This window comes from Balearica regulorum, chromosome 1 (assembly GCF_011004875.1).
Source record: "Balearica regulorum gibbericeps isolate bBalReg1 chromosome 1, bBalReg1.pri, whole genome shotgun sequence".
NCBI lineage: Eukaryota > Metazoa > Chordata > Aves > Gruiformes > Gruidae > Balearica > Balearica regulorum.
Genome location: NC_046184.1, coordinates 218,257,264 through 218,391,383, shown reverse-complemented (window position 1 = coordinate 218,391,383; position 134,120 = coordinate 218,257,264). Strand labels below are relative to the sequence as shown.

Below are 134,120 nucleotides of genomic sequence, written 5' to 3'. Positions count from 1 at the left end.
TCCTCAAAATGGAGGGTTCTGAAAGCCAGATTTATACTGTTGGCGAGGTGGGACTCAGTCAAGTATTGTGTGCCGACTGGCCCTTGACAAGGCTTGTTGTGCTGTTGACTGGAGGAGGGGAGCAGTGGAGAACGAAGGCGTTGGGTACAGAGGCTGTGAGGCCTCCCCTCAGCCCCCACGTCCCTTGGTTGGTTCCAGTGGCAGACCGTCAGGCACCACATCTGTCAAAAGGAGCAAGTCGCTCATCCCTCGCCTCTGGTCAGGACCCCTGCCTGGCCCCAGGGGCCTGCGGCCCCCCACCAGCACCCCCAGGACCTTCTCTGCCAAGCCGCTTTCCAGCCACGTGCCCCGGCCTGTGCTGGTGCCTGGCCTTGTTCCTCACCGGGGCCGGACTTTGCCCTTGTGGAACTTGAGGAGGTGCTATTTCCCCAGCCCACCCAGGTCCCCAGACGCCAGCACACCCGCTGGGGCACCAGCCACCCCCACCCCCGGTTTTGTGGGTGCCAGTGGTGCCTGGTGCCAGCCCGTCCCCGCCGGGGTCGAGCACTGAGGGGGTTGCTCCCTCAGCCATGGGATGGGCAGTTGAACCACAGCATTAGGGATAGAGAAAATATTTATTTTCATAACACTGCAGATGCAGGGGTGCCCCAGGGGGGTTCCCGGCCCCGCATGCCCCCGGCAGCTCAGTAGCCAGGGAACCTGCTGCTCTTCTGGGACCAGCGCTGCCACCACGGGGGCTTGCAGAAGCGGATGTGGAGGGGCCGGCAGCGGCGTCTCCACCAGGCCTTGAGGCAGCGCCAGAGCCGGGCGCAGCCCTCCCGCAGGCACCGTCCTGCCCGGCACAGCCTTGGGGCTGCCTGGCCACACGCCCGGCCCGGGGGGACCTGCTGCTGGGCACCACGCTCTGCCAGGGTGCTCCTGCCTGGCCCCACGGGGTTGCTGCTCTCTAGGCCCACGGAGCCGTGCCTCTTCACTTCCATGGGGCTCCTCCTGCCCAGCTCCATGGGGCTGCTTCTGCCCAGCTCTGTGGGGCTTCTCCTGCCCAGCTCTATGGGGCTCATTCTGCCCGGCTCCATGGGGCTTCCTCTGCCCGGCTCTTTAGGGCTTCTCCTATGCAGCTCCGTGGGGCTGCTCCTGCCCAGCTCCTCAAGGCTTCTCCTGCCCTGTTCCACTGGGCTCTGCCTGCCCAGCTCCATGGGGCTTCTCCTGCCCAGCTCCCTGGGGCTGCTTCTGCCCTGCTCCATGGGGCTGCTCCTGCCCAGCTCCTCAAGGCTTCTCCTGCCCTGCTCCATGGCGCTGCTTCTGTCTGCACCTGTGTCTTTGTCCTTTGCCATGTCCCCATCCGCAGCCTTGTCCATGGCCACGTCCTCATCCACCCACGGCAACTCCGCTTGAAGGCACTGGGCCCACGCTCTGGTCCCACCGCAGGCTACCGCCGCCCCCCCTTGCCACAGGGCCAGATCCGTCTGCAGCTGCTTGCATTGCTGTTCGGTCACTGCCTGGGTGTCCCGGAGAGTGCGGATGAGGTCGAGGACAAGCTGCCCCTTGGCCGTGGCCATGGCTGAGTGGCTGCTGAGGGGCGGCTCCACGTCCACGGGGCTCTGCGGCCTGTCCCTGCCCTCCCCAGGGACCCGCTCTTGCTCTGTCCGCGGGGGCAGCTCCAGCGGGGGGTCCTGGCCAAGGGCTGGCCCTGGCTCTGCCACCGGCCCCTCGGCAGCCTTGGGGGGCCCCGGGCGGGTGAGCGCTGCCAGCTCCGCCATTGCACCATGCCAGGGCTCCGGGAAAGAATAGAGGGAGCTGAGGGAAGAGGACCTGCTCCCTGACAGGGAGCCCAGGGAGTCCATGGAGGCCAGCGGGGCCCACCGGGACAGGCGCTTCCTGCTCGGAGCCTCTGTGTTGTCCCTACAGAAGAGGAGAAGGAAGAGACCCGCTGCACCCCAGCCCCTCCGGTGGGACCTGCGGGCAGCACCCCCCCCATGGCCGGTGGGAAGGGCTGCCCAATGCAGGCAGGGGCAGGGCACGGGGCGAGGGTCTGGGGCAGGATCTGGGGGTCTCCCCAGCACTCACCATGTCTCCAGGGTCACTGTAGGCTTCCCTACTCCTCCGTCTGCCAGGGTAGAAGCTGCTGAGGGATGAGACAGAGTGAGCGGCCGGCAGCCCCCAGCACAGCCCTGGGTCAGGGCTGCTGTGGAGTGTTGGCTGTTTGCAGGGCGCTCGGTGCCGGGGCCACTCACCACTCGGCTTCTCTGGCTGGGCTCTGGCCATGCTCGTCCGACGCTTCGACTTCTTCCACCACTTCTGCAAGACCCCCGGAAGTGGGGTGAGATGGGAACAGCTCCCAGCCCCACACCACAGTCCCCCATGACACTCCACCCCACGCCACCCCACCCCACCCCATGGTGTGCCGCGGTGCGTGCAGTGTGGTGCGGTGCAACGGTCACCTACCCGGAGCCGCTTGGCCCGCAGCATGGCAGAGATCAGGCTGAGCTGCAGCACGAGCATCAGGAGCGGCAACAGCTCAGGCAAGGTGGGGATGTTGGAGCGCCCCATGGCACCGGCTGCGGTGCGGCCGTGGCACTCCTGTCACCAGCACAGGCCCGCGGTGCGGGTCCCCGATGACTTCCTGGGTCCCCAGTGAGGGGACCCCCAACACTGCTGGTGTGGCAGAGGCTGAGGCTGCAGTCTGCCGAGACAAGGCCAGACTACCATGCACAGCGCCTGCTGCCTGCTCCCACGGGGCCCCCGCGCCCCCTTTTAATACTACAGCAGGCAGAGCCCCCCATTGTGACACGGGGTGCAGGCAGAGACCCGCCTTTGTGACAGCGGGCAGCACCCCGTGCCCTTCCCGGGCGGTGTGGACAGATGCGAGGGGCTCAGGAGGGGCTGGGACGTCCCCCTGGAAATCAGGGGTGGCAGCTGATGGAAACCCAGTGTCTGCAGGATGGGGGACCCTGGCGGGGCTTCAGAGGAGGGGAAGAAGGAGGAGGAGGAGGGAGGGTGAAGTGCAAATGTGTAGGGTGAGGAGGAGAAGGCAAAGGCGAAGGTAAAGGCAAAGGAGAAGGAGAAGGAGAAGGCAATGCCAGACACGTTACAGCATCCCCTCGGCCAGCCGAGGTTTAAACACCACGTCCCGTCTGCCCCAGCTTCTCCGCTCCCTGCTGGGGCTCTGGGGCCAGGCACGGCCCTGGGCTCCTGACGCGTTTCGGTGCTCCGCATTGCGTGGGATTTTGCCCCCTGGCGGGCTCCCTGCCCGGCCCCCGAGGGAGGGGTGCAGGGACCAAGCGGTTGCTTCGTCCCCATTTTGGATGGCTCAGGTGTGCTGCAAAACATGCCCTGGTGATGGTGCCTATAAAGGAGCTGGGAGAGACCTCGGGGACACCCTGCAGCTGTGTGGGATGACGGCATGGGGCTGGGGGCTTCGCTCTGGGGCACCCCCCTCCCCAGCCTCGCGGGTGAGCACTGCTGAGATGGATTGGTGCTCCGTCCCATTCACTGCACTGAACGTTAGGACGGGATGCAAATTCACAGAACCCCAGACTGGTGGGGGCTGGCAGGGACCTCTGGAGATCATCTAGTCCAACCCCCTGCCAGAGCAGGATCACCCAGAGCAGGTCGCACAGGATGGCGTCCAGGCGGGTTTGGAATCTCTCCAGAGAAGGAGACTCCACAACCTCTCTGGGCAGCCTGTCCCAGGGCTCGGTCACCCGCAGAGGGAAGAAGTTTTTCCTCACGGTCAGGTGGAACTTCCTGTGGTCCAGTTTGTGCCCGTTGCCCCTTGTCCTGTCGCTGGGCACCACTGAGAAGAGTCTGGCCCTTCCTCTTGACACCCACCCTTTAGATATTGAGAAGTGTTGATCAGATCCCCTCTCAGGCTTCTCTTCCCCAGGCTAACCAGCCCCAGCTCTCTCAGCCTTTCCTCACACCAGAGATGCTCCAGGCCCCTCATCTTCCTCGCAGCCCTCCCCTGGACGCTCTGGGGCTGGTGGGGAGGGGCAGCCCTGGTCATGGGCGTGGGGACGTGACGCCTCCACAGAGGCCTGTCTCTGGGCCTCGCTGTGGGGTCCACATGGTCCCACATCAACCCACCCCACTGTGCGGGGGTCTCCCGGCACCCCTGACCAAGGCAGGAGCGCTGCCCGCGCCGGCCCAGGGACCTGCCCGTAGCCCGCTGTGGGATGCCAGGGTTTATTAAAGCACATCAAGGCTGCCTGGTGTCGGCCGGTGTCACCCGTGTCCTGGGGATGGGGCTGTGCGTGGGTGCTGGGGGCACCTGTGGGGTGAGGAGGGAGGGAGAGGAGGAGGCTCTGGTGCGCGCAGAGGGCAGGATCCATTCCTGACCCCCTCCCAGCCTGGCGAGGGGCTGGAGAGCAATGGACAGCCCTGCCCCTGCCCCTGCCCCTGCCCTGGGGATGCCTGGCCCCACGGCTGCACCCTGCACCAGAGGAGCAGGAGGAGGAGGAGGAGGAGGAGGCGAAGGGCTGCAGGCAGGGGACAGAGTCCAGGAGGAGACACACACACACCCCTCCGGACACCTCGAGCAGGACCCGGGCGGCAGGCATCGCTCTGCGGGATGCTCTGGATGCAGGAGGTCTGGGGATGTGAGGGGGCTGGAGAAGACCCCGGCTGCAGCCCCCCCACCCTGAGCTGCCCCCAGCGCAGGGAGCCGCAGGATCCCCCGGAGACACCCCAGTCCCAGAGCAAATCTTTATTCCTGTGGGAGCCAGGGAAAGGTCTCGTCCTGGCTCTGCTGGCGTCCTGGGGCTGCCGGGGCGTCCCAGGGCCGGTGGCACCATGGCACGGCTGAGTAGTGGGGCTGTCCTCGTACCCCCAGCCCTCCTGCTGATCCGTCCTGTCCCGTCAGCCCCGTGAAGCTGGTGGCTCCCGTTCCCGACCCCTTTCCCTCGCCGTGGTGCTGTGGCAGCGGTGGCATCTCGGCTCAGGATCCTGTGGCAGCTGCCAGGGCCGTGGCTGCCAGGAATAACCCCCAGAGGCAGGGGGGTTCCCCATGGATGCTCCTGCCTGGGGGTGCCAGAGAGGGGGAGTCAAGGGTAGCCTTGGCGGGGGGGGGGGGGGGGGGGGCCGGGGTCCCGGCGGGGGTCTGCCCTCCCCAGCTGCAGGGGGGCTCTGGGCTCACCTGCGCTGAAGACGCATGTCTGGTTCTTGGAGCTCTTCTCTGCCAAAGAAACCAACCGTTTGCACGGCTGCTGCACGCAACGTACCGTGCCGCTCCTCGCCCCTCCCCAGCCGTGCCACGCTGTGCCATGCCACGCTGTGCCGTGCTCTGCCGCTAAGGGCCCCTTTGCAAACCCCAGGGGAGAGCGGCTGGGAGACGTGCAAGGATGCGCGTCCAAAGGCAAGCTGCCCTCCTCGCCCTCCCCACCATCGAGACCCCCTTTCCTGGCAGAGTTGGTGTGATGGGGCCACCCCCATTCCTGCACCCCACACCCCGGTGTTGGGGAGGGACCGTCCCCACAGGCACTCACCTTTCACCCACTCGCAGTTGTAGGTGCTGCTTGCGCCCTGGGAGCGGAGCTGGATGATGGTTCTGTTCCCATTGTGGGTGATGTTGGTGACCTTGAAGATCTCAAAGGGTGGGATGAGGACCTCCTCCTCATCAGGGTAGACGGAGAAGTTCCTGATGAGGACACCGTAGCAGGTCTCCACCAAGAAGAAGGTGCCCTGGTCAAACTGCCAGGCTTTGCCTTTCCAGAGGGAGGTGGAGGTGAACTGGCCAAACTGCCAGGCTTTGTCTTTCTGGAGGGAGGTGGAGGTGAACTGGCCAAAGCGGATGGATTGGTGGTGCCGGGCGGTGAAGCGAATGTCTACGCCCCGGTAGACGTTGTGGCATTTTTGGGGCTGGGCGTCCCGCAGGATACGCAGGGCCTCGCTCAGGAGGAAATGCAGCACCTTGAAGTGGAAGGTGTTCAGGTATTCCTCACGGGAGCGCCCGGCCACACGCACGGCTGCGTTGAACTCCAGGTACAGGGGGGAGTCCAGGGTGTATGCCAGCAGGGTGACCACATGCTCCAGTCGCAGCGCTGGCACACGGGAGACGTGGTGCTGCTTGCTCTGCCATTCAGCGATGGCTTGACTCCAGGCCTCATTGTAGACTCTGTTGCTGGCGAACTCAGTTTGGTTGAGCTCCTGCAGCTCCTCCTCCATCATGCGGCTGCAGCCCTGGTACTGGTCATCGAAGGAGCTGGGGGCCATGTCCAGCACCTTGACAGGGTCGAGGTCTCGCCGGTGCCGGGGGCTGGCAGAGTCCAGGGTCCGGGACAGCAGCACCAAGCCCAGCACCAGGTGCTCCATGGCGGGCAGAGCCTCCCCAGGAGAAGTGCCCAGCTGCCACAGGCAGGGAAGCAGCCGGTTCCTCGGCAAGCGGCTGGGGCAGTGGGTGTGGTGGTTTAACCTTGGCTGGACACCAGGTGCCCACCCAGCTGCTCTATCACTCCCCTCCTCAGCAGGGCAGGGTGGGGAGAAAAATAACATGGAAAAAAACAACCCCAAACTCGTGACTCAAAATAAAGTTTAATACAGCAAAAGGCTGGAAGCATGGAAGCAAAGCAGGAGCAGAAGATTATTCTCTACTTCCCATCAGCAGGCGATGTCTGGCCACTTCCTGGGACGCAGGGCTTCAGTACGCATAGCAGTTGCTCCAGACGACAAACATTGTAGAAAAACCCACGCATGCTCCCAGTTCCTCCCCCTGTCTCTCAGCTTCTTATTGCTGAGCAGCCATCATCTGGTATGGAATAGCTCTTGGGTCAGTTGGGGTCAGCTGTCCTGGCTGTGTGCCCTCCCAAGATCTTGCCCACCCCCAAGCTACTGCTGTGGCCAGGGAGGGGGAGAAATGTTGGAGAGAGCGCCTGGATGTGTGCCGGCACTGCTCAGCAGTAGCCAAACCGCTGGGTGTTACCAACATCTTGCTGGCTACTGATACACAGCCCAGCACTATGGGGGCTGCCGTGGGGAAGATTAACTCCATCCCAGCCAGACCCCATACAGTGAGGCAGCGAGAGCAGGGTCAGCTCGGGGAGGGTGGCAGGGCCTTTGAGGGGGCTGCGGAGAGAAGCGGGGCAGGCTGGGCGAAAGCACCCCCAGTTGCATCCCCAGCCAGGGGCACCCCGCTCGGCACACCTCCCATCACCGGCCCAGACCCCGACCCCGTGACTTGCATTAAACCCTGCCAACGGGCGGGTGTCCACAGCGCCTGGCACCGTGGCCCTGGCAACTGCAGGTCTGCGGTGTCCCCCACCGGGAGCAAACCCCTGGGGACCCCTCCGCAGCACTGGGGTCGGGGTGCTGCACCCCAGGTCCCGTGGCACCCGGCCCCTCGGCACCCGCCCGCTGCCAGAAGGAGAGCTGAGAATCGGCTGATCGTTCTTTTTATAGCAGCCCTGGCCAGGATTGCTGGGGCCCCGATCCAGCCCCCACCTCCCCCTTATTTTTACCTTCCCACCCCCCGAGCAGCCGCTGCCCCCTCCTGCCCTGCAGCGTGGCTGTGGGGGACGGTCAGGAACCCCCCGTGGGATAAATTGCCTTGGCTTTAAGCTGGGTGCGGGTGCCGTCCCGCCTCGCAGGGGCTCTGCCTTTTCCTGCAGCACCTGACCCCAGCTCTGATCCTGCTGATCCGGGGCCCGGTGCTTGCACTGACCCCCGGTCACGCTGCTGAGGACGGGGCAGGTTGTGGCACAGGTGGTGCGGAGGCGAGGGGCATCTGCGGCGCTTCAGCCCCAGCCCACAGCCCCCGGGCTTTGGAGGGGCTTAGAAGGCAGGAGGCAGGGCAGGGTGCAGGCAGCAGGGCTGGGGACAGCCCGGTCCCTGCCCGCTCCGGCACGAGCGGCTCTGGGCCAAGGTGTCCCGATCCGATATCAGGGAAGGTTCGATACAATCCCAAGAGCGAGATTAAGACACAAACGAAGTCAGATGTCGTACAACCTTTCAGCTTTATTTTTAATGAACAGGGGGATATGGGCTGCATATGAAGAGACAACTGGGAGAGCGGGGAAGGGCAAAGGAGAGAGAGAGAAAGAGAGAGAGATAGGGAGGTAGAGAAATAGAGAGGTAGTGAGATAGAGAGGTAGAGAGGGGAAGGGACCAAGTCGGGGACGAGTCTAATTACCACCACTCCGAGCCCAGGGATGTTCCGTTAGCTCCCTCCATGGTGTCCAAGCGTCGCAGGTTTTGTCGAAGCAGGTTCCGGAAGATGCACGAGGAGAAGAGGAAGAAGGAGAAAAGCCCTGCCACTTACTGGAGCACGTGCGCTCCTTTATAGAGGGTCCCACGCTCATGCGCAGATCGCAGCTGCGTACGTGCCATTCTTGCGGCACGTGCGGTACGTGTTGCCTCCTCGGGAAGCCTTTTCGCGCCCTGGCTCTTGCGCATGCGCACGGTTGCGCTTGTCCGCAGACCGCGGGGGGGGGGCGGGGGGGGGGGGCAGTGCCCTCCGAGGCAGGACGTCAATGCAGGGAAATGGTGGTGCGACGGCAGTGTCGAGACAAACTGCACGCAGCAGCGGTCCGCGACACCACCCCGTGGCTCGATATTGCAGTCTCCTTAGTGGTGGTGGGAAAAGGGGAAAGAGAAGGAGAAGGTAGAGGGAAGAGAGTAAGAGTGAGAAATAGGGACGGGGCAAAGGGAAGTTGCAGGAAGGAAGAATGATGTGGGGTATGGTAGAGGAATGCTCAATAGCAAACAATGTTTAACTTTGCAGAACAAACTTGAAAAATCAGGTTAATGAGGTAGTTTTCCATTATAGCAAACATAGAACAACTGGCAGGTACAATATGGGTACTAATATGCAATCTTTCTCTCAGACAATTTGGGAATTTGAAAGGGTTTAAACAATGGGTACCGTGATTGGCTCTGACTGGTGAACGGCATGGATCCGTTTTAGGCCATCAGGTGAGGTGGTAGGAACAAATTGCATATTAGATACTACATGTCGGATTAATTGGATAAAACAAGGGATTACACATGGCAAAAATATTAAAGCGACAACCTCACATAGCAAACACAATAGCAGCTGTTTTACCCGTGGCGCTCCTGGTAACCAGGACCACAAATTACCGTCCCAACCGTTCCAGGTTTGGACGGGGACATGGGCTAATTTTCTAATGTCTTTGGTCAGTTGGAGGACCCCTTCACCTGCTTCATCGATTTCTAAACAGCAGTTGGAAGCATTTAGCTTCCCACACACCCCTCCCTCTTCAGCTAACAGGTAATCTAGGACCACGTGGTGCTGAAGAATTGCTGTGCGCATCTGTCGGGACTGCTGAGTTAAAAGATCTAGTGCATCGGCAGTCTTATTGGTAATAATTTCTAGAGCCGCTTGCAATCTGATTATCTGATTTAAATTATAAATTGGTTCTCTTGCCCCAGATATTGGTTCATTAGGGTTCCAGGTGGCAGGTCCGTAATGTTGAATTATTTGCTCAGGAGGCCACTCATTGTTTCCCCATTTTTGCATCCCACCTAAATTTACCTCAATAGATCGCGTCTTACGGGCAATACTTCTATCTCTGAGGTTATCATATAGTTTTACTCCTAACCGAGGTCCACCTATCTCCAGCAAAAGAAAAAATAAGGGCCGGATAATCCCTATGTAGCAGATTCCTGACCAGCTTGCGGGTAAATGTTTATATGAGGTATGTCCGCAGATCCAATAATGCCCTTTCTTAGCCTTAACGCCATGAGTAAATGGTCCAGCTGCCCCTTCTGGGAATTGAAAATAAGTTGTGGTGTTGTCGCCCAGAGGGCTAAAAAACATGGTTGGGCGATTATTTGTTCTGCCGGTGCAATACCAAGCGCCAGAATTATTTTTCCACTCACAAATTTGCTTATAATTGGTTCGTGGGACAGACAGGGTTTCATTTTTGTTTGACCAATATCCCTTGAATCCCTGAGTGCGCCCAGTCTCATTAAGCCACATCCATATGTAGACCCTCCTATCTTTATCAACTAGCTTACGAGTGAGTGTCCACTGACATTTACTTTCCCCCACTTAGATCCCTCCCCTTTGAGTATGGTTTAGACAACACTGCCCTACAGTCGGATATTGAATTGGCCATGTCCCACTGTCGCCCCAAGTGCCGTCCGCGGTTTCACTATAGTTGCTCACGATTTGGTCTGGGGTGAGGGGTGCGGACGTCCACGGCCAACTCGACAACCCCAGAGGTCCTCCACAAACCCAACAATGACTCAAATTGAAGGTTCGGCTTACTGCTTTAGCCAATAATACAAATTCGTTGTCCTTAAAGGGATCATATGGGTCAGGGGAAGGTAGAGGAATTGTTTTTTCATCGCTGTCATAAATACACTTCTGAATTAGAATAATCAAAAATAGCATGTGCATTCGGATCAAACTGCAATCGATGTCTGTCTGGCTTCTTCTGGGGGTATGTGTCTGGGTCAGTTGCTCTGTCCTGAAAAACAAGAACAGAAACAAACTCGCTCCTCGGGTTAGAAGGAAGGAGTAATCCATTTAGTGTGAATCTTATGGATTTTCTCGCTGGCGTCTTTTGCTTTCCAAGTGTATTTATTTATTGGGGTGTCTAACACTAACGGTACTGCTCCCACGGTGGGGAGTTCAACTAAAACAGGTTGTCTGGGGAAGTGGGATGGGTTGTCAGGGTGATCAGGGCTGTGGGAGGTGGGTATGATTGTCGGGGCTTGTGGGCAAAATGCTGTAATTTTTGGGCATCCATTCATTCCTCAGCGGCTATTTACGCTGGTCACTGCATCTCCCATCCGCTCAGCCTATCCTGGTCTATGTGGTTTCAGGAAGCGTTTGAGTAGCCCGTTTGTTCTTTCCAGGATTCCATTCGCTTGCGGGTAGTATGGGGTGTGGAACACCCATGAAATTCCTTCCCGGGCTGCCCATTCCTGAGCTATCTTAGCTGTAAAGTGAGAACCATTGTCCAACTGAATCGACCGTGGTTTGGGGAAGGTACTCTTTCAATGCCTTCACCATGTTCTCTCCAGTAGCTCTGGCAAATGCTGCGGCTTGGACCAACCCTGACACTATGTCCACTCCGACCAACACATAATGCTTTCCTTCTCACTTCTGGAAGGGACCAACGTAGTCCACTTGCCGGTTTCCCACAGCCCTTTCCCCTCCCTCAAGTGTAGGGGATCATCTTCCAGGGGGTGTCTTTCTAAGCGGGTACGGCATTGTTCGCAAGCGGACACACAAGTCTTACATTTCTCTCTAGCAACAGGCCAACCTCAAGCCTGGGCCTCACAGTAGAGGTCTTTGATCCCTGAATGTTTCCTCTTTACATGCAACCATTCCAACAATCGCTCCCAGTCTTCTGCTATTTGGGTGTTTTGAAGGGGAGCTAACCAAGCTAACTCGTCTACTTCAGTGTTCCACCGGCTCGCTGGGGTGTCACTTTGTTGGCGGGAGGCCACCCACGCCACTGCAAATTCCCCACGTCTAGCAATTGCAAGGATGTCTTGCCATTTTTCCTTTTGCCATATCAGTATTCTGTTAACCTCCCACCCATTTTGCTCCCAAAATGGTAGCCATTCTGTGCAATCTTTAAATACTGCCTAAGAGTCAGTATAAACGTATACAGGGGAGGTGGTTTGGGCTTCATGTTGGAACACGCTCCATAATGCGACCAGTTCTCCCCCTTGTGCGCTACCCTCTCCTCGGTAATGATTTGTTCTTTGGTTTCTACCTGGAGTGCTACAGCTCGATATTTCCAGACCTTTCCTTCTCATTTTGACGAGGCATCTGTGAACCACACCTTGTGGATTTGTTCAGAAAACGGGGGAGCTATCTGTATCACAGGGGGAAGCTCAGCTGTTTCTTTATCTGGGCCCACCTCTTCTTGGATAGTTAACCTCTTTGTGGCTCCCTCAGACACTGTAAATATGTCACAATAATGTTCTATCTGGGCATATGTCGTGGTTTTACCCCAGCCGGCAGCTGAGCACCACGCAGCCGCTTGTTCACTTCCCCCCCCCCCCCCCCCCCCTCAGTGGGATGGGGAGGAGAATGGGAAGGAAAAAGACAAGACCTGGTGGGTTGGTATAAGGACAGTTTACTAGGATTGCAAAGGGAGAGGGGAAGACAAGACAAAACAAAACAAAACAGTACTTAACAGAGTATATGAAACTGGTGATACAGAATGCAGTTTCTCACCCGAGGACCGTACAACTCAGACCGCACGCTCAGACCTGTCCCGAAACCGGACTGTCCCCGAGCCACGCGTCCTGGAGCTGCTGCTGCCTCTCCCCGGCTAGCCCCCTTTTATGCTGAGCATGATGTCACGTGGTATGGAATACCCCCTTTGGCTAGTTTGGGTCACCTGTACTGTCTATGTCCCCTCCCAACTCCTTGTGCACCCCCAGCCGTCCCACTGGCAGGGCGGTGCGAGGAGCAGAAAAGGCCTTGGCCCCGCGTAAACACTGCTCAACAACAGGTCCATAGAACAAAAACATCTCTACATTATCAATGCTGTCTCCAGTACAAATCCAAAACATATCCTCACACTAGCTACTATGAAGAAAAATCAATCCTCTCAGCTGAAACCAGGACAGCATACCATTTTTGCACAGAGGCTGTCTGAGCCACCCCATCAGGGGGTGGGGTTCCCGCTAGGACTGCTTTAGTCACCTTAAACGGGCCCCGAAGAATTATGGGTTGCTTTCGAATGGTTCGTTCAGCCTCTCTCAAAGCTGGACTAACTACAAATGGGCCCTTCTCCCACGCTGTGTATGTTTTTTTCAGCGTCTTTAAAACTGCGCGAGTAAAACCCAATAGGCCGAATGGGCTTCACTGGCCCCTTTTGCCATAAATGAATCGAGAGCCCGGTCTGGGCAAACCCCCACTCAGTTTGGATAGGATCTGTGGGGTGAATGGGACCGAGAGCTTGATGGGCAGTTGCTTCAAATATTAGCAGTCGTAATGCCTCATCATGGACCGGGGTCCACTCCCATTGGGCCTTTTTTCGCAATAAGTCATACAGTGGTCTTGCAATAATCGAAAAATCGGGAATATTCTTTCTCCAAAACACAAATAATCCTAATACATGTTACAAATCCTTTTTCAACTCTGGCATTTTAATCTGATCTAATGAGGAAAGGGTGTCCGGTTGAATGCATGTCATTCCTCCTTTCCACCAGATCCCTAAAAACTTTACCTCGCTTGAGGGTGTTTGTACCTTTTCCGGTGGAATTTTCAACCCCAAACTTTCTAGGTGGGAAATTATATTATCCTGAGTTATCCGAACTTTCTCTATCTCATCCCCTCCCACAAGAATGTCATTGATATATTGGTAAACACTGACTTCCTTCTCTACTTGGACTGCCTCTAGTTCCTGCACTAATGCATGGTGGGCTAGAGTGGGGGAATGCTTATACCCTTGTGGGAGTCGGGTGAAAGTGAATTGTTGGCCTTCCCACGTAAAAGCAAAGCGATCTTGGTCCTCAGGTTGCAGGGGAACCATAAAAAACATATCTTTAATGTCAATTGTTGCCATGATGGGGTGGGCTCGTTCCTGGATAGTCGCTATCAACTCGGCAGTATTTGGTACCGCTGCTGTCAATGGACCCATATTTGCATTAAGCCTGCGATAATCTACTGTTAATCTCCACGTGCCATTAGGTTTTTGTACTGGCCACACAGGGGAATTAAAAGGAGATTGTGCTGGGACTACAACTCCTTGTTTTTTCAAATCCTCTAGTACTGGCACAATACCTTCTCTTGCTCCCAACGGTAATGGATAGGGTTTTACACTGGTTAGCCGGGAAGGAGGGAGGGGAGGCGCCGCTTGCAGCAGGCGCACTGCTGCACCAAAGGTTCCGGTTAACTGCCTAATTTGGGGGACACCGAAAGACCACAAATTCCCCTGGGTATCCCGCCATTGTTTACCCTTCAGGACATCTATACCTAAGAGGTTCATCTGGAAGGGCCCCACTGCTGCCATGGTGTTAACGGGACCTTCTTCTCCCGGTAGCCACAATGTCACTGGGGTCATAGGTACGGTTTGGGTTTTACCCAGGGCATTTAGGACTCTGAGGCGTTTGGACGGGATTGAGATACCACATTGTTCCGCCTCAGTTCGTCTTAGTGCTGTAATTTGGGCTCCGATGTCAACTAAAAAGGTTACAGGCCTTTTCTTTGGCCCTACCACCACTGTAATCAGTATGTCCCCTTTTTCGTTGCAGGTGAGTTGCCTTATAAACATCCACCCTCCGCCTCCCCCCTCACCCTGGGGGGACGGAGGATTTAGTTTCCCGCCATCCTTTCGGCCCCTTTTTGTTCCTCCCCCATGTTCACTATTGGTCTGGTATTACAACTTGGTCTAGGAGCAGTTCCCTGCCTGGACCATCTTTGCACAAGCAACTCTAACTTCTTAGTCGGGAGTCCATCCATCAAATCCCTGGGAACACCCTTTTGCAGCCCCAATTGCCATAATCCTTGTCGGGTTAGGGGCTTTTCTTTTATGGTTAGATCTGGGCTCCTCCCAGAGAATGGCAGTCGCCCGCTTCCCAGTTCTGCTGCTCACACAGCTCTGGTTTCAACCTTCTGGTATAAACGGCTAACAGGGCCATACTTTCTCCCATAGTTAATTAACTCTTGTGCTATCTCCCCCCATGTCCACACCTTCCTCCCTAGCCGCCGATGCTCGGGGGTCACCATTCCCTCCAGGGCAGCCGCAATTCTCTCCTCCCTGGGTATATTTTGAATTTTCCCCTGCAGTTGGATCCCGATAGGTTTTAAGGAGTCGGGAAGTCCCCATATCAGGGGCGTCATTCCTTTGGGATCTACTGGCAACAACATTGGGGAGCTCAGGTTGGGCTTAAGTTCCTGATCGTACATCATCTGCAGACAAGCCGCTTTCTGCACACTTTCCAACAGCTGATCTACCGAGCCTGTTATGGCTAGGGGGTCTCCCCTTTCCAAGGGGTTCAACCCTCCTGCCCAATGTGCAACCCTTTGAGTTAATGACCATGGGGCTCGGCGGTCGCCAGTGGTTAAAAACACGCCTGGGCCCCAATATCCTTCCGCCTCTTTCTCCGACAGCAAAATCCCATCTCCCCCCGACAGGGACACCCTCCAAACATAGTCAGTTTCGGATTCTCTGGCAGTCCTACAAAAGTCAGTTTGCAGCTTGGCCAATTCGGTTGCCGTGAAAGGAGTTTCTTTGGTAATAACCTGGGGGCAATTGTCATTATTGTCTTGATATACGTATTCCGTTTTAACTAGTGGGCACATATGGGGGGGTTTCTTTACAGCCTCCTTTACTCCCTTTAGGTCTCCCCAGGGGTAGACTTGCCGTATACGATCCCAAGAGCGAGATTAAGACACAAACGAGGTCAGATGTCATACAACCTTTCAGCTTTATTTTTTATGAACAGGGGGATATGGGCTGCATATGAAGAGACAACTGGGAGAGCGGGGAAGGGCAAAGGAGAGAGAGAGAGAGAGAGAGAGATAGGGAGGTAGAGAAATAGAGAGGTAGTGAGATAGAGAGGTAGAGAGGGGAAGGGACCAAGTCGGGGACGAGTCTAATTACCACCACTCCGAGTCCAGGGATGTTCTGTTAGCTCCCTCTATGGTGTCCTAGCGTCGCAGGTTTTGTCGAAGCAGGTTCCGGAAGATGCACGAGGAGAAGAGGAAGAAGGAGAAAAGCCCTGCCACTTACTGGAGCACGTGCGCTCCTTTATATAGGGTCCCACGCTCATGCGCAGATCGCGGTTACGTACGTGCCGTTCGTGCAGCACGTGCGGTACGTGTTGCCTCCTCGGGAAGCCTTTTCGCGCCCTGGCTCTTGCGCATGCGCATGGCAGCACCCATCGTGCGGTACATGCTGCCTCCTCAGGAAGCCTTACACCAACATCTTTGCATCCCGTCCTAACGTTCAGTGCAGTGAATGGCACTGAGTGCCAATCCATCTCGGCGGTGCTCACCCCCGAGGCCAGGGAGGGGGGTCCCCTGGAGCCCCTGGCCCCACACCAGCCATGCACGCAAGCAGCTCCCAGCAGGGCTGCAGGGTGACCCCAGCCGCGTGTCCCTGAGGTCTCTCCTTGCTCCTTTCTAGCCACCATCACCCGGGCAGGTTTTGCAGCACACTCGAGCCATCCGAAACGGGGAGGAAGCAACTGCTCAGTCCCTGCACCCCTCCCTCGGGCACCTGGCAGGGAGCCCCTGTGAGGGACCATGCCTTGAGCGGACTGTCTCAAAGCTTGTTTGCAACCCTGGTAAGCTCATTGCAGGACTTCCTGATGGTTTGGCTGAGCCCAGTTACCATGAAGGGATCAACAGGGATCAAAGAACAGTCACGTCACTTTGGGGGGGGTGGTGGGCTATGTCTAGACAGGGGCAACCAGGAGCCCCAACTTCCCCCCTCCGCCACTCCGCACCGCTGGGCCAGGGAGTCGATGGAGGCCAGCGGGGCCCACCGGAACAGACGCTCCCTGCTCCACCCTTCCCTGCTCCCCCTGCACAGGAGGAGAGACAAGGCACCCCGCTGCACCCCCTGCCCACGTGGGTCCTCCCCCAGCACCAGCGGTGGCCGCGGGTGCCCCATGAGGGTGGCACGTCCTGAGCACCCCCCGTTCCCCGCAGAGCTGCAGGGTGGGAGCTCCACCAGCACCAGGGAAGAGGAGCCCGACAGTGGGACCCCCATGCCCACTGGGGCTGCCCCGGCTGCAGGGCTGAGGGGTCCCGGCCCCCCTGGGGCATGAGCTATAGAGAGAGACCTAGAGCTCTAGAGATGCACAGATAGAGCGGTACAGACAGAGCAGCATACATACAGCTGTGTAGGCACCGCTGGCTGGCAGGACCCTGCTGCCCGAGTATGGAATACCCACCGGATCCCTTCTTCCTTTGACCAGTCTTGTACCACTGCAGCTGAAAAATGCTGAAACATGCGACCAGTTATCGCTTTGAATCCCCTCAAGAAGGGGAAGTGTACTAAACCACTCCTTCAGACTAAGGACTGTATTTTTCCCAGTGGCAGCCGTGACGGCTGCAGCCATGGGAGCTCCTGAAATGACCTCCACTCTCACCACTATGTATTTTTTACCCCCTGAGGGTCATAGTGGGCCACTCTAGTCGATCTGCCAGATGTGCCACAGTGTTTTCTTGTCCCGGATATGCAGGGGAGGTGCCTTACTTGGATGGTCTTTGTTAAATTATAAACGACATCGTGAGCAGGCAGCTACCGCTCGATCACACGGCTTTACCGAGACGGGCCATCTTCGGGCTATACCTTCCCCATACAAATGGGCTCACCCGCTGTGGCCTCGTTTCCCGTGCAGCCATTCAAGTAAGCGTTCCCATTTGTGGTCATCGCTCACGACATCCATGTCCTGTAGTGGGGTGAGGCTATCGATTTGTTGGTTGAAGTGGGCAGCGATAGGAGCTGATCAGTCCTGTCCTGTCACCCACCCAATACGCGACACCCTTTGTTCTCCTAGTTCTGCAATTGTTTCCAACTGTCAGCGGTTTGCCAGAGCGGGACTCTCTTTACCTGCCAGTCGTTGGCTGCCCAGAGACCCACTCGCTCTGTGGATCCCTTAAAACCAGCAGATGAGTCGGGATAGATATGGCTGGCGCCATGTTGGGCGGCCGGTAGGTCTGCCCTAAGCTCCCCTACTCGTGCGATTCCTTTATCTGTTCCTGTGCTTAACTTTTCCCCCGGGGCCACTTCCAGTGTCACCGCCTTATACTTCCACTCATGGGTTTGCCTCTTAGATGGTGCATCAGTGAACCAGACCCCTTGAAGGTCACTGCCTTCCTTCAGAGGAGGTGCCCCCTGAATCACAGACGCTTTGCTTGGCGGGATTTGCAATAACACCGTGCTGTCTCTATCTTCCTGTAATTTAGATACTTTAATGCTGCCTTCTGTAACCGATGTGGTTTCATCGGTACCATCCAGACAGGCGTACCATTTCCGGGCTGTAGGCTTCTGGGCAACGGCTGCACCCTTGCGCGCTGTATCCAGGAGATGGAAAGGCCCCCGAATGATCAGATCTGTCCTTTTCTTGCCTGTTCCACTCGCTTCACTGCTCGCACTAAGGACAGCGAGCCTTTGCAAGGTCTGACTATCTCATTTTGGTGGCATTGAAAGAGTGGGAGCTAAGCTCTCGCAGTCTCTCTGGCCCTTCTGGTCCCTTTTGCCACAGGTTACAATGGGAATATACAGTAAGTGCCATGGCACTCCCATCGGCAAGGCTCTACGCCACAGAGCGTTACGTTCCTTATCGAACTTGGGTCTGAACGCTGGTTTAGGCTTAGTGCTGTGGACCTGACAAGCTTGTTGAGGGAGTGGTTCTGGGAGTTTAACAGAGGTCAATCCAATCCAGCCCATGTGGTGCCAATAATTCACTATTTCTTGTACAAACTCACTCCAGGTGGGTATCGGCTGATCCCTATAGTTGGGTCTCCCTGCTCAGGGTGCACGGTAAGGTCCAGCATTAGCCTCCTGAGTGGCTCGGACCCCATCCTGGACACTGGCTACATATGTCTTTAGGCTGTCCGTGAGCCCATGGATAAGGGGAGTTAATCATGCACATCAACACGTCCCTTGTACATCGCTTGAATGCAGGCTGCCTTTTGTACAGACACAGCCAAGTCAGAGAATCCTGATGTTTTGATAACAAGAGGATCTCTTCTTTCTTGCCAGCCCACTTGGCAGCCCACGTAGTTAATGAGTAGTTACGATTGCCCGGTGCAGCGGTTAAAAAAACTCCAGGGCCCCAATACCCTCCTGCTTCTTCCTCGCTCGGCAAGATTCGATCCTCCCCGTAAGGGAGACTCAACACACATATTCTGTCTCGGACTCCTCCGAGTTCCTGTAATACTTTTCCTGTAACTTTGCCAATTCAGCAGGACACCAGGGGAACATGTGTACGGTTGTACGAACATCATCATCCCCTTTGTTTGTAGTTTCGGTTTTGATCAGTGGTCATATAGGCACGGGTTCTGGGGTAAGATCGGAATCTTCCACCAGTTCACCGTTACCATTATCATTCCAGATGTCTCCATCCCATGTCTCGGGATCTGCACGGCGCATTAATTTGCAGACTTGTTTACCTGAGACTGAGAACAGCATTTGATTTAGGAAGAGATTTCACTTTTCCTGCAGTTGTTTTTCTCACCCTTCTGCTCAGGCCAACAGCATTTCAGGTTCCCCATTCCCTGGTTTTAAGCTTTGGTTTTCAGTCTGAGGGCAACTTCTCGTGTCTCCAATTTCTCACTGGTTGCGTTCTCACTGGTCAAAGAGGTTTTCGATATCTCCTTTTGTGGTTTCAAAGAGGCATATTCTACATCTGCAGTTCATTTAGGGGAAGGAGACTTTTGGCTTTCCTTTGCACACAAGACAAACAAGCCCCAATGCTGCACTAACAATTCCTTTGCCTTTACCTTTTTTAATCTTTTGCTCACTTCTACATTGGTCCATCCGCTCTACCACGTTGTCCTCATCTTTCCAAAATTTTTGGCCCCATTCTACTCCCAATCGGCAATACTGTCCATGATGCCGTCCTGTCCCGCCGGCCCCGTGAAGCTGGTGGCTCCCATTCCCGACCCCTTTCCCTCGCCGTGGTGCCGTGGCAGCGGTGGCATCTCGGCTCAGGATCCCGTGGGGGCTGCCAGGGCCGTGGCTGCCAGGAATAACCCCCAGAGGCAGGGGGGTTCCCCATGGATGCTCCTGCCTGGGGGTGCCAGAGAGGGGGAGTCAGGGGTAGCCTTGGGGGGAGGGGGGCAGGGGTCCTGGCAGGGGTCTGCCCTCCCCAGCTGCAGGGGGGCCCTGGGCCCTCATCGGGGTAGAAGGAGAAGTTCCTGATGAGGGCACCGTAGCAGGTCTCCAGCGAGAAGAAGGTCCCCTGGCCAAACTGCCAGGCTCACTTCTACACTGGTCCATCCACTCCACCACGTTGTCCTCATCTTTCCAAAATTTTTGGCCCCATTCTACTCCCACTCGGGATGGCGCGCACAGGTATTTTCGCCGCAGTTTATCCACGGCAATCCTGTCCATGATGCCAATTTTACTGTTGCGAGAAGAGTACGAGTCTCACACGTGGCTGAGGGGGGCCCTCCCGTCGAGTGCCCAGGTTCAGGGAGGACCCCCTTGCTTTCTCAACTCCTTCTCAGGAGCCGAGGTGCGGCTAGGTCCAGTCTAAGTCCTAGACTTGCTCAAGGGTTCACGTCTAAAGCGTTACGCGCGTGGCCACTTAGCAGAGTCCACGTTTGCCTGTCGGAGCCCTCTCAAGGACCTTCACTGAGACACTGTCGCAAAGTCGAAAAGACAGGTCATTTATTGGGGCGGCAGATGAAACAAGTTCAGAATTTCACCGATAAATACACTTAGTGCAAAGATCCAGCTGGACATAATTGTTCAGCGCTTTTGTTAAGTGTACTTTCCCGGGGGAACACCCGACACAGTCAGAGGCACAAGTCTTACCAAAGAGGCGTCCCTGCTTGGGGCGGGGGGGGAGAGGTCCAGGCCGTCCACCCGTTCTCATCCTCAAAATGGAGGGTTCTGAAAGCCAGATTTATACTGTTGGCGAGGTGGGACTCAGTCAAGTATTGTGTGCCGACTGGCCCTTGACAAGGCTTGTTGTGCTGTTGACTGGAGGAGGGGAGCAGTGGAGAACGAAGGCGTTGGGTACAGAGGCTGTGAGGCCTCCCCTCAGCCCCCACGTCCCTTGGTTGGTTCCAGTGGCAGACCGTCAGGCACCACATCTGTCAAAAGGAGCAAGTCGCTCATCCCTCGCCTCTGGTCAGGACCCCTGCCTGGCCCCAGGGGCCTGCGGCCCCCCACCAGCACCCCCAGGACCTTCTCTGCCAAGCCGCTTTCCAGCCACGTGCCCCGGCCTGTGCTGGTGCCTGGCCTTGTTCCTCACCGGGGCCGGACTTTGCCCTTGTGGAACTTGAGGAGGTGCTATTTCCCCAGCCCACCCAGGTCCCCAGACGCCAGCACACCCGCTGGGGCACCAGCCACCCCCACCCCCGGTTTTGTGGGTGCCAGTGGTGCCTGGTGCCAGCCCGTCCCCGCTGGGGTCGAGCACTGAGGGGGTTGCTCCCTCAGCCATGGGATGGGCAGTTGAACCACAGCATTAGGGATAGAGAAAATATTTATTTTCATAACACTGCAGATGCAGGGGTGCCCCAGGGGGGTTCCCGGCCCCGCATGCCCCCGGCAGCTCAGTAGCCAGGGAACCTGCTGCTCTTCTGGGACCAGCGCTGCCACCACGGGGGCTTGCAGAAGCGGATGTGGAGGGGCCGGCAGCGGCGTCTCCACCAGGCCTTGAGGCAGCGCCAGAGCCGGGCGCAGCCCTCCCGCAGGCACCGTCCTGCCCGGCACAGCCTTGGGGCTGCCTGGCCACACGCCCGGCCCGGGGGGACCTGCTGCTGGGCACCACGCTCTGCCAGGGTGCTCCTGCCTGGCCCCACGGGGTTGCTGCTCTCTAGGCCCACGGAGCCGTGCCTCTTCACTTCCATGGGGCTCCTCCTGCCCAGCTCCATGGGGCTGCTTCTGCCCAGCTCTGTGGGGCTTCTCCTGCCCAGCTCTATGGGGCTCATTCTGCCCGGCTCCATGGGGCTTCCTCTGCCCGGCTCTTTAGGGCTTCTCCTATGCAGCTCCGTGGGGCTGCTCCTGCCCAGCTCCTCAAGGCTTCTCCTGCCCTGTTCCACTGGGCTCTGCCTGCCCAGCTCCATGGGGCTTCTCCTGCCCAGCTCCCTGGGGCTGCTTCTGCCCTGCTCCATGGGGCTGCTCCTGCCCAGCTCCTCAAGGCTTCTCCTGCCCTGCTCCATGGCGCTGCTTCTGTCTGCACCTGTGTCTTTGTCCATCTCCGTGTCCCCATCCGCAGCCTTGTCCCCGTGCACGTCCTCATCCACCCACGGCAACTCCGCTTGAAGGCACTGGGCCCACGCTCTGGTCCCACCGCAGGCTACCGCCGCCCCCCCTTGCCACAGGGCCAGATCCGTCTGCAGCTGCTTGCATTGCTGTTCGGTCACTGCCTGGGTGTCCCGGAGAGTGCGGATGAGGTCGAGGACAAGCTGCCCCTTGGCCGTGGCCATGGCTGAGTGGCTGCTGAGGGGCGGCTCCACGTCCACGGGGCTCTGCGGCCTGTCCCTGCCCTCCCCAGGGACCCGCTCTTGCTCTGTCCGCGGGGGCAGCTCCAGCGGGGGGTCCTGGCCAAGGGCTGGCCCTGGCTCTGCCACCGGCCCCTCGGCAGCCTTGGGGGGCCCCGGGCGGGTGAGCGCTGCCAGCTCCGCCATCGCACCATGCCAGGGCTCCGGGAAAGAATAGAGGGAGCTGAGGGAAGAGGACCTGCTCCCTGACAGGGAGCCCAGGGAGTCCATGGAGGCCAGCGGGGCCCACCGGGACAGGCGCTTCCTGCTCGGAGCCTCTGTGTTGTCCCTACAGAAGAGGAGAAGGAAGAGACCCGCTGCACCCCAGCCCCTCCGGTGGGACCTGCGGGCAGCACCCCCCCCATGGCCGGTGGGAAGGGCTGCCCAATGCAGGCAGGGGCAGGGCACGGGGCGAGGGTCTGGGGCAGGATCTGGGGCTCTCCCCAGCACTCACCACGTCTCCAGGGTCACTGTAGGCTTCCCTACTCCTCCGTCTGCCAGGGTAGAAGCTGCTGAGGGATGAGACAGAGTGAGCGGCCGGCAGCCCCCAGCACAGCCCTGGGTCGGGGCTGCTGTGGAGTGTTGGCTGTTTGCAGGGCGCTCGGTGCCGGGGCCACTCACCACTCGGCTTCTCTGGCTGGGCTCTGGCCATGCTCGTCCGACGCTTCGACTTCTTCCACCACTTCTGCAAGACCCCCGGAAGTGGGGTGAGATGGGAACAGCTCCCAGCCCCACACCACAGTCCCCCATGACACTCCACCCCACGCCACCCCACCCCACCCCATGGTGTGCCGCGGTGCGTGCAGTGTGGTGCGGTGCAACGGTCACCTACCCGGAGCCGCTTGGCCCGCAGCATGGCAGAGATCAGGCTGAGCTGCAGCACGAGCATCAGGAGCGGCAACAGCTCAGGCAAGGTGGGGATGTTGGAGCGCCCCATGGCACCGGCTGCGGTGCGGCCGTGGCACTCCTGTCACCAGCACAGGCCCGCGGTGCGGGTCCCCGATGACTTCCTGGGTCCCCAGTGAGGGGACCCCCAACACTGCTGGTGTGGCAGAGGCTGAGGCTGCAGTCTGCCGAGACAAGGCCAGACTACCATGCACAGCGCCTGCTGCCTGCTCCCACGGGGCCCCCGCGCCCCCTTTTAATACTACAGCAGGCAGAGCCCCCCATTGTGACACGGGGTGCAGGCAGAGACCCGCCTTTGTGACAGCGGGCAGCACCCCGTGCCCTTCCCGGGCGGTGTGGACAGATGCGAGGGGCTCAGGAGGGGCTGGGACGTCCCCCTGGAAATCAGGGGTGGCAGCTGATGGAAACCCAGTGTCTGCAGGATGGGGGACCCTGGCGGGGCTTCAGAGGAGGGGAAGAAGGAGGAGGAGGAGGGAGGGTGAAGTGCAAATGTGTAGGGTGAGGAGGAGAAGGCAAAGGCGAAGGTAAAGGCAAAGGAGAAGGAGAAGGAGAAGGCAATGCCAGACACGTTACAGCATCCCCTCGGCCAGCCGAGGTTTAAACACCACGTCCCGTCTGCCCCAGCTTCTCCGCTCCCTGCTGGGGCTCTGGGGCCAGGCACGGCCCTGGGCTCCTGACGCGTTTCGGTGCTCCGCATTGCGTGGGATTTTGCCCCCTGGCGGGCTCCCTGCCCGGCCCCCGAGGGAGGGGTGCAGGGACCAAGCGGTTGCTTCGTCCCCATTTTGGATGGCTCAGGTGTGCTGCAAAACATGCCCTGGTGATGGTGCCTATAAAGGAGCTGGGAGAGACCTCGGGGACACCCTGCAGCTGTGTGGGATGACGGCATGGGGCTGGGGGCTTCGCTCTGGGGCACCCCCCTCCCCAGCCTCGCGGGTGAGCACTGCCGAGATGGATTGGTGCTCCGTCCCATTCACTGCACTGAACGTTAGGACGGGATGCAAATTCACAGAACCCCAGACTGGTGGGGGCTGGCAGGGACCTCTGGAGATCATCTAGTCCAACCCCCTGCCAGAGCAGGATCACCCAGAGCAGGTCGCACAGGATGGCGTCCAGGCGGGTTTGGAATCTCTCCAGAGAAGGAGACTCCACAACCTCTCTGGGCAGCCTGTCCCAGGGCTCGGTCACCCGCAGAGGGAAGAAGTTTTTCCTCACGGTCAGGTGGAACTTCCTGTGGTCCAGTTTGTGCCCGTTGCCCCTTGTCCTGTCGCTGGGCACCACTGAGAAGAGTCTGGCCCTTCCTCTTGACACCCACCCTTTAGATATTGAGAAGTGTTGATCAGATCCCCTCTCAGGCTTCTCTTCCCCAGGCTAACCAGCCCCAGCTCTCTCAGCCTTTCCTCACACCAGAGATGCTCCAGGCCCCTCATCTTCCTCGCAGCCCTCCCCTGGACGCTCTGGGGCTGGTGGGGAGGGGCAGCCCTGGTCATGGGCGTGGGGACGTGACGCCTCCACAGAGGCCTGTCTCTGGGCCTCGCTGTGGGGTCCACATGGTCCCACATCAACCCACCCCACTGTGCGGGGGTCTCCCGGCACCCCTGACCAAGGCAGGAGCGCTGCCCGCGCCGGCCCAGGGACCTGCCCGTAGCCCGCTGTGGGATGCCAGGGTTTATTAAAGCACATCAAGGCTGCCTGGTGTCGGCCGGTGTCACCCGTGTCCTGGGGATGGGGCTGTGCGTGGGTGCTGGGGGCACCTGTGGGGTGAGGAGGGAGGGAGAGGAGGAGGCTCTGGTGCGCGCAGAGGGCAGGATCCATTCCTGACCCCCTCCCAGCCTGGCGAGGGGCTGGAGAGCAATGGACAGCCCTGCCCCTGCCCCTGCCCCTGCCCTGGGGATGCCTGGCCCCACGGCTGCACCCTGCACCAGAGGAGCAGGAGGAGGAGGAGGAGGAGGAGGCGAAGGGCTGCAGGCAGGGGACAGAGTCCAGGAGGAGACACACACACACCCCTCCGGACACCTCGAGCAGGACCCGGGCGGCAGGCATCGCTCTGCGGGATGCTCTGGATGCAGGAGGTCTGGGGATGTGAGGGGGCTGGAGAAGACCCCGGCTGCAGCCCCCCCACCCTGAGCTGCCCCCAGCGCAGGGAGCCGCAGGATCCCCCGGAGACACCCCAGTCCCAGAGCAAATCTTTATTCCTGTGGGAGCCAGGGAAAGGTCTCGTCCTGGCTCTGCTGGCGTCCTGGGGCTGCCGGGGCGTCCCAGGGCCGGTGGCACCATGGCACGGCTGAGTAGTGGGGCTGTCCTCGTACCCCCAGCCCTCCTGCTGATCCGTCCTGTCCCGTCAGCCCCGTGAAGCTGGTGGCTCCCGTTCCCGACCCCTTTCCCTCGCCGTGGTGCCGTGGCAGCGGTGGCATCTCGGCTCAGGATCCTGTGGCAGCTGCCAGGGCCGTGGCTGCCAGGAATAACCCCCAGAGGCAGGGGGGTTCCCCATGGATGCTCCTGCCTGGGGGTGCCAGAGAGGGGGAGTCAAGGGTAGCCTTGGCGGGGGGGGGGGGGGGGGGGGGCAGGGGTCCCGGCGGGGGTCTGCCCTCCCCAGCTGCAGGGGGGCTCTGGGCTCACCTGCGCTGAAGACGCATGTCTGGTTCTTGGAGCTCTTCTCTGCCAAAGAAACCAACCGTTTGCACGGCTGCTGCACGCAACGTACCGTGCCGCTCCTCGCCCCTCCCCAGCCGTGCCACGCTGTGCCGTGCTCTGCCGCTAAGGGCCCCTTTGCAAACCCCAGGGGAGAGCGGCTGGGAGACGTGCAAGGATGCGCGTCCAAAGGCAAGCTGCCCTCCTCGCCCTCCCCACCATCGAGACCCCCTTTCCTGGCAGAGTTGGTGTGATGGGGCCACCCCCATTCCTGCACCCCACACCCCGGTGTTGGGGAGGGACCGTCCCCACAGGCACTCACCTTTCACCCACTCGCAGTTGTAGGTGCTGCTTGCGCCCTGGGAGCGGAGCTGGATGATGGTTCTGTTCCCATTGTGGGTGATGTTGGTGACCTTGAAGATCTCAAAGGGTGGGATGAGGACCTCCTCCTCATCAGGGTAGACGGAGAAGTTCCTGATGAGGACACCGTAGCAGGTCTCCACCAAGAAGAAGGTGCCCTGGTCAAACTGCCAGGCTTTGCCTTTCCAGAGGGAGGTGGAGGTGAACTGGCCAAACTGCCAGGCTTTGTCTTTCTGGAGGGAGGTGGAGGTGAACTGGCCAAAGCGGATGGATTGGTGGTGCCGGGCGGTGAAGCGAATGTCTACGCCCCGGTAGACGTTGTGGCATTTTTGGGGCTGGGCGTCCCGCAGGATACGCAGGGCCTCGCTCAGGAGGAAATGCAGCACCTTGAAGTGGAAGGTGTTCAGGTATTCCTCACGGGAGCGCCCGGCCACACGCACGGCTGCGTTGAACTCCAGGTACAGGGGGGAGTCCAGGGTGTATGCCAGCAGGGTGACCACATGCTCCAGTCGCAGCGCTGGCACACGGGAGACGTGGTGCTGCTTGCTCTGCCATTCAGCGATGGCTTGACTCCAGGCCTCATTGTAGACTCTGTTGCTGGCGAACTCAGTTTGGTTGAGCTCCTGCAGCTCCTCCTCCATCATGCGGCTGCAGCCCTGGTACTGGTCATCGAAGGAGCTGGGGGCCATGTCCAGCACCTTGACAGGGTCGAGGTCTCGCCGGTGCCGGGGGCTGGCAGAGTCCAGGGTCCGGGACAGCAGCACCAAGCCCAGCACCAGGTGCTCCATGGCGGGCAGAGCCTCCCCAGGAGAAGTGCCCAGCTGCCACAGGCAGGGAAGCAGCCGGTTCCTCGGCAAGCGGCTGGGGCAGTGGGTGTGGTGGTTTAACCTTGGCTGGACACCAGGTGCCCACCCAGCTGCTCTATCACTCCCCTCCTCAGCAGGGCAGGGTGGGGAGAAAAATAACATGGAAAAAAACAACCCCAAACTCGTGACTCAAAATAAAGTTTAATACAGCAAAAGGCTGGAAGCATGGAAGCAAAGCAGGAGCAGAAGATTATTCTCTACTTCCCATCAGCAGGCGATGTCTGGCCACTTCCTGGGACGCAGGGCTTCAGTACGCATAGCGGTTGCTCCAGAAGACAAACATTGTAGAAAAACCCACGCATGCCCCCAGTTCCTCCCCCTGTCTCTCAGCTTCTTATTGCTGAGCAGCCATCATCTGGTATGGAATAGCTCTTGGGTCAGTTGGGGTCAGCTGTCCTGGCTGTGTGCCCTCCCAAGATCTTGCCCACCCCCAAGCTACTGCTGTGGCCAGGGAGGGGGAGAAATGTTGGAGAGAGCGCCTGGATGTGTGCCGGCACTGCTCAGCAGTAGCCAAACCGCTGGGTGTTACCAACATCTTGCTGGCTACTGATACACAGCCCAGCACTATGGGGGCTGCCGTGGGGAAGATTAACTCCATCCCAGCCAGACCCCATACAGTGAGGCAGCGAGAGCAGGGTCAGCTCGGGGAGGGTGGCAGGGCCTTTGAGGGGGCTGCGGAGAGAAGCGGGGCAGGCTGGGCGAAAGCACCCCCAGTTGCATCCCCAGCCAGGGGCACCTCGCTCGGGACACCTCCCATCACCGGCCCAGACCCCGACCCCGTGACTTGCATTAAACCCTGCCAACAGGCGGGTGTCCCCAGCGCCTGGCACCATGGCCCTGGCAACTGCAGGTCTGCGGTGTCCCCCACCGGGAGCAAACCCCTGGGGACCCCTCCGCAGCACTGGGGTCGGGGTGCTGCACCCCAGGTCCCGTGGCACCCGGCCCCTCGGCACCTGCCTGCTGCCAGAAGGAGAGGTGAGAATCGGCTGATCGTTCTTTTTATAGCAGCCCTGGCCAGGATTGCTGGGGCCCGGATCCAGCCCCCACCTCCCCCTTATTTTTACCTTCCCACCCCCAGAGCAGCTGCTGCCCCCTCCTGCCCTGCAGCGTGGCTGTGGGGGACGGTCAGGAACCCCCCGTGGGATAAATTGCCTTGGCTTTAAGCTGGGTGCGGGTGCCGTCCCGCCTCGCGGGGGCTCTGCCTTTTCCTGCAGCACCTGACCCCAGCTCTGGCACTCCTGACCCAGGGCCTGGTGCTTGCACTGACCCCCGGTCACGCTGCTGAGGACGGGGCAGGTTGTGGCACAGGTGGTGCGGAGGCGAGGGGCATCTGCGGCGCTTCAGCCCTTGCCCGCAGCCCCTGGGTTTGGAGGGGCTTAGAAGACAGGAGGCAGGGCAGGGTGCAGGCAGCAGGGCTAGGGACAGCCCGGTCCCTGCCCGCTCCGGCACGAGCGGCTCTGGGCCAAGATGTCCCGATCTGATATCGGGGAAGGTTCGATACAATCCCAAGAGCGAGATTAAGACACAAACGAAGTCAAATGTCGTACAACCTTTCAGCTTTATTTTTAATGAACAGGGGGATATGGGCTGCATATGAAGAGACAACTGGGAGAGCGGGGAAGGGCAAAGGAGAGAGAGAGAGAGAGAGAGATAGGGAGGTAGAGAAATAGAGAGGTAGTGAGATAGAGAGGTAGAGAGGGGAAGGGACCAAGTCGGGGACGAGTCTAATTACCACCACTCCGAGCCCAGGGATGTTCCGTTAGCTCCCTCCACGGTGTCCAAGCGTCGCAGGTTTTGTCGAAGCAGGTCCCGGAAGATGCACGAGGAGAAGAGGAAGAAGGAGAAAAGCCCTGCCACTTACTGGAGCACGTGCGCTCCTTTATAGAGGGTCCCACGCTCATGCACAGATCGCAGCTGCGTACGTGCCATTCTTGCGGCACGTGCGGTACGAGTTGCCTCCTCAGGAAGCCTTTTCGCGCCCTGGCTCTTGCGCATGCGCACGGTTGCGCTTGTCCGCAGACCGCGGGGGGGGGGGGGGGGGGGGGGGGGCGGGGGGGGGGCAGTGCCCTCCGAGGCAGGACGTCAATGCAGGGAAATGGTGGTGCGACGGCAGTGTCGAGACAAACTGCACGCAGCAGCGGTCCGCGACACCACCCCGTGGCTCGATATTGCAGTCTCCTTAGTGGTGGTGGGAAAAGGGGAAAGAGAAGGAGAAGGTAGAGGGAAGAGAGTAAGAGTGAGAAATAGGGACGGGGCAAAGGGAAGTTGCAGGAAGGAAGAATGATGTGGGGTATGGTAGAGGAATGCTCAATAGCAAACAATGTTTAACTTTGCAGAACAAACTTGAAAAATCAGGTTAATGAGGTAGTTTTCCATTATAGCAAACATAGAACAACTGGCAGGTACAATATGGGTACTAATATGCAATCTTTCTCTCAGACAATTTGGGAATTTGAAAGGGTTTAAACAATGGGTACCGTGATTGGCTCTGACTGGTGAACGGCATGGATCCGTTTTAGGCCATCAGGTGAGGTGGTAGGAACAAATTGCATATTAGATACTACATGTCGGATTAATTGGATAAAACAAGGGATTACACATGGCAAAAATATTAAAGCGACAACCTCACATAGCAAACACAATAGCAGCTGTTTTACCCGTGGCGCTCCTGGTAACCAGGACCACAAATTACCGTCCCAACCGTTCCAGGTTTGGACGGGGACATGGGCTAATTTTCTAATGTCTTTGGTCAGTTGGAGGACCCCTTCACCTGCTTCATCGATTTCTAAACAGCAGTTGGAAGCATTTAGCTTCCCACACACCCCTCCCTCTTCAGCTAACAGGTAATCTAGGACCACGTGGTGCTGAAGAATTGCTGTGCGCATCTGTCGGGACTGCTGAGTTAAAAGATCTAGTGCATCGGCAGTCTTATTGGTAATAATTTCTAGAGCCGCTTGCAATCTGATTATCTGATTTAAATTATAAATTGGTTCTCTTGCCCCAGATATTGGTTCATTAGGGTTCCAGGTGGCAGGTCCGTAATGTTGAATTATTTGCTCAGGAGGCCACTCATTGTTTCCCCATTTTTGCATCCCACCTAAATTTACCTCAATAGATCGCGTCTTACGGGCAATACTTCTATCTCTGAGGTTATCATATAGTTTTACTCCTAACCGAGGTCCACCTATCTCCAGCAAAAGAAAAAATAAGGGCCGGATAATCCCTATGTAGCAGATTCCTGACCAGCTTGCGGGTAAATGTTTATATGAGGTATGTCCGCAGATCCAATAATGCCCTTTCTTAGCCTTAACGCCATGAGTAAATGGTCCAGCTGCCCCTTCTGGGAATTGAAAATAAGTTGTGGTGTTGTCGCCCAGAGGGCTAAAAAACATGGTTGGGCGATTATTTGTTCTGCCGGTGCAATACCAAGCGCCAGAATTATTTTTCCACTCACAAATTTGCTTATAATTGGTTCGTGGGACAGACAGGGTTTCATTTTTGTTTGACCAATATCCCTTGAATCCCTGAGTGCGCCCAGTCTCATTAAGCCACATCCATATGTAGACCCTCCTATCTTTATCAACTAGCTTACGAGTGAGTGTCCACTGACATTTACTTTCCCCCACTTAGATCCCTCCCCTTTGAGTATGGTTTAGACAACACTGCCCTACAGTCGGATATTGAATTGGCCATGTCCCACTGTCGCCCCAAGTGCCGTCCGCGGTTTCACTATAGTTGCTCACGATTTGGTCTGGGGTGAGGGGTGCGGACGTCCACGGCCAACTCGACAACCCCAGAGGTCCTCCACAAACCCAACAATGACTCAAATTGAAGGTTCGGCTTACTGCTTTAGCCAATAATACAAATTCGTTGTCCTTAAAGGGATCATATGGGTCAGGGGAAGGTAGAGGAATTGTTTTTTCATCGCTGTCATAAATACACTTCTGAATTAGAATAATCAAAAATAGCATGTGCATTCGGATCAAACTGCAATCGATGTCTGTCTGGCTTCTTCTGGGGGTATGTGTCTGGGTCAGTTGCTCTGTCCTGAAAAACAAGAACAGAAACAAACTCGCTCCTCGGGTTAGAAGGAAGGAGTAATCCATTTAGTGTGAATCTTATGGATTTTCTCGCTGGCGTCTTTTGCTTTCCAAGTGTATTTATTTATTGGGGTGTCTAACACTAACGGTACTGCTCCCACGGTGGGGAGTTCAACTAAAACAGGTTGTCTGGGGAAGTGGGATGGGTTGTCAGGGTGATCAGGGCTGTGGGAGGTGGGTATGATTGTCGGGGCTTGTGGGCAAAATGCTGTAATTTTTGGGCATCCATTCATTCCTCAGCGGCTATTTACGCTGGTCACTGCATCTCCCATCCGCTCAGCCTATCCTGGTCTATGTGGTTTCAGGAAGCGTTTGAGTAGCCCGTTTGTTCTTTCCAGGATTCCATTCGCTTGCGGGTAGTATGGGGTGTGGAACACCCATGAAATTCCTTCCCGGGCTGCCCATTCCTGAGCTATCTTAGCTGTAAAGTGAGAACCATTGTCCAACTGAATCGACCGTGGTTTGGGGAAGGTACTCTTTCAATGCCTTCACCATGTTCTCTCCAGTAGCTCTGGCAAATGCTGCGGCTTGGACCAACCCTGACACTATGTCCACTCCGACCAACACATAATGCTTTCCTTCTCACTTCTGGAAGGGACCAACGTAGTCCACTTGCCGGTTTCCCACAGCCCTTTCCCCTCCCTCAAGTGTAGGGGATCATCTTCCAGGGGTGTCTTTCTAAGCGGGTACGGCATTGTTCGCAAGCGGACACACAAGTCTTACATTTCTCTCTAGCAACAGGCCAACCTCAAGCCTGGGCCTCACAGTAGAGGTCTTTGATCCCTGAATGTTTCCTCTTTACATGCAACCATTCCAACAATCGCTCCCAGTCTTCTGCTATTTGGGTGTTTTGAAGGGGAGCTAACCAAGCTAACTCGTCTACTTCAGTGTTCCACCGGCTCGCTGGGGTGTCACTTTGTTGGCGGGAGGCCACCCACGCCACTGCAAATTCCCCACGTCTAGCAATTGCAAGGATGTCTTGCCATTTTTCCTTTTGCCATATCAGTATTCTGTTAACCTCCCACCCATTTTGCTCCCAAAATGGTAGCCATTCTGTGCAATCTTTAAATACTGCCTAAGAGTCAGTATAAACGTATACAGGGGAGGTGGTTTGGGCTTCATGTTGGAACACGCTCCATAATGCGACCAGTTCTCCCCCTTGTGCGCTACCCTCTCCTCGGTAATGATTTGTTCTTTGGTTTCTACCTGGAGTGCTACAGCTCGATATTTCCAGACCTTTCCTTCTCATTTTGACGAGGCATCTGTGAACCACACCTTGTGGATTTGTTCAGAAAACGGGGGAGCTATCTGTATCACAGGGGGAAGCTCAGCTGTTTCTTTATCTGGGCCCACCTCTTCTTGGATAGTTAACCTCTTTGTGGCTCCCTCAGACACTGTAAATATGTCACAATAATGTTCTATCTGGGCATATGTCGTGGTTTTACCCCAGCCGGCAGCTGAGCACCACGCAGCCGCTTGTTCACTTCCCCCCCCCCCCCCCCCGCCCAGTGGGATGGGGAGGAGAATGGGAAGGAAAAAGACAAGACCTGGTGGGTTGGTATAAGGACAGTTTACTAGGATTGCAAAGGGAGAGGGGAAGACAAGACAAAACAAAACAAAACAGTACTTAACAGAGTATATGAAACTGGTGATACAGAATGCAGTTTCTCACCCGAGGACCGTACAACTCAGACCGCACGCTCAGACCTGTCCCGAAACCGGACTGTCCCCGAGCCACGCGTCCTGGAGCTGCTGCTGCCTCTCCCCGGCTAGCCCCCTTTTATGCTGAGCATGATGTCACGTGGTATGGAATACCCCCTTTGGCTAGTTTGGGTCACCTGTACTGTCTATGTCCCCTCCCAACTCCTTGTGCACCCCCAGCCGTCCCACTGGCAGGGCGGTGCGAGGAGCAGAAAAGGCCTTGGCCCCGCGTAAACACTGCTCAACAACAGGTCCATAGAACAAAAACATCTCTACATTATCAATGCTGTCTCCAGTACAAATCCAAAACATATCCTCACACTAGCTACTATGAAGAAAAATCAATCCTCTCAGCTGAAACCAGGACAGCATACCATTTTTGCACAGAGGCTGTCTGAGCCACCCCATCAGGGGGTGGGGTTCCCGCTAGGACTGCTTTAGTCACCTTAAACGGGCCCCGAAGAATTATGGGTTGCTTTCGAATGGTTCGTTCAGCCTCTCTCAAAGCTGGACTAACTACAAATGGGCCCTTCTCCCACGCTGTGTATCTTTTTTCAGCGTCTTTAAAACTGCGCGAGTAAAACCCAATAGGCCGAATGGGCTTCACTGGCCCCTTTTGCCATAAATGAATCGAGAGCCCGGTCTGGGCAAACCCCCACTCAGTTTGGATAGGATCTGTGGGGTGAATGGGACCGAGAGCTTGATGGGCAGTTGCTTCAAATATTAGCAGTCGTAATGCCTCATCATGGACCGGGGTCCACTCCCATTGGGCCTTTTTTCGCAATAAGTCATACAGTGGTCTTGCAATAATCGAAAAATCGGGAATATTCTTTCTCCAAAACACAAATAATCCTAATACATGTTACAAATCCTTTTTCAACTCTGGCATTTTAATCTGATCTAATGAGGAAAGGGTGTCCGGTTGAATGCATGTCATTCCTCCTTTCCACCAGATCCCTAAAAACTTTACCTCGCTTGAGGGTGTTTGTACCTTTTCCGGTGGAATTTTCAACCCCAAACTTTCTAGGTGGGAAATTATATTATCCTGAGTTATCCGAACTTTCTCTATCTCATCCCCTCCCACAAGAATGTCATTGATATATTGGTAAACACTGACTTCCTTCTCTACTTGGACTGCCTCTAGTTCCTGCACTAATGCATGGTGGGCTAGAGTGGGGGAATGCTTATACCCTTGTGGGAGTCGGGTGAAAGTGAATTGTTGGCCTTCCCACGTAAAAGCAAAGCGATCTTGGTCCTCAGGTTGCAGGGGAACCATAAAAAACATATCTTTAATGTCAATTGTTGCCATGATGGGGTGGGCTCGTTCCTGGATAGTCGCTATCAACTCGGCAGTATTTGGTACCGCTGCTGTCAATGGACCCATATTTGCATTAAGCCTGCGATAATCTACTGTTAATCTCCACGTGCCATTAGGTTTTTGTACTGGCCACACAGGGGAATTAAAAGGAGATTGTGCTGGGACTACAACTCCTTGTTTTTTCAAATCCTCTAGTACTGGCACAATACCTTCTCTTGCTCCCAACGGTAATGGATAGGGTTTTACACTGGTTAGCCGGGAAGGAGGGAGGGGAGGCGCCGCTTGCAGCAGGCGCACTGCTGCACCAAAGGTTCCGGTTAACTGCCTAATTTGGGGGACACCGAAAGACCACAAATTCCCCTGGGTATCCCGCCATTGTTTACCCTTCAGGACATCTATACCTAAGAGGTTCATCTGGAAGGGCCCCACTGCTGCCATGGTGTTAACGGGACCTTCTTCTCCCGGTAGCCACAATGTCACTGGGGTCATAGGTACGGTTTGGGTTTTACCCAGGGCATTTAGGACTCTGAGGCGTTTGGACGGGATTGAGATACCACATTGTTCCGCCTCAGTTCGTCTTAGTGCTGTAATTTGGGCTCCGATGTCAACTAAAAAGGTTACAGGCCTTTTCTTTGGCCCTACCACCACTGTAATCAGTATGTCCCCTTTTTCGTTGCAGGTGAGTTGCCTTATAAACATCCACTCTCCGCCTCCCCCCTCACCCTGGGGGGGCGGAGGATTTAGTTTCCCGCCATCCTTTCGGCCCCTTTTTGTTCCTCCCCCATGTTCACTATTGGTCTGGTATTACAACTTGGTCTAGGAGCAGTTCCCTGCCTGGACCATCTTTGCACAAGCAACTCTAACTCCTTAGTCGGGAGTCCATCCATCAAATCCCTGGGAACACCCTTTTGCAGCCCCAATTGCCATAATCCTTGTCAGGTTAGGGGCTTTTCTTTTATGGTTAGATCTGGGCTCCTCCCAGAGAATGGCAGTCGCCCGCTTCCCAGTTCTGCTGCTCACACAGCTCTGGTTTCAACCTTCTGGTATAAACGGCTAACAGGGCCATACTTTCTCCCATAGTTAATTAACTCTTGTGCTATCTCCCCCCATGTCCACACCTTCCTCCCTAGCCGCCGATGCTCGGGGGTCACCATTCCCTCCAGGGCAGCCGCAATTCTCTCCTCCCTGGGTATATTTTGAATTTTCCCCTGCAGCTGGATCCCGATAGGTTTTAAGGAGTCGGGAAGTCCCCATATCAGGGGCGTCATTCCTTTCGGATCTACTGGCAACAACATTGGGGAGCTCAGGTTGGGCTTAAGTTCCTGATCGTACATCATCTGCAGACAAGCCGCTTTCTGCACACTTTCCAACAGCTGATCTACTGAGCCTGTTATGGCTAGGGGGTCTCCCCTTTCCAAGGGGTTCAACCCTCCTGCCCAATGTGCAACCCTTTGAGTTAATGACCATGGGGCTCGGCGGTCGCCAGTGGTTAAAAACACGCCTGGGCCCCAATATCCTTCCGCCTCTTTCTCCGACAGCAAAATCCCATCTCCCCCCGACAGGGACACCCTCCAAACATAGTCAGTTTCGGATTCTCTGGCAGTCCTACAAAAGTCAGTTTGCAGCTTGGCCAATTCGGTTGCCGTGAAAGGAGTTTCTTTGGTAATAACCTGGGGGCAATTGTCATTATTGTCTTGATATACGTATTCCGTTTTAACTAGTGGGCACATATGGGGGGGTTTCTTTACAGCCTCCTTTACTCCCTTTAGGTCTCCCCAGGGGTAGACTTGCCGTATACGATCCCAAGAGCGAGATTAAGACACAAACGAGGTCAGATGTCATACAACCTTTCAGCTTTATTTTTTATGAACAGGGGGATAAGGACTGTATATGAAGAGACAACTGGGAGAGCGGGGAAGGGCAAAGGAGAGAGAGAGAGAGAGATAGAGATAGGGAGGTAGAGAAATAGAGAGGTAGTGAGATAGAGAGGTAGAGAGGGGAAGGGACCAAGTCGGGGACGAGTCTAATTACCACCACTCCGAGTCCAGGGATGTTCCGTTAGCTCCCTCTATGGTGTCCTAGCGTCGCAGGTTTTGTCGAAGCAGGTTCCGGAAGATGCACGAGGAGAAGAGGAAGAAGGAGAAAAGCCCTGCCACTTACTGGAGCACGTGCGCTCCTTTATATAGGGTCCCACGCTCATGCGCAGATCGCGGTTACGTACGTGCCGTTCGTGCAGCACGTGCGGTACGTGTTGCCTCCTCGGGAAGCCTTTTCGCGCCCTGGCTCTTGCGCATGCGCATGGCAGCACCCATCGTGCGGTACATGCTGCCTCCTCAGGAAGCCTTACACCAACATCTTTGCATCCCGTCCTAACGTTCAGTGCAGTGAATGGCACTGAGTGCCAATCCATCTCGGCGGTGCTCACCCCCGAGGCCAGGGAGGGGGGTCCCCTGGAGCCCCTGGCCCCACACCAGCCATGCACGCAAGCAGCTCCCAGCAGGGCTGCAGGGTGACCCCAGCCGCGTGTCCCTGAGGTCTCTCCTGGCTCCTTTCTAGCCACCATCACCCGGGTGGGTTTTGCAGCACACTCGAGCCATCCGAAACGGGGAGGAAGCAACTGCTCAGTCCCTGCACCCCTCCCTCGGGGACCTGGCAGGGAGCCCCTGTGAGGGACCATGCCTTGAGCGGACTGTCTCAAAGCTTGTTTGCAACCCTGGTAAGCTCATTGCAAGACTTCCTGATGGTTTGGCTGAGCCCAGTTACCATGAAGGGATCAACAGGGATCAAAGAACAGTCACGTCACTTTGCGGGGGGGGGGGTGGGCTATGTCTAGACAGGGGCAACCAGGAGCCCCAACTGCCCCCCTGCCACTCTCCACTGCTGGGCCAGGGAGTCGATGGAGGCCAGCGGGGCCCACCGGCACAGGCGCTCCCTGCTCCACCCCTCCCTGCTCCCCCTGCACAGGAGGAGAGACAAGGCACCCCGCTGCACCCCCTGCCCACGTGGGTCCTCCCCCAGCACCAGCGGTGGCCGCGGGTGCCCCATGAGGGTGGCTCGTGCTGAGCACCCCCCGTTCCCCGCAGAGCTGCAGGGTGGGAGCTCCACCAGCACCAGGGAAGAGGAGCCCCACAGCGGGACCCCCCCACCCCCACTGGGGCTGCCCCGGCTGCAGGGCTGAGGAGTCCCAGCCCCCCAGGGGCATGAGCTATAGAGAGAGACCTCGAGCTCTAGAGATGCACAGATAGAGCGGTACAGACAGAGCGGCATACATACAGCTGCGTAGGCACCGCTGGCTGGCAGGACCCTGCTCCCCGAGTATGGAATACCCACCGGATCCCTTCTTCCTTTGACCAGTCTTGTACCACTGCAGCTGAAAAATGCTGAAACATGCGACCAGTTATCGCTTTGAATCCCCTCAAGAAGGGGAAGTGTACTAAACCACTCCTTCAGACTAAGGACTGTATTTTTCCCAGTGGCAGCCGTGACGGCTGCAGCCATGGGAGCTCCTGAAATGACCTCCACTCCCACCACTATGTATTTTTTACCCCCTGAGGGTCATAGTGTGCCACTGTAGTCGATCTGCCAGGTGTGCCACAGTGTTTTCTTGTCCCGGATATGCAGGGGAGGTGCCTTACTTGGACGGTCTTTGTTAAATTATAAAGGACATCGTGAGCAGGCAGCTACTGCTCGATCACACGGCTTTACCGAGACGGGCCATCCTCGGGCTATACCTTCCCCATACAAATGGGCTCGCCCGCTGTGGCCTCGTTTCCCGTGCAGCCATTCAAGTAAGCGTTCCCATTCGTGGTCATCCCTCACGACATCCATGTCCTGTAGTGGGGTGAGGCTATCGATTTGTTGGTTGAAGTGGGCAGCGATAGGAGCTGATCAGTCCTGTCCTGTCACCCACCCAATACGCGATTGTTCTCCTAGTTCTGCAATTGTTTCCAACTGTCAGCGGTTTGCCAGAGCGGGACTCTCTTTACCTGCCAGTCGTTGGCTGCCCAGAGACCCACTCGCTCTGTGGATCCCTTAAAACCAGCAGATGAGTCGGGATAGATATGGCTGGCGCCATGTCGGGCGGCCGGTAGGTCTCCCCTAAGCTCCCCTACTTGTGCGCTTCCTTTACCTGTTCCTGTGCTTAACTTTTCCCCCGGGGCCACTTCCAGTGTCACCGCCTTATACTTCCACTCATGGGTTTGCCTCTTAGATGGTGCATCAGTGAACCAGACCCCTGGAAGGTCACTGCCTTCCTTCAGAGGAGGTGCCCCCTGAATCACAGACGCTTTGCTTGGCGGGGTTTGCAATAACACCGTGCTGTCTCTATCTTCCTGCAATTTAGATACTTTAATGCTGCCTTCTGTAACCGATGTGGTTTCATCGGTACCGTCCAGACAGGCGTACCATTTCCGGGCTGTAGGCTTCTGGGCAACGCCTGCACCCTTGCGCGTTGTATCCAGGAGATGGAAAGGCCCCCGAATGATCAGATCTGTCCTTTTCTTGCCTGTTCCACTCGCTTCACTGCTCGCACTAAGGACAGCGAGCCTTTGCAAGGTCTGACTATCTCATTTTGGTGGCATTGAAAGAGTGGGAGCTAAGCTCTCGCAGTCTCTCCGGCCCTTCTGGTCCCTTTTGCCACAGGTTACAATGGGAATATACAGTAACTGCCGTGGCACTCCCATCGGCAAGGCTCTACGCCACAGAGCGTTACGTTCCTTATCGAACTTGGGTCTGAACGCTGGTTTAGGCTTAGTGCTGTGGACCTGACAAACTCGTCGAGGGAGTGGTTCTGGGAGTTTAACAGAGGTCAATCCAATCCAGCCCATGCGGTGCCAATAATTCACTATTGCTTGTACAAACTCACTCCAGGTGGGTATCGGCGGATCCCTATAGTTGGGTCTCCCTGCTCGGGGTGCACGGTAAGATCCAGCATTAGCCTCCTGAGTGGCTCGGACCCCATCCTGGACACTGGCTACATATGTCTTTAGGCTGTCCGTGAGCCCATGGATAAGGGGAGTTAATCATGCACATCAATACATCCCTCGTACATCGCTTGAATGCAGGCTACCTTTTGTACAGATGCAGCCAAGTCAGAGAATCCTGATGTTTTGATAACAAGAGGATCTCTTCTTTCTTGCTAGCCCACTTGGCAGCCCACGTAGTTAATGAGTAGTTACAATTGCCCGGTGCAGCGGTTAAAAGAACTCCAGGGCCCCAATACCCTCCTGCTTCTTCCTCGCTCGGCAAGATTCGATCCTCCCCGTAAGGGAGACTCAACACACATATTCTGTCTCGGACTCCTCCGAGTTCCTGTAATACTTTTCCTGTAACTTTGCCAATTCAGCAGGACACCAGGGGACCGTGTGTACGGTTGTACGAACATCATCATCCCCTTTGTTTGTAGTTTCGGTTTTGATCAGTGGTCATATAGGCACGGGTTCTGGGGTAAGATCGGAATCTTCCACCAGTTCACCGTTACCATTATCATTCCAGATGTCTCCATCCCATGTCTCGGGATCTGCACGGCGCATTAATTTGCAGACTTGTTTACCTGAGACTGAGAACAGCATTTGATTTAGGAAGAGATTTCACTTTTCCTGCAGTTGTTTTTCTCACCCTTCTGCTCAGGCCAATAGCATTTCAAGTTCCCTATTCCCTGGTTTTCAGCTTTGGTTTTCAGTCTGAGGGCAACTACCCATGTCCCCAGTTTCTCACTGGTTGCGTTCTCACTGGTCAAAGAGGTTTTCGATATCTCATTTTTTCATTTCAAAGAGGCATATTCTACATCTGCAGTTCATTTAGGGGAAGGAGACCTTTGGCTTTCCTTTGCACACAAGACAAACAAGCCCCAACGCTGCACTAACAATTCCTTTGCCTTTACCTTTTTTAATCTTTTGCTCACTTCTACATTGGTCCATCCGCTCTACCACATTGTCCTCATCTTTCCAAAATTTTTGGTCCCATTCTACTCCCACTCGGCAATCCTGTCCATGATGCCGTCCTGTCCCGCCGGCCCCGTGAAGCTGGTGGCTCCCATTCCCGACCCCTTTCCCTCGCCGTGGTGCCGTGGCAGCGGTGGCATCTCGGCTCAGGATCCCGTGGGGGCTGCCAGGGCCGTGGCTGCCAGGAATAACCCCCAGAGGCAGGGGGGTTCCCCATGGATGCTCCTGCCTGGGGGTGCCAGAGAGGGGGAGTCAGGGGTAGCCTTGGGGGGAGGGGGGCAGGGGTCCTGGCAGGGGTCTGCCCTCCCCAGCTGCAGGGGGGCCCTGGGCCCTCATCGGGGTAGAAGGAGAAGTTCCTGATGAGGGCACCGTAGCAGGTCTCCACCGAGAAGAAGGCCCCCTGGCCAAACTGCCAGGCTCACTTCTACACTGGTCCATCCACTCCACCACGTTGTCCTCATCTTTCCAAAATTTTTGGCCCCATTCTACTCCCACTCGGGATGGCGCGCACAGGTATTTTCGCCGCAGTTTATCCACGGCAATCCTGTCCATGATGCCAATTTTACTGTTGCGAAAAGAGTACGAGTCTCACACGTGGCTGAGGGGGGCCCTCCCGTCGAGTGCCCAGGTTCAGGGAGGACCCCCTTGCTTTCTCAACTCCTTCTCAGGAGCCGAGGTGCGGCTAGGTCCAGTCTAAGTCCCAGACTTGCTCAAGGGTTCACGTCTAAAGCGTTACGCGCGTGGCCACTTAGCAGAGTCCACGTTTGCCTGTCGGAGCCCTCTCAAGGACCTTCACTGAGACACTGTCGCAAAGTCGAAAAGACAGGTCATTTATTGGGGCGGCAGATGAAACAAGTTCAGAATTTCACCGATAAATACACTTAGTGCAAAGATCCAGCTGGACATAATAGTTCAGCGCTTTTGTTAAGTGTACTTTCCCGGGGGAACACCCGACACAGTCAGAGGCACAAGTCTTACCAAAGAGGCGTCCCTGCTTGGGGCGGGGGGGAGAGGTCCAGGCCCGTCGACCCGTTCTCATCCTCAGAATGGAGGGTTCTGAAAGCCAGATTTATACTGTTGGCGAGGTGGGACTCAGTCAAGTATTGTGTGCCGACTGGCCCTTGACAAGGCTTGTTGTGCTGTTGACTGGAGGAGGGGAGCAGCGGAGAACGAAGGCGTTGGGTACAGAGGCTGTGAGGCCTCCCCTCAGCCCCCGCGTCCCTTGGTTGGTTCCAGTGGCAGACCGTCAGGCACCACATCTGTCAAAAGGAGCAAGTCGCTCATCCCTCGCCTCTGGTCAGGACCCCTGCCTGGCCCCAGGGGCCCGCGGCCCCCCACCAGCACCCCCAGGACCTTCTCTGCCAAGCCGCTTTCCAGCCACGTGCCCCGGCCTGTGCTGGTGCCTGGCCTTGTTCCTCCCCGGGGCCGGACTTTGCCCTTGTGGAACTTGAGGAGGTGCCATTTCCCCAGCCCATCCACGTCCCCAGACGCCAGCACACCCGCTGGGGCACCAGCCACCCCCACCCCCGGTTTTGTGGGTGCCAGTGGTGCCTGGTGCCAGCCCGTCCCCGCCGGGGTCGAGCACTGAGGGGGTTGCTCCCTCAGCCATGGGATGGGCAGTAGAACCACAGCATTAGGGATAGAGAAAATATTTATTTTCATAACACTGCAGATGCAGGGGTGCCCCAGGGGGGTTCCCGGCCCCGCATGCCCCCGGCAGCTCAGTAGCCAGGGAACCTGTTGCTCTTCTGGGACCAGCGCTGCCACCACGGGGGCTTGCAGAAGCGGATGTGGAGGGGCCGGCAGCGGCGTCTCCACCAGGCCTTGAGGCAGCGCCAGAGCCGGGCGCAGCCCTCCCGCAGGCACCGTCCTGCCCGGCACAGCCTTGGGGCTGCCCGGCCACACGCCCGGCCCGGGGGGACCTGCTGCTGGGCACCACGCTCTGCCAGGGTGCTCCTGCCTGGCCCCACGGGGTTGCTGCTCTCTAGGCCCACGGAGCCGTGCCTCTTCACTTCCATGGGGCTCCTCCTGCCCAGCTCCATGGGGCTGCTTCTGCCCAGCTCTGTGGGGCTTCTCCTGCCCAGCTCTATGGGGCTCATTCTGCCCGGCTCCATGGGGCTTCCTCTGCCCGGCTCTTTAGGGCTTCTCCTATGCAGCTCCGTGGGGCTGCTCCTGCCCAGCTCCTCAAGGCTTCTCCTGCCCTGTTCCACTGGGCTCTGCCTGCCCAGCTCCATGGGGCTTCTCCTGCCCAGCTCCCTGGGGCTGCTTCTGCCCTGCTCCATGGGGCTGCTCCTGCCCAGCTCCTCAAGGCTTCTCCTGCCCTGCTCCATGGCGCTGCTTCTGTCTGCACCTGTGTCTTTGTCCATCTCCGTGTCCCCATCCGCAGCCTTGTCCCCGTCCACGTCCTCATCCACCCACGGCAACTCCGCTTGAAGGCACTGGGCCCACGCTCTGGTCCCACCGCAGGCTACCGCCGCCCCCCCTTGCCACAGGGCCAGATCCGTCTGCAGCTGCTTGCATTGCTGTTCGGTCACTGCCTGGGTGTCCCGGAGAGTGCGGATGAGGTCGAGGACAAGCTGCCCCTTGGCCGTGGCCATGGCTGAGTGGCTGCTGAGGGGCGGCTCCACGTCCACGGGGCTCTGCGGCCTGTCCCTGCCCTCCCCAGGGACCCGCTCTTGCTCTGTCCGCGGGGGCAGCTCCAGCGGGGGGTCCTGGCCAAGGGCTGGCCCTGGCTCTGCCACCGGCCCCTCGGCAGCCTTGGGGGGCCCCGGGCGGGTGAGCGCTGCCAGCTCCGCCATCGCACCATGCCAGGGCTCCGGGAAAGAATAGAGGGAGCTGAGGGAAGAGGACCTGCTCCCTGACAGGGAGCCCAGGGAGTCCATGGAGGCCAGCGGGGCCCACCGGGACAGGCGCTTCCTGCTCGGAGCCTCTGTGTTGTCCCTACAGAAGAGGAGAAGGAAGAGACCCGCTGCACCCCAGCCCCTCCGGTGGGACCTGCGGGCAGCACCCCCCCCATGGCCGGTGGGAAGGGCTGCCCAATGCAGGCAGGGGCAGGGCACGGGGCGAGGGTCTGGGGCAGGATCTGGGGGTCTCCCCAGCACTCACCACGTCTCCAGGGTCACCGTAGGCTTCCCTACTCCTCCGTCTGCCAGGGTAGAAGCTGCTGAGGGATGAGACAGAGTGAGCGGCCGGCAGCCCCCAGCACAGCCCTGGGTCGGGGCTGCTGTGGAGTGTTGGCTGTTTGCAGGGCGCTCGGTGCCGGGGCCACTCACCACTCTGCTTCTCTGGCTGGGCTCTGGCCATGCTCGTCCGACGCTTCGACTTCTTCCACCACTTCTGCAAGACCCCCAGAAGTGGGGTGAGATGGGAACAGCTCCCAGCCCCACACCACAGTCCCCCACGACACTCCACCCCACACCACCCCACCCCACCCCATGGTGTGCCGCGGTGCGTGCAGTGTGGTGCGGTGCAACGGTCACCTACCCGGAGCCGCTTGGCCCGCAGCATGGCAGAGATCAGGCTGAGCTGCAGCACGAGCATCAGGAGCGGCAACAGCTCAGGCAAGGTGGGGATGTTGGAGCGCCCCATGGCACCGGCTGCGGTGCGGCCGTGGCACTCCGGTCACCAGCACAGGCCCGCGGTGCGGGTCCCCGATGACTTCCTGGGTCCCCAGTGAGGGGACCCCCAACACTGCTGGTGTGGCAGAGGCTGAGGCTGCAGTCTGCCGAGACAAGGCCAGACTACCATGCACAGCGCCTGCTGCCTGCTCCCACGGGGCCCCCGCGCCCCCTTTTAATACTACAGCAGGCAGAGCCCCCCATTGTGACACGGGGCGCAGGCGGAGCCCCCACTGTGACACGGGGCGCAGGCAGAGCCCCGCCTTTGTGACAGCGGGCAGCACCCCGTGCCCTTCCCGGGCGGTGTGGACAGATGCGAGGGGCTCAGGAGGGGCTGGGACGTCCCCCTGGAAATCAGGGGTGGCAGCTGATGGAAACCCAGTGTCTGCAGGATGGGGGACCCTGGCGGGGCTTCAGAGGAGGGGGAGAAGGAGAAGGCGAAGGCGAAGGCAAAGGCAAAGGAGAAGGAGAAGGAGAAGGAGAAGGCAATGCCAGACACGTTACAGCATCCCCTCGGCCAGCCGAAGTTTAAACACCACGTCCCGTCTGCCCCAGCTTCTCCGCTCCCTGCTGGGGCTCTGGGGCCAGGCACGGCCCTGGGCTCCTGACGCGTTTCGGTGCTCCGCATTGCGTGGGATTTTGCCCCCTGGCGGGCTCCCTGCCCGGCCCCCGAGGGAGGGGTGCAGGGACCAAGCGGTTGCTTCGTCCCCATTTCGGATGGCTCAAGTGTGCTGCAAAACATGCCCTGGTGATGGTGCCTATAAAGGAGCTGGGAGAGACCTCGGGGACACCCTGCAGCTGTGTGGGATGACGGCATGGGGCTGGGGGCTTCGCTCTGGGGCACCCCCCTCCCCAGCCTCGCGGGTGAGCACTGCCGAGATGGATTGGTGCTCCGTCCCATTCACTGCACTGAACGTTAGGACGGGATGCAAATTCACAGAACCCCAGACTGCTGGGGGCTGGCAGGGACCTCTGGAGATCATCTAGTCCAACCCCCTGCCAGAGCAGGATCACCCAGAGCAGGTCGCACAGGATGGCGTCCAGGCGGGTTTGGAATCTCTCCAGAGAAGGAGACTCCACAACCTCTCTGGGCAGCCTGTCCCAGGGCTCGGTCACCCGCAGAGGGAAGAAGTTTTTCCTCACGGTCAGGTGGAACTTCCTGTGGTCCAGTTTGTGCCCGTTGCCCCTTGTCCTGTCGCTGGGCACCACTGAGAAGAGTCTGGCCCTTCCTCTTGACACCCACCCTTTAGATATTGAGAAGTGTTGATCAGATCCCCTCTCAGGCTTCTCTTCCCCAGGCTAACCAGCCCCAGCTCTCTCAGCCTTTCCTCACACCAGAGATGCTCCAGGCCCCTCATCTTCCTCGCAGCCCTCCCCTGGACGCTCTGGGGCTGGTGGGGAGGGGCAGCCCTGGTCATGGGCGTGGGGACGTGACGCCTCCACAGAGGCCTGTCTCTGGGCCCCACTGTGGGGTCCACATGGTCCCACATCAACCCACCCCACTGTGCGGGGGTCTCCCGGCACCCCTGACCAAGGCAGGAGCGCTGCCCGCGCCGGCCCAGGGACCTGCCCGTAGCCCGCTGTGGGATGCCAGGGTTTATTAAAGCACATCAAGGCTGCCTGGTGTCGGCCGGTGTCACCCGTGTCCTGGGGATGGGGGTGTGCGTGGGTGCTGGGGGCACCTGTGGGGTGAGGAGGGAGGGAGAGGAGGAGGCTCTGGTGCGCGCAGAGGGCAGGATCCATCCCTGACTCCCTCCCAGCCCAGCGAGGGGCTGGAGAGCCATGGACAGCCCTGCCCCTGCCCCTGCCCCTGCCCCTGCCCCTGCCCCTGCCCCTGCCCTGGGGATGCCTGGCCCCACGGCTGCACCCTGCACCAGAGGAGCAGGAGGAGGAGGAGGAGGAGGAGGAGGTGAAGGGCTGCAGGCAGGGGACAGAGTCCAGGAGGAGACACACACACCCCTCCGGACACCTCGAGCAGGACCCGGGCGGCAGGCATCGCTCTGCGGGATGCTCTGGATGCGGGAGGTCTGGGGATGTGAGGGGGCTGGAGAAGACCCCGGCTGCAGCCCCCCCACCCTGAGCTGCCCCCAGCGCAGGGAACCGCAGGATCCCCCGGAGACACCCCAGTCCCAGAGCAAATCTTTATTCCTGTGGGAGCCAGGGAAAGGTCTCGTCCTGGCTCTGCTGGCGTCTTGGGGCTGCCGGGGCGTCCCAGGGCCGGTGGCACCATGGCACGGCTGAGTAGTGGGGCTGTCCTCGTACCCCCAGCCCTCCTGCTGATCCGTCCTGTCCCGTCGGCCCCGTGAAGCTGGTGGCTCCCATTCCCGACCCCTTTCCCTCGCCGTGGTGCCGTGGCAGCGGTGGCATCTCGGCTCAGGATCCCGTGGGGGCTGCCAGGGCCGTGGCTGCCAGGAATAACCCCCAGAGGCAGGGGGGTTCCCCATGGATGCTCCTGCCTGGGGGTGCCAGAGAGGGGGAGTCAGGGGTAGCCTTGGGGGGAGGGGGGCAGGGGTCCTGGCAGGGGTCTGCCCTCCCCAGCTGCAGGGGGGCCCTGGGCCCTCATCGGGGTAGAAGGAGAAGTTCCTGATGAGGGCACCGTAGCAGGTCTCCAGCGAGAAGAAGGTCCCCTGGCCAAACTGCCAGGCTCACTTCTACACTGGTCCATCCACTCCACCACGTTGTCCTCATCTTTCCAAAATTTTTGGCCCCATTCTACTCCCACTCGGGATGGCGCGCACAGGTATTTTCGCCGCAGTTTATCCACGGCAATCCTGTCCATGATGCCAATTTTACTGTTGCGAAAAGAGTACGAGTCTCACACGTGGCTGAGGGGGGCCCTCCCGTCGAGTGCCCAGGTTCAGGGAGGACCCCCTTGCTTTCTCAACTCCTTCTCAGGAGCCGAGGTGCGGCTAGGTCCAGTCTAAGTCCCAGACTTGCTCAAGGGTTCACGTCTAAAGCGTTACGCGCGTGGCCACTTAGCAGAGTCCACGTTTGCCTGTCGGAGCCCTCTCAAGGACCTTCACTGAGACACTGTCGCAAAGTCGAAAAGACAGGTCATTTATTGGGGCGGCAGATGAAACAAGTTCAGAATTTCACCGATAAATACACTTAGTGCAAAATCCAGCTGGACATAATAGTTCAGCGCTTTTGTTAAGTGTACTTTCCCGGGGGAACACCCGACACAGTCAGAGGCACAAGTCTTACCAAAGAGGCGTCCCTGCTTGGGGCGGGGGGGGAGAGGTCCAGGCCCGTCGACCCGTTCTCATCCTCAGAAGGGAGGGTTCTGAAAGCCAGATTTATACTGTTGGCGAGGTGGGACTCAGTCAAGTATTGTGTGCCGACTGGCCCTTGACAAGGCTTGTTGTGCTGTTGACTGGAGGAGGGGAGCAGCGGAGAACGAAGGCGTTGGGTACAGAGGCTGTGAGGCCTCCCCTCAGCCCCCGCGTCCCTTGGTTGGTTCCAGTGGCAGACCGTCAGGCACCACATCTGTCAAAAGGAGCAAGTCGCTCATCCCTCGCCTCTGGTCAGGACCCCTGCCTGGCCCCAGGGGCCCGCGGCCCCCCACCAGCACCCCCAGGACCTTCTCTGCCAAGCCGCTTTCCAGCCACGTGCCCCGGCCTGTGCTGGTGCCTGGCCTTGTTCCTCCCCGGGGCCGGACTTTGCCCTTGTGGAACTTGAGGAGGTGCCATTTCCCCAGCCCATCCACGTCCCCAGACGCCAGCACACCCGCTGGGGCACCAGCCACCCCCACCGCCGGTTTTGTGGGTGCCAGTGGTGCCTGGTGCCAGCCCGTCCCCGCCGGGGTCGAGCACTGAGGGGGTTGCTCCCTCAGCCATGGGATGGGCAGTAGAACCACAGCATTAGGGATAGAGAAAATATTTATTTTCATAACACTGCAGATGCAGGGGTGCCCCAGGGGGGTTCCCGGCCCCGCATGCCCCCGGCAGCTCAGTAGCCAGGGAACCTGTTGCTCTTCTGGGACCAGCGCTGCCACCACGGGGGCTTGCAGAAGCGGATGTGGAGGGGCCGGCAGCGGCGTCTCCACCAGGCCTTGAGGCAGCGCCAGAGCCGGGCGCAGCCCTCCCGCAGGCACCGTCCTGCCCGGCACAGCCTTGGGGCTGCCCGGCCACACGCCCGGCCCGGGGGGACCTGCTGCTGGGCACCACGCTCTGCCAGGGTGCTCCTGCCTGGCCCCACGGGGTTGCTGCTCTCTAGGCCCACGGAGCCGTGCCTCTTCACTTCCATGGGGCTCCTCCTGCCCAGCTCCATGGGGCTGCTTCTGCCCAGCTCTGTGGGGCTTCTCCTGCCCAGCTCTATGGGGCTCATTCTGCCCGGCTCCATGGGGCTTCCTCTGCCCGGCTCTTTAGGGCTTCTCCTATGCAGCTCCGTGGGGCTGCTCCTGCCCAGCTCCTCAAGGCTTCTCCTGCCCTGTTCCACTGGGCTCTGCCTGCCCAGCTCCATGGGGCTTCTCCTGCCCAGCTCCCTGGGGCTGCTTCTGCCCTGCTCCATGGGGCTGCTCCTGCCCAGCTCCTCAAGGCTTCTCCTGCCCTGCTCCATGGCGCTGCTTCTGTCTGCACCTGTGTCTTTGTCCATTCTGCCATGTCCCCATCCGCAGCCTTGTCCCAGTGCCACGTCCTCATCCACCCACGGCAACTCCGCTTGAAGGCACTGGGCCCACGCTCTGGTCCCACCGCAGGCTACCGCCGCCCCCCCTTGCCACAGGGCCAGATCCGTCTGCAGCTGCTTGCATTGCTGTTCGGTCACTGCCTGGGTGTCCCGGAGAGTGCGGATGAGGTCGAGGACAAGCTGCCCCTTGGCCGTGGCCATGGCTGAGTGGCTGCTGAGGGGCGGCTCCACGTCCACGGGGCTCTGCGGCCTGTCCCTGCCCTCCCCAGGGACCCGCTCTTGCTCTGTCCGCGGGGGCAGCTCCAGCGGGGGGTCCTGGCCAAGGGCTGGCCCTGGCTCTGCCACCGGCCCCTCGGCAGCCTTGGGGGGCCCCGGGCGGGTGAGCGCTGCCAGCTCCGCCATCGCACCATGCCAGGGCTCCGGGAAAGAATAGAGGGAGCTGAGGGAAGAGGACCTGCTCCCTGACAGGGAGCCCAGGGAGTCCATGGAGGCCAGCGGGGCCCACCGGGACAGGCGCTTCCTGCTCGGAGCCTCTGTGTTGTCCCTACAGAAGAGGAGAAGGAAGAGACCCGCTGCACCCCAGCCCCTCCGGTGGGACCTGCGGGCAGCACCCCCCCCATGGCCGGTGGGAAGGGCTGCCCAATGCAGGCAGGGGCAGGGCACGGGGCGAGGGTCTGGGGCAGGATCTGGGGGTCTCCCCAGCACTCACCACGTCTCCAGGGTCACCGTAGGCTTCCCTACTCCTCCGTCTGCCAGGGTAGAAGCTGCTGAGGGATGAGACAGAGTGAGCGGCCGGCAGCCCCCAGCACAGCCCTGGGTCGGGGCTGCTGTGGAGTGTTGGCTGTTTGCAGGGCGCTCGGTGCCGGGGCCACTCACCACTCTGCTTCTCTGGCTGGGCTCTGGCCATGCTCGTCCGACGCTTCGACTTCTTCCACCACTTCTGCAAGACCCCCAGAAGCGGGGTGAGATGGGAACAGCTCCCAGCCCCACACCACAGTCCCCCATGACACTCCACCCCACCCCACGCCACCCCACCCCACCCCCTGGTGTGCCGCGGTGCGTGCAGTGTGGTGCGGTGCAACGGTCACCTACCCGGAGCCGCTTGGCCCGCAGCATGGCAGAGATCAGGCTGAGCTGCAGCACGAGCATCAGGAGCGGCAACAGCTCAGGCAAGGTGGGGATGTTGGAGCGCCCCATGGCACCGGCTGCGGTGCGGCCGTGGCACTCCGGTCACCAGCACAGGCCCGCGGTGCGGGTCCCCGATGACTTCCTGGGTCCCCAGTGAGGGGACCCCCAACACTGCTGGTGTGGCAGAGGCTGAGGCTGCAGTCTGCCGAGACAAGGCCAGACTACCATGCACAGCGCCTGCTGCCTGCTCCCACGGGGCCCCCGCGCCCCCTTTTAATACTACAGCAGGCAGAGCCCCCCATTGTGACACGGGGCGCAGGCGGAGCCCCCACTGTGACACGGGGCGCAGGCAGAGCCCCGCCTTTGTGACAGCGGGCAGCACCCCGTGCCCTTCCCGGGCGGTGTGGACAGATGCGAGGGGCTCAGGAGGGGCTGGGACGTCCCCCTGGAAATCAGGCGTGGCAGCTGATGGAAACCCAGTGTCTGCAGGATGGGGGACCCTGGCGGGGCTTCAGAGGAGGGGGAGAAGGAGAAGGCGAAGGCGAAGGCAAAGGAGAAGGAGAAGGAGAAGGAGAAGGAGAAGGCAATGCCAGACACGTTACAGCATCCCCTCGGCCAGCCGAGGTTTAAACACCACGTCCCGTCTGCCCCAGCTTCTCCGCTCCCTGCTGGGGCTCTGGGGCCAGGCACGGCCCTGGGCTCCTGACGCGTTTCGGTGCTCCGCATTGCGTGGGATTTTGCCCCCTGGCGGGCTCCCTGCCCGGCCCCCGAGGGAGGGGTGCAGGGACCAAGCGGTTGCTTCGTCCCCATTTCGGATGGCTCAAGTGTGCTGCAAAACATGCCCTGGTGATGGTGCCTATAAAGGAGCTGGGAGAGACCTCGGGGACACCCTGCAGCTGTGTGGGATGACGGCATGGGGCTGGGGGCTTCGCTCTGGGGCACCCCCCTCCCCAGCCTCGCGGGTGAGCACTGCCGAGATGGATTGGTGCTCCGTCCCATTCACTGCACTGAACGTTAGGACGGGATGCAAATTCACAGAATCCCAGACTGCTGGGGGCTGGCAGGGACCTCTGGAGATCATCTAGTCCAACCCCCTGCCAGAGCAGGATCACCCAGAGCAGGTCGCACAGGATGGCGTCCAGGCGGGTTTGGAATCTCTCCAGAGAAGGAGACTCCACAACCTCTCTGGGCAGCCTGTCCCAGGGCTCGGTCACCCGCAGAGGGAAGAAGTTTTTCCTCACGCTCAGGTGGAACTTCCTGTGGTCCAGTTTGTGCCCGTTGCCCCTTGTCCTGTCGCTGGGCACCACTGAGAAGAGTCTGGCCCTTCCTCTTGACACCCACCCTTTAGATATTGAGAAGTGTTGATCAGATCCCCTCTCAGGCTTCTCTTCCCCAGGCTAACCAGCCCCAGCTCTCTCAGCCTTTCCTCACACCAGAGATGCTCCAGGCCCCTCATCTTCCTCGCAGCCCTCCCCTGGATGCTCTGGGGCTGGTGGGGAGGGGCAGCCCTGGTCATGGGCGTGGGGACGTGACGCCTCCACAGAGGCCTGTCTCTGGGCCCCACTGTGGGGTCCACATGGTCCCACATCAACCCACCCCACTGTGCGGGGGTCTCCCGGCACCCCTGACCAAGGCAGGAGCGCTGCCCGCGCCGGCCCAGGGACCTGCCCGTAGCCCGCTGTGGGATGCCAGGGTTTATTAAAGCACATCAAGGCTGCCTGGTGTCGGCCGGTGTCACCCGTGTCCTGGGGATGGGGCTGTGCATGGGTGCTGGGGGCACCTGTGGGGTGAGGAGGGAGGGAGAGGAGGAGGCTCTGGTGCGCGCAGAGGGCAGGATCCATCCCTGACTCCCTCCCAGCCCAGCGAGGGGCTGGAGAGCCATGGACAGCCCTGCCCCTGCCCCTGCCCCTGCCCCTGCCCCTGCCCCTGCCCTGGGGATGCCTGGCCCCACGGCTGCACCCTGCACCAGAGGAGCAGGAGGAGGAGGAGGAGGAGGAGGTGAAGGGCTGCAGGCAGGGGACCGAGAAGAAGGTCCCCTGGCCAAACTGCCAGGCTCACTTCTACACTGGTCCATCCACTCCACCACGTTGTCCTCATCTTTCCAAAATTTTTGGCCCCATTCTACTCCCACTCGGGATGGCGCGCACAGGTATTTTCGCCGCAGTTTATCCACGGCAATCCTGTCCATGATGCCAATTTTACTGTTGCGAAAAGAGTACGAGTCTCACACGTGGCTGAGGGGGGCCCTCCCGTCGAGTGCCCAGGTTCAGGGAGGACCCCCTTGCTTTCTCAACTCCTTCTCAGGAGCCGAGGTGCGGCTAGGTCCAGTCTAAGTCCCAGACTTGCTCAAGGGTTCACGTCTAAAGCGTTACGCGCGTGGCCACTTAGCAGAGTCCACGTTTGCCTGTCGGAGCCCTCTCAAGGACCTTCACTGAGACACTGTCGCAAAGTCGAAAAGACAGGTCATTTATTGGGGCGGCAGATGAAACAAGTTCAGAATTTCACCGATAAATACACTTAGTGCAAAGATCCAGCTGGACATAATAGTTCAGCGCTTTTGTTAAGTGTACTTTCCCGGGGGAACACCCGACACAGTCAGAGGCACAAGTCTTACCAAAGAGGCGTCCCTGCTTGGGGCGGGGGGGGAGAGGTCCAGGCCCGTCGACCCGTTCTCATCCTCAGAATGGAGGGTTCTGAAAGCCAGATTTATACTGTTGGCGAGGTGGGACTCAGTCAAGTATTGTGTGCCGACTGGCCCTTGACAAGGCTTGTTGTGCTGTTGACTGGAGGAGGGGAGCAGCGGAGAACGAAGGCGTTGGGTACAGAGGCTGTGAGGCCTCCCCTCAGCCCCCGCGTCCCTTGGTTGGTTCCAGTGGCAGACCGTCAGGCACCACATCTGTCAAAAGGAGCAAGTCGCTCATCCCTCGCCTCTGGTCAGGACCCCTGCCTGGCCCCAGGGGCCCGCGGCCCCCCACCAGCACCCCCAGGACCTTCTCTGCCAAGCCGCTTTCCAGCCACGTGCCCCGGCCTGTGCTGGTGCCTGGCCTTGTTCCTCCCCGGGGCCGGACTTTGCCCTTGTGGAACTTGAGGAGGTGCCATTTCCCCAGCCCACCCAGGTCCCCAGACGCCAGCACACCCGCTGGGGCACCAGCCACCCCCACCCCCGGTTTTGTGGGTGCCAGTGGTGCCTGGTGCCAGCCCGTCCCCGCCGGGGTCGAGCACTGAGGGGGTTGCTCCCTCAGCCATGGGATGGGCAGTTAGAACCACAGCATTAGGGATAGAGAAAATATTTATTTTCATAACACTGCAGATGCAGGGGTGCCCCAGGGGGGTTCCCGGCCCCGCATGCCCCCGGCAGCTCAGTAGCCAGGGAACCTGTTGCTCTTCTGGGACCAGCGCTGCCACCACGGGGGCTTGCAGAAGCGGATGTGGAGGGGCCGGCAGCGGCGTCTCCACCAGGCCTTGAGGCAGCGCCAGAGCCGGGCGCAGCCCTCCCGCAGGCACCGTCCTGCCCGGCACAGCCTTGGGGCTGCCCGGCCACACGCCCGGCCCGGGGGGACCTGCTGCTGGGCACCACGCTCTGCCAGGGTGCTCCTGCCTGGCCCCACGGGGTTGCTGCTCTCTAGGCCCACGGAGCCGTGCCTCTTCACTTCCATGGGGCTCCTCCTGCCCAGCTCCATGGGGCTGCTTCTGCCCAGCTCTGTGGGGCTTCTCCTGCCCAGCTCTATGGGGCTCATTCTGCCCTGCTCCATGGGGCTTCCTCTGCCCGGCTCTTTAGGGCTTCTCCTATGCAGCTCCGTGGGGCTGCTCCTGCCCAGCTCCTCAAGGCTTCTCCTGCCCTGTTCCACTGGGCTCTGCCTGCCCAGCTCCATGGGGCTTCTCCTGCCCAGCTCCCTGGGGCTGCTTCTGCCCTGCTCCATGGGGCTGCTCCTGCCCAGCTCCTCAAGGCTTCTCCTGCCCTGCTCCATGGCGCTGCTTCTGTCTGCACCTGTGTCTTTGTCCTTTGCCATGTCCCCATCCGCAGCCTTGTCCATGTGCCACGTCCTCATCCACCCACGGCAACTCCGCTTGAAGGCACTGGGCCCACGCTCTGGTCCCACCGCAGGCTACCGCCGCCCCCCCTTGCCACAGGGCCAGATCCGTCTGCAGCTGCTTGCATTGCTGTTCGGTCACTGCCTGGGTGTCCCGGAGAGTGCGGATGAGGTCGAGGACAAGCTGCCCCTTGGCCGTGGCCATGGCTGAGTGGCTGCTGAGGGGCGGCTCCACGTCCACGGGGCTCTGCGGCCTGTCCCTGCCCTCCCCAGGGACCCGCTCTTGCTCTGTCCGCGGGGGCAGCTCCAGCGGGGGGTCCTGGCCAAGGGCTGGCCCTGGCTCTGCCACCGGCCCCTCGGCAGCCTTGGGGGGCCCCGGGCGGGTGAGCGCTGCCAGCTCCGCCATCGCACCATGCCAGGGCTCCGGGAAAGAATAGAGGGAGCTGAGGGAAGAGGACCTGCTCCCTGACAGGGAGCCCAGGGAGTCCATGGAGGCCAGCGGGGCCCACCGGGACAGGCGCTTCCTGCTCGGAGCCTCTGTGTTGTCCCTACAGAAGAGGAGAAGGAAGAGACCCGCTGCACCCCAGCCCCTCCGGTGGGACCTGCGGGCAGCACCCCCCCCATGGCCGGTGGGAAGGGCTGCCCAATGCAGGCAGGGGCAGGGCACGGGGCGAGGGTCTGGGGCAGGATCTGGGGGTCTCCCCAGCACTCACCACGTCTCCAGGGTCACCGTAGGCTTCCCTACTCCTCCGTCTGCCAGGGTAGAAGCTGCTGAGGGATGAGACAGAGTGAGCGGCCGGCAGCCCCCAGCACAGCCCTGGGTCGGGGCTGCTGTGGAGTGTTGGCTGTTTGCAGGGCGCTCGGTGCCGGGGCCACTCACCACTCGGCTTCTCTGGCTGGGCTCTGGCCATGCTCGTCCGACGCTTCGACTTCTTCCACCACTTCTGCAAGACCCCCAGAAGTGGGGTGAGATGGGAACAGCTCCCAGCCCCACACCACAGTCCCCCACGACACTCCACCCCACCCCACGCCACCCCACCCCACCCCATGGTGTGCCGCGGTGCGTGCAGTGTGGTGCGGTGCAACGGTCACCTACCCGGAGCCGCTTGGCCCGCAGCATGGCAGAGATCAGGCTGAGCTGCAGCACGAGCATCAGGAGCGGCAACAGCTCAGGCAAGGTGGGGATGTTGGAGCGCCCCATGGCACCGGCTGCGGTGCGGCCGTGGCACTCCGGTCACCAGCACAGGCCCGCGGTGCGGGTCCCCGATGACTTCCTGGGTCCCCAGTGAGGGGACCCCCAACACTGCTGGTGTGGCAGAGGCTGAGGCTGCAGTCTGCCGAGACAAGGCCAGACTACCATGCACAGCGCCTGCTGCCTGCTCCCACGGGGCCCCCGCGCCCCCTTTTAATACTACAGCAGGCAGAGCCCCCCATTGTGACACGGGGCGCAGGCGGAGCCCCCACTGTGACACGGGGCGCAGGCAGAGCCCCGCCTTTGTGACAGCGGGCAGCACCCCGTGCCCTTCCCGGGCGGTGTGGACAGATGCGAGGGGCTCAGGAGGGGCTGGGACGTCCCCCTGGAAATCAGGGGTGGCAGCTGATGGAAACCCAGTGTCTGCAGGATGGGGGACCCTGGCGGGGCTTCAGAGGAGGGGGAGAAGGAGGAGGAGGAGGGAGGGTGAAGTGCAAATGTGTAGGGTGAGGAGGAGAAGGCAAAGGCGAAGGTAAAGGAGAAGGAGAAGGAGAAGGAGAAGGCAATGCCAGACACGTTACAGCATCCCCTCGGCCAGCCGAGGTTTAAACACCACGTCCCGTCTGCCCCAGCTTCTCCGCTCCCTGCTGGGGCTCTGGGGCCAGGCACGGCCCTGGGCTCCTGACGCGTTTCGGTGCTCCGCATTGCGTGGGATTTTGCCCCCTGGCGGGCTCCCTGCCCGGCCCCCGAGGGAGGGGTGCAGGGACCAAGCGGTTGCTTCGTCCCCATTTCGGATGGCTCAAGTGTGCTGCAAAACATGCCCTGGTGATGGTGCCTATAAAGGAGCTGGGAGAGACCTCGGGGACACCCTGCAGCTGTGTGGGATGACGGCATGGGGCTGGGGGCTTCGCTCTGGGGCACCCCCCTCCCCAGCCTCGCGGGTGAGCACTGCCGAGATGGATTGGTGCTCCGTCCCATTCACTGCACTGAACGTTAGGACGGGATGCAAATTCACAGAACCCCAGACTGCTGGGGGCTGGCAGGGACCTCTGGAGATCATCTAGTCCAACCCCCTGCCAGAGCAGGACCACCCAGAGCAGGTCGCACAGGATGGCGTCCAGGCGGGTTTGGAATCTCTCCAGAGAAGGAGACTCCACAACCTCTCTGGGCAGCCTGTCCCAGGGCTCGGTCACCCGCAGAGGGAAGAAGTTTTTCCTCACGGTCAGGTGGAACTTCCTGTGGTCCAGTTTGTGCCCGTTGCCCCTTGTCCTGTCGCTGGGCACCACTGAGAAGAGTCTGGCCCTTCCTCTTGACACCCACCCTTTAGATATTGACAAGTGTTGATCAGATCCCCTCTCAGGCTTCTCTTCCCCAGGCTAACCAGCCCCAGCTCTCTCAGCCTTTCCTCACACCAGAGATGCTCCAGGCCCCTCATCTTCCTCGCAGCCCTCCCCTGGACGCTCTGGGGCTGGTGGGGAGGGGCAGCCCTGGTCATGGGCGTGGGGACGTGACGCCTCCACAGAGGCCTGTCTCTGGGCCCCACTGTGGGGTCCACATGGTCCCACATCAACCCACCCCACTGTGCGGGGGTCTCCCGGCACCCCTGACCAAGGCAGGAGCGCTGCCCGCGCCGGCCCAGGGACCTGCCCGTAGCCCGCTGTGGGATGCCAGGGTTTATTAAAGCACATCAAGGCTGCCTGGTGTCGGCCGGTGTCACCCGTGTCCTGGGGATGGGGCTGTGCGTGGGTGCTGGGGGCACCTGTGGGGTGAGGAGGGAGGGAGAGGAGGAGGCTCTGGTGCGCGCAGAGGGCAGGATCCATCCCTGACTCCCTCCCAGCCCAGCGAGGGGCTGGAGAGCCATGGACAGCCCTGCCCCTGCCCCTGCCCCTGCCCCTGCCCCTGCCCCTGCCCCTGCCCCTGCCCTGGGGATGCCTGGCCCCACGGCTGCACCCTGCACCAGAGGAGCAGGAGGAGGAGGAGGAGGAGGAGGAGGAGGTGAAGGGCTGCAGGCAGGGGACAGAGTCCAGGAGGAGACACACACACCCCTCCGGACACCTCGAGCAGGACCCGGGCGGCAGGCATCGCTCTGCGGGATGCTCTGGATGCGGGAGGTCTGGGGATGTGAGGGGGCTGGAGAAGACCCCGGCTGCAGCCCCCCCACCCTGAGCTGCCCCCAGCGCAGGGAACCGCAGGATCCCCCGGAGACACCCCAGTCCCAGAGCAAATCTTTATTCCTGTGGGAGCCAGGGAAAGGTCTCGTCCTGGCTCTGCTGGCGTCTTGGGGCTGCCGGGGCGTCCCAGGGCCGGTGGCACCATGGCACGGCTGAGTAGTGGGGCTGTCCTCGTACCCCCAGCCCTCCTGCTGATCCGTCCTGTCCCGTCGGCCCCGTGAAGCTGGTGGCTCCCATTCCCGACCCCTTTCCCTCGCCGTGGTGCCGTGGCAGCGGTGGCATCTCGGCTCAGGATCCCGTGGGGGCTGCCAGGGCCGTGGCTGCCAGGAATAACCCCCAGAGGCAGGGGGGTTCCCCATGGATGCTCCTGCCTGGGGGTGCCAGAGAGGGGGAGTCAGGGGTAGCCTTGGGGGGCGGGGGGCAGGGGTCCTGGCAGGGGTCTGCCCTCCCCAGCTGCAGGGGGGCCCTGGGCCCTCATCGGGGTAGAAGGAGAAGTTCCTGATGAGGGCACCGTAGCAGGTCTCCACCGAGAAGAAGGTCCCCTGGCCAAACTGCCAGGCTCACTTCTACACTGGTCCATCCACTCCACCACGTTGTCCTCATCTTTCCAAAATTTTTGGCCCCATTCTACTCCCACTCGGGATGGCGCGCACAGGTATTTTCGCCGCAGTTTATCCACGGCAATCCTGTCCATGATGCCAATTTTACTGTTGCGAAAAGAGTACGAGTCTCACACGTGGCTGAGGGGGGCCCTCCCGTCGAGTGCCCAGGTTCAGGGAGGACCCCCTTGCTTTCTCAACTCCTTCTCAGGAGCCGAGGTGCGGCTAGGTCCAGTCTAAGTCCCAGACTTGCTCAAGGGTTCACGTCTAAAGCGTTACGCGCGTGGCCACTTAGCAGAGTCCACGTTTGCCTGTCGGAGCCCTCTCAAGGACCTTCACTGAGACACTGTCGCAAAGTCGAAAAGACAGGTCATTTATTGGGGCGGCAGATGAAACAAGTTCAGAATTTCACCGATAAATACACTTAGTGCAAAAATCCAGCTGGACATAATAGTTCAGCGCTTTTGTTAAGTGTACTTTCCCGGGGGAACACCCGACACAGTCAGAGGCACAAGTCTTACCAAAGAGGCGTCCCTGCTTGGGGCGGGGGGGGAGAGGTCCAGGCCCGTCGACCCGTTCTCATCCTCAGAATGGAGGGTTCTGAAAGCCAGATTTATACTGTTGGCGAGGTGGGACTCAGTCAAGTATTGTGTGCCGACTGGCCCTTGACAAGGCTTGTTGTGCTGTTGACTGGAGGAGGGGAGCAGCGGAGAACGAAGGCGTTGGGTACAGAGGCTGTGAGGCCTCCCCTCAGCCCCCGCGTCCCTTGGTTGGTTCCAGTGGCAGACCGTCAGGCACCACATCTGTCAAAAGGAGCAAGTCGCTCATCCCTCGCCTCTGGTCAGGACCCCTGCCTGGCCCCAGGGGCCCGCGGCCCCCCACCAGCACCCCCAGGACCTTCTCCGCCAAGCCGCTTTCCAGCCACGTGCCCCGGCCTGTGCTGGTGCCTGGCCTTGTTCCTCGCCGGGGCCGGACTTTGCCCTTGTGGAACTTGAGGAGGTGCCATTTCCCCAGCCCATCCACGTCCCCAGACGCCAGCACACCCGCTGGGGCACCAGCCACCCCCACCGCCGGTTTTGTGGGTGCCAGTGGTGCCTGGTGCCAGCCCGTCCCCGCCGGGGTCGAGCACTGAGGGGGTTGCTCCCTCAGCCATGGGATGGGCAGTAGAACCACAGCATTAGGGATAGAGAAAATATTTATTTTCATAACACTGCAGATGCAGGGGTGCCCCAGGGGGGTTCCCGGCCCCGCATGCCCCCGGCAGCTCAGTAGCCAGGGAACCTGTTGCTCTTCTGGGACCAGCGCTGCCACCACGGGGGCTTGCAGAAGCGGATGTGGAGGGGCCGGCAGCGGCGTCTCCACCAGGCCTTGAGGCAGCGCCAGAGCCGGGCGCAGCCCTCCCGCAGGCACCGTCCTGCCCGGCACAGCCTTGGGGCTGCCCGGCCACACGCCCGGCCCGGGGGGACCTGCTGCTGGGCACCACGCTCTGCCAGGGTGCTCCTGCCTGGCCCCACGGGGTTGCTGCTCTCTAGGCCCACGGAGCCGTGCCTCTTCACTTCCATGGGGCTCCTCCTGCCCAGCTCCATGGGGCTGCTTCTGCCCAGCTCTGTGGGGCTTCTCCTGCCCAGCTCTATGGGGCTCATTCTGCCCGGCTCCATGGGGCTTCCTCTGCCCGGCTCTTTAGGGCTTCTCCTATGCAGCTCCGTGGGGCTGCTCCTGCCCAGCTCCTCAAGGCTTCTCCTGCCCTGTTCCACTGGGCTCTGCCTGCCCAGCTCCATGGGGCTTCTCCTGCCCAGCTCCCTGGGGCTGCTTCTGCCCTGCTCCATGGGGCTGCTCCTGCCCAGCTCCTCAAGGCTTCTCCTGCCCTGCTCCATGGCGCTGCTTCTGTCTGCACCTGTGTCTTTGTCCTTTGCCATGTCCCCATCCGCAGCCTTGTCCATGGCCACGTCCTCATCCACCCACGGCAACTCCGCTTGAAGGCACTGGGCCCACGCTCTGGTCCCACCGCAGGCTACCGCCGCCCCCCCTTGCCACAGGGCCAGATCCGTCTGCAGCTGCTTGCATTGCTGTTCGGTCACTGCCTGGGTGTCCCGGAGAGTGCGGATGAGGTCGAGGACAAGCTGCCCCTTGGCCGTGGCCATGGCTGAGTGGCTGCTGAGGGGCGGCTCCACGTCCACGGGGCTCTGCGGCCTGTCCCTGCCCTCCCCAGGGACCCGCTCTTGCTCTGTCCGCGGGGGCAGCTCCAGCGGGGGGTCCTGGCCAAGGGCTGGCCCTGGCTCTGCCACCGGCCCCTCGGCAGCCTTGGGGGGCCCCGGGCGGGTGAGCGCTGCCAGCTCCGCCATCGCACCATGCCAGGGCTCCGGGAAAGAATAGAGGGAGCTGAGGGAAGAGGACCTGCTCCCTGACAGGGAGCCCAGGGAGTCCATGGAGGCCAGCGGGGCCCACCGGGACAGGCGCTTCCTGCTCGGAGCCTCTGTGTTGTCCCTACAGAAGAGGAGAAGGAAGAGACCCGCTGCACCCCAGCCCCTCCGGTGGGACCTGCGGGCAGCACCCCCCCCATGGCCGGTGGGAAGGGCTGCCCAATGCAGGCAGGGGCAGGGCACGGGGCGAGGGTCTGGGGCAGGATCTGGGGCTCTCCCCAGCACTCACCACGTCTCCAGGGTCACCGTAGGCTTCCCTACTCCTCCGTCTGCCAGGGTAGAAGCTGCTGAGGGATGAGACAGAGTGAGCGGCCGGCAGCCCCCAGCACAGCCCTGGGTCGGGGCTGCTGTGGAGTGTTGGCTGTTTGCAGGGCGCTCGGTGCCGGGGCCACTCACCACTCTGCTTCTCTGGCTGGGCTCTGGCCATGCTCGTCCGACGCTTCGACTTCTTCCACCACTTCTGCAAGACCCCCAGAAGCGGGGTGAGATGGGAACAGCTCCCAGCCCCACACCACAGTCCCCCATGACACTCCACCCCACCCCACGCCACCCCACCCCACCCCATGGTGTGCCGCGGTGCGTGCAGTGTGGTGCGGTGCAACGGTCACCTACCCGGAGCCGCTTGGCCCGCAGCATGGCAGAGATCAGGCTGAGCTGCAGCACGAGCATCAGGAGCGGCAACAGCTCAGGCAAGGTGGGGATGTTGGAGCGCCCCATGGCACCGGCTGCGGTGCGGCCGTGGCACTCCGGTCACCAGCACAGGCCCGCGGTGCGGGTCCCCGATGACTTCCTGGGTCCCCAGTGAGGGGACCCCCAACACTGCTGGTGTGGCAGAGGCTGAGGCTGCAGTCTGCCGAGACAAGGCCAGACTACCATGCACAGCGCCTGCTGCCTGCTCCCACGGGGCCCCCGCGCCCCCTTTTAATACTACAGCAGGCAGAGCCCCCCATTGTGACACGGGGCGCAGGCGGAGCCCCCACTGTGACACGGGGCGCAGGCAGAGCCCCGCCTTTGTGACAGCGGGCAGCACCCCGTGCCCTTCCCGGGCGGTGTGGACAGATGCAAGGGGCTCAGGAGGGGCTGGGACGTCCCCCTGGAAATCAGGGGTGGCAGCTGATGGAAACCCAGTGTCTGCAGGATGGGGGACCCTGGCGGGGCTTCAGAGGAGGGGGAGAAGGAGAAGGCGAAGGCGAAGGCGAAGGTAAAGGCGAAGGAGAAGGAGAAGGAGAAGGCAATGCCAGACACGTTACAGCATCCCCTCGGCCAGCCGAGGTTTAAACACCACGTCCCGTCTGCCCCAGCTTCTCCGCTCCCTGCTGGGGCTCTGGGGCCAGGCACGGCCCTGGGCTCCTGACGCGTTTCGGTGCTCCGCATTGCGTGGGATTTTGCCCCCTGGCGGGCTCCCTGCCCGGCCCCCGAGGGAGGGGTGCAGGGACCAAGCGGTTGCTTCGTCCCCATTTTGGATGGCTCAAGTGTGCTGCAAAACATGCCCTGGTGATGGTGCCTATAAAGGAGCTGGGAGAGACCTCGGGGACACCCTGCAGCTGTGTGGGATGACGGCATGGGGCTGGGGGCTTCGCTCTGGGGCACCCCCCTCCCCAGCCTCGCAGGTGAGCACTGCCGAGATGGATTGGTGCTCCGTCCCATTCACTGCACTGAACGTTAGGACGGGATGCAAATTCACAGAACCCCAGACTGCTGGGGGCTGGCAGGGACCTCTGGAGATCATCTAGTCCAACCCCCTGCCAGAGCAGGATCACCCAGAGCAGGTCGCACAGGATGGCGTCCAGGCGGGTTTGGAATCTCTCCAGAGAAGGAGACTCCACAACCTCTCTGGGCAGCCTGTCCCAGGGCTCGGTCACCCGCAGAGGGAAGAAGTTTTTCCTCACGGTCAGGTGGAACTTCCTGTGGTCCAGTTTGTGCCCGTTGCCCCTTGTCCTGTCGCTGGGCACCACTGAGAAGAGTCTGGCCCTTCCTCTTGACACCCACCCTTTAGATATTGAGAAGTGTTGATCAGATCCCCTCTCAGGCTTCTCTTCCCCAGGCTAACCAGCCCCAGCTCTCTCAGCCTTTCCTCACACCAGAGATGCTCCAGGCCCCTCATCTTCCTCGCAGCCCTCCCCTGGACGCTCTGGGGCTGGTGGGGAGGGGCAGCCCTGGTCATGGGCGTGGGGACGTGACGCCTCCACAGAGGCCTGTCTCTGGGCCCCACTGTGGGGTCCACATGGTCCCACATCAACCCACCCCACTGTGCGGGGGTCTCCCGGCACCCCTGACCAAGGCAGGAGCGCTGCCCGCGCCGGCCCAGGGACCTGCCCGTAGCCCGCTGTGGGATGCCAGGGTTTATTAAAGCACATCAAGGCTGCCTGGTGTCGGCCGGTGTCACCCGTGTCCTGGGGATGGGGCTGTGCGTGGGTGCTGGGGGCACCTGTGGGGTGAGGAGGGAGGGAGAGGAGGAGGCTCTGGTGCGCGCAGAGGGCAGGATCCATCCCTGACTCCCTCCCAGCCCAGCGAGGGGCTGGAGAGCCATGGACAGCCCTGCCCCTGCCCCTGCCCCTGCCCCTGCCCTGGGGATGCCTAGCCCCACGGCTGCACCCTGCACCAGAGGAGCAGGAGGAGGAGGAGGAGGAGGAGGAGGGGGTGAAGGGCTGCAGGCAGGGGACAGAGTCCAGGAGGAGACACACACACCCCTCCGGACACCTCGAGCAGGACCCGGGCGGCAGGCATCGCTCTGCGGGATGCTCTGGATGCGGGAGGTCTGGGGATGTGAGGGGGCTGGAGAAGACCCCGGCTGCAGCCCCCCCACCCTGAGCTGCCCCCAGCCCAGGGAACCGCAGGATCCCCCGGAGACACCCCAGTCCCAGAGCAAATCTTTATTCCTGTGGGAGCCAGGGAAAGGTCTCGTCCTGGCTCTGCTGGCGTCTTGGGGCTGCCGGGGCGTCCCAGGGCCGGTGGCACCATGGCACGGCTGAGTAGTGGGGCTGTCCTCGTACCCCCAGCCCTCCTGCTGATCCGTCCTGTCCCGTCGGCCCCGTGAAGCTGGTGGCTCCCATTCCCGACCCCTTTCCCTCGCCGTGGTGCCGTGGCAGCGGTGGCATCTCGGCTCAGGATCCCGTGGGGGCTGCCAGGGCCGTGGCTGCCAGGAATAACCCCCAGAGGCAGGGGGGTTCCCCATGGATGCTCCTGCCTGGGGGTGCCAGAGAGGGGGAGTCAGGGGTAGCCTTGGGGGGAGGGGGGCAGGGGTCCTGGCAGGGGTCTGCCCTCCCCAGCTGCAGGGGGGCCCTGGGCCCTCATCGGGGTAGAAGGAGAAGTTCCTGATGAGGGCACCGTAGCAGGTCTCCACCGAGAAGAAGGTCCCCTGGCCAAACTGCCAGGCTCACTTCTACACTGGTCCATCCACTCCACCACGTTGTCCTCATCTTTCCAAAATTTTTGGCCCCATTCTACTCCCACTCGGGATGGCGCGCACAGGTATTTTCGCCGCAGTTTATCCACGGCAATCCTGTCCATGATGCCAATTTTACTGTTGCGAGAAGAGTACGAGTCTCACACGTGGCTGAGGGGGGCCCTCCCGTCGAGTGCCCAGGTTCAGGGAGGACCCCCTTGCTTTCTCAACTCCTTCTCAGGAGCCGAGGTGCGGCTAGGTCCAGTCTAAGTCCCAGACTTGCTCAAGGGTTCACGTCTAAAGCGTTACGCGCGTGGCCACTTAGCAGAGTCCACGTTTGCCTGTCGGAGCCCTCTCAAGGACCTTCACTGAGACACTGTCGCAAAGTCGAAAAGACAGGTCATTTATTGGGGCGGCAGATGAAACAAGTTCAGAATTTCACCGATAAATACACTTAGTGCAAAGATCCAGCTGGACATAATAGTTCAGCGCTTTTGTTAAGTGTACTTTCCCGGGGGAACACCCGACACAGTCAGAGGCACAAGTCTTACCAAAGAGGCGTCCCTGCTTGGGGCGGGGGGGGAGAGGTCCAGGCCCGTCGACCCGTTCTCATCCTCAGAATGGAGGGTTCTGAAAGCCAGATTTATACTGTTGGCGAGGTGGGACTCAGTCAAGTATTGTGTGCCGACTGGCCCTTGACAAGGCTTGTTGTGCTGTTGACTGGAGGAGGGGAGCAGCGGAGAACGAAGGCGTTGGGTACAGAGGCTGTGAGGCCTCCCCTCAGCCCCCGCGTCCCTTGGTTGGTTCCAGTGGCAGACCGTCAGGCACCACATCTGTCAAAAGGAGCAAGTCGCTCATCCCTCGCCTCTGGTCAGGACCCCTGCCTGGCCCCAGGGGCCCGCGGCCCCCCACCAGCACCCCCAGGACCTTCTCTGCCAAGCCGCTTTCCAGCCACGTGCCCCGGCCTGTGCTGGTGCCTGGCCTTGTTCCTCCCCGGGGCCGGACTTTGCCCTTGTGGAACTTGAGGAGGTGCCATTTCCCCAGCCCATCCAGGTCCCCAGACGCCAGCACACCCGCTGGGGCACCAGCCACCCCCACCCCCGGTTTTGTGGGTGCCAGTGGTGCCTGGTGCCAGCCCGTCCCCGCCGGGGTCGAGCACTGAGGGGGTTGCTCCCTCAGCCATGGGATGGGCAGTTGAACCACAGCATTAGGGATAGAGAAAATATTTATTTTCATAACACTGCAGATGCAGGGGTGCCCCAGGGGGGTTCCCGGCCCCGCATGCCCCCGGCAGCTCAGTAGCCAGGGAACCTGTTGCTCTTCTGGGACCAGCGCTGCCACCACGGGGGCTTGCAGAAGCGGATGTGGAGGGGCCGGCAGCGGCGTCTCCACCAGGCCTTGAGGCAGCGCCAGAGCCGGGCGCAGCCCTCCCGCAGGCACCGTCCTGCCCGGCACAGCCTTGGGGCTGCCCGGCCACACGCCCGGCCCGGGGGGACCTGCTGCTGGGCACCACGCTCTGCCAGGGTGCTCCTGCCTGGCCCCACGGGGTTGCTGCTCTCTAGGCCCACGGAGCCGTGCCTCTTCACTTCCATGGGGCTCCTCCTGCCCAGCTCCATGGGGCTGCTTCTGCCCAGCTCTGTGGGGCTTCTCCTGCCCAGCTCTATGGGGCTCATTCTGCCCGGCTCCATGGGGCTTCCTCTGCCCGGCTCTTTAGGGCTTCTCCTATGCAGCTCCGTGGGGCTGCTCCTGCCCAGCTCCTCAAGGCTTCTCCTGCCCTGTTCCACTGGGCTCTGCCTGCCCAGCTCCATGGGGCTTCTCCTGCCCAGCTCCCTGGGGCTGCTTCTGCCCTGCTCCATGGGGCTGCTCCTGCCCAGCTCCTCAAGGCTTCTCCTGCCCTGCTCCATGGCGCTGCTTCTGTCTGCACCTGTGTCTTTGTCCTTTGCCATGTCCCCATCCGCAGCCTTGTCCATGTCCACGTCCTCATCCACCCACGGCAACTCCGCTTGAAGGCACTGGGCCCACGCTCTGGTCCCACCGCAGGCTACCGCCGCCCCCCCTTGCCACAGGGCCAGATCCGTCTGCAGCTGCTTGCATTGCTGTTCGGTCACTGCCTGGGTGTCCCGGAGAGTGCGGATGAGGTCGAGGACAAGCTGCCCCTTGGCCGTGGCCATGGCTGAGTGGCTGCTGAGGGGCGGCTCCACGTCCACGGGGCTCTGCGGCCTGTCCCTGCCCTCCCCAGGGACCCGCTCTTGCTCTGTCCGCGGGGGCAGCTCCAGCGGGGGGTCCTGGCCAAGGGCTGGCCCTGGCTCTGCCACCGGCCCCTCGGCAGCCTTGGGGGGCCCCGGGCGGGTGAGCGCTGCCAGCTCCGCCATCGCACCATGCCAGGGCTCCGGGAAAGAATAGAGGGAGCTGAGGGAAGAGGACCTGCTCCCTGACAGGGAGCCCAGGGAGTCCATGGAGGCCAGCGGGGCCCACCGGGACAGGCGCTTCCTGCTCGGAGCCTCTGTGTTGTCCCTACAGAAGAGGAGAAGGAAGAGACCCGCTGCACCCCAGCCCCTCCGGTGGGACCTGCGGGCAGCACCCCCCCCATGGCCGGTGGGAAGGGCTGCCCAATGCAGGCAGGGGCAGGGCACGGGGCGAGGGTCTGGGGCAGGATCTGGGGGTCTCCCCAGCACTCACCACGTCTCCAGGGTCACCGTAGGCTTCCCTACTCCTCCGTCTGCCAGGGTAGAAGCTGCTGAGGGATGAGACAGAGTGAGCGGCCGGCAGCCCCCAGCACAGCCCTGGGTCGGGGCTGCTGTGGAGTGTTGGCTGTTTGCAGGGCGCTCGGTGCCGGGGCCACTCACCACTCGGCTTCTCTGGCTGGGCTCTGGCCATGCTCGTCCGACGCTTCGACTTCTTCCACCACTTCTGCAAGACCCCCAGAAGCGGGGTGAGATGGGAACAGCTCCCAGCCCCACACCACAGTCCCCCACGACACTCCACCCCACGCCACCCCACCCCACCCCATGGTGTGCCGCGGTGCGTGCAGTGTGGTGCGGTGCAACGGTCACCTACCCGGAGCCGCTTGGCCCGCAGCATGGCAGAGATCAGGCTGAGCTGCAGCACGAGCATCAGGAGCGGCAACAGCTCAGGCAAGGTGGGGATGTTGGAGCGCCCCATGGCACCGGCTGCGGTGCGGCCCTGGCACTCCGGTCACCAGCAGAGGCCCGCGGTGCGGGTCCCCGATGACTTCCTGGGTCCCCAGTGAGGGGACCCCCAACACTGCTGGTGTGGCAGAGGCTGAGGCTGCAGTCTGCCGAGACAAGGCCAGACTACCATGCACAGCGCCTGCTGCCTGCTCCCACGGGGCCCCCGCGCCCCCTTTTAATACTACAGCAGGCAGAGCCCCCCATTGTGACACGGGGCGCAGGCGGAGCCCCCCATTGTGACACGGGGCGCAGGCAGAGCCCCGCCTTTGTGACAGCGGGCAGCACCCCGTGCCCTTCCCGGGCGGTGTGGACAGATGCGAGGGGCTCAGGAGGGGCTGGGACGTCCCCCTGGAAATCAGGCGTGGCAGCTGATGGAAACCCAGTGTCTGCAGGATGGGGGACCCTGGCGGGGCTTCAGAGGAGGGGGAGAAGGAGAAGGCAAAGGCGAAGGCGAAGGCAAAGGAGAAGGAGAAGGAGAAGGAGAAGGCAATGCCAGACACGTTACAGCATCCCCTCGGCCAGCCGAGGTTTAAACACCACGTCCCGTCTGCCCCAGCTTCTCCGCTCCCTGCTGGGGCTCTGGGGCCAGGCACGGCCCTGGGCTCCTGACGCGTTTCGGTGCTCCGCATTGCGTGGGATTTTGCCCCCTGGCGGGCTCCCTGCCCGGCCCCCGAGGGAGGGGTGCAGGGACCAAGCGGTTGCTTCGTCCCCATTTCGGATGGCTCAAGTGTGCTGCAAAACATGCCCTGGTGATGGTGCCTATAAAGGAGCTGGGAGAGACCTCGGGGACACCCTGCAGCTGTGTGGGATGACGGCATGGGGCTGGGGGCTTCGCTCTGGGGCACCCCCCTCCCCAGCCTCGCGGGTGAGCACTGCCGAGATGGATTGGTGCTCCGTCCCATTCACTGCACTGAACGTTAGGACGGGATGCAAATTCACAGAATCCCAGACTGCTGGGGGCTGGCAGGGACCTCTGGAGATCATCTAGTCCAACCCCCTGCCAGAGCAGGATCACCCAGAGCAGGTCGCACAGGATGGCGTCCAGGCGGGTTTGGAATCTCTCCAGAGAAGGAGACTCCACAACCTCTCTGGGCAGCCTGTCCCAGGGCTCGGTCACCCGCAGAGGGAAGAAGTTTTTCCTCACGGTCAGGTGGAACTTCCTGTGGTCCAGTTTGTGCCCGTTGCCCCTTGTCCTGTCGCTGGGCACCACTGAGAAGAGTCTGGCCCTTCCTCTTGACACCCACCCTTTAGATATTGAGAAGTGTGGATCAGATCCCCTCTCAGGCTTCTCTTCCCCAGGCTAACCAGCCCCAGCTCTCTCAGCCTTTCCTCCCACCAGAGATGCTCCAGGCCCCTCATCTTCCTCGCAGCCCTCCCCTGGACTCTCCCCAGTAGTTCCCTGTCTGTCTGGAACTGGGGAGCCCAGACCTGGACACAGAACTCCAGCTGTGGCCACACCAGGGCAGAGCAGAGCAGAGGGGGAGGAGAACCTCCCTCGACCTGCAGGCCACGCTCTTCTCCATGCACCCCAGGACACCTTTGGCCTTCTTGGCCACGAGGGCACGCTGCTGGTTATGGAGAGCTTCTTGTCCACCAGCACTCCCAGGTCCTTCTCCGCGGCGCTGCTTCCCACAGGACACCCGCAACCTGTACTGGTGCCTGGGGTTATTCCTCCCTGGGTGCAGGACCCGACGCTCAGCCTTGTTGAATTTCATTGGGTTCCTCTTTGCCCAGATCTCTCTGTCCACATCTCGCTGAATGGCAGCGCAGCCTCCTGGTGTGTCAACCAGTCCTCCCAGTTCTGTATGGTCAGCAAACTTGCTGAGGGGACACTCTGTCCCCTCGTGCAGGTCATGGACGAATATGTTGAACAAGACGGGACCCAGCACTGACCCTTGGGGCACAGGGTCCATCCCCCGTGCCCACCCTCTCCCCTCGGCAGGACGAGAGGAACCAGGTCCTCACCTCCTACCTGTGGGTCCGCCAGGCCTGGCTCGACGCCCACCTCACCTGGGACAAGGACGCCTGCAACGGCATCAACGGCATCGACATCCCCAGCAGCTATGTCTGGTGGCCAGACATCATCCTCTACAACAAGTGGGTTGTGCTCAGCCCCCTGCACTGCTCCCGGAGCTGGGGGGGATCAGGCTGGGGCTGTTGGGGGCTACACGCCATATTGGCATCCTCAGGGCTGCGCAGCTGCACAAGCGGGAGGTCCTGGTGTGGGTGACACAGGGAGATGGTCGCCCCGACTGGGTGACAAGTTGTGGCCGGGGGGTGCAGGGGGGGCTGGCAGCAGCGAGCTGTGCCTGGCACCGACCTGCCGGTTGGGATAGGCCACCATGGGGGCGGCTGGTGCACAAAGCTCCCTCTTCGGGGAGCAGGGTGATACGGGGAGAGGACACGGCGTTGGGGGAAGCGCTTGGCCCTGGCCCCGCAGACCCTTGCTCCACGTGGGGCTCGGGGCCGTCCCGGCCCCACAGCCGTCCCTCCCCCAGCGCCAACAACCACTTTGGCAGTTCGATGGAGACCAACGTGGTGCTGCGTTCTGACGGGCACATCGTGTGGGACTCGCCCGCCATCACCAAGAGCTCCTGCAAGGTGGACGTCTCCTACTTCCCCTTTGACAGGCAGAGGTGCCGACTCACCTTCGGCTCCTGGACCTATAAAGGGAACCAGATCGACCTCCGCAACCAGCTGGACACGGGGCACCTGACAGATTTTGTGGAGAACGTGGAGTGGGAGGTGCTGGGCATGCCAGCCACAAGGAACGTCATCACCTATGGCTGCTGCTCCGAGCCCTACCCTGACGTCACCTACACCCTGCTCCTCCGCCGCCGTGCCTCCTTCTGCATCTTCAACCTGCTCCTGCCCTGCATCATGGTCTCCTTCCTGGCACCCCTCGGCTTCTACCTGCCAGCCGACTCGGGGGAGAAGGTCTCGCTGGGGGTGACGGTGCTGCTGGCCCTCACTGTCTTCCAGCTGCTGGTGGCAGAGAGCGAGCCGCCCTCGGAGAGCGTCCCGCTCATTGGTGAGCCTCGACAACGCCCAGGACCAGGGCGTCTGTGCCGGGGTGATGGGCAGCACCCATGGGTGGCTGCGGTGCGCGGAGGGGGGTGTGCGGGTCTCTGTCCCCTCCACCGCAGCATCACGGCCCGTTGCCCACACAGGGAAGTACTACATCGCCACCATGACCATGATCACGGCCTCCACCGCGCTGACCATCTTCATCATGAACGTCCACCACTGCGGCCCAGGGGCCCGGCCTGTGCCCCCCTGGGCCAGGCGGCTCATCCTCCACCACATGGCCCGGCTCTGCTGCGTCTACGAGGTGGGCGAGAGCTGCAAGAGCCCCCAGCGGGCACCATATGGGCGGGCAGGCAGGGGGGATGCCGGCATGCCGGGCGAGAGTCCTGAGGAAGGGGAGGTGGGCGCTAAGGCAGGGGGCCAACTGGGGCTGCACCAGCTGCAGGGCTGAGGGGTCCCGGCCCCCCAGGCAGCTGCACCAGGGCGTGTGCCCACGTCCCCCCATTGCACCCTGCGCCCCTGGAAATAAACCCTGGAGCGTGTTTCCTGCCTCTCCTGCCTGGGGATCGGGGGAGGGGTCACGGGGCTTCACTGCATCACCGGCACCAGCGGGCGTGGGCTGGGGGTGTGCACGGAGTGGGCAGCAAAGCGGTGTGGGACCCTTCTCTCCGTGGGGCCGTGCCCGGTCCTTGCAGCCTCATCTGGAGCCGTGCAGAGGTGGGAGGGCTGGGCAGAGCCTTTCCCTGCGTGGATGTGGATGGATAGATGGATGGATAGATAGATGGCATCGTCTGCCGCCTCGACAGCCAGGGGACACAGGGGGGGACATGGGGCGGGGGGGGTGGGGGGCAAAGGAGGGAGTTAGGTGGTCTCACCGAGCTGTGGGGCGCAGCCCGGGGGGACCCCGGGACGTGGCACGTTGCGTGGGGGGCGCAGGGAGACACAGGGTGCCGTCCCGGGGGGCAGTGGGCACGTCCTGGGGAAAGGGGGGACGTGGAGACGCGGGGCCCACAGACACAGAGGGGAACCAGCCTGGTGCCTGAGGGGAGCGTTCCGGAGCTTGGGGATGCTGGGGGGGGGGATTCTGGGGGGATGGGACCATGGCCAGCTGGGGGGATGCTGGAGAGAGGGACACCATGGCCAGCTGGGGGGATGCTGGAGAGGGGGATGCTGCAGGGGGGATGCTGGAGGGGGGGCCATGGCCAACTGGGGGGATGCTGGTTGGGGTGCTGGGCGGCCTGTCCCAGGCTTGGGGGGTGCATGCCAGTGTGCCCAGCGCTGAGCCCCATCTGTGCCCGCAGGGACCCCGGGGTCCCCTGCCCGGCTCCTCCTGCCCCTGCTCTGCTGGGCCCTGGCCTCCTGCCACACCGGTAAGTGGGGTCTGTGGGGGGGCTGCGGGGGGCACGGCCAAGTCCAGGCTCTGTGCCCTGCAAGGTGCCTCTGTGGGGGGCTGGGACTGAGCCGTGCCCCTCGTCCCCTCTGTGGGACCCTGCCCTCCTGCCCACCCTGGAGATGGGGGGTCTGGGGGGGCAACTCTTGTCCCCCCGCCTCACCCGCCTCTGCTCCCCCAGGTGCCATGGCCCTGCAGCCCCCCAGCATCACTGTCCTGCAGACGCTGTCAGAGCCCCCCCGCCTGGGTGAGTGACCCCTGGGGGCATTGCAGGGGGGCCTGGGGATGGGGGGCTGCGCTGACACCCCCGGCCGGGGGAGGACAGGGGGAGTTGGCCCTGGCAGATGAATGGGGTGCATCCTCCACCCTCAGCTGAGATTTTGGGGTGCTGGTGAGGTGGGGCACGTTCCCCCTTTGGTGGGGGCTGCACCTATGGTCAGGGTCAGGCTGGCCCAGGGGGCAGCGGGGCCCTGGCAGCCCCTCTGACCCTGCGTCCCGTCCGGCCTCAGGCGAGAGTGTGACGGTGTGGTGCGAGGCGGTGAGCAGCCTCCCCGAGCTCACGCTGCTCTACTGGCTGGGGAACGGCTCCTTCGTGGAGAAGCTGCACCCGGACGGGGCCGTGCGCGAGGGGACGGTGCTGTGAGTACCGGGGTGGGGGGTCCCAGGGGTGCAGCGGGGCCACCCAGGGCTCTGGGACTGGCAGGGAGGGGAAGCCCTGGTCGTGGGGACGTGATGCCTCCACAGAGGCCTGTCTCTGGGCCCTGCCGTGGGGTCCGCATGGCCCTGTGTCCACCACTCCCACTGTGCGGGGGTCTCCCGGCACCCCTGACCAAGGCAGGAGCGCTGCCCGCGCCGGCCCAGGGACCTGCCCGCAGCCGGCTGTGGGACCCCAGGGTTTATTAAAGCACATCAAGGCTGCCTGGTGTCGGCCGGTGTCACCCGTGTCCTGGGGATGGGGCTGTGCGTGGGTGCTGGGGGCACCTGTGGGGTGAGGAGGGAGGGAGAGGAGGCGGCTCTGGTGCGCACAGAGGGCAGGATCCATCCCTGACCCCCTCCCAGCCTGGCGAGAGGCTGGAGAGCCATAGACAGCCCTGCCCCTGCCCCTGCCCTGGGGATGCCTGGCCCCACGGCTGCACCCTGCACCAGAGGAGCAGGAGGAGGAGGAGGAGGAGGTGAAGGGCTGCAGGCAGGGGACAGAGCGCAGGAGGAGACACACACACCCCTCCGGACCCCTCGAGCAGGACCCGAGCTGTGGGCATCGCTCTGCGGGATGCTCTGGATGCGGGAGGGCTGGGGATGTGAGGGGGCTAGAGAAGACCCCGACTGCAGCCCCCCCACCCCGAGCTGCCCCCCAGCCCAGGGAGCCGCAGGAACCCCCGGAGACACCCCAGTCCCAGAGCAAATCTTTATTCCTGTGGGAGCCAGGGAAAGGTCTCGTCCTGGCTCTGCTGGCGTCTTGGGGCTGCTGGGGCGTCCCAGGGCCGGTGGCACCATGGCACGGCTGAGTAGTGGGGCTGTCCTCGTACCCCCAGCCCTCCTGCTGATCCGTCCTGTCCCGCCGGCCCCGTGAAGCTGGTGGCTCCCATTCCCAACCCCTTTCCCTCGCCGTGGTGCCGTGGCAGCGGTGGCATCTTGGCTCAGGATCCCACGGCGGCTGCCAGGGCCATGGCTGCCAGGAGGAACCCCCAGAGGCGGGGGAGGTCCCCGTGGATGCTCCTGCCTGGGGGTGCCAGAGAGGGGGAGTCAGGGGCAGCCTTGGGGTGCGGAGGGGGCAGGGGTCCCGGCGGGGGTCTGCCCTCCCCAGCTGCAGGGGGGCTCTGGGCTCACCTGCGCTGAAGACGCATGCCAGGGTCTTGCATCGCTTCTCTGCCAAAGAAAACAACCGTTTGCACAGCTGCTGCACGCAACGTACCGTGCCGCTCCTCGCCCCTCCCCAGCCATGCCACGCTGTGCCATGCCACGCTGTGCCGTGCTCTGCCGCTAAGGGCCCCTTTGCAAACCCCAGGGGAGAGCGGCTGGGAGACGTGCAAGGATGCGCGTCCAAAGGCAAGCTGCCCCCCTCGCCCTCCCCACCATCGAGACCCCCTTTCCTGGCAGAGTTGGTGGGATGGGGCCACCCCCATTCCTGCACCCCACACCCCGATGGCGGGGAGGGACCGTCCCCCCAGGAATTCACCTTTCACCCACTCGCAGTTGTAGGTGCTGCTTGCGCCCTGGGAGCGGAGCTGGATGAAGGCTCTGTTCCCATTGTGGGTGATGTTGGTGACCTCGAAGATCTCAAAGGGCGGGATGAGGACCTCCTCCTCATCGGTGAAGAAGGAGAAGTTCCTGATGAGGACACCGTAGCAGGTCTCCACTGAGAACAAGGTGTCCTTGCCGAACTTCAAGGCTTCAACTTTCCGTAGGGAGGCAGAGGTGAACTGGCCAAAGCGGATGGATTGGTGCTGCTGGGCGGTGAAGCGGATACCCCGGATGCCCCGGTAGACGTGGTGGCATTTTTGGGGCTGGGTGTCCCGCAGGATACGCAGGGCCTCGCTCAGGAGGAAATGCAGCACCTTGAAGTGGAAGGTGTTCAGGTATTCCTCGCGGGAGCGCCCGGCCACACGCACGGCTGCATTGAACTTCGTGTACGGGTCGCACTGCCAGGTGTATGCCAGCAGGGCGACCGCATGCTCCCGCCGCAGCGCTGGCACACGGGAGACATGGTGCGGCTTGCTCTGCCATTCAGCGGCACCTTTCTTCCAGGCCTCGGCATAGTCCTTGTCGGTGAACTCGGTGCGGTTGAGCTCCTCCAGCTCCTTCTCCATCATGCGGCTGCAGCCCTGGTACTGGTCATCGAAGGAGCTGGGGGCCATGTCCAGCACCTTGAAGGGGTGTTGGTCTTGGCAGTGCCGGGGGCTGGCAGAGTCCAGGGTCCCGGACAGCAGCACCAAGCCCAGCACCAGGTGCTCCATGGCAGGCAGAGCCCCCCCAGGAGAAGCACCCAGCTGCCGCGGTGCCGTGGGCAGGGAAGCGGCCGGTTCCTCCGCAAGGGGCTGGGGAAGTGGGGGAGCGAGAGCAGGGTCAGCTCGGGGAGGGCGGCAGGGCCTGTGAGGGGGCTGCGGAGAGAAGCGGGGCAGGCTGGGCGAAAGCACCCCCAGTTGCATCCCCAGCCAGGGGCACCCCGCTCGGCACACCTCCCATCACCGGCCCAGACCCCGACCCCGTGACTTGCATTAAACCCTGCCAACGGGCGGGTGTCCCCAGCGCCTGGCACCATGGCCCTGGCAACTGCAGGTCTGCGGTGTCCCCCGCCGGGAGCAAACCCCTGGGGACCCCCCGTGGCACAGAAGGAGAGCTGAGAATCGGCTGATCGTTCTTTTTATAGCAGCCCTGGCCAGGATTGCTGGGGCCCGGATCCAGCCCCCGCCTCCTGGTTATTTTTACCTTCCCACCCCCGAGCGCCCAGAGCAGCCGCTGCCCCCTCCTGCCCTGCAGCGTGGCTGTGGGGGACGGTCAGGAACCCCCCATGGGATAAATTGCCTTGGCTTTAAGCTGGGTGCGGGTGCCGTCCCGCCTCGCGGGGGCTCTGCCTTTTCCTGCAGCACCTGACCCCAGCTCTGGCCCTGCTGATCTGGGGCCGGGTGCTTGCACTGACTCCCCCATCACGCTGCTGAGGACGGGGCAGGTTGTGGCACAGGTGGTGCGGAGGCGAGGGGCATCTGCGGTGCTTCAGCCCCAGCCCACAGCCCCTGGGTTTGGAGGGGCTTAGAAGGCAGGAGGCAGGGCAGGGTGCAGGCAGCAGGGCTGGGGTCAGCCCGGTCCCTGCCCGTTCCACCACGAGCAGCTCTGGGCCAAAGGAGCGGCCCCGTCCCCTCTCCCACCCTGAGCAGCACCGGTGCCGCCGCTCCCCCACACCCTTCCCTTGAGCAGGGACCCCTCTCCAGGTTACAGGACCAAGACACCCCGTACCCGACACAGGCACCAGCGGGCTGCCATGTGGCAATTTTTGCATGTCTGCGCTATTCAAGATCCGTACAGGAAGCTTACACCATCAACTTTGCATCCCGTCCTAACGTTCAGTGCAGTGAATGGCACTGAGTGCCAATCCATCTCGGCCATGCTTACCCTCGAGGCCACACCAGCACAGCACACAGCGGCTCCCAGCAGGGCTGCAGGGTGACCCCAGCCCCGTGTCCCCAAGGTCTCTCCCAGCTCCTTTCCAGCCACCATCACCCGGGTGGGTTTTGCAGCACACTTGAGCCATCCAAAACGGGGGCAAAGCAACCACTCGGTGCCTGCACCCCTCCCTCGGGGACCTGGCAGGGAGCCCCTGTGAGGGACCATGCCTTGAGCGGACTGTCTCAAAGCTTGTTTGCAACCCTGGTAAGCTCATTGCAAGACTTCCTGATGGTTTGGCTGAGCCCAGTTACCATGAAGGGATCAACAGGGATCAAAGAACAGTCACGTCACTTTGCGGGGGGGGGGGGTGGGCTATGTCCAGACAGGGGCAACCAGGAGCCCCAACTTCCCCCCCCCGCCACTCCCCACTGCTGGACCAGGGAGTCGATGGAGGCCAGCGGGGCCCACCGGGACAAGCGCTCCCTGCTCCACCCCTCCCTGCTCCCCCTGCACAGGAGGAGAGACAAGGCACCCCGCTGCACCCCCTGCCCACGTGGGTCCTCCCCCAGCACCAGCGGTGGCCGCGGGTGCCCCATGGGGGTGGCTCGTCCTGAGCACCCCCCGTTCCCCGCAGAGCTGCAGGGTGGGAGCTCCACCAGCACCAGGGAAGAGGAGCCCCACAGCGGGACCCCCACCCCCACTGGGGCTGCCCCGGCTGCAGGGCTGAGGAGTCCCGGCCCCCCTGGGGCATGAGCTATAGAGAGAGACCTCGAGCTCTAGAGATGCACAGATAGAGCGGTACAGACAGAGCGGCATACATACAGCTGTGTAGGCACCGCTGGCTGGCAGGACCCTGCTGCCCGAGTATGGAATACCCACCGGATCCCTTCTTCCTTTGACCAGTCTTGTACCACTGCAGCTGAAAAATGCTGAAACATGCGACCAGTTATCGCTTTGAATCCCTTCAAGAAGGGGAAGTGTACTAAACCACTCCTTCAGACTAAGGACTGTATTTTTCCCAGTGGCAGCCGTGACGGCTGCAGCCATGGGAGCTCCTGAAATGACCTCCACTCCCACCACTATGTATTTTTTACCCCCTGAGGGTCATAGTGGGCCACTGTAGTTGATCTGCCGGGTGTGCCACAGTGTTTTCTTGTCCCGGATATGCAGGGGAGGTGCCTTACTTGGATGGTCTTTGTTAAATTATAAACGACATCGTGAGCAGGCAGCTACCGCTCGATCACACGGCTTTACCGAGACGGGCCATCCTCGGGCTATACCTTCCCCATACAAATGGGCTCGCCCGCTGTGGCCTCGTTTCCCGTGCAGCCATTCAAGTAAGCGTTCCCATTTGTGGTCATCGCTCACGACATCCATGTCCTGTAGTGGGGTGAGGCTATCGATTTGTTGGTTGAAGTGGGCAGCGATAGGAGCTGATCAGTCCTGTCCTGTCACCCACCCAATACACGACACCCTTTGTTCTCCTAGTTCTGCAATTGTTTCCAACTGTCAGCGGTTTGCCAGAGCGGGACTCTCTTTACCTGCCAGTCGTTGGCTGCCCAGAGACCCACTCGCTCTGTGGATCCCTTAAAACCAGCAGATGAGTCGGGATAGATATGGCTGGTGCCATGTCGGGCGGCCGGTAGGTCTGCCCTAAGCTCCCCTACTTGTGCGCTTCCTTTACCTGTTCCTGTGCTTAACTTTTCCCCCGGGGCCACTTCCAGTGTCACCACCTTATACTTCCACTCATGGGTTTGCCTCTTAGATGGTGCATCAGTGAACCAGACCCCTGGAAGGTCACTGCCTTCCTTCAGAGGAGGTGCCCCCTGAATCACAGACGCTTTGCTTGGCGGGATTTGCAATAACACCGTGCTGTCTCTGTCTTCCTGTAATTTAGATACTTTAATGCTGCCTTCTGTAACCGATGTGGTTTCATCGGTACCGTCCAGACAGGCGTACCATTTCCGGGCTGTAGGCTTCTGGGCAACGCCTGCACCCTCGCGCGCTGTATCCAGGAGATGGAAAGGCCCCCGAATGATCAGATCTGTCCTTTTCTTGCCTGTTCCACTCGCTTCACTGCTCGCACTAAGGACAGCGAGCCTTTGCAAGGTCTGACTATCTCATTTTGGTGGCATTGAAAGAGTGGGAGCTAAGCTCTCGCAGTCTCTCTGGCCCTTCTGGTCCCTTTGGCCACAGGTTACAATGGGAACATGCCCCGTGGCACTCCCATCGGCAAGGCTCTACGCCACAGAGCGTTAACGTTCCTTATCGAACTTGGGTTTGAATGCTGGTTCAATAATTCACTATTTCTTGTACAAACTCACTCCAGGTGGGTATCGGCGGATCCCTATAGTTGGGTCTCCCTGCTCAGGGTGCACGGTAAGGTCCAGCATTAGCCTCCTGAGTGGCTCGGACCCCATCCTGGACACTGGCTACATATGTCTTCAGGCTGTCCGTGAGGCCACGGATAAGGGGAGTTAATCATGCACATCAACACGTCCCTTGTACATCGCTTGAATGCAGGCTACCTTTTGTACAGACGCAGCCACGTCAGAGAATCCTGATGTTTTGATAACAAGAGGATCTCTTCTTTCTTGCCAGCCCACTTGGCAGCCCACGTAGTTAATGAGTAGTTACAATTGCCCGGTGCAGCGGTTAAAAGAACTCCAGGGCCCCAATAGCCTCCTGCTTCTTCCTCGCTCGGCAAGATTCGATCCTCCCCGTAAGGGAGACTCAACACACATATTCTGTCTCGTTTGTAGTTTCGGTTTTGATCAGTGGTCATATAGGCACGGGTTCTGGGGTAAGATCGGAATCTTCCACCAGTTCACCGTTACCATTATCATTCCAGATGTCTCCATCCCATGTCTCGGGATCTGCACGGCGCATTAATTTGCAGACTTGTTTACCTGAGACTGAGAACAGCATTTGATTTAGGAAGAGATTTCACTTTTCCTGCAGTTGTTTTTCTCACCCTTCTGCTCAGGCCAACAGCATTTCAAGTTCCCCATTCCCTGGTTTTAAGCTTTGGTTTTCAGTCTAAGGGCAACTACTCGTGTCTCCAATTTCTCACTGGTTGCGTTCTCACTGGTCAAAGAGGTTTTCGATATCTCCTTTTGTGGTTTCAAAGAGGCATATTCTACATCTGCAGTTCATTTAGGGGAAGGAGACTTTTGGCTTTCCTTTGCACACAAGACAAACAAGCCCCAACGCTGCACTAACGATTCCTTTGCCTTTACCTTTTTTAATCTTTTCCGCACTTCTCCATTGGTCTATCTGCTCTACCACATTGTCCTCATCTTTCCAAAATTTTTGGCCCCATTCTACTCCCACTCGGGATGGCGCGCACAGGTATTTTCGCCGCAGTTTATCCACGGCAATCCTGTCCATGATGCCAATTTTACTGTTGCGAAAAGAGTACGAGTCTCACACGTGGCTGAGGGGGGCCCTCCCGTCGAGTGCCCAGGTTCAGGGAGGACCCCCTTGCTTTCTCAACTCCTTCTCAGGAGCCGAGGTGCGGCTAGGTCCAGTCTAAGTCCCAGACTTGCTCAAGGGTTCACGTCTAAAGCGTTACGCGCGTGGCCACTTAGCAGAGTCCACGTTTGCCTGTCGGAGCCCTCTCAAGGACCTTCACTGAGACACTGTCGCAAAGTCGAAAAGACAGGTCATTTATTGGGGCGGCAGATGAAACAAGTTCAGAATTTCACTGATAAATACACTTAGTGCAAAGATCCAGCTGGACATAATAGTTCAGCGCTTTTGTTAAGTGTACTTTCCCGGGGGAACACCCGACACAGTCAGAGGCACAAGTCTTACCAAAGAGGCGTCCCTGCTTGGGGCGGGGGGGAGAGGTCCAGGCCCGTCGACCCGTTCTCATCCTCAAAATGGAGGGTTCTGAAAGCCAGATTTATACTGTTGGCGAGGTGGGACTCAGTCAAGTATTGTGTGCCGACTGGCCCTTGACAAGGCTTGTTGTGCTGTTGACTGGAGGAGGGGAGCAGCGGAGAACGAAGGCGTTGGGTACAGAGGCTGTGAGGCCTCCCCTCAGCCCCCGCGTCCCTTGGTTGGTTCCAGTGGCAGACCGTCAGGCACCACATCTGTCAAAAGGAGCAAGTCGCTCATCCCTCGCCTCTGGTCAGGACCCCTGCCCGGCCCCAGGGGCCCGCGGCCCCCCACCAGCACCCCCAGGACCTTCTCTGCCAAGCCGCTTTCCAGCCACGTGCCCCGGCCTGTGCTGGTGCCTGGCCTTGTTCCTCCCCGGGGCCGGACTTTGCCCTTGTGGAACTTGAGGAGGTGCCATTTCCCCAGCCCACCCAGGTCCCCAGACGCCAGCACACCCGCTGGGGCACCAGCCACCCCCACCCCCGGTTTTGTGGGTGCCAGTGGTGCCTGGTGCCAGCCCGTCCCCGCCGGGGTCGAGCACTGAGGGGGTTGCTCCCTCAGCCATGGGATGGGTGGTTGAACCACAGCATTAGGGATAGAGAAAATATTTATTTTCATAACATTGCAGATGGAGGGGTGCCCCAGGGGGGTTCCCGGCCCCGCATGCCCCCGGCAGCTCAGTAGCCGGGGAACCTGTTGCTCTTCTGGGACCAGCGCTGCCACCACGGGGGCTTGCAGAAGCGGATGTGGAGGGGCCGGCAGCGGCGTCTCCACCAGGCCTTGAGGCAGCGCCAGAGCCGGGCGCAGCCCTCCCGCAGGCACCGTCCTGCCCGGCACAGCCTTGGGGCTGCCCGGCCACACGCCCGGCCCGGGGGGACCTGCTGCTGGGCACCACGCTCTGCCAGGGTGCTCCTGCCTGGCCCCACGGGGTTGCTGCTCTCTAGGCCCACGGAGCCGTGCCTCTTCACTTCCATGGGGCTCCTCCTGCCCAGCTCTGTGGGGCTTCTCCTGTCCAGCTCTGTGGGGCTTCTCCTGCCCAGCTCTATGGGGCTCATTCTGCCCGGCTCCATGGGGCTTCCTCTGCCCGGCTCTTTAGGGCTTCTCCTATGCAGCTCCGTGGGGCTGCTCCTGCCCAGCTCCTCAAGGCTTCTCCTGCCCTGTTCCACTGGGCTCTGCCTGCCCAGCTCCATGGGGCTTCTCCTGCCCAGCTCCCTGGGGCTGCTTCTGCCCTGCTCCATGGGGCTACTCCTGCCCAACTCCTCAAGGCTTCTCCTGCACTGCTCCATGGCGCTGCTTCTGTCTGCACCTGTGTCTTTGTCCATCTCCATGTCCCCATCCGCAGCCTTGTCCATGTCCATGTCCATGTCCCCGTGCACGTCCTCATCCACCCACGGCAACTCCGCTTGAAGGCACTGGGCCCACGCTCTGGTCCCACCGCAGGCTACCGCCGCCCCCCCTTGCCACAGGGCCAGATCCGTCTGCAGCTGCTTGCATTGCTGTTCGGTCACTGCCTGGGTGTCCCGGAGAGTGCGGATGAGGTCGAGGACAAGCTGCCCCTTGGCCGTGGCCATGGCTGAGTGGCTGCTGAGGGGCGGCTCCACGTCCACGGGGCTCTGCGGCCTGTCCCTGCCCTCCCCAGGGACCCGCTCTTGCTCTGTCCGCGGGGGCAGCTCCAGCGGGGGGTCCTGGCCAAGGGCTGGCCCTGGCTCTGCCACCGGCCCCTCGGCAGCCTTGGGGGGCCCCGGGCGGGTGAGCGCTGCCAGCTCCGCCATCGCACCATGCCAGGGCTCCGGGAAAGAATAGAGGGAGCTGAGGGAAGAGGACCTGCTCCCTGACAGGGAGCCCAGGGAGTCCATGGAGGCCAGCGGGGCCCACCGGGACAGGCGCTTCCTGCTCGGAGCCTCTGTGTTGTCCCTACAGAAGAGGAGAAGGAAGAGACCCGCTGCACCCCAGCCCCTCCGGTGGGACCTGCGGGCAGCACCCCCCCCATGGCCGGTGGGAAGGGCTGCCCAATGCAGGCAGGGGCAGGGCACGGGGCGAGGGTCTGGGGCAGGATCTGGGGGTCTCCCCAGCACTCACCACGTCTCCAGGGTCACCGTAGGCTTCCCTACTCCTCCGTCTGCCAGGGTAGAAGCTGCTGAGGGATGAGACAGAGTGAGCGGCCGGCAGCCCCCAGCACAGCCCTGGGTCGGGGCTGCTGTGGAGTGTTGGCTGTTTGCAGGGCGCTCGGTGCCGGGGCCACTCACCACTCTGCTTCTCCGGCTGGGCTCTGGCCATGCTCGTCCGACGCTTCGACTTCTTCCACCACTTCTGCAAGACCCCCAGAAGTGGGGTGAGATGGGAACAGCTCCCAGCCCCACACCACAGTCGCCCACGACACTCCACCCCACCCCACGCCACCCCACCCCACCCCATGGTGTGCCGCGGTGCGTGCAGTGTGGTGCGGTGCAACGGTCACCTACCCGGAGCCGCTTGGCCCGCAGCATGGCAGAGATCAGGCTGAGCTGCAGCACGAGCATCAGGAGCGGCAACAGCTCAGGCAAGGTGGGGATGTTGGAGCGCCCCATGGCACCGGCTGCGGTGCGGCCCTGGCACTCCTGTCACCAGCACAGGCCCGCGGTGCGGGTCCCCGATGACTTCCTGGGTCCCCAGTGAGGGGGACCCCCAACACTGCTGGTGTGGCAGAGGCTGAGGCTGCAGTCTGCCGAGACAAGGCCAGACTACCATGCACAGCGCCTGCTGCCTGCTCCCACGGGGCCCCCGCGCCCCCTTTTAATACTACAGCAGGCAGAGCCCCCCATTGTGACACGGGGCGCAGGCGGAGCCCCCCATTGTGACACGGGGCGCAGGCGGAGCCCCGCCTTTGTGACAGTGGGCAGCACCCCGTGCCCTTCCCGGGCGGTGTGGACAGATGCGAGGGGCTCAGGAGGGGCTGGGACGTCCCCCTGGAAATCAGGGGTGGCAGCTGATGGAAACCCAGTGTCTGCAGGATGGGGGACCCTGGCGGGGCTTCAGAGGAGGGGGAGAAGGAGAAGGCGAAGGCGAAGGCAAAGGAGAAGGAGAAGGAGAAGGAGAAGGAGAAGGAGAAGGAGAAGGAGAAGGCAATGCCAGACACGTTACAGCATCCCCTCGGCCAGCCGAGGTTTAAACACCACGTCCCGTCTGCCCCAGCTTCTCCGCTCCCTGCTGGGGCTCTGGGGCCAGGCACGGCCCTGGGCTCCTGACGCGTTTCGGTGCTCCGCATTGCGTGGGATTTTGCCCCCTGGCGGGCTCCCTGCCCGGCCCCCGAGGGAGGGGTGCAGGGACCAAGCGGTTGCTTCGTCCCCATTTCGGATGGCTCAAGTGTGCTGCAAAACATGCCCTGGTGATGGTGCCTATAAAGGAGCTGGGAGAGACCTCGGGGACACCCTGCAGCTGTGTGGGATGACGGCATGGGGCTGGGGGCTTCGCTCTGGGGCACCCCCCTCCCCAGCCTCGCGGGTGAGCACTGCCGAGATGGGTTGGTGCTCCGTCCCATTCACTGCACTGAACGTTAGGACGGGATGCAAATTCACAGAATCCCAGACTGGTGGGGGCTGGCAGGGACCTCTGGAGATCACCTAGTCCAACCCCCTGCCAGAGCAGGATCACCCAGAGCAGGTCGCACAGGATGGCGTCCAGGCGGGTTTGGAATCTCTCCAGAGAAGGAGACTCCACAACCTCTCTGGGCAGCCTGTCCCAGGGCTCGGTCACCCACAGAGGGAAGAAGTTTTTCCTCACGGTCAGGTGGAACTTCCTGTGGTCCAGTTTGTGCCCGTTGCCCCTTGTCCTGTCGCTGGGCACCACTGAGAAGAGTCTGGCCCCTTCCTCTTGACACCCACCCTTCAGATATTGAGAAGTGTTGATCAGATCCCCTCTCAGGCTTCTCTTCCCCAGGCTAACCAGCCCCAGATCTCTCAGCCTTTCCTCACACCAGAGATGCTCCAGGCCCCTCCTCATCCTCGCAGCCCTCCCCTGGACTCTCCCCAGTAGTTCCCTGTCTGTCTGGAACTGGGGAGCCCAGACCTGGACACAGAACTCCAGCTGTGGCCACACCAGGACAGAGCAGAGCAGAGGGGGAGGAGAACCTCCCTCGACCTGCAGGCCACGCTCTTCTCCATGCACCCCAGGACACCTTTGGCCTTCTTGGCCACGAGGGCACGCTGCTGGTCATGGAGAGCTTCTTGTCCACCAGCACTCCCAGGTCCTTCTCCGTGGCGCTGCTTCCCAGCAGGTCACCCCCAACCTGTACTGGTGCTGGGGTTATTCCTCCCTGGGTGCAGGACCCGACGCTCAGCCTTGTTGAATTTCATTGGGTTCCTCTTTGCCCAGATCTCTCTGTCCACATCTCGCTGAATGGCAGTGCAGCCTCCTGGTGTGTCAACCAGTCCTCCCAGTTCTGTATGGTCAGCAAACTTGCTGAGGGGGACACTCTGTCCCCTCGTGCAGGTCATGGATGAATATGTTGAACAAGACGGGACCCAGCACTGACCCTTGGGGCACAGGGTCCATCCCCCGTGCCCACCCTCTCCCCTCGGCAGGACGAGAGGAACCAGGTCCTCACCTCCTACCTGTGGGTCCGCCAGGCCTGGCTCGACGCCCACCTCACCTGGGACAAGGACGCCTGCAACGGCATCAACGGCATCGACATCCCCAGCAGCTACGTCTGGCGGCCAGACATCATCCTCTACAACAAGTGGGTTGTGCTCAGCCCCCTGCACTGCTCCCGGAGCTGGGGGAGATCAGGCTGGGGCTGTTGGGGGCTACACGCCATATTGGCATCCTCAGGGCTGCGCAGCTGCACAAGCGGGAGGTCCTGGTGTGGGTGACACAGGGAGATGGTCGCCCCGACTGGGTGACAAGTTGTGGCCGGGGGGTGCAGGGGGGGCTGGCAGCAGCGAGCTGTGCCTGGCACCGACCTGCCGGTTGGGATAGGCCACCATGGGGGCGGCTGGTGCACAAAGCTCCCTCTTCGGGGAGCAGGGTGATGCGGGGAGAGGACACGGCGTTGGGGGAAGCGCTTGGCCCTGGCCCCGCAGATCCTTGCTCCACGTGGGGCTCGGGGCTGTCCCAGCCCCACAGCCGTCCCTCCCCCAGCGCCAACAACCACTTTGGCAGTTCGATGGAGACCAACATGGTGCTGCGTTCCGATGGGCACATCGTGTGGGACTCGCCCACCATCACCAAGAGCTCCTGCAAGGTGGACGTCTCCTACTTCCCCTTTGATGGGCAGAGGTGCCGACTCACCTTCGGCTCCTGGACCTATAACGGGAACCAGATCGACCTCCGCAACCAGCTGGACACGGGGCACCTGACGGATTTTGTGGAGAACGTGGAGTGGGAGGTGCTGGGCATGCCGGCCACAAGGAATGTCATCACCTATGGCTGCTGCTCCGAGCCCTACCCTGACGTCACCTACACCCTGCTGCTCTGCCGCTGCGCCTCCTTCTGCATCTTCAACCTGCTCCTGCCCTGCATCATGGTCTCCTTCCTGGCACCCCTCGGCTTCTACCTGCCAGCCGACTCGGGGGAGAAGGTCTCGCTGGGGGTGACGGTGCTGCTGGCCCTCACTGTCTTCCAGCTGCTGGTGGCAGAGAGCGAGCCGCCCTCGGAGAGCGTCCCGCTCATTGGTGAGCCTCGATGGCGCCCAGGACCAGGGCGTCTGTGCCGGGGTGATGGGCAGCACCCATGGGTGGCTGCGGTGCGCGGAGGGGGGTGTGCGGGTCTCTGTCCCCTCCACCGCAGCGTCACGGCCCGTTGCCCACACAGGGAAGTACTACATCGCCACCATGACCATGATCACGGCCTCCACCACGCTGACCATCTTCATCATGAACGTCCACCACTGCGGCCCAGGGGCCCGGCCTGTGCCCCCCTGGGCCAGGCGGCTCATCCTCCACCACATGGCCCGGCTCTGCTGCGTCTACGAGGTGGGCGAGAGCTGCAAGAGCCCCCAGCGGGCACCATATGGGCGGGCGGGCAGGGGGGATGCCGGCATGCCGGGCGAGAGTCCTGAGGAAGGGGAGGTGGGCGCTAAGGCAGGGGGCCGACTGGGGCTGCACCAGCTGCAGGGCTGAGGGGTCCCGGCCCCCCAGGCAGCTGCGCCAGGGCGTGTGCCCATGTCCCCCCATTGCACCCTGCGCCCTGGAAATAAACCCTGGAGCGTGTTTCCTGCCTCTCCTGCCTGGGGATCGGGGGAGGGTCACGGGGCTTCACTGCATCACCGGCACCAGCGGGCGTGGGCTGGGGGTGTGCACGGAGTGGGCAGCAAAGCGGTGTGGGACCCTTCTCTCCGTGGGGCCGTGCCCGGTCCTTGCAGCCTCATCTGGAGCCGTGCAGAGGTGGGAGGGCTGGGCAGAGCCTTTCCCTGCGTGGATGTGGATGGATAGATGGATGGATAGATAGATGGCATCGTCTGCCACCCCGACAGCCAGGGGACACGGGGCTGGGGGGGGGGCGTGGGGCAAAGGAGGGAGGGAGGTGGTCTCACCGAGCTGTGGGGCGCAGCCCGGGGGGACCCCGGGACGTGGCACGTTGCGTGGGGGGCGCAGGGAGACACAGGGTGCCGTCCCGGGGGGCAGTGGGCACGTCCTGGGGAAAGGGGGGATGTGGAGACGCGGGGCCCACAGACACAGAGGGGAACCAGCCTGGTGCCTGAGGGGAGCGTTCCGGAGCTTGGGGATGCTGGGGGGGGGATTCTGGGGGGATGGGACCATGGCTGGCTGGGGGGATGCTGGAGAGGGGGATGCTGCAGGGGGGATGCTGGAGGGGGGGCCATGGCCAACTGGGCGGATGCTGGGTGGGGTGCTGGGCGGCCTGTCCCAGGCTTGGGGGGTGCATGCCAGTGTGCCCAGCGCTGAGCCCCATCTGTGCCCGCAGGGACTCCGGGGTCCCCTGCCTGGCTCCTCCTGCCCCTCCTCTGCTGGGCCCTGGCCTCCGGCCGCATCGGTAACTGGGGGCTATGGGGGGGCTGCGGGGGGCACGGCCAAGTCCAGGCTCTGTGCCCTGCAAGGTGCCTCTGTGGGGGGCTGGGACTGAGCCATGCCCCTCGTCCCCTCTGTGGGACCCTGCCCTCCTGCCCACCCTGGAGATGGGGGGTCTTGGGGGGCAACTCTTGTCCCCCCGCCTCACCCGCTTCTGCTCCCCCAGGTGCCATGGCCCTGCAGCCCCCCAGCATCACTGTCCTGCAGACGCTGTCAGAGCCCCCCCGCCTGGGTGAGTGACCCCTGGGGGCATTGCAGGGGGGGCCTGGGGATGGGGGGCTGCGCTGACACCCCCGGCCGGGGGAGGACGGGGGGAGTTGGCCCTGGCAGATGAATGGGGTGCATCCTCCACCCTCAGCTGAGATTTTGGGGTGCTGGTGAGGTGGGGCACGTTCCCCCTTTGGTGGGGGCTGCACCTATGGTCAGGGTCAGGCTGGCCCAGGGGGCAGCGGGGCCCTGGCAGCCCCTCTGACCCTGCGTCCCGTCCGGCCTCAGGCGAGAGCGTGACGGTGTGGTGTGAGGTGGTGAGCAGACTCCCCGAGCTCACGCTGCTCTGCTGGCTGGGGAACGCCTCCTTCGTGGAGAAGCTGCACCCGGACGGGGCCGTGCGCAAGGGGACGATGCTGTGAGTACCGGGGTGGGGGGTCCCAGGGGTGCAGCGGGGCCACCCAGGGCTCTGGGACTGGCAGGGAGGGGAAGCCCTGGTCATGGGGACGTGATGCCTCCACAGAGGCCTGTCTCTGGGCCCTGCCGTGGGGTCCGCATGGCCCTGTGTCCACCACTCCCACTGTGCGGGGGTCTCCCGGCACCCCTGACCAAGGCAGGAGCGCTGCCCGTGCCGGCCCAGGGACCTGCCCGCAGCCAGCTGTGGGACCCCAGGGTTTATTAAAGCACATCAAGGCTGCCTGGTGTCGGCCGGTGTCACCCGTGTCCTGGGGATGGGGCTGTGCGCGGGTGCTGGGGGCACCTGTGGGGTGAGGAGGGAGGGAGAGGAGGAGGCTCTGGTGCGCACAGAGGGCAGGATCCATCCCTGACTCCCTCCCAGCCTGGCGAGGGGCTGGAGAGCCATGGACAGCCCTGCCCCTGCCCCTGCCCCTGCCCCTGCCCCTGCCCCTGCCCCTGCCCCTGCCCCTACCCTGGGGATGCCTGGCCCCACGGCTGCACCCTGCACCAGAGGAGCAGGAGGAGGAGGAGGAGGAGGAGGAGGTGAAGGGCTGCAGGCAGGGGACAGAGCGCAGAAGGAGACACACACACCGCTCCGGAACCCTCGAGCAGGACCCGAGCTGTGGGCATCGCTCTGCGGGATGCTCTGGATTCGGGAGGGCTGGGGATGTGAGGGGGCTGGAGAAGACCCCGACTGCAGCCCCCCCACCCCGAGCTGCCCCCAGCCCAGGGAGCCGCAGGAACCCCCGGAGACACCCCAGTCCCAGAGCAAATCTTTATTCCTGTGGGAGCCAGGGAAAGGTCTCGTCCTGGCTCTGCTGGTGTCCTGGGGCTGCTGGGGCACCCCAGGGCCAGTGGCACCATGGCACGGCTGAGCAGCGGGGCTGTCCCCGTGCCCCCAGCCCTCCTGCTGACCCGTCCTGTCCCGCCGGCTCCGTGAAGCTGGTGGCTCCCATTCCCGACCCCTTTCCCTCGCCGTGGTGCCGTGGCAGCGGTGGCATCTTGGCTCAGGATCCCACGGCGGCTGCCAGGGCCGCAGATGCCAGGAGGAACCCCCAGAGACGGGGGAGGTCCCCATGGATGCTCCTGCCTGGGGGTGCCAGAGAGGGGGAGTCAGGGGTAGCCTTGGGGTGGGGAGGGGGCAGGGGTCCTGGCAGGGGTCTGCCCTCCCCAGCTGCAGGGGGGCTCTGGGCTCACCTGCGCTGAAGACGCATGCCAGGGTCTTGCATCGCTTCTCTGCCAAAGAAAACAACCGTTTGCACGGCTGCTGCACGCAACGTACCGTGCCGCTCCTCGCCCCTCCCCAGCCGTGCCACGCTGTGCCATGCCACGCTGTGCCGTGCTCTGCCGCTAAGGGCCCCTTTGCAAACCCCAGGGGAGAGCGGCTGGGAGACGTGCAAGGATGCGCGTCCAAAGGCAAGCTGCCCCCCTCGCCCTCCCCACCATCGAGACCCCCTTTCCTGGCAGAGTTGGTGGGATGGGGCCACCCCCATTCCTGCACCCCACACCCCGATGGCGGGGAGGGACCGTCCCCACAGGCACTCACCTTTCACCCACTCGCAGTTGTAGGTGCTGCTTGCGCCCTGGGAGCGGAGCTGGATGAAGGCTCTGTTCCCATTGTGGGTGATGTTGGTGACCTCGAAGATCTCAAAAGGCGGGATGAGGACCTCCTCCTCATCGGTGAAGAAGGAGAAGCTGCTGATGAGGACACCGTAGCAGGTCTCCACCGAGAACAAGGTGTCCTTGCCGAACTTCAAGGCTTTGTCTTTCTGGAGGGAGGTGGAGGTGAACTGGCCAAAGCGGATGGATTGGTGCTGCTGGGCGGTGAAGCGGATACCCCGGATGCCCCGGTAGACGTGGTGGCATTTTTGGGGCTGGGCGTCCCGCAGGATACGCAGGGCCTCGCTCAGGAGGAAATGCAGCACCTTGAAGTGGAAGGTGTTCAGGTATTCCTCGTGGGAGCGCCCGGCCACACGCACGGCTGCATTGAACTTCGTGTACAGGTCGCACTGCCAGGTGTATGCCAGCAGGGCGACCGCATGCTCCCGCCGCAGCGCTGGCACACGGGAGACATGGTGCGGCTTGCTCTGCCATTCAGCGGCACCTTTCTTCCAGGCCTCGGCATAGTCCTTGTCGGTGAACTCGGTGCGGTTGAGCTCCTCCAGCTCCTTCTCCATCATGCGGCTGCAGCCCTGGTACTGGTCATCGAAGGAGCTGGGGGCCATGTCCAGCACCTTGAAGGGGTGTTGGTCTTGGCAGTGCTGGGGGCTGGCAGAGTCCAGGGTCCCGGACAGCAGCACCAAGCCCAGCACCAGGTGCTCCATGGCAGGCAGAGCCCCCCCAGGAGAAGCACCCAGCTGCCGCGGTGCCGTGGGCAGGGAAGCGGCCGGTTCCTCCGCAAGGGGCTGGGGAAGTGGGGGAGCGAGAGCAGGGTCAGCTCGGGGAGGGCGGCAGGGCCTGTGAGGGGGCTGCGGAGAGAAGCGGGGCAGGCTGGGCGAAAGCACCCCCAGTTGCATCCCCAGCCAGGGGCACCCCGCTCGGCACACCTCCCATCACCGGCCCAGACCCCGACCCCGTGACTTGCATTAAACCCTGCCAACGGGCGGGTGTCCCCAGCGCCTGGCACCATGGCCCTGGCAACTGCAGGTCTGCGGTGTCCCCCGCCGGGAGCAAACCCCTGGGGACCCCTCCCCAGCACTGGGGTCGGGGTGCTGCACCCCAGGTCCCGTGGCACCCGGCCCCTCGGCACCTGCCCGCTGCCAGAAGGAGAGGTGAGAATCGGCTGATCGTTCTTTTTATAGCAGCCCTGGCCAGGATTGCTGGGGCCCGGATCCAGCCCCCGCCTCCTGGTTATTTTTACCTTCCCACCCCCCGAGCGCCCAGAGCAGCCGCTGCCCCCTCCTGCCCTGCAGCGTGGCTGTGGGGGACGGTCAGGAACCCCCCGTGGGATAAATTGCCTTGGCTTTAAGCTGGGTGCGGGTGCCGTCCCGCCTCGCGGGGGCTCTGCCTTTTCCTGCAGCACCTGACCCCAGCTCTGGCCCTGCTGACCCAGGGGTTCTGGGGTGGTGCGGAGGCTGGGGGACACAGCTGACCCCAGCTGGCTGAGGGGATGCTGCAGCCTACCTGCCGTCACACTTTTTCCTTTTTTTTTTCCTTTTTTTCCTTTTTTTCCCATTTTTTTCCTTTTTTTTCTCCCCCCCCCCCCCGTTTTTCCCCTTGTTTTCCCTTTCTTTTCCACTTTTTTCCACTTTTTTCCCCTTTATTCCCCCTTTTTTCCCTCCTCCCCTCTCCCCTCCTCTGAAGCCCCCCCCAGGGTCCTGCTCCTGCCCAGCTCCATGGGGCTGCTCCTGCCAAGACCTGTGTCCTTGTCCACATCTGCAGCCATGTCCGCATCCATGTCCACCCCTGGCAGCTCCAGCTGGACCAGCACCTCCATCCTGGCCGGTGGGATAGTATGGCTCCCTGGGAAGGTCCCACAGCAGGAGCCCCCGCTGCCCCCCGCCACTCCCCACCGTTGGGCCAGGGAGTCGATGGAGGCCAGCGGGGCCCACCGGGACAAGCGCTCCCTGCTCCACCCCTCCCTGCTCCCCCTGCACAGGAGGAGAGACAAGGCACCCCGCTGCACCCCCTGCCCACGTGGGTCCTCCCCCAGCACCAGCGGTGGCCGTGGGTGCCCCATGAGGGTGGCTCGTCCTGAGCACCCCCCGTTCCCCGCAGAGCTGCAGGGTGGGAGCTCCACCAGCACCAGGGAAGAGGAGCCCCACAGCGGGACCCCCATGCCCACTGGGGCTGCCCCGGCTGCAGGGCTGAGGAGTCCCGGCCCCCCTGGGGCATGAGCTATAGAGAGAGACCTCGAGCTCTAGAGATGCACAGATAGAGCGGTACAGACAGACCGGCATACATACAGCTGCGTAGGCACCGCTGGCTGGCAGGACCCTGCTGCCCGAGTATGGAATACCCACCGGATCCCTTCTTCCTTTGACCAGTCTTGTACCACTGCAGCTGAAAAATGCTGAAACATGCGACCAGTTATCGCTTTGAATCCCCTCAAGAAGGGGAAGTGTACTAAACCACTCCTTCAGACTAAGGACTGTATTTTTCCCAGTGGCAGCCGTGACGGCAGCAGCCATGGGAGCTCCTGAAATGACCTCCACTCTCACCACTATGTATTTTTTACCCCCTGAGGGTCATAGTGGGCCACTGTAGTCGATCTGCCGGGTGTGCCACAGTGTTTTCTTGTCCCGGATATGCAGGGGAGGTGCCTTACTTGGATGGTCTTTGTTAAATTATAAACGACATCGTGAGCAGGCAGCTACCGCTCGATCACACGGCTTTACCGAGACGGGCCATCCTCGGGCTATACCTTCCCCATACAAATGGGCTCGCCCGCTGTGGCCTCGTTTCCCGTGCAGCCATTCAAGTAAGCGTTCCCATTTGTGGTCATCGCTCACGACATCCATGTCCTGTAGTGGGGTGAGGCTATCGATTTGTTGGTTGAAGTGGGCAGCGATAGGAGCTGATCAGTCCTGTCCTGTCACCCACCCAATACGCGACACCCTTTGTTCTCCTAGTTCTGCAATTGTTTCCAACTGTCAGCGGTTTGCCAGAGCGGGACTCTCTTTACCTGCCAGTCGTTGGCTGCCCAGAGACCCACTCGCTCTGTGGATCCCTTAAAACCAGCAGATGAGTCGGGATAGATATGGCTGGCGCCATGTCGGGCGGCCGGTAGGTCTGCCCTAAGCTCCCCTACTCGTGCGATTCCTTTACCTGTTCCTGTGCTTAACTTTTCCCCCGGGGCCACTTCCAGTGTCACCGCCTTATACTTCCACTCATGGGTTTGCCTCTTAGATGGTGCATCAGTGAACCAGACCCCTTGAAGGTCACTGCCTTCCTTCAGAGGAGGTGCCCCCTGAATCACAGACGCTTTGCTTGGCGGGATTTGCAATAACACCGTGCTGTCTCTGTCTTCCTGTAATTTAGATACTTTAATGCTGCCTTCTGTAACCGATGTGGTTTCATCGGTACCGTCCAGACAGGCGTACCATTTCCGGGCTGTAGGCTTCTGGGCAACGGCTGCACCCTCGCGCGCTGTATCCAGGAGATGGAAAGGCCCCCGAATGATCAGATCTGTCCTTTTCTTGCCTGTTCCACTCGCTTCACTGCTCGCACTAAGGACAGCGAGCCTTTGCAAGGTCTGACTATCTCATTTTGGTGGCATCGAAAGAGTGGGAACTAAGCTCTCGCAGTCTCTCTGGCCCTTCTGGTCCCTTTGGCCACAGGTTACAATGGGAACATGCCCCGTGGCACTCCCATCGGCAAGGCTCTACGCCACAGGGCGTTACATTCCTTATCGAACTTGGGTCTGAACGCTGGTTTAGGCTTAGTGCTGTGGACCTGACAAACTCGTCGAGGAAGTGGTTCTGGGGGTTTCACGGTGGTCAATCCAATCCAGCCCATGCGGTGCCAATAATTCACTATTTCTTGTACAAACTCACTCCAGGTGGGTATCGGCGGATCCCTATAGTTGGGTCTCCCTGCTCAGGGTGCACGGTAAGGTCCAGCATTAGCCTCCTGAGTGGCTCGGACCCCATCCTGGACACTGGCTACATATGTCTTCAGGCTGTCCGTGAGGCCACGGATAAGGGGAGTTAATCATGCACATCAACACGTCCCTTGTACATCGCTTGAATGCAGGCTACCTTTTGTACAGACGCAGCCAAGTCAGAGAATCCTGATGTTTTGATAACAAGAGGATCTCTTCTTTCTTGCCAGCCCACTTGGCAGCCCACGTAGTTAATGAGTAGTTACGATTGCCCGGTGCAGCGGTTAAAAAAACTCCAGGGCCCCAATACCCTCCTGCTTCTTCCTCGCTCGGCAAGATTCGATCCTCCCCGTAAGGGAGACTCAACACACATATTCTGTCTCGGACTCCTCCGAGTTCCTGTAATACTTTTCCTGTAACTTTGCCAATTCAGCAGGACACCAGGGGAACATGTGTACGGTTGTACGAACATCATCATCCCCTTTGTTTGTAGTTTCGGTTTTGATCAGTGGTCATATAGGCACGGGTTCTGGGGTAAGATCGGAATCTTCCACCAGTTCACCATTACCATTATCATTCCAGATGTCTCCATCCCATGTCTCGGGATCTGCACGGCGCATTAATTTGCAGACTTGTTTACCTGAGACTGAGAACAGCATTTGATTTAGGAAGAGATTTCACTTTTCCTGCAGTTGTTTTTCTCACCCTTCTGCTCAGGCCAACAGCATTTCAAGTTCCCCATTCCCTGGTTTTAAGCCTTGGTTTTCAGTCTAAGGGCAACTACCCATGTCCCCAGTTTCTCTCTGGTTGTGTTCTCACTGGTCAAGGAGGTTTTCGATATCTCATTTTGTGGTTTCAAAGAGGTATATTCTACATCTGCAGTTCATTTAGGGGAAGGAGACCTTTGGCTTTCCTTTGCACACAAGACAAACAAGCCCCAACGCTGCACAAACAATTCCTTTGCCTTTACCTTTTTTAATCTTTTGCTCACTTCTCCATTGGTCCATCCGCTCTACCACATTGTCCTCATCTTTCCAAAATTTTTGGCCCCATTCTACTCCCACTCGGCAATCCTGTCCATGATGCCGTCCTGTCCCGCCGGCCCCGTGAAGCTGGTGGCTCCCATTCCCGACCCCTTTCCCTCGCCGTGGTGCCGTGGCAGCGGTGGCATCTCGGCTCAGGATCCCGTGGGGGCTGCCAGGGCCGTGGCTGCCAGGAATAACCCCCAGAGGCAGGGGGGTTCCCCATGGATGCTCCTGCCTGGGGGTGCCAGAGAGGGGGAGTCAGGGGTAGCCTTGGGGGGAGGGGGGCAGGGGTCCTGGCAGGGGTCTGCCCTCCCCAGCTGCAGGGGGGCCCTGGGCCCTCATCGGGGTAGAAGGAGAAGTTCCTGATGAGGGCACCGTAGCAGGTCTCCACCGAGAAGAAGGCCCCCTGGCCAAACTGCCAGGCTCACTTCTACACTGGTCCATCCACTCCACCACGTTGTCCTCATCTTTCCAAAATTTTTGGCCCCATTCTACTCCCACTCGGGATGGCGCGCACAGGTATTTTCGCCGCAGTTTATCCACGGCAATCCTGTCCATGATGCCAATTTTACTGTTGCGAAAAGAGTACGAGTCTCACACGTGGCTGAGGGGGGCCCTCCCGTCGAGTGCCCAGGTTCAGGGAGGACCCCCTTGCTTTCTCAACTCCTTCTCAGGAGCCGAGGTGCGGCTAGGTCCAGTCTAAGTCCCAGACTTGCTCAAGGGTTCACGTCTAAAGCGTTACGCGCGTGGCCACTTAGCAGAGTCCACGTTTGCCTGTCGGAGCCCTCTCAAGGACCTTCACTGAGACACTGTCGCAAAGTCGAAAAGACAGGTCATTTATTGGGGCGGCAGATGAAACAAGTTCAGAATTTCACCGATAAATACACTTAGTGCAAAAATCCAGCTGGACATAATAGTTCAGCGCTTTTGTTAAGTGTACTTTCCCGGGGGAACACCCGACACAGTCAGAGGCACAAGTCTTACCAAAGAGGCGTCCCTGCTTGGGGCGGGGGGGGAGAGGTCCAGGCCCGTCGACCCGTTCTCATCCTCAGAAGGGAGGGTTCTGAAAGCCAGATTTATACTGTTGGCAAGGTGGGGCTCAGTCAAGTATTGTGTGCCGACTGGCCCTTGACAAGGCTTGTTGTGCTGTTGACTGGAGGAGGGGAGCAGCGGAGAACGAAGGCGTTGGGTACAGAGGCTGTGAGGCCTCCCCTCAGCCCCCACGTCCCTTGGTTGGTTCCAGTGGCAGACCGTCAGGCACCACATCTGTCAAAAGGAGCAAGTCGCTCATCCCTCGCCTCTGGTCAGGACCCCTGCCTGGCCCCAGGGGCCCGCGGCCCCCCACCAGCACCCCCAGGACCTTCTCTGCCAAGCCGCTTTCCAGCCACGTGCCCCGGCCTGTGCTGGTGCCTGGCCTTGTTCCTCCCCGGGGCCGGACTTTGCCCTTGTGGAACTTGAGGAGGTGCCATTTCCCCAGCCCACCCAGGTCCCCAGACGCCAGCACACCCGCTGGGGCACCAGCCACCCCCACCCCCGGTTTTGTGGGTGCCAGTGGTGCCTGGTGCCAGCCCGTCCCCGCCGGGGTCGAGCACTGAGGGGGTTGCTCCCTCAGCCATGGGATGGGCAGTAGAACCACAGCATTAGGGATAGAGAAAATATTTATTTTTATAACACTGCAGATGCAGGGGTGCCCCAGGGGGGTTCCCGGCCCCGCATGCCCCCGGCAGCTCAGTAGCCAGGGAACCTGTTGCTCTTCTGGGACCAGCGCTGCCACCACGGGGGCTTGCAGAAGCGGATGTGGAGGGGCCGGCAGCGGCGTCTCCACCAGGCCTTGAGGCAGCGCCAGAGCCGGGCGCAGCCCTCCCGCAGGCACCGTCCTGCCCTGCACAGCCTTGGGGCTGCCCGGCCACACGCCCGGCCCGGGGGGACCTGCTGCTGGGCACCACGCTCTGCCAGGGTGCTCCTGCCTGGCCCCACGGGGTTGCTGCTCTCTAGGCCCACGGAGCCGTGCCTCTTCACTTCCATGGGGCTCCTCCTGCCCAGCTCCATGGGGCTGCTTCTGCCCAGCTCTGTGGGGCTTCTCCTGCCCAGCTCTATGGGGCTTCTCCTGTCCAGTTCCATGGGGCTCATTCTGCCCGGCTCCATGGGGCTTCCTCTGCCCGGCTCTTTAGGGCTTCTCCTATGCAGCTCCGTGGGGCTGCTCCTGCCCAGCTCCTCAAGGCTTCTCCTGCCCTGTTCCACTGGGCTCTGCCTGCCCAGCTCCATGGGGCTTCTCCTGCCCAGCTCCCTGGGGCTGCTTCTGCCCTGCTCCATGGGGCTGCTCCTGCCCAGCTCCTCAAGGCTTCTCCTGCCCTGCTCCATGGCGCTGCTTCTGTCTGCACCTGTGTCTTTGTCCTTTGCCATGTCCCCATCCGCAGCCTTGTCCATGGCCACGTCCTCATCCACCCACGGCAACTCCGCTTGAAGGCACTGGGCCCACGCTCTGGTCCCACCGCAGGCTACCGCCGCCCCCCCTTGCCACAGGGCCAGATCCGTCTGCAGCTGCTTGCATTGCTGTTCGGTCACTGCCTGGGTGTCCCGGAGAGTGCGGATGAGGTCGAGGACAAGCTGCCCCTTGGCCGTGGCCATGGCTGAGTGGCTGCTGAGGGGCGGCTCCACGTCCACGGGGCTCTGCGGCCTGTCCCTGCCCTCCCCAGGGACCCGCTCTTGCTCTGTCCGCGGGGGCAGCTCCAGCGGGGGGTCCTGGCCAAGGGCTGGCCCTGGCTCTGCCACCGGCCCCTCGGCAGCCTTGGGGGGCCCCGGGCGGGTGAGCGCTGCCAGCTCCGCCATCGCACCATGCCAGGGCTCCGGGAAAGAATAGAGGGAGCTGAGGGAAGAGGACCTGCTCCCTGACAGGGAGCCCAGGGAGTCCATGGAGGCCAGCGGGGCCCACCGGGACAGGCGCTTCCTGCTCGGAGCCTCTGTGTTGTCCCTACAGAAGAGGAGAAGGAAGAGACCTGCTGCACCCCAGCCCCTCCGGTGGGACCTGCGGGCAGCACCCCCCCCATGGCCGGTGGGAAGGGCTGCCCAATGCAGGCAGGGGCAGGGCACGGGGCGAGGGTCTGGGGCAGGATCTGGGGGTCTCCCCAGCACTCACCACGTCTCCAGGGTCACCGTAGGCTTCCCTACTCCTCCGTCTGCCAGGGTAGAAGCTGCTGAGGGATGAGACAGAGTGAGCGGCCGGCAGCCCCCAGCACAGCCCTGGGTCGGGGCTGCTGTGGAGTGTTGGCTGTTTGCAGGGCGCTCGGTGCCGGGGCCACTCACCACTCTGCTTCTCTGGCTGGGCTCTGGCCATGCTCGTCCGACGCTTCGACTTCTTCCACCACTTCTGCAAGACCCCCAGAAGTGGGGTGAGATGAGAACAGCTCCCAGCCCCACACCACAGTCCCCCACGACACCCCACCCCACCCCACGCCACCCCACCCCACCCCATGGTGTGCCGCGGTGCGTGCAGTGTGGTGCGGTGCAACGGTCACCTACCCGGAGCCGCTTGGCCCGCAGCATGGCAGAGATCAGGCTGAGCTGCAGCACGAGCATCAGGAGCGGCAACAGCTCAGGCAAGGTGGGGATGTTGGAGCGCCCCATGGCACCGGCTGCGGTGCGGCCCTGGCACTCCTGTCACCAGCACAGGCCCGCGGTGCGGGTCCCCGATGACTTCCTGGGTCCCCAGTGAGGGGACCCCCAACACTGCTGGTGTGGCAGAGGCTGAGGCTGCAGTCTGCCGAGACAAGGCCAGACTACCATGCACAGCGCCTGCTGCCTGCTCCCACGGGGCCCCCGCGCCCCCTTTTAATACTACAGCAGGCAGAGCCCCCCATTGTGACACGGGGCGCAGGCGGAGCCCCGCCTTTGTGACAGCGGGCAGCACCCCGTGCCCTTCCCGGGCGGTGTGGACAGATGCGAGGGACTCAGGAGGGGCTGGGACGTCCCCCTGGAAATCAGGGGTGGCAGCTGATGGAAACCCAGTGTCTGCAGGATGGGGGACCCTGGCGGGACTTCAGAGGAGGGGGAGAAGGAGAAGGCAAAGGCGAAGGCGAAGGCAAAGGAGAAGGAGAAGGAGAAGGAGAAGGCAATGCCAGACACGTTACAGCATCCCCTCGGCCAGCCGAGGTTTAAACACCACGTCCCGTCTGCCCCAGCTTCTCCGCTCCCTGCTGGGGCTCTGGGGCCAGGCACGGCCCTGGGCTCCTGACGCGTTTCGGTGCTCCGCATTGCGTGGGATTTTGCCCCCTGGCGGGCTCCCTGCCCGGCCCCCGAGGGAGGGGTGCAGGGACCAAGCGGTTGCTTCGTCCCCATTTCGGATGGCTCAGGTGTGCTGCAAAACATGCCCTGGTGATGGTGCCTATAAAGGAGCTGGGAGAGACCTCGGGGACACCCTGCAGCTGTGTGGGATGACGGCATGGGGCTGGGGGCTTCGTTCTGGGGCACCCCCCTCCCCAGCCTCGCGGGTGAGCACTGCCGAGATGGGTTGGTGCTCCGTCCCATTCACTGCACTGAACGTTAGGACGGGATGCAAATTCACAGAATCCCAGACTGGTGGGGGCTGGCAGGGACCTCTGGAGATCACCTAGTCCAACCCCCTGCCAGAGCAGGATCACCCAGAGCAGGTCGCACAGGATGGCGTCCAGGCGGGTTTGGAATCTCTCCAGAGAAGGAGACTCCACAACCTCTCTGGGCAGCCTGTCCCAGGGCTCGGTCACCCGCAGAGGGAAGAAGTTTTTCCTCACGGTCAGGTGGAACTTCCTGTGGTCCAGTTTGTGCCCGTTGCCCCTTGTCCTGTCGCTGGGCACCACTGAGAAGAGTCTGGCCCCTTCCTCTTGACACCCACCCTTTAGATATTGAGAAGTGTGGATCAGATCCCCTCTCAGGCTTCTCTTCCCCAGGCTAACCAGCCCCAGCTCTCTCAGCCTTTCCTCACACCAGAGATGCTCCAGGCCCCTCCTCATCCTCGCAGCCCTCCCCTGGACTCTCCCCAGTAGTTCCCTGTCTGTCTGGAACTGGGGAGCCCAGACCTGGACACAGAACTCCAGCTGTGGCCACACCAGGGCAGAGCAGAGCAGAGGGGGAGGACAACATCCCTCGACCTGCAGGCCACGCTCTTCTCCATGCACCCCAGGACACCTTTGGCCTTCTTGGCCACGAGGGCACGCTGCTGGTTATGGAGATCTTCTTGTCCACCAGCACTCCCAGGTCCTTCTCCGCGGCGCTGCTTCCCAGCAGGTCACCCCCAACCTGTACTGGTGCTGGGGTTATTCCTCCCTGGGTGCAGGACCCTACCCTTGCCCTTGTTGAATTTCAGTTGGTTCCTCTCCGCCCAACTCTCCGGCCTGTCCACATCTCGCTGAATGGCAGTGCAGCCTCCTGGTGTGTCAACCAGTCCTCCCAGTTCTGTATGGTCAGCAAACTTGCTGAGGGGGACACTCTGTCCCCTCGTGCAGGTCATGGATGAATATGTTGAACAAGACGGGACCCAGCACTGACCCTTGGGGCACAGGGTCCATCCCCCGTGCCCACCCTCTCCCCTCGGCAGGACGAGAGGAACCAGGTCCTCACCTCCTACCTGTGGGTCCGCCAGGCCTGGCTCGACGCCCACCTCACCTGGGACAAGGACGCCTACGACGGCATCGACAGCATCCGCATCCCCAGCAGCTACGTCTGGCGGCCAGACATCATCCTCTACAACAAGTGGGTTGTGCTCAGCCCCCTGCACTGCTCCCGGAGCTGGGGGGGATCAGGCTGGTGCTGTTGGGGGCTACACGCCATATTGGCATCCTCAGGGCTGCGCAGCTGCACAAGCGGGAGGTCCTGGTGTGGGTGACACAGGGAGATGGTCACCCCGACTGGGTGACAAGTTGTGGCCGGGGGGTGCAGGGGGGGCTGGCAGCAGCGAGCTGTGCCTGGCACCGACCTGCCGGTTGGGATAGGCCACCATGGGGGCGGCTGGTGCACAAAGCTCCCTCTTCGGGGAGCAGGGTGATGCGGGGAGAGGACACGGCGTTGGGGGAAGCGCTTGGCCCTGGCCCTGCAGACCCTTGCTCCACGTGGGGCTCGGGGCTGTCCCGGCCCCACAGCCGTCCCTCCCCCAGCGCCAACAACCACTTTGGCAGTTCGATGGAGACCAACGTGGTGCTGCGTTCTGACGGGCACATCGTGTGGGACTCGCCCACCATCACCAAGAGCTCCTGCAAGGTGGACGTCTCCTACTTCCCCTTTGACGGGCAGAGGTGCCGACTCACCTTCGGCTCCTGGACCTATAAAGGGAACCAGATCGACCTCCGCAACCAGCTGGACACGGGGCACCTGACAGATTTCGTGGAGAATGCGGAGTGGGAGGTGCTGGGCATGCCGGCCACAAGGAACGTCATCACCTATGGCTGCTGCTCCGAGCCCTACCCCGACGTCACCTACACCCTGCTCCTCCGCCGCCGCACCTCCTTCTGCATCTTCAACCTGCTCCTGCCCTGCATCATGGTCTCCTTCCTGGCGCCCCTCGGCTTCTACCTGCCAGCCGACTCGGGGGAGAAGGTCTCGCTGGGGGTGACGGTGCTGCTGGCCCTCACTGTCTTCCAGCTGCTGGTGGCAGAGAGCGAGCCGCCCTCGGAGAGCGTCCCGCTCATTGGTGAGCCTCGATGGTGCCCAGGACCAGGGCGTCTGTGCCGGGGTGATGGGCAGCACCCATGGGTGGCTGCGGTGCGCGGAGGCGGGTGTGCGGGTCTCTGTCCCCTCCACCGCAGCATCACGGCCCGTTGCCCACACAGGGAAGTACTACATCGCCACCATGACCATGATCACGGCCTCCACCGCGCTGACCATCTTCATCATGAACGTCCACCACTGCGGCCCGGGGGCCCGGCCTGTGCCCCCCTGGGCCAGGCGGCTCATCCTCCACCACATGGCCCGGCTCTGCTGCGTCTACGAGGTGGGCGAGAGCTGCAAGAGCCCCCAGCGGGCACCATATGGGCGGGCGGGCAGGGGGGATGCCGGCATGCCGGGCGAGAGTCCTGAGGAAGGGGAGGTGGGCGCTAAGGCAGGGGGCCAACTGGGGCTGCACCAGCTGCAGGGCTGAGGGGTCCCGGCCCCCCAGGCAGCTGCGCCAGGGCGTGTGCCCATGTCCCCCCATTGCACCCTGCGCCCCTGGAAATAAACCCTGGAGCGTGTTTCCTGCCTCTCCTGCCTGGGGATCGGGGGAGGGTCACGGGGCTTCACTGCATCACCGGCACCAGCGGGCGTGGGCTGGGGGTGTGCACGGAGTGGGCAGCAAAGCGGTGTGGGACCCTTCTCTCCGTGGGGCCGTGCCCGGTCCTTGCAGCCTCATCTGGAGCCGTGCAGAGGTGGGAGGGCTGGGCAGAGCCTTTCCCTGCGTGGATGTGGATGGATAGATGGATGGATAGATAGATGGCATCGTCTGCCACCCCGACAGCCAGGGGACACGGGGCTGGGGGGGGGGCGTGGGGCAAAGGAGGGAGGGAGGTGGTCTCACTGAGCTGTGGGGCGCAGCCCGGGGGGACCCCCCAGGAAGTGGCACGAAGCGCAGGGGGCGCAGGGAGACACAGGGTGCCGTCCCGGGGGGCAGCGGGTACATCCCGGGGGGCTCGGGGAAGGGCGGGACATGGGGATGCAGGGCCCACAGACACGGAGGGGCCGGGGCGGTGGCTGGGCTGGGGGCGGCTCCCGGTGAGTCACAGAGCTCCCGCCTGCTGCCCATAAAACGCCACCCGGATCTGAGGAGGGGGGGCGGGCAACAGCCGGAGCTGGGGGGACCCGGGAGCGGGAACTAGCCCGGTGCCTGGGGGGAGCATTCTGGAGACTGGGGATGCTGGGGGGGGATCCTGGGGGGATGGGACCATGGCCAGCTGGGGGGATGCTGGAGAGAGGGACACCATGGCCAGCTGGGGGGATGCTGGTTGGGGGTGCTAGGTGGCCTGTCCTGGGCTTGGGGGGTGCATGCCGGTGTGCCCAGCGCTGAGCCCCATCTGTGCCCGCAGAGACCCCGGGGTCCCCTGCCCGGCTCCTCCTGCCCCTGCTCTGGTGAGCACTGGCCTCCTGCCACACCAGTAACTGGGGTCTGTGGGGGGGCTGTGGGGGGCACGGCCAAGTCCAGGCTCTGTGCCCTGCAAGGCGCCTGTGTGGGGGGCGGGGACTGAGCCGTGCCCCTCATCCCCTCTGTGGGACCCTGCCCTCCTGCCCACCCTGGAGATGGGGGGTCTTGGGGGGCAACTCTTGTCCCCCCGCCTCACCCGCCTCTGCTCCCCCAGGTGCCATGGCCCTGCAGCCCCCCAGCATCACTGTCCTGCAGACGCTGTCAGAGCCCCCCCCGCCTGGGTGAGTGACCCCTGGGGGCATTGCAGGGGGGGCCTGGGGATGGGGGGCTGCACTGAGACCCCCGGCCGGGGGAGGACGGGGGGAGTTGGCCCTGGCAGATGAATGGGGTGCATCCTCCACCCTCAGCTGAGATTTTGGGGTGCTGGTGAGGTGGGGCACGTTCCCCCTTTGGTGGGGGCTGCACCTATGGTCAGGGTCAGGCTGGCCCAGGGGGCAGCGGGGCCCTGGCAGCCCCTCTGACCCTGCGTCCCGTCCGGCCTCAGGCGAGAGCGTGACAGTGCGGTGCGAGGCGGTGAGCAGCCTCCCCGAGCTCACGCTGCTCTACTGGCTGGGGAACGGCTCCTTCGTGGAGAAGCTGCACCCGGACGGGGCCGTGCGCGAGGGGACGGTGCTGTGAGTACCGGGGTGGGGGGTCCCAGGGGTGCAGCGGGGCCACCCAGGGCTCTGGGACTGGCAGGGAGGGGAAGCCCTGGTCGTGGGGACGTGATGCCTCCACAGAGGCCTGTCTCTGGGCCCTGCCGTGGGGTCCGCATGGCCCTGTGTCCACCACTCCCACTGTGCGGGGGTCTCCCAGCGCCCCTCAACAAGGCAGGAGCGCTGCCCGCGCCGGCCCAGGGACCTGCCCGCAGCCGGCTGTGGGACCCCAGGGTTTATTGAAGCACATCAAGGCTGCCTGGTGTCGGCCGGTGTCACCCATGTCCTGGGGATGGGGCTGTGCGTGGGTGCTGGGGGCACCTGAGGAGTGAGGAGGGAGGGAGAGGAGGCGGCTCTGGTGCGCGCAGAGGGCAGGATCCATCCCTGACCCCCTCCCAGCCTGGCGAGGGGCTGGAGAGCCATGGACAGCCCTGCCCCTGCCCCTGCCCCTGCCCTGGGGATGCCTGGCCCCACGGCTGCACCCTGCACCAGAGGAGCAGGAGGAGGAGGAGGAGGAGGAGGAGGAGGTGAAGGGCTGCAGGCAGAGGACAGAGCCCAGGAGGAGACACACACACCCCTCCGGACACCTCGAGCAGGACCCGGGCGGCGGGCATCGCTCTGCGGGATGCTCTGGATGCGGGAGGTCTGGGGATGTGAGGGGGCTGGAGAAGACCCCGGCTGCAGCCCCCCCACCCCGAGCTGCCCCCCAGCCCAGGGAGCCGCAGGAACCCCCGGAGACACCCCAGTCCCAGAGCAAATCTTTATTCCTGTGGGAGCCAGGGAAAGGTCTCGTCCCGGCTCTGCTGGCGTCTTGGGGCTGCCGGGGCGTCCCAGGGCCGGTGCCACCATGGCACGGCTGAGTAGTGGGGCTGTCCCCGTGCCCCCAGCCCTCCTGCTGACCCGTCCTGTCCCGCCGGCCCCGTGAAGCTGGTGGCTCCCATTCCCGACCCCTTTCCCTCGCCGTGGTGCCGTGGCAGCGGTGGCATCTTGGCTCAGGATCCTGTGGCAGCTGCCAGGGCCATGGCTGCCAGGAATAACCCCCAGAGGCAGGGGAGGTCCCCGTGGATGCTCCTGCCTGGGGGTGCCAGAGAGGGGGAGTCAGGGGCAGCCTTGGGGAGGGGGGCAGGGGTCCCGGCGGGGGTCTGCCCTCCCCAGCTGCAGGGGGGCTCTGGGCTCACCTGCGCTGAAGACGCATGTCTGGTTCTTGCATCGCTTCTCTGCCAAAGAAACCAACCGTTTGCACGGCTGCTGCACGCAACGTACCGTGCCGCTCCTCGCCCCTCCCCAGCCGTGCCACGCTGTGCCATGCCACGCTGTGCCGTGCTCTGCCGCTAAGGGCCCCTTTGCAAACCCCAGGGGAGAGCGGCTGGGAGACGTGCAAGGATGCGTGTCCAAAGGCAAGCTGCCCCCCTCGCCCTCCCCACCATCGAGACCCCCTTTCCTGGCAGAGATGGTGGGATGGGGCCACCCCCATTCCTGCACCCCACACCCCGGTGTTGGGGAGGGACCGTCCCCACAGGAATTCACCTTTTACCCACTCGCAGTTGTAGGTGCTGCTTGCGCCCTGGGAGCGGAGCTGGATGAAGGCTCTGTTCCCGTTGTGGGTGACGCTGGTGACCTCGAAGATCTCAAAAGGCGGGATGAGTACCTCCTCTTCCAGAGGGAAGAAGGAGAAGTTCCTGATGAGGACACCGTAGCAGGTCTCCACCGAGAACAAGGTGTCCTGGCCGAAGTGCTGGGTGCTGTCATTCCGTAGGGAGGTGGAGGTGAACTGGCCAAAGCGGATGGATTGGTGGTGCCGGGCGGTGAAGTGGATGTCTACACCCCGGTAGACGTGGTGGCATTTTTGGGGCTGGGCGTCCCGCAGGATACGCAGGGCCTCGCTCAGGAGGAAATGCAGCACCTTGAAGTGGAAGGTGTTCAGGTATTCCTCACGGGAGCGCCCGGCCACACGCACGGCTGCATTGAACTCCCGGTGCAAGGGGCCCTGCAGGGTGTATGCCAGCAGGGCAACCACCTGGTCCAGCCGCACCGCCTGCCGCTGGGCGACGCGGCCCCACTGTCTCCGCCATTCAGCAGTGGCTTGGCTCCAGGTCTCCCTGTAGACTCTGTTGTTGGCGAACTCGGTGCGGTTGAGCTTCTCCAGCTCCTCCTCCATCATGCGGCTGCAGCCCTGGTACTGGTCATCGAAGGAGCTGGGGGCCATGTCCAGTGCCACCTTCTTGAAGGGGTCGAGGTCTCGCCAGTGCCGGGGGCTGGCAGAGTCCAGGGTCCCGGACAGCAGCACCAAGCCCAGCACCAGGTGCTCCATGGCAGGCAGAGCCCCCCCAGGAGAAGCACCCAGCTGCCGCGGTGCCGTGGGCAGGGAAGCGGCCGGTTCCTCCGCAAGGGGCTGGGGAAGTGGGGGAGCGAGAGCAGGGTCAGCTCGGGGAGGGCGGCAGGGCCTGTGAGGGGGCTGCGGAGAGAAGCGGGGCAGGCTGGGCGAAAGCACCCCCAGTTGCATCCCCAGCCAGGGGCACCCCGCTCGGCACACCTCCCATCACCGGCCCAGACCCCGACCCCGTGACTTGCATTAAACCCTGCCAACGGGCGGGTGTCCACAGCGCCTGGCACCGTGGCCCTGGCAACTGCAGGTCTGCGGTGTCCCCCGCCAGGAGCAAACCCCTGGGGACTCCCAGCAAAAAGTGTTACCTGTGCCCCGCGCCAGGGTCGGGGTGCTGCTCCCCGGGTCCCGTGGCACCCAGACCCTCGGCACCCGCCCGCTGCCAGAAGGAGAGGTGAGAATCGGCTGATCTTTCTTTTTATAGCAGCCCTGGCCAGGATTGCTGGGGCCCGGATCCAGCCCCCGCCTCCTGGTTATTTTTACCTTCCCACCCCCCGAGCGCCCAGAGCAGCCGCTGCCCCCTCCTGCCCTGCAGCGTGGCTGTGGGGGACGGTCAGGAACCCCCCGTGGGATAAATTGCCTTGGCTTTAAGCTGGGTGCGGGTCCCATCCCGCCTCGCGGGGGCTCTGCCTTTTCCTGCAGCACCTGACCCCAGCTCTGACCCTGCTGATCCGGGGCCGGGTGCTTGCACTGACCCCCCCATCACGCTGCTGAGGACGGGGCAGGTTGTGGCACAGGTGGTGCGGAGGCGAGGGGCATCTGCGGCGCTTCAGCCCTTGCCCGCAGCCCCTGGGTTTGGAGGGGCTTAGAAGGCAGGAGGCAGGGCAGGGTGCAGGCAGCAGGGCTGGGGACAGCCCGGTCCCTGCCCGCTCCGGCACGAGCGGCTCTGGGCCAAGGGAGCGGCCCCGTCGCGGTGCTTACAGACACAGGGACAGGGGTGGCAAAGCCCAGGGGGCCCGGACCCCCCACTGCGAGGGGTCTTCCTGTAGGACCACCTGGGGAGAAATGGGGAGAGAGGAGCAGGAGCCTCCGGGGAGAGATGAGCACAGCAGCTGTGTCCCTCCCTGGGGGCCCCCATGTCAGCACTGGGGAGGCAGCCTGCAGACAGGTCCCTGGCCTCACTGCCGAGCAGAAGTCAAACCCCAAAACCTCATCACAGCAGTGCAGGGTCATCCCAAACTGGGCGGATATGGCGCCCTCTCCCACCATGAGCAGCACCGGTACCACCGCTCCCCCACACCCTTCCCTTGAGCAGGGACCCCTCTCCAGGTTACAGTACCAAGACACCCCGTACCCGACACAGGCACCGACGGGCTGCCATGTGGCATTTTTTGCACGTCTGCGCCATTCGAGATCCGTATAGGAAGCTTACACCATCAACTTTGCATCCCGTCCTAACGTTCAGTGCAGTGAATGGGAAGGAGCGCCAATCTGTCTTGGCTCTGCTGGCCTCCATAGACTCCCTGGGCTCCTTGGCAGGGAACAGGTCCTCTTCGCTGGGCTCCCTCTACTCCTTCCTGGTGTGATGGCAGATCTGGCAGTGCTCGCCTGCTCATGACCCCCCAGAACCCCAAGGCTGTTGAGGGGCAGGTGGCGGAGCCAGGGCCAGCCCTTGGCCAGGATCCCCTGTTGTTGCTGCCCCTGGCATCCCGTCCGGCCTCAGGCGAGAGCGTGACGGTGTGGTGCGAGGCGGTGAGCAGCCTCCCCGAGCTCACGCTACTCTACTGGCTGGGGAACGGCTCCTTCGTGGAGAAGCTGTACCCGGAAGGGGCCGTGCGTGAGGGGACGGTGCTGTGAGTAGAGGGGTGGGGGGTCCCAGGGGTACAGTGGGGCCGGATGGGGCTCTGGGGCTGGCAGGGAGGGGCAGTCCTGGTCATGGGTGTAGGGACGTGATGCCTCCACAGAAGCCTGTCTCTGGGCCCCGCCGTGGGATCTGCATGGCCCCGCATCTGCCCGCCCCACTGTGCGGGGGTCTCCCGGCACCCCTGACCAAGGCAGGAGCGCTGCCCGTGCCGGCCCAGGGACCTGCCCGTAGCCCGCTGTGGGATGCCAGGGTTTATTAAAGCACATCAAGGCTGCCTGGTGTCGGCCGGTGTCACCCGTGTCCTGGGGATGGGGCTGTGCGTGGGTGCTGGGGGCACCTGTGGGGTGAGGAGGGAGGGAGAGGAGGAGGCTCTGGTGCGCGCAGAGGGCAGGATCCATCCCTGACCCCCTCCCAGCCTGGCAAGGGGCTGGAGAGCCATGGACAGCCCTGCCCCTGCCCCTGCCCCTGCCCCTGCCCCTGCCCCTGCCCTGGGGATGCCTGGCCCCATGGCTGCACCCTGCACCAGAGGAGCAGGAGGAGGAGGAGGAGGAGGAGGAGGAGGTGAAGGGCTGCAGGCAGGGGACAGAGTCCAGGAGGAGACACACACACCGCTCCGGACCCCTCGAGCAGGACCCGGGCGGCAGGCATCGCTCTGCGGGATGCTCTGGATGCAGGAGGTCTGGGGATGTGAGGGGGCTGGAGAAGACCCCGGCTGCAGCCCCCCCACCCTGAGCTGCCCCCAGCGCAGGGAGCTGCAGGAACCCCCAGAGACACCCCAGTCCCAGAGCAAATCTTTATTCCTGTGGGAGCCAGGGAAAGGTCTCGTCCCGGCTCTGCTGGCGTCCTGGGGCTGCCGGGGTGTCCCAGGGCCGGTGGCACCATGGCACGGCTGAGTAGTGGGGCTGTCCTCGTACCCCCAGCCCCCCTGCTGACCCGTCCTGTCCCGCCGGCCCCATGAAGCTGGTGGCTCCCATTCCCGAACCCTTTCCCTCGCCGTGGTGCCGTGGCAGTGGTGGCATCTTGGCTCAGGATCCCGTGGGGGCTGCCAGGGCCGCAGCTGCCAGGAGGAAACCCCAGAGGTTGGGGGGGTCCCCATGGATGCTCCTGCCTGGGGGTGCCAGAGAGGGAGAGTCAGGGGCAGCCAGGGGGGAGGGGGCAGGCGTCCCAGCGGGGGTCTGCCCTCCTCAGCCGCAGGGGGGACTCTGGGCTCACCTGCGCTGAAGACGCATGTCTGGTTCTTGCATCGCTTCTCTGCCAAAGAAACCAACCGTTTGCACGGCTGCTGCACGCAACGTACCGTGCCGCTCCTCGCCCCTCCCCAGCCGTGCCACGCTGTGCCATGCCACGCTGTGCCGTGCTCTGCCGCTAATGGCCCCTTTGCAAACCCCAGGGGAGAGCGGCTGGGAGTCGTGCAAGGATGCGTGTCCAAAGGCAAGCTGCCCCCCTCGCCCTCCCCACCATCGAGACCCCCTTTCCTGGCAGAGTTGGTGGGATGGGGCCACCACCACTCCTGCACCCCACACCCCGGTTTTGGGGAGGGACTGACCCCCAGGAATTCACCTTTCACCCACTCGCAGTTGTAGGTGCTGCTTGCGCCCTGGGAGCGGAGCTGGATGATGGTTCTGTTCCTGTTGTGGGTGATGTTGGTGACCTTGAAGATCTCAAAGGGTGGGATGAGGACCTCCTCCTCCGTGGGGAATAAGGAGAAGTTCCTGACCGGCACACCATAGCAGGTCTCCACCGAGAAGAAGGTGTGCTTGCCGAAGCGCTGGGCAATGTCTTTCCGTAGGGAGGTGATGGTGAATTTGCCGAAGCGGATGGATTGTTGGTGCCGGGCGGTGAAGCGAACGTCTACACCCCAGTAGACGTGGTGGCATTTTTGGGGCTGGGTGTCCCGCAGGACACGCAGGGCCTCGCTCAGGAGGAAATGCAGCACCTTGAAGTGGAAAGCACACAGGTATTCCTCACGGGAGCGCCCAGCCACACGTACAGCCACATCAAACTCACGGAACACGTTGCTATCCAGGATATATGCCATCAGGGCGACCGTATGGTCCGGCTGCAGCACTGGCAGCTCACGGATGCGGGTCTTCCATCTCTGCCATTCAGTAGTGGCATAAGTCCAGGCCCTGGCGTAGACTCTGTTGTTGGCGAACTCAGTTTGGTTGAGCTCCTGCAGCTCCTCCTCCATCATGTGGCTGCAGCCCTGGTACTGGTCATCGAAGGAGCTGGGGGCCATGTCCAGCACCTTGACAGGGTCGAGGTCTCGCCGGTGCCGGGGGCTGGCAGCAGCCAGGGTCCGGGACAGCAGCACCAAGCCCAGCACCAGGTGCTCCATGGCGGGCAGAGCCTCCCCAGGAGAAGTGCCCAGCTGCCACAGGCAGGGAAGCAGCCGGTTCCTCGGCAAGCGGCTGGGGCAGTGGGTGTGGTGGTTTAACCTTGGCTGGACACCAGGTGCCCACCCAGCTGCTCTATCACTCCCCTCCTCAGCAGGGCAGGGTGGGGAGAAAAATAACATGGAAAAAAACAACCCCAAACTCGTGACTCAAAATAAAGTTTAATACAGCAAAAGGCTGGAAGCATGGAAGCAAAGCAGGAGCAGAAGATTATTCTCTACTTCCCATCAGCAGGCGATGTCTGGCCACTTCCTGGGACGCAGGGCTTCAGTACGCATAGCGGTTGCTCCAGACGACAAACATTGTAGAAAAACCCACGCATGCTCCCAGTTCCTCCCCCTGTCTCTCAGCTTCTTATTGCTGAGCAGCCATCATCTGGTATGGAATAGCTCTTGGGTCAGTTGGGGTCAGCTGTCCTGGCTGTGTGCCCTCCCAAGATCTTGCCCACCCCCAAGCTACTGCTGTGGCCAGGGAGGGGGAGAAATGTTGGAGAGAGCGCCTGGATGTGTGCCGGCACTGCTCAGCAGTAGCCAAACCGCTGGGTGTTACCAACATCTTGCTGGCTACTGGGAATGAGTGGGAAAAGCACCCCATTGTGAGTCGCCCAGAGGCTCTGTGCATCCTGAGGATAGACTACCTCAGGAGAGGGTATTTCAAGGAACCAAAAGGGTACCGGTGGGCTTTTGGAATAGCTGCCTTGGAGACAGGGGAAATTGAACCATTGTCTACTTTGCCTGGTCTCTCGGAGGACCCTTCTGTTGTGGTGTTGCTCAAGTTTGAAGAACAACAGGTACCAATAGCTACCACAGCGGTGCACTGGTGGCAATACTACACCAACCGATACTTGCTGATTCCCATCCATAAGCTAATTCGTCAACTGGTGAGTCAGGGAGTGATCAGCAGAACCCGCTTACCCTTTAACAGTACCATATGGCCAGTGCAGAAGTCCAATGGAGAGTGGAGGCTGACAGTAGACAATTGTGGCCTGAATGAACTCACGCCGCTGATGAGTGCTGCCGTGCCGGATGTGCTAGAACTTCCATATGAACTGGAGTCAAAGGCAGCACAGTGGTACGCCACAATTGATATCGCTAATGCATTTTTCTCGATCCCTTTGGCAGCAGAGTGCAGGCCACAGTTTGTCTTCACTTGGAGGGTTGTCTAGTACACCTGGAATCAACTGCCCCAGGGGTGGAAACAGCCCCACCATTTGCCATGGACTGATCCAGACTGCATTGGAACAGGGTGAAGCCCCAGAACATTTGCAATATGTTGATGACATCATTGTATGGGGCAACACAGCAGAAGAAATCTCTGAGAAAGGGAAGAACATAGTCCAAATCCTGCTGAAAGGTGGTTTTGCCATAAAATGAAGTAAGGTCAAGGGGTCTGCACAGGAGATCCAGTTTTTAGTAATAAAATGGCAAGACAGGCGTTTTCAGATCCCAATGGATGTGATCAACAAAATAGCAGCCATGTCTCCACTGACCAACAAAAAGGAAACACAAGCTTTCGTAGGCATTGTACTGGGCTGGATGTTCAAAGGGAGGGTCCCCTCTACACACCATGCAACTGATGCTACGTGGAGTAAGTGGGTTGCACTGATCACACAGCGGGCTTGAATAGAAAACCCCAGTCACCCAGGAATTCTGGAAGTGATCATGGACTGGCCAGAAGGCAAAGATTTTGGAATGTTGCCGGAGGAGGAGGTGACGTGCTGAAGAGGCACCACTGTATAATAAACTAACAGAGGATGAGAAACCATATGCCCTGTCCACTGATAGGTCCTGTCGCATCATGGGAAAGCATCGGAGGCAGAAGGCTGCTGTGTGGAGTCCTACACGACGAGTCGCAGAAGCTGCTGAAGGAGAAGGTGAATCGAGCCAGTTTGCAGAGGTGAAAGCCATCCAGCTGGCTTTGGACATTGCTGAAAGAGAAAACTGACTGATGCTCTACCTGTATACTGACTCATGGATGGTGGCCAATGCCCTGTGAGGGTGGGTACAGCAATGGAAGCGGAGTAACTGGCAGTGCAGAGGCAAACCCATCTGGGCTGCCGAATTATGGCAAGATATTGCTGCCCAGCTAGAGAAGCTGGTGGTGGAAGTACATCATGTAGATGCCTATGTGCCCAAGAGTTGAGCCACTGAGGAACATCAAAACAACAATCAGGTGGATCAGACTGCTAAGATTGAAATGGCTCAGGTAGATCTGGACTGGCAACTGTCTTGGCTTCAGCTGAGAGGATTGATTTTTCTTCATAGTAGCTAGTGTGGGGATACGTTTTGGATTTGTGCTGGAGATGGCATTGATAATATAGAGATGTTTTTGTTCTATGGACTTATTGTTGAGCAGTGTTTACACGGGGCCAAGACCTCTTCTGCTTCTTGCACTGCCCTGCCAGTGGGATGGCTGGGGGTGGACAAGAAGTTGGGAGGAGACACAGACAGGACAGGTGACCCAAACTGACCAAAGGGATATTCCATCCCGTACAACGTCATGCTCAGTTTATAAGGAGCTTGGGGGAAGAGAGAGGGGGGGCAGTGGCGTTCGGAGCGATGGCGTTTGTCTTCCCAAGTAACCGTTACGCGTGATGGAGCCCTGCTTTCCTGGGGATGGCTGAACACCTGCCTGCCCATGGGAAGTGGTGAATGAATGCCTTGCTTTGCTTTGCTTGTGTGCGCGGCTTTTGCTTTACCTATTAAACTGTCTTTATCTCAACCCACGAGTTTTCTCACTTTAACTTTTCCAATTCTCTCCCCCATCCCGATGCGGGGGGAGTGAACGAGCGGCTGCGTGGTGCTCAGCTGCCGGATGGGGTAAAACCACGACAGCAACGTAACAATCAATTCTTTATAGCTCGTTGGGCTCATGATACCTCAGGCCATCAAGGAAGAGATGCAACATATAGATGGGCTTGTGATCGAGGGGTGGACTTGACCCTGGACACCATCTCACAGGTTATCCATGAATGTGAAACATGCGCTGCAATCAAGCAAGCCAAACGGGTGAAGCCTCTCTGGTATGGAGGACGATGGCTGAAATATAAATATGGGGCGGCCTGGCAGAATGACTACATAACACTCCCACAAACGCACCAAGGCCAGTGCCACCACCTCGCCTTGCTGGCCTGTCATTCCTAAAGTGTACGTAACCATCCGCGACAGCATTCCAGTCACGCGAGCTATCCCACCATGTCTCTGTCATTGCAATGAGATCACGGCCCTGCGACCGCACACAGAGCTCTAGTTCTTCCTGTTTATTCCCCACGCTGCGTGCATGGGTCTACAGGCATTTCAGAGAGCTAATGGAGCATGGAGGTTTCCCTCGAGGGCTGCAGGAGGGTCCGCCACGGCCATACAGACCCTTGAGGTGTTTGGCTTTCTGGTTCTCCTCTAGGGAGGCAGCTAAGGAACGTTTGTTGCCGCTCCGGTTGGCCTGGCTTGTTCCCCAGGTGGATGCGATGGCATCAGCATTGCCGCCTTGGACCCCAGCCCCTGAGTCCTTCAGTTTAAAGCCCGCTTCACCAAGTTGGCCCGCCTGCTGCCAAAGATTCCCTTGCCTCTTCTGGACAGGTGGCTCCCATCCCTCTCTAACAGGTTAAGGTCATCCAAGAATGTCCCGTTGCCGTAAAAGCCAAAACCCTCGCGACGGCACCAGCCACGTAGCCAGGAGTTGATTTGCATTATACGTCTATTTCTGGCTGCCGCCTTTCCTCCAACTTGGGCACCAATGTTTGTCACTTGCACCCCCAGGGCTTCATAGTCCTCCTTGATGCTGCCCAGGTTCTGGCTTGCGGTGTCATTCATGCCCACGTGAAAGAGTAGCAGTGGATAGCGGTCTGTGCTCTGGACAAGTTGCGGCACCCTCTCGGCAACATCTCGGATCGTGGCTCCGTACCTCTGGTGCCTGCCTGTCAGGTCGTCAGACGGGCACCTTGGTGTCCCTTAACAGGGAGTCACCCACTACGAGCAGTCGTCGCCTCTTTTTACGGTACCCACCGTGTGCTGCTGGGACAATTTCTCCTTGCAGACCTTGCCCGTGCGTGTCTACAGCTGCTAAAGCTTCTTATCTGTCTCTGTTTGTGAAGCCGGAGGGCGGAGACTGGAGCAGAGCCCTGCTGCTGTGGGTGATCAGGGTCCATGGTGCCTCCTTCTCAGTGGTGCCCACTACAGGAACTCGGTTATGGGACCACCCATCTGCCTCCGTCTCGGCCCCTCAAACACTGCGCAGCCTTTGCACTGTTGCCTGCGACTCGGCCGCCTGACATAACGGACCATCCACCTGCGCACACCTTGTGCAGGTACGGACCTTTTCACCCGGAGAGGGGTCTGGGCAGCCCCTGCAACCCACCGCCTGTACGGACGTCTCCTTCCTGACCCGTTCTGCCTGGAACACTGCTGTTAGCTCTGAGGCGCGTGCCGCCGTTTTGGCAGGGACCGAGAGCGCTTCCCTGGGCCGTGGGCCTACAGGCAGGTTGCAGGGCCCTCCCTGCGCAAACGGCCCTCCCCTGCAAACTGACACGCCGCGCCCTGTTCGCCTGCCATTTCGCTGGCACTGGCGCTCCCCAGAGCTGTTTAAATCTCCCGCGGTTGCTCCTGGCAACGGCCAAGCCGTGTCACCCTTGCCGAAGCCACGTCATCATTGCTGAAGCCACGCCAGCCTCGCTCGTGAGAGCTCCTGGCTCCTGGGGGTCTCTCTGCTCTTCCTCGGGTTTCCCTGGCTCCGGGAACCTCCGTCCACCTTCATCTAGGTCTTGGCCACAGAACTCACCGTTGCCACCGCAGCGTTCCTCGCCGACTGAGATGGATAGATAGAACGGGACAGACAGACCGGCGTACATACAGCTGTGTGGGCACCGCTGGCTGGCAGGGCCCTGCTCCCTGAGCTGTCCCAGCCCCCCCAGTTATCAGTGCAGCTCGGGGGTCTCCTGTCACCCCCAAACTGCCCAGGGAACCCTGCAGTGCCCGGGTTGTGGCCACTGCTCCCGGCTGTGCCGGCCACCCCCCGCCCCCTCCTGCGTCCCCACTGGCATCGTCTGCCACCCCAACAGCCAGGGCTGGGTCCACTGCAGCCCCCCCGAGATGCCGCTCCAGCATCCGGCAGCCCTGGCGGGGGTCTCCTCTGGGCACTGTCAGGGGCGAGGACGGCTCCGGGGAGGGATGGAGGGGTCTGGCCCTCGACACCTTCCGTGATAAACTCATGGGGCTGCCGTGGAAGGGGCAAGGGCCCGGCAGGAGCTCTGGAGCTGCTGCCCGCCCCACGCAGCGCGGGCTGGTCCCAGGTGTAGAGCTCTGATAAGGAGCGAGTGTCGCAAACATCTGTCTTGACACAGGCAGGGACAAACAAACACAGCCCGCGGAAGCAAGATACCATCTTGTGAGCCCATCCCCCTGTTCCTGAAACATGCAAAGACCATCTGTCTTCTGCGCAAGCGTGTCTGCAAAAGGCCATCACTCGGTCAACCCCAAAGAGGGGGGCCTGTGGAATCCCCAAGACCCCCACAACCCACCGACTCATGTCTAGAGCATTCCTGAGCACGTACGGCACCTGCTCAGTGATGACAACCCTCGCCTATGGGATGGGCGCTGTGGGTTATAAAAAGTGGAAACCCAAGTTTTAGACTCATGCCCACCACCTGAGGACTACCACTACGAGCAGAGAACATCACTGGATCCAAGGGTGGTGATATCTTGTCTCTTTTCTTCTCTTTCTTTCTCTCTTTCTTTCTTTTCCTCTCCACCACCCTCTTTCTCTCTAACTTCATTGTCGGCACATTGGGGTAATATCATTACAAGTTTTGCCAAGCCGCTATCTTTTGTAGTTTCGCTGAGTTTCAATAAAATGTGATTTGTCTGAACCTCTCGAGTAATTCTCCTTACTCCTGACTAACGCACAGAGAATTAAAAAGCTAACCTCACCCTCCGAGTGGGACGGGACACGTGGGTTGGATTGGATTGGATTGACCGCCGTGAAACCACCAGAACCACTAATGCTGGACCTTACCGTGCACCCCGAGCAGGGAGACCCAACTACAGGGATCAGCCGATACCCACCTGGAGTGAGTTTGTACAAGAAATAGTGAATTATTGGCACCGCATGGGCTGGATTGGATTGACCACCGTGACACCGCCAGAACCACTCCCTCGACAAGTTCGTCAGGCCCACAGCACTAAGGCTAAACCAGCGTTCAGACCCAAGTTCGATAAGGAACGTAACGCTCTGTGGCGTAGAGCCTTGCCGATGGGAGTGCCACGGGGCATGTTCCCATTGTAACCTGTGGCCAAAGGGACCAGAAGGGCCAGAGAGACTGCGAGAGCTTAGCTCCCACTCTTTCAATGACACCAAAATGAGATAGTCAGACCTTGCAAAGGCTCGCTGTCCTTAGTGCGAGCAGTGAAGCGAGTGGAACAGGCAAGAAAAGGACAGATCTGATCATTCGGGGGCCTTTCCATCTCCTGGATACAGCGCGCGAGGGTGCAGCCGTTGCCCAGAAGCCTACAGCCCGGAAATGGTACGCCTGTCTGGATGGTACCGATGAAACCACATCGGTTACAGAAGGCAGCATTAAAGTATCTAAATTACAGGAAGATAGAGACAGCACGGTGTTATTGCAAACCCCGCCAAGCAAAGCGTCTGTGATTCAGGGGGCACCTCCTCTGAAGGAAGGCAGTGACCTTCAAGGGGTCTGGTTCACTGATGCACCATCTAAGAGGCAAACCCATGAGTGGAAGTATAAGGCGGTGACACTGGAAGTGGCCCCGGGGGAAAAGTTAAGCACAGGAACAGGTAAAGGAATCGCACGAGTAGGGGAGCTTAGGGCAGACCTACCGGCCGCCCGACATGGCGCCAGCCATATCTATCCCGACTCATCTGCTGGTTTTAAGGGATCCACAGAGCGAGTGGGTCTCTGGGCAGCCAACGACTGGCAGGTAAAGAGAGTCCCGCTCTGGCAAACCGCTGACAGTTGGAAACAATTGCAGAACTAGGAGAACAAAGGGTGTCGTGTATTGGGTGGGTGACAGGACAGGACTGATCAGCTCCTATCGCTGCCCACTTCAACCAACAAATCGATAGCCTCACCCCACTACAGGACATGGATGTCGTGAGGGATGACCACGAATGGGAACGCTTACTTGAATGGCTGCACGGGAAACAAGGCCACAGCGGGCGAGCCCATTTGTATGGGGAAGGTATAGCCCGAGGATGGCCCGTCTCGGTAAAGCCGTGTGATCGAGCGGTAGCTGCCTGCTCACGATGTCCTTTATAATTTAACAAAGACCATCCAAGTAAGGCACCTCCCCTGCATATCCGGGACAAGAAAACACTGTGGCACACCTGGCAGATCGACTAGAGTGGCCCACTATGACCCTCAGGGGGTAAAAAACACATAGTGGTGGGAGTGGAGGTCATTTCAGGAGCTCCCATGGCTGCCGCCGTCACGGCTGCCACTGGGAAAAATACAGTCCTTAGTCTGAAGGAGTGGTTTAGTACACTTCCCCTTCTTGAGGGGATTCAAAGCGATAACTGGTCGCATGTTTCAGCATTTTTCAGCTGCAGTGGTACAAGACTGGTCAAAGGAAGAAGGGATCCGGTGGGTATTCCATACTCGGGCAGCAGGGTCCTGCCAGCCAGCGGTGCCTACACAGCTGTATGTATGCCGCTCTGTCTGTACCGCTCTATCTGTGCATCTCTAGAGCTCGAGGTCTCTCTCTATAGCTCATGCCCCAGGGGGGCCGGGACTCCTCAGCCCTGCAGCCGGGGCAGCCCCAGTGGGGGTGGGGGTCCCGCTGTGGGGCTCCTCTTCCCTGGTGCTGGTGGAGCTCCCACCCTGCAGCTCCACGGGGAACGGGGGGTGCTCAGGACAAGCCACCCTCATGGGGCACCCGCGGCCACCGCTGGTGCTGGGGGAGGACCCACGTGGGCAGGGGGTGCAGCGGGGTGCCTTGTCTCTCCTCCTGTGCAGGGGGAGCAGGGAGGGGTGGAGCAGGGAGCGCTTGTCCCGGTGGGCCCCGCTGGCCTCCATCGACTCCCTGGCCCAACGGTGGGGAGTGGCGGGGGGCAGCGGGGGCTCCTGCTGTGGGACCTTCCCAGGGAGCCATACCATCCCACCGGCCAGGATGGAGGTGCTGGTCCAGCTGGAGCTGCCAGGGGTGGACATGGATGCGGACATGGCTGCAGATGTGGACAAGGACACAGGTCTTGGCAGGAGCAGCCCCATGGAGCTGGGCAGGAGCAGGACCCTGGGGGGGGCTTCAGAGGAGGGGAGAGGGGAGGAGGGAAAAAAGGGGGAATAAAGGGGAAAAAAGGGGAAAAAAGTGGAAAAAAGTGGAAAAGAAAGGGAAAACAAGGGGAAAAAACGGGGGGGGGGGGAGAAAAAAAAAGGAAAAAAAAGGGAAAAAAAGGAAAAAAAAAGGAAAAAAAAAAAAGAAAAATTGTGACGGCAGGTAGGCTGCAGCATCCCCTCAGCCAGCTGGGGTCAGCTGTGTCCCCCAGCCTCCGCACCACCCCAGAACCCCTGGGTCAGCAGGGCCAGAGCTGGGGTCAGGTGCTGCAGGAAAAGGCAGAGCCCCCGCGAGGCGGGACGGCACCCGCACCCAGCTTAAAGCCAAGGCAATTTATCCCACGGGGGGTTCCTGACCGTCCCCCACAGCCACGCTGCAGGGCAGGAGGGGGCAGCGGCTGCTCTGGGCGCTCGGGGGGTGGGAAGGTAAAAATAACCAGGAGGCGGGGGCTGGATCCGGGCCCCAGCAATCCTGGCCAGGGCTGCTATAAAAAGAACGATCAGCCGATTCTCACCTCTCCTTCTGGCAGCGGGCAGGTGCCGAGGGGCCGGGTGCCACGGGACCTGGGGAGCAGCACCCCGCCCCCTGTGGTGGGGAGGGGTCCCCAGGGGTTTGCTCCTGGGGGGGCACACCGCAGACCTGCAGTTGCCAGGGCCATGGTGCCAGGCGCTGGGGACACCCGCCCGTTGGCAGGGTTTAATGCAAGTCACGGGGTCGGGGTCTGGGCCGGTGATGGGAGGTGTGCCGAGCGGGGTGCCCCTGGCTGGGGATGCAACTGGGGGTGCTTTCGCCCAGCCTGCCCCGCTTCTCTCCGCAGCCCCCTCACAGGCCCTGCCGCCCTCCCCGAGCTGACCCTGCTCTCGCTCCCCCACTTCCCCAGCCCCTTGCGGAGGAACCGGCCGCTTCCCTGCCCACGGCACCGCGGCAGCTGGGTGCTTCTCCTGGGGGGGCTCTGCCTGCCATGGAGCACCTGGTGCTGGGCTTGGTGCTGCTGTCCGGGACCCTGGACACTGCCAGACCCCGGCACTGCCAAGACCAACACCCCTTCAAGGTGCTGGACATGGCCCCCAGCTCCTTCGATGACCAGTACTGGGGCTGCAGCTGCATGATGGAGGAGGAGCTGGAGAAGCTCAACCGCACCGAGTTCGCCAACAACAGAGTCTACAAGGAGGCCTGGAGGAATGCCACCGCTGAATGGCGGAGGTGGCAGAGCCATGTTCCCCTGCCACGGGCACTGCGGCGAGGGCATGCAGTCGCCCTGCTGGCGTACACCCAGAACTGCCCCCTGTACCGGGAGTTCAACGCAGCCATACGTGTGGCCGGGCGCTCCCACGAGGAATACCTGAACACCTTCCACTTCAAGGTGCTGCATTTCCTCCTGAGCGAGGCCCTGCGTATCCTGCGGGACACCCAGCCCCAAAAATGCCACCACGTCTACCGGGGCATCCGGGGTATCCGCTTCACCGCCCAGCAGCACCAATCCATCCGCTTCGGCCAGTTCACCTCTGCCTCCCTACGGGAAGAGATAGCCCGGCAGTTCGGCAAGGACACCTTCTTCTCGGTGGAGACCTGCTATGGTGCCCTCATCAGGAACTTCTCCGTCTTCACCGATGAGGAGGAGGTCCTCATCCCGCCCTTTGAGATCTTCAAGGTCACCAGCATCACCCACCACGGGAACAGAACCATCATCCAGCTCCGCTCCCAGGGCGCAAGCAGCACCTACAACTGCGAGTGGGTGAAAGGTGAATTCCTGTGGGGACGGTCCCTCCCCAACACCGGGGTGTGGGGTGCAGGAGTGGGGGTGGCCCCATCCCACCAACTCTGCCAGGAAAGGGGGTCTCGATGGTAGGGAGGGCGAGGGGGGCAGCTTGCCTTTGGACGCGCATCCTTGCACGTCTCCCAGCCGCTCTCCCCTGGGGTTTGCAAAGGGGCCCTTAGCGGCAGAGCACGGCACAGCGTGGCATGGCACAGCGTGGCACGGCTGGGGAGGGGCGAGGAGCGGCACGGCATGTTGCGTGCAGCAGCCGTGCAAACGGTTGGTTTCTTTGGCAGAGAAGAGCTCCAAGCATCAGAAGTGCATCTTCAGCGCAGGTGAGCCCAGAGTCCCCCCTGCAGCTGGGGAGGGCAGACCCCCGCTGGGACCCCTGCCCCCTCCCCCCTGGCTGCCCCTGACTCCCTCTCTCTGGCACCCCCAGGCAGGAGCATCCACGGGGACCTCCCCCGCCTCTGGGGGTTCCTCCTGGCAGCCATGGCCCTGGCAGCCGCCGTGGGCTCCTGAGCCAAGATGCCACCGCTGCCACGGCACCACGGCGAGGGAAAGGGGTCGGGAATGGGAGCCACCAGCTTCACGGAGCCAGCGGGACAGGACGGGTCAGCAGGAGGGCTGGGGGCACGGGGACAGCCCCACTGCTCAGCCCTGCCATGGTGCCACTGGCCCTGGGACGCCCCAGCAGCCCCAGGACACCAGCAGAGCTGGGACGAGACCTTTCCCTGGCTCCCACAGGAATAAAGATTTGCTCTGGGACTGGGGTGTCTCCGGGGGTTCCTGCAGCTCCCTGGGCTGGGGGGCAGCTCAGGGTGGGGGGGCTGCAGCCGGGGTCTTCTCCAGCCCCCTCACATCCCCAGACCTCCCGCATCCATTGCTCTCCAGCACCTTGCCAGTCTGGGAGGGGGTCAGGGACGGATCCTGCCCTCTGCGCGCACCAGAGCCGCCTCCTCTCCCTCCCTCCTCTGTCCACAGGTGCCCCCAGCACCCACGCACAGCCCCATCCCCAGGACACAGGTGACACCGGCCGACACCAGGCAGCCTTGATGTGCTTTAATAAACCCTGGGGTCCTACAGCCGGCTGTGGGCAGGTCCCGGGGCCGGCGCGGGCAGCGCTCCTGCCTTGGTGAGGGGCGCCAGGAGACCCCCGCACAGTGGGGGTGGTGGACACAGGGCCATGCGGACCCCACGGTGGGGCTCAGAGACAGGCTTCCGTGGAGGCGTCACATCCCCACGTCCACGACCAGGACTGCCCCTCCCTGCCAGCCCCAGAGCCCCGGCCAGCCCCGCTGCACCCCTGGGACCCCCCACCCCTCTACTCACAGCATCGTCCCCTCGCGCACGGCCCCTTCCAGGTGCAGCTTCTCCACAAAGGAGCCGTTCCCCAGCCAGTAGAGCAGCGTGAGCTCGGGGAGGCTGCTCACCACCTCGCACCACACCGTCACGCTCTCGCCTGAGGCCGGACAGGACGCAGGATCAGAGGGGCTGCCAGGGCAGCTACAGTGGGGGATCCTGGCCAAGGGCTGGCCCTGGTTCCGCCACTGGCCCCTCGACAGCCTTGGGGTCCTGGGGGGGGTTCCCGAGGAGGCGAGCACTGCCACCTCCGCCATCACACCAGGAAGGAGTAGAGGGAGCCCAGGGAAGACAAGCTGCTCCCCGACAGGGAGCCCAGGGAGGCCATGGAGGCCAGCGGGACCCACCGGGACAGGCGCTTCCTGTTCGAAGCCTCCGCCTTCTCCCTGTGGTCAAAAGATCTGTCAAAAAGAGGAAGTTGCTCATCCCTTGCCTTTGGTCAGGATCCCTGCCCGGCCCCAGGGCCCGTGGCCCCCCACCAGCACCCCCAGGACCTTCTCTGCCAAGCCGCTTTCCAGCCACATGCCCCGGCCTGTGCTGGTGCCTGGCCTTGTTCCTCCCCAGGGGCCAGACTTTGCCCTTGTGGAACTTGAGGAGGTGCCATTTCCCCAGCCCATCCAGGTCCCCAGACGCCAGCACACCTGCTGGGGCACCAGCCACCATCGCGTGAAGAGTACGAGTCTGACGCGTGGCTGAGGACGGCCCTCCCATTGAGTTGCCAGGTTCAGGAAGGACCCCCTTGCTTTCTCAATTCCTTCTCAGAGAGGAGCCGAGGTGCAGCCAGGTCCAGTCCTAGTCCCAGGCTCAGTCAGCGCTTTATGTCTAAAGCGTTACGTGTGTAGCCACTTAGCAGAGTCCACGTTTGCCTGTCGGAGCCCTCTCAAGGACCTTCACTGAGACACTGTCACAAAGGCGAAAAAGTTGGACCCCGCTACTTTCTGCCGATCCACGCTGACCCTGTCTTCGGCACCTACAAGCTCGGACAAGTCCGGCGTCCCACGTTATCCACCCTGTGACTGTGGTCACAACTCGTCAAGAGGACCATCGTATAATTTGGATGTAGGCAGGCTGAGGGATCCATCTCTCTCTCCCGCGTTTTTGTTCTCGTCATTTTCAATAGGGGATGGTATTAAGGGGACATATTCAGGATCACAGCCTTGAAGCATCCTAACTCGCCTAGTTACAGCTCCAGTTATCATAGATTTCTCCCATGATAATCCAATACTAACAATAACAATCGTTACAATAAACATTAATGCATACTGGGCTCGACTCTGAATCCATCCACTGATTTCTAATCCAAACCAACTGAAAACCTTTGAAACCCACCCAGGCCACTGCCAGTCTCCTGGTTTCATTTTCTCACGGAGCTCACGCGTCTGGTCCGCAATTTTTTGCGTCCCATCCATACCTTGGTGCAAGGTAGCGGACACGTTGGGAATTGACACACAACAAGTTTCATCGGGATAGGTGGTATTCAGCCACCCACAAACGCTGCTTTCCTTCAGTAGTAGTATATCCAATGCCAATCGACTCTGCGAGTCATCTGTGAGGTTGCTTGTAGCTGGCTGTTGCTAGCCTCGATGGGCATCCACATCCAATTAGCAAGAGTCTCTACTTGCCACGTTAGATTTTCTATATACAGAAATTATGTTAATTATGACCGCCCAATAACCCCAGAATGATTTCATGGCCAAATTGATCTTCATTCCCGGTATATGATAACTTGGCCGTGGCATGAGGGGCAGTACGTTTATCTTTCTTCCGTACCCTCTTGATTTCATCAGTGCTTTAGTACAATCAAAAGCTATGTGGGACATAAAGTTGGAAGTCCTAAAGTGCATTCTAACCCATCCCAATAGGGTTGAATGACACCCCACCCCCCCCCAGAATAAGCTGTTCCATCATCTTTCCAGGGACGGAGGTGAGGCCGACTGGTCTCTAGTTTCCCGGGTCCGCCTTCTTGCCCTTTTTGAAGACCAGAGTGACATCATTGGCTTTCCGCCAGTCCTCAGGCACCTCTCCTGTTCTGCATCACCTTTCAAAGATGACTGAGAGCGGCCTAGCCAGAACATCTGCCAGCTCCCTGAGCACTCGTGGGTGCATCCCATTAGGGCCCATAGATTTGTGAATATCAGGTTTGCCGAGATGTCCTCTGACCTGATCCTTCCCGACCAAGGGGAGGTCTTCCTTTCTCCAGACTTTGTCTCCTACCTCCAGGCTCTGGGATTCCTGAGGGACGGCCTTAGCAGTAAAGGCCAAACCAAAGGCGCCATTCAGTAACTCCACCTTCTCTGTATCCTCCATCACCAGGGCACCCACCTCATTCAGCACGGGCCCACATTTTCCCTTTTGCTGCTGAGGTACTTGAAAAAGCCCTTCTTGTTGTCCTTGACATCTGTCCTGGTTTCGGCAGGGACAGAGTTAACTTTCTTTCTGGCAGCTGGTGTAGTGCTGTGCTTTGGATTTAGGATGAGAATAATGTTGGTCACATCTACTCATTGGCCTCAAATACTTCCTCGTCCTGATCTGGTGGCCTGTAGTAAACATCCACAAGAGGGTCACCCATATTAGCCTGCCCCTTAATCCTTACGCATCAGCTCTCGACTTGTTCTTCATCCACTCCTATGCAGAGCTCAATACATTCCAGTTGCTCTCTCCCATAAAGAGCAGCTCCACCACCTCGCCTTGCTGGCCTGTCATTCCTAAAGTGTACGTAACCATCCGCAACAGCATTCCAGTCACGCGAGCTATCCCACCATGTCTCTGTCATTGCAATGAGATCACGGCCCTGCGACCGCACACAGAGCTCTAGTTCTTCCTGTTTATTCCCCACGCTGCGTGCATGGGTCTACAGGCATTTCAGAGAGCTAATGGAGCATGGAGGTTTCCCTCGAGGGCTGCAGGAGGGTCCGCCACGGCCATACAGACCCTTGAGGTGTTTGGCTTTCTGGTTCTCCTCTAGGGAGGCAGCTAAGGAACGTTTGTTGCCGCTCCGGTTGGCCTGGCTTGTTCCCCAGGTGGATGCGATGGCATCAGCATTGCCGCCTTGGACCCCAGCCCCTGAGTCCTTCAGTTTAAAGCCCGCTTCACCAACTTGGCCAGCCTGCTGCAAAAGATTCTCTCGCCTCTTCTGGACAGGTGGCTCCCATCCCTCTCTAACAGGTTATCGTCATCCAAGAATGTCCCGTTGCCGTAAAAGCCAAAACCCTCGCGACGGCACCAGCCACGTAGCCAGGAGTTGATTTGCATTATACGTCTATTTCTGGCTGCCGCCTTTCCTCCAACTTGGGCACCAATGTTTGTCACTTGCACCCCCAGGGCTTCATAGTCCTCCTTGATGCTGCCCAGGTTCTGGCTTGCGGTGTCATTCATGCCCACGTGAAAGAGTAGCAGTGGATAGCGGTCTGTGCTCTGGACAAGTTGCGGCACCCTCTCGGCAACATCTCGGATCGTGGCTCCGTACCTCTGGTGCCTGCCTGTCAGGTCGTCAGACGGGCACCTTGGTGTCCCTTAACAGGGAGTCACCCACTACGAGCAGTCGTCGCCTCTTTTTACGGTACCCACCGTGTGCTGCTGGGACAATTTCTCCTTGCAGACCTTGCCCGTGCGTGTCTACAGCTGCTAAAGCTTCTTATCTGTCTCTGTTTGTGAAGCCGGAGGGCGGAGACTGGAGCAGAGCCCTGCTGCTGTGGGTGATCAGGGTCCATGGTGCCTCCTTCTCAGTGGTGCCCACTACAGGAACTCGGTTATGGGACCACCCATCTGCCTCCGTCTCGGCCCCTCAAACACTGCGCAGCCTTTGCACTGTTGCCTGCGACTCGGCCGCCTGACATAACGGACCATCCACCTGCGCACACCTTGTGCAGGTACGGACCTTTTCACCCGGAGAGGGGTCTGGGCAGCCCCTGCAACCCACCGCCTGTACGGACGTCTCCTTCCTGACCCGTTCTGCCTGGAACACTGCTGTTAGCTCTGAGGCGCGTGCCGCCGTTTTGGCAGGGACCGAGAGCGCTTCCCTGGGCCGTGGGCCTACAGGCAGGTTGCAGGGCCCTCCCTGCGCAAACGGCCCTCCCCTGCAAACTGACACGCCGCGCCCTGTTCGCCTGCCATTTCGCTGGCACTGGCGCTCCCCAGAGCTGTTTAAATCTCCCGCGGTTGCTCCTGGCAACGGCCAAGCCGTGTCACCCTTGCCGAAGCCACGTCATCATTGCTGAAGCCACGCCAGCCTCGCTCGTGAGAGCTCCTGGCTCCTGGGGGTCTCTCTGCTCTTCCTCGAGTTTCCCTGGCTCCGGGAACTTCCGTCCACCTTCATCTAGGTCTTGGCCACAGAACTCACCGTTGCCACCGCAGCGTTCCTCGCCGACTGAGATGGATAGATAGAACGGGACAGACAGACCGGCGTACATACAGCTGTGTGGGCACCGCTGGCTGGCAGGGCCCTGCTCCCTGAGCTGTCCCAGCCCCCCCAGTTATCAGTGCAGCTCGGGGGTCTCCTGTCACCCCCAAACTGCCCAGGGAACCCTGCAGTGCCCGGGTTGTGGCCACTGCTCCCGGCTGTGCCGGCCACCCCCCGCCCCCTCCTGCGTCCCCACTGGCATCGTCTGCCACCCCAACAGCCAGGGCTGGGTCCACTGCAGCCCCCCCGAGATGCCGCTCCAGCATCCGGCAGCCCTGGCGGGGGTCTCCTCTGGGCACTGTCAGGGGCGAGGACGGCTCCGGGGAGGGATGGAGGGGTCTGGCCCTCGACGCCTTCCGTGATAAACTCATGGGGCTGCCGTGGAAGGGGCGAGGGCCCGGCAGGAGCTCTGGAGCTGCTGCCCGCCCCACGCAGCGCGGGCTGGTCCCAGGTGTAGAGCTCTGATAAGGAGCGAGTGTCGCAAACATCTGTCTTGACACAGGCAGGAACAAACAAACACAGCCCGCGGAAGCAAGATACCATCTTGTGAGCCCATCCCCCTGTTCCTGAAACATGCAAAGACCATCTGTCTTCTGCGCAAGCGTGTCTGCAAAAGGCCATCACTCGGTCAACCCCAAAGAGGGGGGCCTGTGGAATCCCCAAGACCCCCACAACCCACCGACTCATGTCTAGAGCATTCCTGAGCACGTACGGCACCTGCTCAGTGATGACAACCCTCGCCTATGGGATGGGCGCTGTGGGTTATAAAAAGTGGAAACCCAAGTTTTAGACTCATGCCCACCACCTGAGGACTACCACTACGAGCAGAGAACATCACTGGATCCAAGGGTGGTGATATCTTGTCTCTTTTCTTCTCTTTCTTTCTCTCTTTCTTTCTTTTCCTCTCCACCACCCTCTTTCTCTCTAACTTCATTGTCGGCACATTGGGGTAATATCATTACAAGTTTTGCCAAGCCGCTATCTTTTGTAGTTTCGCTGAGTTTCAATAAAATGTGATTTGTCTGAACCTCTCGAGTAATTCTCCTTACTCCTGACTAACGCACAGAGAATTAAAAAGCTAACCTCACCCTCCGAGTGGGACGGGACACGTGGGTTGGGTTGGATTGGATTGACCGCCATGAAACCACCAGAACCACTAATGCTGGACCTTACCGTGCACCCCGAGCAGGGAGACCCAACTACAGGGATCAGCCGATACCCACCTGGAGTGAGTTTGTACAAGAAATAGTGAATTATTGGCACCGCATGGGCTGGATTGGATTGACCACCGTGACACCGCCAGAACAACTCCCTCGACAAGTTCGTCAGGCCCACAGCACTAAGGCTAAACCAGCGTTCAGACCCAAGTTCGATAAGGAACGTAACGCTCTGTGGCGTAGAGCCTTGCCGATGGGAGTGCCACGGGGCATGTTCCCATTGTAACCTGTGGCCAAAGGGACCAGAAGGGCCAGAGAGACTGCGAGAGCTTAGCTCCCACTCTTTCGATGCCACCAAAATGAGATAGTCAGACCTTGCAAAGGCTCGCTGTCCTTAGTGCGAGCAGTGAAGCGAGTGGAACAGGCAAGAAAAGGACAGATCTGATCATTCGGGGACCTTTCCATCTCCTGGATACAGCGCGCGAGGGTGCAGGCGTTGCCCAGAAGCCTACAGCCCGGAAATGGTACGCCTGTCTGGATGGTACCGATGAAACCACATCGGTTACAGAAGGCAGCATTAAAGTATCTAAATTACAGGAAGATAGAGACAGCACGGTGTTATTGCAAACCCCGCCAAGCAAAGCGTCTGTGATTCAGGGGGCACCTCCTCTGAAGGAAGGCAGAGACCTTCAAGGGGTCTGGTTCACTGATGCACCATCTAAGAGGCAAACCCATGAGTGGAAGTATAAGGCGGTGACACTGGAAGTGGCCCCGGGGGAAAAGTTAAGCACAGGAACAGATAAAGGAAGCGCACGAGTAGGGGAGCTTAGGGCAGACCTACCGGCCGCCCGACATGGCGCCAGCCATATCTATCCCGACTCATCTGCTGGTTTTAAGGGATCCACAGAGCGAGTGGGTCTCTGGGCAGCCAACGACTGGCAGGTAAAGAGAGTCCCGCTCTGGCAAACCGCTGACAGTTGGAAACAATTGCAGAACTAGGAGAACAAAGGGTGTCGCGTATTGGGTGGGTGACAGGACAGGACTGATCAGCTCCTATCGCTGCCCACTTCAACCAACAAATCGATAGCCTCACCCCACTACAGGACATGGATGTCGTGAGGGATGACCACGAATGGGAACGCTTACTTGAATGGCTGCACGGGAAACAAGGCCACAGCGGGCGAGCCCATTTGTATGGGGAAGGTATAGCCCGAGGATGGCCCGTCTCGGTAAAGCCGTGTGATCGAGCGGTAGCTGCCTGCTCACGATGTCGTTTATAATTTAACAAAGACCATCCAAGTAAGGCACCTCCCCTGCATATCCGGGACAAGAAAACACTGTGGCACACCTGGCAGATCGACTAGAGTGGCCCACTATGACCCTCAGGGGGTAAAAAACACATAGTGGTGGGAGTGGAGGTCATTTCAGGAGCTCCCATGGCTGCCGCCGTCACGGCTGCCACTGGGAAAAATACAGTCCTTAGTCTGAAGGAGTGGTTTAGTACACTTCCCCTTCTTGAGGGGATTCAAAGCGATAACTGGTCGCATGTTTCAGCATTTTTCAGCTGCAGTGGTACAAGACTGGTCAAAGGAAGAAGGGATCCGGTGGGTATTCCATACTCGGGCAGCAGGGTCCTGCCAGCCAGCGGTGCCTACACAGCTGTATGTATGCCGCTCTGTCTGTACCGCTCTATCTGTGCATCTCTAGAGCTCGAGGTCTCTCTCTATAGCTCATGCCCCAGGGGGGCCGGGACTCCTCAGCCCTGCAGCCGGGGCAGCCCCAGTGGGGGTGGGGGTCCCGCTGTGGGGCTCCTCTTCCCTGGTGCTGGTGGAGCTCCCACCCTGCAGCTCCACGGGGAACGGGGGGTGCTCAGGACAAGCCACCCTCATGGGGCACCCGCGGCCACCGCTGGTGCTGGGGGAGGACCCACGTGGGCAGGGGGTGCAGCGGGGTGCCTTGTCTCTCCTCCTGTGCAGGGGGAGCAGGGAGGGGTGGAGCAGGGAGCGCTTGTCCCGGTGGGCCCCGCTGGCCTCCATCGACTCCCTGGCCCAACGGTGGGGAGTGGCGGGGGGCAGCGGGGGCTCCTGCTGTGGGACCTTCCCAGGGAGCCATACCATCCCACCGGCCAGGATGGAGGTGCTGGTCCAGCTGGAGCTGCCAGGGGTGGACATGGATGCGGACATGGCTGCAGATGTGGACAAGGACACAGGTCTTGGCAGGAGCAGCCCCATGGAGCTGGGCAGGAGCAGGACCCTGGGGGGGGCTTCAGAGGAGGGGAGAGGGGAGGAGGGAAAAAAGGGGGAATAAAGGGGAAAAAAGGGGAAAAAAGTGGAAAAAAGTGGAAAAGAAAGGGAAAACAAGGGGAAAAACGGGGGGGGGGGAGAAAAAAAAAGGAAAAAAAAGGGAAAAAAAGGAAAAAAAAGGAAAAAAAAAAAAGAAAAAGTGTGACGGCAGGTAGGCTGCAGCATCCCCTCAGCCAGCTGGGGTCAGCTGTGTCCCCCAGCCTCCGCACCACCCCAGAACCCCTGGGTCAGCAGGGCCAGAGCTGGGGTCAGGTGCTGCAGGAAAAGGCAGAGCCCCCGCGAGGCGGGACGGCACCCGCACCCAGCTTAAAGCCAAGGCAATTTATCCCACGGGGGGTTCCTGACCGTCCCCCACAGCCACGCTGCAGGGCAGGAGGGGGCAGCGGCTGCTCTGGGCGCTCGGGGGGTGGGAAGGTAAAAATAACCAGGAGGCGGGGGCTGGATCCGGGCCCCAGCAATCCTGGCCAGGGCTGCTATAAAAAGAACGATCAGCCGATTCTCACCTCTCCTTCTGGCAGCGGGCAGGTGCCGAGGGGCCGGGTGCCACGGGACCTGGGGAGCAGCACCCCGCCCCCTGTGGTGGGGAGGGGTCCCCAGGGGTTTGCTCCTGGGGGGGCACACCGCAGACCTGCAGTTGCCAGGGCCATGGTGCCAGGCGCTGGGGACACCCGCCCGTTGGCAGGGTTTAATGCAAGTCACGGGGTCGGGGTCTGGGCCGGTGATGGGAGGTGTGCCGAGCGGGGTGCCCCTGGCTGGGGATGCAACTGGGGGTGCTTTCGCCCAGCCTGCCCCGCTTCTCTCCGCAGCCCCCTCACAGGCCCTGCCGCCCTCCCCGAGCTGACCCTGCTCTCGCTCCCCCACTTCCCCAGCCCCTTGCGGAGGAACCGGCCGCTTCCCTGCCCACGGCACCGCGGCAGCTGGGTGCTTCTCCTGGGGGGGCTCTGCCTGCCATGGAGCACCTGGTGCTGGGCTTGGTGCTGCTGTCCGGGACCCTGGACACTGCCAGACCCCGGCACTGCCAAGACCAACACCCCTTCAAGGTGCTGGACATGGCCCCCAGCTCCTTCGATGACCAGTACTGGGGCTGCAGCTGCATGATGGAGGAGGAGCTGGAGAAGCTCAACCGCACCGAGTTCGCCAACAACAGAGTCTACAAGGAGGCCTGGAGGAATGCCACCGCTGAATGGCGGAGGTGGCAGAGCCATGTTCCCCTGCCACGGGCACTGCGGCGAGGGCATGCAGTCGCCCTGCTGGCGTACACCCAGAACTGCCCCCTGTACCGGGAGTTCAACGCAGCCATACGTGTGGCCGGGCGCTCCCACGAGGAATACCTGAACACCTTCCACTTCAAGGTGCTGCATTTCCTCCTGAGCGAGGCCCTGCGTATCCTGCGGGACACCCAGCCCCAAAAATGCCACCACGTCTACCGGGGCATCCGGGGTATCCGCTTCACCGCCCAGCAGCACCAATCCATCCGCTTCGGCCAGTTCACCTCTGCCTCCCTACGGGAAGAGATAGCCCGGCAGTTCGGCAAGGACACCTTCTTCTCGGTGGAGACCTGCTATGGTGCCCTCATCAGGAACTTCTCCGTCTTCACCGATGAGGAGGAGGTCCTCATCCCGCCCTTTGAGATCTTCAAGGTCACCAGCATCACCCACCACGGGAACAGAACCATCATCCAGCTCCGCTCCCAGGGCGCAAGCAGCACCTACAACTGCGAGTGGGTGAAAGGTGAATTCCTGTGGGGACGGTCCCTCCCCAACACCGGGGTGTGGGGTGCAGGAGTGGGGGTGGCCCCATCCCACCAACTCTGCCAGGAAAGGGGGTCTCGATGGTAGGGAGGGCGAGGGGGGCAGCTTGCCTTTGGACGCGCATCCTTGCACGTCTCCCAGCCGCTCTCCCCTGGGGTTTGCAAAGGGGCCCTTAGCGGCAGAGCACGGCACAGCGTGGCATGGCACAGCGTGGCACGGCTGGGGAGGGGCGAGGAGCGGCACGGCATGTTGCGTGCAGCAGCCGTGCAAACGGTTGGTTTCTTTGGCAGAGAAGAGCTCCAAGCATCAGAAGTGCATCTTCAGCGCAGGTGAGCCCAGAGTCCCCCCTGCAGCTGGGGAGGGCAGACCCCCGCTGGGACCCCTGCCCCCTCCCCCCTGGCTGCCCCTGACTCCCTCTCTCTGGCACCCCCAGGCAGGAGCATCCACGGGGACCTCCCCCGCCTCTGGGGGTTCCTCCTGGCAGCCATGGCCCTGGCAGCCGCCGTGGGCTCCTGAGCCAAGATGCCACCGCTGCCACGGCACCACGGCGAGGGAAAGGGGTCGGGAATGGGAGCCACCAGCTTCACGGAGCCAGCGGGACAGGACGGGTCAGCAGGAGGGCTGGGGGCACGGGGACAGCCCCACTGCTCAGCCCTGCCATGGTGCCACTGGCCCTGGGACGCCCCAGCAGCCCCAGGACACCAGCAGAGCTGGGACGAGACCTTTCCCTGGCTCCCACAGGAATAAAGATTTGCTCTGGGACTGGGGTGTCTCCGGGGGTTCCTGCGGCTCCCTGGGCTGGGGGGCAGCTCAGGGTGGGGGGGCTGCAGCCGGGGTCTTCTCCAGCCCCCTCACATCCCCAGACCTCCCGCATCCATTGCTCTCCAGCACCTTGCCAGTCTGGGAGGGGGTCAGGGACGGATCCTGCCCTCTGCGCGCATCAGAGCCGCCTCCTCTCCCTCCCTCCTCTGTCCACAGGTGCCCCCAGCACCCACGCACAGCCCCATCCCCAGGACACAGGTGACACCGGCCGACACCAGGCAGCCTTGATGTGCTTTAATAAACCCTGGGGTCCTACAGCCGGCTGTGGGCAGGTCCCGGGGCCGGCGCGGGCAGCGCTCCTGCCTTGGTGAGGGGCGCCAGGAGACCCCCGCACAGTGGGGGTGGTGGACACAGGGCCATGCGGACCCCACGGTGGGGCTCAGAGACAGGCTTCCGTGGAGGCGTCACATCCCCACGTCCACGACCAGGACTGCCCCTCCCTGCCAGCCCCAGAGCCCCGGCCAGCCCCGCTGCACCCCTGGGACCCCCCACCCCTCTACTCACAGCATCGTCCCCTCGCGCACGGCCCCTTCCAGGTGCAGCTTCTCCACAAAGGAGCCGTTCCCCAGCCAGTAGAGCAGCGTGAGCTCGGGGAGGCTGCTCACCACCTCGCACCACACCGTCACGCTCTCGCCTGAGGCCGGACAGGACGCAGGATCAGAGGGGCTGCCAGGGCAGCTACAGTGGGGGATCCTGGCCAAGGGCTGGCCCTGGTTCCGCCACTGGCCCCTCGACAGCCTTGGGGTCCTGGGGGGGGTTCCCGAGGAGGCGAGCACTGCCACCTCCGCCATCACACCAGGAAGGAGTAGAGGGAGCCCAGGGAAGACAAGCTGCTCCCCGACAGGGAGCCCAGGGAGGCCATGGAGGCCAGCGGGACCCACCGGGACAGGCGCTTCCTGTTCGAAGCCTCCGCCTTCTCCCTGTGGTCAAAAGATCTGTCAAAAAGAGGAAGTTGCTCATCCCTTGCCTTTGGTCAGGATCCCTGCCCGGCCCCAGGGCCCGTGGCCCCCCACCAGCACCCCCAGGACCTTCTCTGCCAAGCCGCTTTCCAGCCACATGCCCCGGCCTGTGCTGGTGCCTGGCCTTGTTCCTCCCCAGGGGCCAGACTTTGCCCTTGTGGAACTTGAGGAGGTGCCATTTCCCCAGCCCATCCAGGTCCCCAGACGCCAGCACACCTGCTGGGGCACCAGCCACCATCGCGTGAAGAGTACGAGTCTGACGCGTGGCTGAGGACGGCCCTCCCATTGAGTTGCCAGGTTCAGGAAGGACCCCCTTGCTTTCTCAATTCCTTCTCAGAGAGGAGCCGAGGTGCAGCCAGGTCCAGTCCTAGTCCCAGGCTCAGTCAGCGCTTTATGTCTAAAGCGTTACGTGTGTAGCCACTTAGCAGAGTCCACGTTTGCCTGTCGGAGCCCTCTCAAGGACCTTCACTGAGACACTGTCACAAAGGCGAAAAAGTTGGACCCCGCTACTTTCTGCCGATCCACGCTGACCCTGTCTTCGGCACCTACAAGCTCGGACAAGTCCGGCGTCCCACGTTATCCACCCTGTGACTGTGGTCACAACTCGTCAAGAGGACCATCGTATAATTTGGATGTAGGCAGGCTGAGGGATCCATCTCTCTCTCCCGCGTTTTCGTTCTCGTCATTTTCAATAGGGGATGGTATTAAGGGGACATATTCAGGATCACAGCCTTGAAGCATCCTAACTCGCCTAGTTACAGCTCCAGTTATCATAGATTTCTCCCATGATAATCCAATACTAACAATAACAATCGTTACAATAAACATTAATGCATACTGGGCTCGACTCTGAATCCATCCACTGATTTCTAATCCAAACCAACTGAAAACCTTTGAAACCCACCCAGGCCACTGCCAGTCTCCTGGTTTCATTTTCTCAGAGCTCACGCGTCTGGTCCGCAATTTTTTGCGTCCCATCCATACCTTGGTGCAAGGTAGCGGACACGTTGGGAATTGACACACAACAGGTTTCATCGGGATAGGTGGTATTCAGCCACCCACAAACGCCGCTTTCCTTCAGTAGTAGTATATCCAATGCCAATCGACTCTGCGAGTCATCTGTGAGGTTGCTTGTAGCTGGCTGTTGCTAGCCTCGATGGGCATCCACATCCAATTAGCAAGAGTCTCTACTTGCCACGTTAGATTTTCTATATACAGAAATTATGTTAATTATGACCGCCCAATAACCCCAGAATGATTTCATGGCCAAATTGATCTTCATTCCCGGTATATGATAACTTGGCCGTGGCATGAGGGGCAGTACGTTTATCTTTCTTCTGTACCCTCTTGATTTCATCAGTGCTTTAGTACAATCAAAAGCTATGTGGGACATAAAGTTGGAAGTCCTAAAGTGCATTCTAACCCATCCCAATAGGGTTGAATGACACCCCACCCCCCCCCAGAATAAGCTGTTCCATCATCTTTCCAGGGACGGAGGTGAGGCCGACTGGTCTCTAGTTTCCCGGGTCCGCCTTCTTGCCCTTTTTGAAGACCAGAGTGACATCATTGGCTTTCCGCCAGTCCTCAGGCACCTCTCCTGTTCTGCATCACCTTTCAAAGATGACTGAGAGCGGCCTAGCCAGAACATCTGCCAGCTCCCTGAGCACTCGTGGGTGCATCCCATTAGGGCCCATAGATTTGTGAATATCAGGTTTGCCGAGATGTCCTCTGACCTGATCCTTCCCGACCAAGGGGAGGTCTTCCTTTCTCCAGACTTTGTCTCCTACCTCCAGGCTCTGGGATTCCTGAGGGACGGCCTTAGCAGTAAAGGCCAAACCAAAGGCGCCATTCAGTAACTCCACCTTCTCTGTATCCTCCATCACCAGGGCACCCACCTCATTCAGCACGGGCCCACATTTTCCCTTTTGCTGCTGAGGTACTTGAAAAAGCCCTTCTTGTTGTCCTTGACATCTGTCCTGGTTTCGGCAGGGACAGAGTTAACTTTCTTTCTGGCAGCTGGTGTAGTGCTGTGCTTTGGATTTAGGATGAGAATAATGTTGGTCACATCTACTCATTGGCCTCAAATACTTCCTCGTCCTGATCTGGTGGCCTGTAGTAAACATCCACAAGAGGGTCACCCATATTAGCCTGCCCCTTAATCCTTACGCATCAGCTCTCGACTTGTTCTTCATCCACTCCTATGCAGAGCTCAATACATTCCAGTTGCTCTCTCCCATAAAGCGCAGCTCCACCACCTTGCCTTGCTGGCCTGTCATTCCTAAAGTGTACGTAACCATCCGCAACAGCATTCCAGTCACGCGAGCTATCCCACCATGTCTCTGTCATTGCAATGAGATCACGGCCCTGCGACCGCACACAGAGCTCTAGTTCTTCCTGTTTATTCCCCACGCTGCGTGCATGGGTCTACAGGCATTTCAGAGAGCTAATGGAGCATGGAGGTTTCCCTCGAGGGCTGCAGGAGGGTCCGCCACGGCCATACAGACCCTTGAGGTGTTTGGCTTTCTGGTTCTCCTCTAGGGAGGCAGCTAAGGAACGTTTGTTGCCGCTCCGGTTGGCCTGGCTTGTTCCCCAGGTGGATGCGATGGCATCAGCATTGCCGCCTTGGACACCAGCCCCTGAGTCCTTCCGTTTAAAGCCCGCTTCACCAACTTGGCCAGCCTGCTGCAAAAGATTCTCTCGCCTCTTCTAGAGAGGTGGATCCCGTCCCACTCTAACAGGTTATCGTCATCCAAGAACATCCCGTTGCCGTAAAAGCCAAAACCCTCGCGACGGCACCAGCCACGTAGCCAGGAGTTGATTTGCATTATACGTCTATTTCTGGCTGCCGCCTTTCCTCCAACTTGGGCACCAATGTTTGTCACTTGCACCCCCAGGGCTTCATAGTCCTCCTTGATGCTGCCCAGGTTCTGGCTTGCGGTGTCATTCATGCCCACGTGAAAGAGTAGCAGTGGATAGCGGTCTGTGCTCTGGACAAGTTGCGGCACCCTCTCGGCAACATCTCGGATCGTGGCTCCGTACCTCTGGTGCCTGCCTGTCAGG

At 61.1% G+C, this 134,120-nt stretch overlaps 9 protein-coding genes and 2 long non-coding RNA genes across 20 annotated transcripts; 7 read left to right on the top strand and 4 right to left on the bottom strand.

Moving 5' to 3' along the window:
* Positions 1-4,936: 4,936 nt before the first annotated feature.
* Positions 4,937-6,319, bottom strand: LOC142600013 (erythroblast NAD(P)(+)--arginine ADP-ribosyltransferase-like). The gene is made up of 3 exons (XM_075742814.1): positions 5,484-6,319; positions 5,135-5,173; positions 4,937-5,019 (listed from the first exon to the last, which is right to left on the bottom strand). The coding sequence occupies exons 1-3, from the start codon at positions 6,307-6,309 to the stop codon at positions 4,937-4,939; spliced, it is 948 nt and encodes a 315-aa protein (XP_075598929.1). The 5' UTR covers positions 6,310-6,319.
* Positions 6,320-25,419: 19,100 nt separating this feature from the next.
* On the bottom strand, positions 25,420-26,788 carry LOC104632243 (erythroblast NAD(P)(+)--arginine ADP-ribosyltransferase-like). The gene is made up of 3 exons (XM_075742813.1): positions 25,953-26,788; positions 25,619-25,657; positions 25,420-25,502 (listed from the first exon to the last, which is right to left on the bottom strand). The coding sequence occupies exons 1-3, from the start codon at positions 26,776-26,778 to the stop codon at positions 25,420-25,422; spliced, it is 948 nt and encodes a 315-aa protein (XP_075598928.1). The 5' UTR covers positions 26,779-26,788.
* A 39,882-nt stretch (positions 26,789-66,670) lies between these two features.
* Positions 66,671-69,755, top strand: LOC142600012 (neuronal acetylcholine receptor subunit alpha-10-like). Its single transcript, XM_075742812.1, has 4 exons — positions 66,671-66,763; positions 68,220-68,374; positions 68,776-69,308; positions 69,448-69,755. Exons 1-4 carry the CDS (start codon positions 66,671-66,673, stop codon positions 69,753-69,755), a joined length of 1,089 nt encoding a protein of 362 aa, XP_075598927.1.
* A 778-nt stretch (positions 69,756-70,533) lies between these two features.
* On the top strand, positions 70,534-71,381 carry LOC142599987 (uncharacterized). Its single transcript, XR_012833475.1, has 3 exons — positions 70,534-70,674; positions 70,876-70,941; positions 71,204-71,381. It is a non-coding gene; the product is annotated as an uncharacterized LOC142599987 (long non-coding RNA).
* A 786-nt stretch (positions 71,382-72,167) lies between these two features.
* On the bottom strand, positions 72,168-104,500 carry LOC142599984 (erythroblast NAD(P)(+)--arginine ADP-ribosyltransferase-like). Of its 9 annotated transcripts, none has more exons than XM_075742766.1 (4): positions 75,675-75,725; positions 72,871-73,729; positions 72,522-72,560; positions 72,168-72,414 (listed from the first exon to the last, which is right to left on the bottom strand). In XM_075742766.1, the coding sequence occupies exons 2-4, from the start codon at positions 73,646-73,648 to the stop codon at positions 72,332-72,334; spliced, it is 900 nt and encodes a 299-aa protein (XP_075598881.1). In that variant the 5' UTR covers positions 73,649-73,729; positions 75,675-75,725; the 3' UTR covers positions 72,168-72,331. The 9 variants fall into 9 exon arrangements, with proteins under 9 accessions (XP_075598881.1, XP_075598879.1, XP_075598873.1 ...); XM_075742764.1 differs by having other exon boundaries at positions 75,618-75,709; XM_075742763.1 differs by lacking the exons at positions 72,522-72,560; positions 72,871-73,729; positions 75,675-75,725 and adding exons at positions 102,862-102,900; positions 103,211-104,138; positions 104,375-104,500 and having other exon boundaries at positions 72,218-72,414.
* Positions 82,109-84,772, top strand: LOC142600011 (neuronal acetylcholine receptor subunit alpha-10-like). The gene is made up of 5 exons (XM_075742811.1): positions 82,109-82,157; positions 83,028-83,101; positions 83,237-83,391; positions 83,793-84,325; positions 84,465-84,772. Exons 1-5 carry the CDS (start codon positions 82,109-82,111, stop codon positions 84,770-84,772), a joined length of 1,119 nt encoding a protein of 372 aa, XP_075598926.1.
* On the top strand, positions 85,617-105,812 carry LOC142599991 (uncharacterized). Its single transcript, XR_012833479.1, has 3 exons — positions 85,617-85,643; positions 85,845-85,910; positions 105,730-105,812. It is a non-coding gene; the product is annotated as an uncharacterized LOC142599991 (long non-coding RNA).
* On the top strand, positions 96,924-100,013 carry LOC142600010 (neuronal acetylcholine receptor subunit alpha-10-like). The gene is made up of 4 exons (XM_075742809.1): positions 96,924-97,016; positions 98,478-98,632; positions 99,034-99,566; positions 99,706-100,013. Exons 1-4 carry the CDS (start codon positions 96,924-96,926, stop codon positions 100,011-100,013), a joined length of 1,089 nt encoding a protein of 362 aa, XP_075598924.1.
* A 1,083-nt stretch (positions 105,813-106,895) lies between the features above and the next one.
* Positions 106,896-108,211, bottom strand: LOC142600009 (erythroblast NAD(P)(+)--arginine ADP-ribosyltransferase-like). The gene is made up of 3 exons (XM_075742808.1): positions 107,431-108,211; positions 107,083-107,121; positions 106,896-106,978 (listed from the first exon to the last, which is right to left on the bottom strand). The coding sequence occupies exons 1-3, from the start codon at positions 108,206-108,208 to the stop codon at positions 106,896-106,898; spliced, it is 900 nt and encodes a 299-aa protein (XP_075598923.1). The 5' UTR covers positions 108,209-108,211.
* Positions 108,212-117,276: 9,065 nt separating this feature from the next.
* Positions 117,277-119,075, top strand: LOC142600196 (erythroblast NAD(P)(+)--arginine ADP-ribosyltransferase-like). Its single transcript, XM_075742986.1, has 2 exons — positions 117,277-118,293; positions 118,747-119,075. Exons 1-2 carry the CDS (start codon positions 117,321-117,323, stop codon positions 118,827-118,829), a joined length of 1,056 nt encoding a protein of 351 aa, XP_075599101.1. The 5' UTR covers positions 117,277-117,320; the 3' UTR covers positions 118,830-119,075.
* A 7,640-nt stretch (positions 119,076-126,715) lies between these two features.
* On the top strand, positions 126,716-130,041 carry LOC142600195 (erythroblast NAD(P)(+)--arginine ADP-ribosyltransferase-like). Of its 2 annotated transcripts, XM_075742985.1 has the most exons (4): positions 126,716-126,886; positions 128,398-129,259; positions 129,570-129,608; positions 129,713-130,041. In XM_075742985.1, exons 2-4 carry the CDS (start codon positions 128,479-128,481, stop codon positions 129,793-129,795), a joined length of 903 nt encoding a protein of 300 aa, XP_075599100.1. In that variant the 5' UTR covers positions 126,716-126,886; positions 128,398-128,478; the 3' UTR covers positions 129,796-130,041. The 2 variants fall into 2 exon arrangements, with proteins under 2 accessions (XP_075599100.1, XP_075599099.1); XM_075742984.1 differs by lacking the exon at positions 126,716-126,886 and having other exon boundaries at positions 128,243-129,259.
* The last annotated feature ends 4,079 nt before the right edge of the window (positions 130,042-134,120 follow it).

What these genes read in the sequence shown, in the direction of transcription:
- LOC142600013 (XM_075742814.1), bottom strand. Translation starts at nt 6,309, where the DNA reads ATGGAGCACCTGGTGCTGGGCTTGGTGCTGCTGTCCCGGACCCTGGAC. An exon ending in CAACTGCGAGTGGGTGAAAG is followed by an intron (nt 5,174 to 5,483) that starts GTGAGTGCCTGT and finishes TTTCTTTGGCAG; the next exon opens with AGAAGAGCTCCAAGAACCAG. An exon ending in GACATGCGTCTTCAGCGCAG is followed by an intron (nt 5,020 to 5,134) that starts GTGAGCCCAGAG and finishes TGGCACCCCCAG; the next exon opens with GCAGGAGCATCCATGGGGAA.
- LOC104632243 (XM_075742813.1), bottom strand. Translation starts at nt 26,778, where the DNA reads ATGGAGCACCTGGTGCTGGGCTTGGTGCTGCTGTCCCGGACCCTGGAC. An exon ending in CAACTGCGAGTGGGTGAAAG is followed by an intron (nt 25,658 to 25,952) that starts GTGAGTGCCTGT and finishes TTTCTTTGGCAG; the next exon opens with AGAAGAGCTCCAAGAACCAG. An exon ending in GACATGCGTCTTCAGCGCAG is followed by an intron (nt 25,503 to 25,618) that starts GTGAGCCCAGAG and finishes TGGCACCCCCAG; the next exon opens with GCAGGAGCATCCATGGGGAA.
- LOC142600012 (XM_075742812.1), top strand. Translation starts at nt 66,671, where the DNA reads ATGGGGGACCCTGGCGGGGCTTCAGAGGAGGGGGAGAAGGAGAAGGCA. An exon ending in AGGAGAAGGAGAAGGAGAAG is followed by an intron (nt 66,764 to 68,219) that starts GCAATGCCAGAC and finishes TCCCCTCGGCAG; the next exon opens with GACGAGAGGAACCAGGTCCT. An exon ending in GACATCATCCTCTACAACAA is followed by an intron (nt 68,375 to 68,775) that starts GTGGGTTGTGCT and finishes TCCCTCCCCCAG; the next exon opens with CGCCAACAACCACTTTGGCA.
- LOC142600011 (XM_075742811.1), top strand. Translation starts at nt 82,109, where the DNA reads ATGGGGCTGGGGGCTTCGCTCTGGGGCACCCCCCTCCCCAGCCTCGCG. An exon ending in AGTCCTCCCAGTTCTGTATG is followed by an intron (nt 83,102 to 83,236) that starts GTCAGCAAACTT and finishes TCCCCTCGGCAG; the next exon opens with GACGAGAGGAACCAGGTCCT. An exon ending in GGAGAGCGTCCCGCTCATTG is followed by an intron (nt 84,326 to 84,464) that starts GTGAGCCTCGAT and finishes TTGCCCACACAG; the next exon opens with GGAAGTACTACATCGCCACC.
- LOC142599984 (XM_075742767.1), bottom strand. Translation starts at nt 88,857, where the DNA reads ATGCAACTGGGGGTGCTTTCGCCCAGCCTGCCCCGCTTCTCTCCGCAG. An exon ending in CAACTGCGAGTGGGTGAAAG is followed by an intron (nt 87,578 to 87,887) that starts GTGAGTGCCTGT and finishes TTTCTTTGGCAG; the next exon opens with AGAAGCGATGCAAGACCCTG. An exon ending in GGCATGCGTCTTCAGCGCAG is followed by an intron (nt 87,432 to 87,538) that starts GTGAGCCCAGAG and finishes TGGCACCCCCAG; the next exon opens with GCAGGAGCATCCATGGGGAC.
- LOC142600010 (XM_075742809.1), top strand. Translation starts at nt 96,924, where the DNA reads ATGGGGGACCCTGGCGGGACTTCAGAGGAGGGGGAGAAGGAGAAGGCA. An exon ending in GACATCATCCTCTACAACAA is followed by an intron (nt 98,633 to 99,033) that starts GTGGGTTGTGCT and finishes TCCCTCCCCCAG; the next exon opens with CGCCAACAACCACTTTGGCA. An exon ending in GGAGAGCGTCCCGCTCATTG is followed by an intron (nt 99,567 to 99,705) that starts GTGAGCCTCGAT and finishes TTGCCCACACAG; the next exon opens with GGAAGTACTACATCGCCACC.
- LOC142600009 (XM_075742808.1), bottom strand. Translation starts at nt 108,208, where the DNA reads ATGGAGCACCTGGTGCTGGGCTTGGTGCTGCTGTCCCGGACCCTGGCT. An exon ending in CAACTGCGAGTGGGTGAAAG is followed by an intron (nt 107,122 to 107,430) that starts GTGAATTCCTGG and finishes TTTCTTTGGCAG; the next exon opens with AGAAGCGATGCAAGAACCAG. An exon ending in GACATGCGTCTTCAGCGCAG is followed by an intron (nt 106,979 to 107,082) that starts GTGAGCCCAGAG and finishes TGGCACCCCCAG; the next exon opens with GCAGGAGCATCCATGGGGAC.
- LOC142600196 (XM_075742986.1), top strand. Translation starts at nt 117,321, where the DNA reads ATGCAACTGGGGGTGCTTTCGCCCAGCCTGCCCCGCTTCTCTCCGCAG. An exon ending in CAACTGCGAGTGGGTGAAAG is followed by an intron (nt 118,294 to 118,746) that starts GTGAATTCCTGT and finishes TGGCACCCCCAG; the next exon opens with GCAGGAGCATCCACGGGGAC.
- LOC142600195 (XM_075742984.1), top strand. Translation starts at nt 128,287, where the DNA reads ATGCAACTGGGGGTGCTTTCGCCCAGCCTGCCCCGCTTCTCTCCGCAG. An exon ending in CAACTGCGAGTGGGTGAAAG is followed by an intron (nt 129,260 to 129,569) that starts GTGAATTCCTGT and finishes TTTCTTTGGCAG; the next exon opens with AGAAGAGCTCCAAGCATCAG. An exon ending in GAAGTGCATCTTCAGCGCAG is followed by an intron (nt 129,609 to 129,712) that starts GTGAGCCCAGAG and finishes TGGCACCCCCAG; the next exon opens with GCAGGAGCATCCACGGGGAC.